Consider the following 144,179-nt stretch of genomic DNA (forward strand, 5'->3'; position numbering starts at 1 on the left):
CCACACATGGCTCATATAGTATGTTTTAAAGTTTTGAATTGGCTTCCGTCATTTAAGAATAAGAGATCTTCCATAAAAATTGAGATTTTCGGCCAGGTGTAGTGGCTCATGCCTGTAATCCCAGCACTTTGGGAGGCCGAGGTGGGCAGATCACCTGAGGTCAGGAGTTCAAGACCAGCCTGGCCAACATGGCGAAACCCCATCTCTACTAAAGATACAAAAAATTAGCTGCAGCACACGCCTGTAATCCCAGCTACTTGGGAGGCTGGGGCAGGAGGATCGCTTGAACCTGGGAGGCGTAGGTTGCAGTGAGCCGAGATGGTGCCACTGCACTCCAACCTGGCTGACAGGGTGAGACTCGATCTCAAAAAAATAAAATAAAATAAAATATTAAAAAAATTGGGATTTCCAGCTTATTTTGGGAATCAGAACTGGCTTCTGCCCGGGCGTTTGGATGCACAAATGGAGGCCGGATTGCAGGGGCCCTGGGAGGGGCGTGGCTCCAGCAGCTCCTGCCCTCTGGCCCACGTGGCTTGCTGGACACATGCTAATCTACTTGGAGCCTTGCATTCTATTGCTGGCTCTAAAAGCTTTATGAAGTGACTGATCTAGAAGGACCATAAAATCTAGAGAAAGGACTTAATCTCTTTGGTCTCAGTTTACTCATTTATAAAATGAGCAAGGACCCTTGCAGTTCTAAAAATCTGCATTTAGCTATGAACACTGCATTTAGCATGAGGCTGACATGTCAATGTCTAGCTTCACTATTAACCCCCATTTCCCTTCTGCTTCCCTGCCTTCATCTGCATGGACCAGACTACCGCTCAGCCCTGAGAGGTTCAGAGCCAGCAAGGATAGGAGAAGCCACTGTTGAACCCCAATGGTAGTCTCCACTTCACGCTCACTTCATAGTATTTTGGTTGTAGTATTTGATACTAAACTTATTTTTTTGTGCCTGGGAAAGAGTGGGCTCTCAGTAAATATCTATTGAGTCAGGAGATTAATTGGTAGCCAGGTTGGCTTTCCTACTTGCTGGGGCAAATCAGGGAGTGAGGGGCTACTGTTGTCAAGGTTAGATTTCTCCCATACACCAAAAACCCCCACAATTATTGCATAGCAGATACTTAACAAAGTATAATGAACAAGCATGGATGAGATTGTTTCCCAGTAAGCTGAATTGTCAAACGAGTGAGAAAATGTAGTTTAAGACTGGGGTTCTCTGAAAAAAATACCTCTGCCCTCTCTAAAAGTTAAACTATAGTTTTGGTAGTTTGTGTGGTGCAAATGAAACATTTTATATATGTAAGAAACAATGGAGCCAGCAAGGATAGGAGAAGCCTCTGTGCAGAGACAGCTGTGGTGGAAGAGTGACTCGAATTTTTAAGTATTATAAGGACAGCTGTGGTAGAAGAGTGACGTGAATGTTTAAGTATTATAAAGACTGCTGTAGTAGAAGAAAGACATGAATTTTTAATTATTATAGCTTGTTCCTCTGTGAAATAAATGATGGATTCTAAGTGCATGGAAATGAGATATAAACCTGACCCTTAGACAACAGCCAATGGAATAGTGATAAATTTAAATGCCTCTTTTGTCCACTCATATTCATTTTCTTATGCAAATAATACTTGTAGAAAACAGAATAATAAAACAAACACATACCCACTACCTAGATGCATGTCCATAATAAATATTGGCATATTTTCTACATTCAAAGGAGCAAATTGTTCAGATTGTGAAGCCTATTTTCCTGTCTTCCTCTGTGTTACTTGCCTATCTCTGCCTTCAGAGTGAGCCAGCTTTTAGAACAGTGTAGGTCTCCTCATTCATATTTTTACATTTTGTTCCGTCCATTTGAGTTCATAAAATATACAGGATTGTGTTATGTGTTTTTAAAATCACATTTAATGATATCAGATTGTAAGTGTTCTAGGACATTATTATGTTTTTGAGATTTATCCATGTTAATACAATCATTTCTATTTTAGTCATTTAAATTGCTTTCTGGAATGATTAAGCCACAATTTGTGATTTATTACCTTACTATGAGCATTTAGGTGATTTCTTTTAGAAACAATGCTGTAGTAAATATCCCTGAAGAATTGCTCAGGAAATACACCTACCTTGGGTGACCAGGGTGTTGATGTGTGGGCACTTTCTGTCACCCAGACTGGAAGTGCAGTGGTGTGATCATGGCTAACTGCAGTCTCAAATGCCTGGCCTCAAGTGATCCTCCTGCCCCAGCCTCCAGAGTAGTTGGGACTACAGGTGTGAACCATCATGCCCAAACACTTTTTAATTGTAATTGTTATTGACAAATTGCTCTGTGAAGGAGTTGTACCAACTTACACTCTCAGCAGCAGTATTGAAATTTCCATTTCTCACATCTTCTCCAAAACTTGCCAGATATTAAAACTGTAACCCATATGATGGGTATGAAAGGACACCTCATTGTTATTTTGCTTTGTACTAACCTTATAGCAAGTGAGATGAACATATTTCTATGTATTTATTGATCATTTGGGATTCTATTTCCCTGAAGTGTGCATATTCTCTGGCCATTTTCTATCCTAAACTATTTTTTTTTTGACACAGACTAATAAGTTTTATTGTCTGAAAATACTCATAAAATACCTCATCTCCAAAATAATTCAAATACATAATTAAATGAATGTTTTTAAAATGACAGTTTTCAAAAAGGAAAATTAAACACATTTTAGTAAATATATATATGTTTTATTTGTCAAGAGTAAATGTCAGTTTTATTTAGAATATTCAAGTACAAAAAATGAAAATTTATATATCTATGACTGTTAAGAAATGTTAGAAATCATTAAAATGTTCTGAGAATACTAGTAAGGCACTGAATGCAAATACCACCTGAAATATGAATTATGTGCATTTTTGTATCTTTAATATTCAGATGTTCATAGTTATTTTCTTAAAAAGTATTTTTAATAAAATGATTCAACCTTATTATTTTTCCCCTGGAAGACAGAGTTTAAACAAGTATGTAATGAAAAGTTTTCCTAATGAAAGCTGTGATACACTCATGCTCAAAGGTACTTTATCCTTAGGAAAAAAGAGTTTCTATATCTGGATGTTTTAACTTCTAAAGATATTTTGTTTCACCACAGTAATACATCAGCCATAATAAGGCATAATAAAACATGAAGTCATCATATTAAATAATCTGACACAAAAGCTTAAGATCATATCACCAATTGGGTAACTATATCAAAAATTTTTAAGTTCTATAAACTATTAAGAGGTTAGAGTTGTAGCTCTATAATACATCCCAAAACATATTCCCCCAAATTTTTAGTATATATAGAAAAGGTTCATCTTGGAATATGAATGTAATCAGATAGCCACGATATTAATGGGTTCTGTATTTTCAGTGGCACTGACACTTTGCTCTTTGGTATAATGCACTGCAGTGACAATAGCTTGGTAGCAAGAGAAAAGATTTAGATTCATCACAAAACAGCAACTTAAAAATTTCTAACAACAATGAATATATATTAATATATAGGTACAAGCTGAGTATCCCTTACCCAAAATGCTAGGGACCAGAAGTGTTTTGGATTTCAGGTTCTGGAATATCTGCGTACACACAATGGGACCCGACTCTAATTACATAATTCATATTTCACATCCGCCTTATACATATAGCCTGAAAGTAATTTATCCAACATTTTAAATAATTTTGTGCAAGAAACAAAATCTGTTTAAACTGAACCATCAGAAAGCAAAGGTGTCAGGTGGGGAATTTTCCACTTGTGGGGTCAAGTCAGTGTTCAGAAAGATTCAGATTTTGAAGCTTCTGGATTTCATATTTTTGAATTAGAGACGCTCAACTTGTAGTATCATTCACTCTGGCTTACGTACTGACCTCGTACTTGAAAGTACTTTTCCATAAATATCAGTAACTGTGGCCGTTCACCAAATATAGAAGTGATAAAACAAATAAAAACGCAAAATCAAAGCACACTTCTAGTTTTTTTTTAATAAAGTTTGCTTGTGATGATGACCTTCTGTGCTCTGGAACTTCTGTTTTACAAAAAATTGGAGTTCTTACGGTCCTTCTCCTTACTCAGGTTGCTGCCTGTTGCCAGAAAGGACTGGCTGTGAAATATCTTGGAGGTAGCTTTCTTTTTAGAGAAAGCAATTATTTCTTCTTCCAAAAGTCTTCTCTTCAAGCTTCATTCTCTCTTCTTGGTGAAGTCTCTTAAGGTGCTCAAATTTGGCCTGTAGCTCTCTCTCAGCTTCTTTCAATATGGCTTCTTTCTCCTTTACTGGCTGCACAAACATCTGTTTCATTTCTTCTTCCTTCCTCTGACGTTCACCATGGAAGTCATGTCTTTTGGCTTCATAGGTCTCTTGAAGACTGACCGGCTTGTTTTCTGGGCCCACATCTGTAAAGCCCATTTCCTCCAGTTTGCAGCGCCTGTAAAGCTCATAGTGCCTGGTATGGGTCTGCTCTCGCAGGTCCTCCATATTTGTACAAATGAGCATTTCCCGCAGCTTTACAAAGTCACAGTGGTTTTCGTTTTCCACTTGTACAACACCCCAAGGGTACTGGCGAGCTTTGACCATCTTGTTTCCGACTTTAACCTCATCCATACTTCCCACAGCAGCAAACGGCAACTGTCCATTCATTGCAGCATTGACCTTAGCAATAGTGTCATCATCCGTTGGAAACTGGTATATCTGGACGCCATTGCTGACCAATTCACTCATGAACTTGATCTTAAACTTCTGTAATTCAGTTTTAGAAACCGTATTTACAAACCAGTGATTGGCAATCAGTGGTATAATGTTTACCTTACTGTCAAGGTTCTTCATGGTTAAGAGATCAAGTGTCTTCAGAGAGTGGCCTGTGGGTGAAATGAAGTACATGGATGCGAGAATCATGGTAGGTAAAGAGAGAACGTTTAATCTTCAGTTATTCTTGGAGATAGGCCTCAAACTGAGCATCTATGTAGTCAACTATCAGTTGGTAGCTCTCTTCTTTATTTATTTGGTCACCAAATTCCACTCTATTCACAATGGTCAATTTCAGTCGAACATTACTTTCCTGGAGTTCTTATGTCTGATGTTTAAGTTTAACATTTGGGCAAATATGTGAGGATTCGTAGTCTTCAAGATTAGTATTAAACAATGTGTCAATCAGTGTTGATTTTCCAATTCCAGTTCCCCCACACAGAGAATATTAAAGCAGAAACCTTGCTGAATGGATCTGTTCACCAGCTCATCAGGCAAACTCTCAAAACCAACATGGCCAGACATAGTCAAGGAACGAATGTTTTCTCTTTTTCTCTGTTCATCATCAGATCCTTGTGAAGACATACAAGTTGTTTTCGTTGCCATGTGAGACTGAAAGAGCAGGTGCCGCGCCACCTCGGAGCCATGATCGCGGGCGGGGGCACGGTGAAGCGGGTGTATCAGCCCGGCCCGAAGCAGCTGGTCCCAGCGAGGGAAGTGGGAAGGTGGGAGGGCTGCAGTCCCTAATCCTTTTTAAATTCAGTATGTTGCAAATAACTGCTCTTAGTCTAAGATTTTTATTTAATTAATTTTCAAATCATGAAATAAGTAAAATTTATTAATCCTTTTCTTATGTTTTTTGATTTTTGTGTCTGAAGAAATCCTGCCCACACCTTATGTTGGTTAGGATGGCTACTATCAAAAAAACCTTAAAATAATGAGTGTTAGCAAGGATGTGGTGAAATTGGAATCCTGGTGCATTATTGATGAAAATGTGGAATGGTGCGGCTGCTGTGGAAAATAGTACAGAGGCTCCTCAAAAATTAAACATAGGATTACCATATAATCCAGCAACTCACTTCCAAGTGTATATCAAAAAGAATTGAAAACAAGATCACAAGGAGAAATTTGCACAGTCATGTTCATAACAGACATATCACGATAGTCAAGAGGTAGAAACAACTCAGATGTCCTTCAGTGAATGACTAGATAAACAAAATGTGGCGGATATATAAAATGAAATAATTTTAAACCTTAAAAAGGAGGGAAAGCCTTTCACATGTTACAAGATGGATGAACTTTGAGAACATTACACTAAGTGAAATAAGACAATAACGAAAAGACAAATTCTGTATGATTCTACTTACATGAAGCATGTAAAGTAGTCAGATTCAGACAGAAATAGAATGGTGGTTGTCAGCAACTGTGGGGAGACAGAAATGGGGAGTTGTTATTTAATGGGTATAGGATTTCAGTTTTGAAGATAAAAAGTTCTGGAGAGCTGTTGCACAACAATCTCAATATACTATATACAATTGGACTCTACACTTAAAAATGGTTAAGATGGACTGCGTGCTGAGGCTGATGCCTATAATCCCAATGCTTTGGGAGGCTGAAATGGGAGGATCACTTGAGGCCAGGAGTTTGAGACCAGCTTAGGCTATATAGAGAGACCTGGTCTCTACAAAAATAAAAATAAAAATAATTAGCTTGGCATAGTGGCCTGTGCCTTTAGTCCCAGTTACTCAGGAGGCGAGGTAGGAGGATTGCTTGAGCACGGGTGATAAGGTTTGGCTCTGTGTCCCCACCCAAATCTCATGTGGAATTGTAATTCCCAGTGTTGGTAGGTGATTGAATCATGGGAGTGGACTTCCCCCTTGCTGTTCTTGTGATAGAGTTCTCACTGGATCTGGTTGTTTGAAAGTATGTAGCACCTCCCCCTGCTCTCTCTCTCCTGCTGGCCATGTGAAGACTGTGTCTCCTTCCCCTTTGCCTCCCACCACGATTGTAAGTTTCCTGAGGCCTCCCCGGAAGCAGAAGCCTGTACAGCCTGCAGAGCTGTGAAGTGATTAAACTTCTTTTCTTTATAAATTACCCAGTCTCAGGTACGTCTTTATAGCAGTGAGAACAGACTAATACACCAGGAATTTGAGGTGGCAGTGAGCTATGATCACACCACTGCACTCCAGCCTGGGCAACAGAGACCCTGTCTCTAAAAAAAGTAAATGAATAAATAAAAACAAACAAAAAATAAAATAAATTGGTTAGGATGATGAATTTTATATATATATTTTTGCCACAACTACAAATTTTAAAAAAAGAAATCGTGTTCAAATTGGAGATCATAAAGATGTTTATCTCTATTTTCTTATGGTAGTTTTAATTTTTGACTTGTGTACTTAGGGCTTTAATCTACCTAGAGTTCACTTTTGAATATTGTGTGTTTGTTACAGTCCCATTTATTGCATAGTCCATCCTCCTTCAGTTACTTGTGGATCTAATTTTGGTCTCTTTATTTCCTCATTAGTCTGTTATGTAGCTCTGTGCTGGAGTCATACCTCCTTAATTACTATAGCCTTATAACAAAGTCTTGATTTTTGATAGGGCAAGTCCATCCTCATTGTTCTTCTCTTTCAAAAAAATTATCTTGACTATGTCTTCTATGAGAGTTTTAATAAGGGCTTATCAAGTTTAACATAAAAATCTTATTTGGATTTTGATCGTTATTCCATTTAACTGGGGCGCAGTGCAAAATTTATGGTATTGAGTTTCTTATCCATGGGCATAATATATCTCTCAATTTATTTAAAGTTTCTTTAATGTCTTTCCATAAAGTTTTGTAAATTTTTAAATATAGACCTTGGACCTCTTTTTATATTGATTTCTCTCTGTAATTGTTTTGTTGCTATTGTGAATAAAAGCCTTCTTTATTATAGTAGTTTTACTGGTTGATTCAAATTTTTAAGAAAGCTATTGATTTTGGTATTCTGATTTTGTATAGAACAATCTTTTTGGACTCTTCTATTAGTGGTCATATTTAATGTATAAATTCTACTAAAACTTCCATATATTACGTGAGAACAATGAGAATATTTTTTTCTTTTCTAATCCTTATAACTTTATTTTCTTGTCTTGTACAATGTCAGTATATCCAATACATAGAAGTGGTGCAGGTAAGTAGTGATAATAGCCTGATAAGTCTTATTCTTGACTTTCAAGGAAGACTTTTAACACTCCATGGCTTATTATTATGTTTGCTGTAGGTTTTGGTGCTCTTTTTCAGGTTAAAGGAGTTGCCTTCCATTTCCTCATTAACCCACTTATGCCCAGTGTTCCATTATTGGAACCCTAAGCATGTGGGAGTTATTTATATCCTACTACTCAAGGTCATCACCAAGGTCTGATTTTTTCACTCGTGCAAAAATTCAAAAAATTGCAACCTCCAGCATAAATGGGTTAATATTATTTTTCTAGTCATGACGGGAGTTTAACATATTCATAGGCTTTTTCTGAATTCCAAGTTTGATTCTATTATTTTGTAGTCTATTTATTTTAGTCTATTTTATTTTAGTCTATTTATTACTAGGTCTTTTTAATATAAAGACCTTTCAACTTCACACACATATACACATAGGTACACACATATGTATCACACACAGTGCTAGGGCTAGGTTCAGTTTATTAATATTTTTCATAATTTTCATATCTATGTTTATAAATAATATTAGTCCATTTTTCACTTCTATTTTTAATAAATAAATTGGTAGATTTCTTTGAAACAATTTTTACAAGGTAGTGATTATTTGTTCTTTGTGCATTTGGTAAAATTTTTATGTAAAACCTACTGGGCTTGGAATTTTGGGGGATACATTTGGCTACTGTTTAATTTTATTTAATAATTTAAAGGGTAACACAGAGTCAGCAATTCACTTTTGTTTGTGAAAGGAAGAGCTTTTAGCCTTTTATCAGTGACAAAGGAAAAAAAACAGGATGTATAAGAGAAAAAAAGAAAAAGAAAGGAAAGGAGAGAAAGAAAAGAAGAGGAAGAAAGAAGAGAAAAAACTAGGCAGTTTGGGAACAGTGAGTCTTGTTTTTTATTTTTGGGATAAACACACTGAATAACTTGTAGCTAACACCACAAAACAAGGCCAAAACTTTGGGAGTTTAGTTGTTGAATATACTTGACAGGCTATCTCTGAATAAAGTCTGCATAATATCCTTCTGTTGGCACCTTCGCTTTAGTTAGACAGGATCTGCACTGTTTTACTCAAAAAAATTTTCTTAGTTTCTCCTTTTTCAGTCAAAAGAATTTCCCAAAGGAGCAAATTTGACTTTAAGCATGTTTAGTCCCTGTGATGCAGAATCATCAGTTAGAAGTTTACTGGACATTAGACATGAGAAGAAGGAACACCCATAGAAGAAAAATCATAAAAGTTATGAAAAATATTTTGAAGGTATTTTGTATTCATTGTTTTTTTTGAGACAGGGTCTGCTGTGTCACCCAGGCTGAAGGGGCAGTGGCACCATCACAGCTCATTGCAGCCTTGACCTCCTGGGTTCCAACAATCCTCCTACCTCTACCTCTCAAGTAGTTGGGACTATAGGAGCATAGCACCACACCCAGCTAATTTTTAAATTTTTTGTAGAGATGTGGTCTTGCTGTGTTACCCAGGCTGGTCTCAAACTCCTGGGCTCAAGCAACCCTCCCACGTTGGCCACCCAGAGTATTGGAATTACAGGCAAGAGTCACTGCACCTGGCCTATATTCATTTTAAAAACTACTTTCTGCCTAATAAGCAGAGTAAGTCTCAAGAATTAGTCTGATCAACTTCAGTTAACAAAGTGACCTTTTCACCTCTAATTGATTGATTGTTTTTGTTTACCTATTAAAAATTAATTATTACACACATTCCATAGTGGCTGCTTAACAATCAAGGATAATTGCATTACCTAGGGCTATTTTAGTTAACAATTTCATGGTAATCTTTAAAATTTTGGTTATTTAAATAATTAAATTTTGTTATTTAAGCCATAAGCAAGTTAGAAATTACGCACTCTACTTTAGTAACTGGTTTAACTAGAGTAGAAATCCTTTTACAAACCAGTAAAATCCAATGTCAATGTCTTAGATCCCTCCCTAAAATTATCATGTCTGATTTCTCATAAGATCTAATTAGGAGGTTTCTTTAGAATATTTGGAAAAGTCAAATGAATGTATCCGAAATAGATGTCTAAATTTAGTTTGTCTGATTTTGGAGGGAGACAATCATAGCTAGAATTAAAATATTATATAGTGATTATTGCATTGCTTTAGAAGAAAATAATTAAACTGAAGTTTCTGTCAGTATGCCCATGTCCCTTTCTTTTGTGGTATTCCTTGGATTCCTGTAAAGCTTTGAAAGTATCAGTGGCAACAAGTAATTGTTGGGCATGTTGCCATGTGCCTGTAGTCTCAACTACTTGGGAGTTGGAGGTGGGTGGATTGTTTGAACCCAGGAGGTCAAGGCTGCAGCGAGTTGTGACAGTGCCACTGCACCTCCAGCTTGGGTGACAGAGCCGGACCCTGTCTCATACATGTATGAGGGTTAATACTTTATAGGGTACTTTGAGGCCAGTTATCAAATTTAACATTTGACAGGTGTGTTGGTGGAGAAAAGATTTAAAGAGGACTATTATGAAAGAAAAGAAGAGAATGAGGAGATGCATAATATGATAAAAATGCAAAGGTAAGTCTGACGGTCCATCAAGGATTTCAATCTGAAGGTTTTGGGAGGAAGCTCTCTACTCAGGAAGACACCTTCTTAATCCATAGAATCTTGAAAGGAATCTGTCTACTTTAACATATGACCTGCTTCTAGGGATCTTTTCATGAGCCTCAGGGTCAGATCTTCATTTGTACTTGATGCCCAAGCTATGGAATTCAAAGAATATTTGCATTAGGGCACATGTATCTGTAGATGTGTGTCCTAAAGCTTAAGGACACCATTTGTAATCAGGAGAACCTGAAGTAGTTCTTTCCAATGGGGCTTCAAGGCTCACTTTCGATACTCTTTTAACGTACTCAATCTTCCAGATGTACATCTTTCATGAAATGTAGATCTGGTGGCTGTTATCATTAGTGCAGGAAGTGAACTTGAGGACTTTAATATTTTTACTTTAAAATATCATGATCTTAGTTTGTTTTCCCAGGGCTTTAAGGAAGTTTCTGTTTATGGCTGAGTAGTATTCCATGGTGTATATTTTTAATCATTGGTGAGTATTGAATATATTCTCCACTTGGAAGGACAATATTAACATATTCATATTGTTATTAATGTATGTTAATATTTTCTTTCCAAGTGGGGAAAGTATTAACATATTTTGTGTGTGTAAATGAGCTTTAGTGTTTTGGTAAGGAAAGAGTTTGAATTAAACCAGGACATTTACACATTATTATTAATGCATATTTAAACTTTGAAGCAACTGAATGAAATTCACTTGTAAATGCACAAATGATCAATGGAGTAGGGTCCTAAGTCCTGCCCTACCTTTGTAGTTTTTCCTTAATTATGGAAGTATTTGGTTACTCATTGTGTTTCTTGGGGAACATTTTTCACCCCAATGTTTTTGAAAAGTTTGATCCAATTTTCTCTGTCACATAGATTAGTTTTTGTTAGATAGCAATGAGAGGTCAGAGATTGGCTTTGGGTGACTTCATGTGGCACAATTTTTGACATAGCATTTTTTTTTTTTTTGAGATGGAATTTCGCTCTTATCATCCAGGCTGGAGTGCAATGGTGCAATCTCAGCTCACTGAAACCTCCACCTCCCGGGTTCAAGCGATTCTCCTGCCTCAACCTCCAGAGTAGCTGGAATTACAGGTGTGCGCCACTACGCCTGGCTAATTTTTGTATTATTAGTAGAGACGGGGTTTCACTGTGTTGTCCACACTGGTCTCAAACTCTTGACTTCAGATGATCCACCTGCCTCAGCCTCTCAAAGTGCTGGGTTTGCAGGTGTGAGCCACCCTGCCCGGCCATATCTTTTCTTTTTTATATAAACAGCCAGCTATGTTTAAATATCGTTTTATTACTCAGAAATCAGAGCAAACAATGAATGGTTTTATAGTATTGATTATGATTAAAACAGTAAAGACAGTTTAGCAAATAGGTGGAAAATTTTCTTTAGTTTTAAGAGTATATTTTTAAGGCTGGGCACGGTGGCTCACGCCTGTAATCCCAGCACTTTGGGAGGCTGAGGCAGACAGATCACGCGGTCAGGAGATCAAGACCATCTTGGCTAACACGGTGAAACTCCGTCTCTACTAAAAATACAAAAATTGGCTGGGCATGGTGGCAGCCTGTAGTCCCATCTACTCAGGAGGCTGAAGCAGGAGAATGGCGTGAACCCGGGAGGCAGAGCTTGCAGTGAGCCAACATCGCGCCACTGCACTCCAGCCCTGGGAGACAGAGCAAGACTCCGTCTCAAAAAAAAAAAAAAAAAAAAAAAAAGAGTATATTTTTAGACATCCACTTCCCAGAAGATAAAGTAGATGTACTTTTTCTTATTCCTTCTGCTAAATACACCTAAAGACTCTGGACTATAAATAAAACAATATAAAAGAAGGATTCTTAGAGGTGGAGAGAAGAATGCAGGTTAGTTAGGGACCTTCAGATCTGAGAATAATGTGATGATGTGTTCTCTGGGTTTTCTTTTTATTTCATATATCTCAGACTTGGAGCCAAATAACTCAGCAATGCAGAAACACCAAATCACTCAGACCTCCCTACCACCCAACTCCCCAAGAAAAACTCCAAGAAAAAAAAGCTTGTTCTTTGTAGTCAAAAGACCAAGAAAGGGGTAGCTTAGGAAGAAGACTTTTTGACAATTGCTATTCTACTCTAGTCAAAAAACCACAGAAAAACTAGTCCCCACCCCACCCCAACACAAGCAAAGGCTGAGTGGAGAGCTTAGACTTCCACCTTCCTGAAGTTGCAATAAGGTATCTTTAAACCTCTGCCAGGTGGTTTCAGAGAAAGTTAAGTGGGGAGCCAAGACTTTCTTCTTGTTGGCAGGTATCAAGAGTTCCCCACACCAAAGTGTCAGTAGAGATATTCTGTAGAAAGCCTAGACTTTCACCTCCATCCAGCAGTAAAGAGGCGTTCCACTTTCTCACCGCTGTGGTAGTATCAGAGGAAGCTGAGTAGAAAGTCAGTACTTTGAACATTGCCTAGCAGTATTGGGGCCACCTCTAACATGTGTCAGTGAAGACCCTGTGGGGACCATGAACTCCCATGCCTGCCCAGCACTTATGAGGAGCTCCTCCCGTTAGTTGTCAGCCGAGACCAAATGGAGAGTCTGGACTTTTCTTACTCCATCTAGCAGTAGCAAGGCAGTTCCTCCCCTTGCCCTGTTGGAGTGGTGTCAGAGATAGTGAGCTAAAACAGAGTTTAAATAAGATTTGGCATCTCAAAACATAATACAAAAATGTCAGGTTTCAACAGAAAGTTACTTGTTTACCAAGAACCAGGAACATCTGAAACTAAATGAAAAAAAAAAAATCAACAGATGCCAACTTCAAGATGACAGAGATTTTAAAATAATCTGAAAAAGACTTTAAATAGCAATGATAAAAATGGCTTAATGAGAATTTACAGAAACAATGGAAACAAATGAGAAAAATAGCCTTAGCAAGTATGCTAGTTTTGCTAGGGCTACCATAGCAAAGTACCACAAATCAAGTGGCAATAGGTTTTAGAGTTTAGCAGCTAGAGATCCAAGATCAAGGTATCATCATGGTTGATTTCTTCTGAGGGCTTTGAGGGAGGGTCTGTTCCAGGCTTGTCTCTCTCCTAGCTTGGGTGGTTTGCTGGCAGTCTTTGGTGTTCCTTGATTTGTAGGCAAATCACTGTGATATTTGCTTTCATGTTCACATAGCTTTCTCCCAATGTGCATGTCTGTGTCCAAATTTTATCTTTTTATAAGAGCACTGGCTATATTGGATTAGGGACCCAACCTACTCTGGTATGACCTTATCTTAATTAATTACATTTGCAACAACTCTATTTCTAACTAAGGCATGTTCTGAGAGACTGGTGGTTAGGACTTTAGCCTATAAATTTCTGAGAGACACAATTTTAACCCATAACAGCAAGAAAACAGAAAGCTTCATCAAAGAAATAGAATATATAAAGAATAACCAAATATAAATGTTAGAACTGAAAAATATAATCATTAAAATAAAAGCTAAGTGGATAGACTCAACAGCAGGTTGGAGGAACAGAGAAAATAATCACTGAACTGGAAGATAATATAAATCACTCACCTTAATTAACACAGAAAAATAGACTAAAAAGAAATGAACAGAGCCTCAGGGGGCTCTGTTTTGGGACTATAACAAAATACCCAACTGTCATGGCATTGGAGTCCCAGAAGGAGAGGTAAAAGAGGGTGGGGGCTGAACATTTTCTAAATTTGGCGTCAGATGTAATCCTGGATTCAAGAAGCTGAGTGAATCCAAACCAGATAAACCTAAATAAATCAGTACCAAGACACATCATAATTAAACTTAAAAAACTAAAGACAAAGGTCTTAAAAGCAGAAACAGAGAAATTATACCTAACCATATGAGAAAACAATACAATTACAGAGGACTTCTCATCAGAAACCATGAAGGCCAGAAGGTAGTGTCACAATATTTTTCAAAGGTTAAAAAAGATACCTGTCAGCTTAGAGTCCTATAGCTGGTGAATATATCATGAAATAAATAGGAAATTAGGACATTCTCAGATAAAGGAAAAGACAATTTATTGCCGGAAGATCTATCCTGAAGAATGCTGAAGGAATTTCTTTAAATAAAAAGGAAATGATAAAAGAAGGAACTTTGGAACATCAGGAAGGAAGAAAGAAAAAATACAGGCAAAAATATAAATAAATACAATAATAGGCTTTCTTTCTCTACTAGACTTCTAAATTATGTCTGACAGTTGAAGCAAAAGTTATAGCATTGCCTAATGTGGTTCTAAATACATGTAGAGAAAATATGTAAGAAATATATTATAAATGGGGGATGATAAAGGAACACAAAAGGAGATAAGATTTTGATATTTCATTTGATGAAACCACATTATATCACATTTTTGTACATACACATATGTATGAATATACATAAACACATACATAAATATATATGTAAATACCTAAAACAACTATTGGAAAAAGTTATACAGAGATAGACTCTAAAACACTGTAGATAAATCAAAGTAGAATTCTAAAATATGTCTAAGTAGCCCACAGAAAGGCATTAAAAAGTAAGAAAATAGAGAAAAATAGAAAACAAAATAGCACACATAAGCCCTAAAATATTTTAATAGCCCTATAACTGTTAAGGAAATTACACTCATAATTTAAAAACTCCCCCGCAAAAGAAAGCTCCAGACCCAGAAGGGCCTACTGGGAAATTTTCTAAGATGTTTAAAGAAGAATTAACACGAGCTCAGTACAATCTCTTAACTACATTAAATGTAAATGATCTAAATATACCAACTAAGGATAGAGATGGATAAAATGAATTTAAATCACAATCCTTCTATATACTATCTGCAAGAAGCTCAATTAAGATTCAATGATATAATCAAGTTGAAACTAAAAGGAAGGAAATGGTTATATCATGCAAAAATTTTTAAAGGAAATCAAGACTAGCTCTGTTGATATCAGATGAAGTAGACTTCAGGGCAAAGAATATTATCAAAGACATAGAGAGATGTTATATAATGAAAAAGAATCAACTTACCCAGCAGGTATAGCAATACTAAATGTATATACACCAAAAAACAGAGTTGCAAAATGTGTGAAGCAAAAACTGAAGGATCTAAAAGGATAATTAGACAAATCCACGAGTATAGTTGGAGACTATTGTTACAGTTGAAAATATCACTACAGACATTAAAATATCCAAAAATAATGAGATATTACTAAAGACTCTACACATAAATGTAACAACTTAGATGAAATGGCCCTTTGAAAAACAAAAATTACTAGAACTCATCCAATGTAAAACATAATTTGAATAGCCCTATAAGTATTAAGGAAATTACATCTATAATTGAAAAACTCCCCCAAAAAGAACTTTCCAGACCCAGATAAGTTCACTAGAAAATTCTCCAAAATGTTTAAGGAAGAATTAACACCAGGTTTATACAATCTCTCCCAGAAAATAAAAGAGAATACTGCTTAACTCATTTTATGAAGTTAGTGTTACCTTGACACAAAAAAACAGAAATAGACAGTACACACACACACAGACACCCACCCACCCCAGAACATACAGATTCACAAATAAAAAGACAAAAATCATAAACTAACATTAACAAATAGAAGTCAACAATATTTAAAAAGATTGCACACTGATATGGTTTAGATATTTGTTCCCTCCAAACCTCATGTTGAACTGTGATCTCCAATGCTGGAGATAGGGCCTAGTGGGAATTGTTTGGGTCATAGTGCGGGATTCCTCATAATGACTTGATGCCATGCCCTCGGTGATGAGTGAGTTCTCACTCTATTAGTTCATACAAAAGTTGGTTGTTTACAAAAGCCTGGCACCTCTTCCCTCTCTCTCTCTTGCTCTTCTTCTTGCCATATGATACCTCCCCCTTCACCTTCTGCCATGAGTAAAACTTCCTGGGGCCTTACCAGAAATCAAGCAGATACTGGCACTATGCTTGTAGAGCCTGCAAAACCGTGAGCCAAATGAACCTCTTTTCCTTATAAGTTATGCAGTTTTGGGATTTATTTACTTATTTATGTTGTTGGTGGTGGTGTTGTTTTTGAGACAGGGTCTCATTCTCTCACTAAGGCTGGAGTGCCGGGGTACGGTCATGGCTCACTGCAGCCTTGACTCCTGGGCTCAAGTAGTCCTCTCACCTCAGCCACCTGAGTAGCTGGGACCACAGGGTGTGAGCCACAACACCTGGCCAGTTTTTAAATTTTTTGTAGAGATGGGGTCTCCTTATGTTGCCCAGGCTGGTCTTGAATTCCTGGGCCCAAATGATCTGCCCATCTCAACCTCCCAAAGTGCTGGGACTAAAGGCATGCGCCATTGCACCTGGCCTCAGGTATCACTTTATAGCAATGCAAAACAGACACCATCACCAAGTGGTGTTTATTCCAGAGATGCAAATCTGGTTAATTATTCAAAAATCAATTAATATCACTGGACATGGTGGCACATGTCTGTATTTCCAGCTACTTGGGAGGCTGAGGAAAGAGGGTCACTTGAGCCTGGCAGTTTGAAGCCAGCCTTGGCAACATAGTGAGACCCTGTCTCTAAAAATAAAATTTAAAAAGTCAATCAATGTAATTCACCATATTAACAGACTAAAGATGAAAAATCTCATCATCATATCGACTCAGAAAAGTATCTGACAATATTCAACATCCATTAATGATAAAAATTTTCAGAAAACTAGGAATAGAGAGGGACTTCCTCAATTTCATAGAGAGCATCTACAGAAAACCTACACCTAACATTATACTTTCCCTTTAAGATTGGGCAAAGGCAAAGATGTCTACTTTTTTTTGAATGTAGGTTTTTATTAAATGGTAAGCATCTGTGACAAGATCCCTGAGGAAATAGGTCAATGTATGTTTAAAATACTTTCTTTTTAAGATTTTCCAGGCTCTGAAATGCAGCATTTTTTGAAGTACAGGTCACTGATAGTCCACCTGAAGATACCCACTCTTAGCACTCTTATTCAACATAATGTTGGAAGTTCTAGCAAATGCAATTAGGCAATACAAAGCAAACATGCACACAGATTAGAAAGAAAGAAAATGATCCCTATTTGCAGATGACATGGAAAATCTCAAAGAATATACAACAAAACCCCTATGGTTATGGAAATATTTTGTATCTTGACTGCATGCTAATATCCTGATTGTGACATTGTACTATAGATTTGCAAAATGTTACCATTGGAGGAAACTGGATAAAGGTTATATTGACTCTTTCTTATTATTTCTTAGAAATGCATGTGAATCTATAATTGTCTGAAAATAAAAATAGTTAATTGAAAAGTATATCTTTAAAGTAGGTGTTAAGGCTGGGTGCAGTAGCTCACACCTATAACCCCAGCACTTTGAGAGGCCAAGGAGGGCAGATTGCTTGAGCTCAGGAGTTTGAGACCAGCCTGGGCAATATGGTGAAACCCCATCTCTACAGAAAATACAAAAATTAGTTGGGCATGGTGGTGCATGCCTGTAATCCCAGCTACCTGGGAGGCCGAGGCAGGAGAATCACTTGAGCCTGGGAGGCAAAGTTTGCAGTGAGCAGAGATCACGCCACTGCACTCCAGCCTGGGTGACAGAGGGAGACCCTGTCTCAAAAAAAAAAAAAAGTCTTTAATCTAAATAACTGAGTTTGGTTTTCTTTGGATGTTAGATTATCTCCAATAGGCAGCTCTTTAATTTATTTTAGAATTTTCACTGGAGAGGCACATGAATAAGGTAGAAAACTCCTTTGTTTCCACAGCATGCTGAAATCATGGATAATTCCAAAAGCAAAATATATTAGCGGTATATTTACTCTTAAATATCTGGGGAGGTGCTATGTTCATATTGAGTTATCTCAGTAGAATTAGAGCAGAATATTTTACATTAAAATACTTATAAATTATAACATATAAGTACAAAGAATATCTTATTCTTAAGCTCTGAATCATCTCTAAATACTATATTAGGATTTTCATCAGAGTTGAACATCAGTCAACAGAGAAAGAGAAAAACTTAGAGTGTGAACAACTCTTAGATTTCAGCAGAGATTTTCTCTTATTAGCAAGAGAGAAAAAAGGAGCTTGACTTATGTTAGCACGGTTTTTAACAGGTATATAGGAAGAAGACAATAAAACAGAAGACACAGGCTGGGTGCGGTGGCTCATGCCTGTAATCCCAGCACGTTGGGAAGCTAAGGCAGGTGGATCACAAGGTCAAGAGATCGAGACCATCCTGGCCAACATGGTGAAATCCGGTCTCTACTAAAAATACAAAAATTAGCTGGGCATGGTGGCACACGCCTGTAGTCCCAGCTACTTGGGAGGGTGAGCCAGGAAAATTGCTTGAACCAGGGAGTTGGAGGAGGTTGCAGTGAGCCGAGATGGTGCCACTGCACTCCAGCCTGGCGACAGAGTGAGACTCCATCTCAAAAAAACAAAACAAAACAAAGCAAGAAACAGGAGACTCAGATATCCTGTATCCATTGAGAAAATTATCATTACTGTGAATCGTTTTTCTCTAGTGGCTATTGGACTTTTCTGTAACTTGGTATTCTGCAGTTTGTTTTATTTGCTTGCTCAGGACTTAAGGTGCTTCTTTAATATGAAGAAATATATTTCTTTAATTTTGTAAAAATTTCAGTTATTATACTTTTTGAATACTGCCACTTCCCACCCACCTTGTTCTTTACTTCTGGAACTTCGATTAATGTGTGTTGAGCCTCTAATTCCATAAAGTATTTGCAAAGTCAGAAATGTAACATATACTCATTTAATATGATCTCGGGTTCATCGAGGAATAATTTGTACACAGTAAAGTGTTCTCTTTAGGTGCTCTGTTCGATGAGTTTTGACAGATGTATGCACTCATGTGAGTGCTAAAAAGATGTAGAATATTCCTATACTCAGATCATTTTGCTAATGCACCTTTGTATTTAATCCCTTTCCCCCACATCCAGTCCCTGGAAATCACTGATCTGATTTCTGTCCTTATAGTTTTACCTGTTCTAGAAGGTCATATAAATGAAATCATAGAGGATATAGCTGTTATTTGGCTTCTTTCACTCAGTGTAATGCTTTTGAGATTCACGCAGATTGTGGCATGCATCTGTAGTTCATTCTTTTTATTGCTGAGTAGTGTTCCATAGCATGAGTGTATCACGGTTTGTTGATCCATGCTAGTGGTGGACATTTTAGTTGTTTCTGTTTTTGGCAATTTTGAATAAAGTTGCCACAAACATTTACCTATGGGTGTTTTTATATCACTTGGGTAAACACCTGGGAGTAGAGTTGCAGGGCTGTTATGGTAACATCTTAGGTGTGGGATTGTTTATTGGTACGATAAGAAACAAATAGCTTTCCAGTTATTGTACCATTCCATTCTTAGCAGCAATGTATGAGAGTTCTAGCTGCTGTGCATTCTTGCTAGCACGTCATACTGTTAGTTTTAAATTTTAAAAAAGTTCTTTGGTAAAGTGTCTGTTCAAATCTCTTGTCAATTTAAAAATTGAGTTTTGTGCCTTTTTATTATTAAATTGACTTCTTTATAATTTAAATGCATGTCCTTTACTAGGTATATGTTTTGCAAATATTTTCTCCCCATCTGTGACTTCTCTTTTCATTTTCTTTACAGTATTTTTCAAGAGCATACTTTTTTATTTTGAAGAAGTCTAATTTAGCAATTTTTTTCTTCTATGTTTTGTGCTTTTTGTTTCCTAAGTCATCTTTGCCTAACCCAAACTGATAAACAGGCTGGAGGGGAGGTGTCAGTGTTCCTGGAACAACGATTATATTCATTTATTGGCTTGAGGCTTTCAGGTAAGGAAGATAGTGTAATTTCAGAACTGCACTTATTGCAGATCTACAGATGCCTTTGTCTCAACATCAAGGCCTGGATACATAACAACATTTCTTGCTGCTTCCCAAGGCTAGTGGTGGGCAGCCTCTGTGTATGTGTGTGTCTGTGTGTGTGTGTGTTTGTTTGTGTGTGTGTGTGTCTGCGAAGGTACAGAACTCCTTCTCCTTAGTGCAGGCTTGTAGCAACATTCCCTCTCTCTGCGTGGGTGTCAGAATCCTCATATCTGACCCTAAAGTCCCCACCCCCACTGCCCTGGTAGGATTAGCTTCCCTCTATTTTACAGAATTTTCTTTTCTTTCATTCTTAATACTTGACAACTGGACATTTCTCTGCATTTTAAGCTTGAAGATATATTTGGAAATACTTTTTATACTTATGTCATCCAGTATTTTATGTTTATAGCAGGTACAGGCCCTCCTTACAATAGGTGATCCACCACGTTGCCAGAAATTCTCTTCTTGAAGACTGTGTTTTCTGATTAAACCCGCCCTTACAATTTAGAATTTAGTCTCTTTTTTTTTTTTACATTTACTTAGTTATCCTTCACATGTTTTAAATCAAGTGCTGAATTGTTTTCAAAAAAAATGGGAGATGGATCCTCCTTCTTGAAGCTTATAACTTTTATAAAATCCAAAGAAGTTCCTTTAAAAATTCCCCTCCCAGACAATTGCATCCTCCACCATCTAAGTCTCTGTTATTCAATTTTCAATTTCTCTTCCTGGTTACATAGTTTGTGCACTTTGGTTTTACTCATTAATTATACCTTTTTCTCCTTGACTTACCAGAATCATTAAATGACCACAGGATTTTCCCTATTACTGCATATTTAAAAATCTTCTTTTTCATCAAATAATAGTGTAGAATATCAGAATAACCTGCATATTTGCTGCATTATGCATTTGGAGGTTTGTAGAGAACAGAACAATAATTTTTATTTGAGAACAGAAAAATAATTTTTTATTTCATGTATTTCCGGTTCTGTTTTAAGTCTGGAGTGATTATGTGGGAAGTATGAAACATGCTTCAACCCACAATGGTCTTACTACCTGATTGAAGAGGATCGGCTTTTAAAAGAAAAAATCTTATAATGCTGTAATATGAACAGCATGTAATGAAGTGCTGCAACATTGAGTCATAAGTGCACAGAGGTGGGGACAGCCATGGAAGGTTGAGAGGTTGGGTGAGGCTCTCCAGGGTCCTCAGAGCCCTAAAGACACCGAACGATTTGGAATGACAAACAAAGAGAGACGCTGTTCTGACTGGGAAGCAGCCTCAATAAAATACAGAGTACACATAGAATATGAGGGCTCGGTAAAGGGACCCTCGTGTTCCCCACTTCAGTCACAGAAAGTAAACAACTCCCAAGAAAACCTTTTCTGCAAATAAAATAACCAGTACTTCTCTTGAGGGGATCCACAAGGAGCACTTTTACAGATGGATGAATTGGCAGCTATGTTTTGTTTGGTAAAACAGAAACCAGCAGGCAAACATCCTGATATTAACTCAGGAACATCTCCAGCCACAACATTTTCATTTGTTCTTATGTATTCTTAGACCAGATGAAGTGGATTTTTCCCTTACAAAGGAATTCAGAATGTATACTAAGGAAACCATTCCCTTCTGGGATCCAATCTGGTCCTTGTTTGGGAAACAAAATGTGAAACATATCCAGGTGGCTGAAAGAGAAGAGACATCCTGACAATACTCATCAGAAGGCTCCCTGGATCCTCCCTTCCTCCACGTCATTTTACCAGCCCTTAAAAATGTATTTTTCTCCCAAATAAGGATACTTATATTCGCATTCTTTAAGCAGTCCTAGTCTTAGTGAGAAGGCATGCGTATACCATCCCAAGCATGCACCACAGAACAAGAGATCAGCATGCTTCCCCTCAAAGGCCTATTCCCACGGGCCTTTCCCATGTCCCCTCTTGTCACCACTACTTATATCTCTGTATTTCACACCAAAGCCAATGGAAATTCCACATTCTGCCTGGATTCTGTAAGGGTCTCATCATCCAAGGGCAAGAACAAATTGCTGGCAAACAGTCACACACATGTTTGTAATCACTGACATTTGCACTGCTACAAATAAAGAATGCATTCCTCCTACACATGTACATTGAAGATGGTTAGGAAAATCTGTTTTGAGTTAAGCTTCTTCTCTTTGATATGCATTTCCAATTGCTAACCCAATGCTGCTTTAATTTTGTTTGTAGGAAGCTGAACTGACACGAAGCAAAAGAAGTCCATTGTTTTGGATTGAGTTCCATACTTGGCTGGCCCAGAGGTTGATCTCACCACCATTCAGAGATCCAAGAAGAAGCCACCTGTTGGATTTAAGAAAACCCAGTAAGATGGTTGCTACTATGGTTTTTTTTTTTTGTATGTATGTCTCTGCAGGTAGAAACCTAGTTAGCCAATAAAATGTACTTTTGCATGAAAATTGAAGTAAACTTTGTCTCAAATATGAGGAACTATGTCAGTCATACAGCAATTGTATGGCAAGCCTAAATGATGGTCAGCTTTAAACAAATTTCCACAGGTAGGCCCAGGTTTCCTATCTCTTTTTTAGTGTATCTTTCTTGCTCACAAGTACGTTACTCTTTCATTAACTCCTTCATTCAAGTCTCCAGCTCTTAATCAGCTCCTTCTCTCACCTTCCTTGCCTGAGCATCTCTCCTATCATAGTTTCCCATCTAGACCATACATCTGCCACTGCTCCCCTCATAACCACCATCTCACTAGCCAGGGTTGACTCAGCTCTATGCACAAGATATCTCTGACTAACTCCTTCATATAAGCTGAGACTGCCATCCATCAGCATATCTTGGACTTGGTTTCCTAATTTTGTTCTTCCACTTGCCTTTATTGCTCTTTTAATTCTATTCCAGTGATTTGTCTGGTGGATTGTTGTTTATTGCTACCCATACAGGATGGAGACATTAACATAGGAATCAATTTATTCAGCGTTTTCCTCCCTGTTTGTCCCCAGATAATTCTTCAGTATGGAGACAGGTTGGTATTTTTTGGGTACTGCCATCAGGGCCTCTGCCATCTGTAAACAAGGGATGGGGGGTGTGGATGGAAAAAAGAAAAATGACTATGCTGATTTCTGAAAATTACTGAGATTGAGAAAACCAAGGTCTCACATGGAATAGTTGTGTTAGATCCCAACCTGGATAGTAAGTCTTCAGTATCGTTTCTCTGAAGTCATTTAGGTTTTAATAAGGTCAAAATAACCAGGACACTGAAATTGGTACTATTGTCATCAATAAAGAATAGGCAGCATTTTTGGCTGTCATCATTAGCAGGAGGACAGATTGATGGTATTTTGTCCTAAAAGCTAAGGACCTTCCTACTTCTCACTCAAAATCTTTTTCTTAATTATATTTGCCTGAATTGTTTTGTAGCTATTGGTCCTTATATTCTGTATTAGAAACTAAATAAATCGATTTCAATCTCTTAACTAAGATTTATAATAATACAAATTTACTTCTTAGTAGTCTGTTTTGGTTCAGAGTGTACTGTTAGGAAGAGGACCTATTTGGAGGGTTGTTCTCTACCCATCTTTTTGGGAAAGTAGTATGGAAGAACACTGAACCATTAAGCAGAAAGGAGACACAATTTCTTTTTCTTCAACTTGACAACCCAATTCTCAACTGCAAGGCAAGAGAAAAAAGTAAGGCACATCTGTTCTATCCCCTGCTGTCTATCTCTACCATCAATTCTATAGGTTGAGATAAGAGAGGCTAGAAATAAGATGTTGATCTTCAATTATATTTTTCATTCATTCATTCATTCATTCATTTCCCGTGGGAAAGATTGAGGCCAAGCAGGTGAAACAAGGTGAAGAGGATGAATGGAAAAGAAAACATATACAATATTTAGCTTCCCAAAGTGGTGGGGTGAGGCACTGGTGGAGAAGAAACAGTGGGTTCTCAGCTTTGGACAGGTAAATGCCTGAAGCTAGTGTCTGCCTTGAGGTAGTTTTGCTCTTTACCTCTCTAAGTACAAACAGCAGATGACTCAAGTTTGAGCAGAGAAGTGGGCAGAAGTGTGTTTGTTCTCTGCCTCCAGATGTCTCCAGTGATTATCTGGCAAGCCGCCATACAGGAAGACAATTGACTGAGTGGTACATATTCCTCATATTCTCGCATTTCTAAAAGTCCCAGTTTATTTCTAGTAATTGGTTCTCTGTCATTGACTGAAAAATATATATTATTAAAAAAAACTTTGTAGAAGACAGGCTTTGCACTTCTTTGCTTTCGTGCTTTAGAAAGCAATGTGGTATTTTCTAAAACATTACTGGTTCCACCCAAACATTTTTCCTTGGAGATACAATTAATTCAGGTTAACATAACTGAACAAATATCCATTGACTATTCATCTGTAATATAGAAGAGGACTTCAAAAGGTTCTTGGAAAATGGAAATAAAAGATAGAGGCCAGGCACGGTGACTCATGCCTGTAATCCCAGCAGTTTGGGAGGCCGAGGCAGGAGGATCACCTGAGGTCAGGAGTTCAAGACCAGCCTAACCAACGTGGAGAAACCCTGTCTCTACTAAAAAATACAAAATTAGCTGGGCGTGGTGGTGCATGCCTGTAATCCCAGCTACTTAGGAGGCTGAGGCAGGAGAATCACTTGAACCCAGGAGGTGGAGGTTGCAGTGAGCCAAGATCGTGCCATTGTACTCCAGCCTTGGCAACAAGAGTGAAACTCTGTCTCAAAAAAAAAAAAAAAGAAAGAAAAAATATAAACTTGATTTCTCAACATAAGCTCTATGTAGTTTAAGACACTTACATAAGTGATGATATCAGCCATTTTAGTCCATTCCTAAAAAACTGATGGGCCTGGGAATTTAACCATGTCAATGTAGTCTTTTTTACATTATTAACTGAAGAAAAATAAGTGCTCTTTAAAGATATTTTTAAGATTAGGAAACAAAAAGAAGTCAGAAAGTGCCAATCAGGACTGTAAGGCAGATGCCTGATCATTTCCCATTGAAATCCTCATAAAATTGCCCTTGTTTGATGAGAGGAATGGGCAGGAGCATGTCGAGGTGGAGAAGGATTCTCTGTTGAAGCTTTTCTGGGAATATGTCTGCTAAAGCATTGGCTAACTTTCTCAAAACACTTTCATAATTAGCAGATGTTATCATTCTTTGGCCTTCCAGAAAGCCAACAAGGAAAACGCCTTGAGCATCACCCAAAAAACTGTTGCTATGACGTTTGCTCTTGACCGATCCACTTTTGCTTTGACTAGATCACTGCTACTTCTTGGTAGCCATTGCTTGGATTGTGCTTTGTCTTCAGGATCATACTTCAAACATAGTAGAGCCATGTTTCATCTCCTGTGACAGTTGTTCAAAGAAAAGTTTCTGGATCTTGACCCCACTTGTTTAAAATTTCCATTGAAAGCTCTGCTCTTGTCTGCAGCTGATCTGTCATGCAATGTTTTTGCACCCATAGAGTGGAACGTTTGTTCAACTTTAATTTTCAGTCAGAATTGTGTAAGATGAATCACTTGAGATATCTATGGTGTTGGCTATTGTTTTATTTGCTAATTATCTATCCTCTTCAGTTTGGATATAAACAAGATGAATTTTTTCTTTCAAATCGATATGAATGGTCTGCTGTTGTGGGCTTCATTTTCAACATCATCTTGTCCCTTCTTAAAACGAGTTATCTATTTGTATACTGCTGATTTATTTGTGGTATTGTCCCCATAAACTTTTTGTAAAGCATCAGTGACTTCACCATTCTTCCACCCAAGCTTCACCATAAATTTGATGTTTGTTCTTCCTTCAAGTTCAGCAGAATTCATGTTGCTCTGATAGGGATGCTTTTCAAACTGAGATCTTATTCTTCTTAATAATGCAAACTAGATCCTATTCATACATGTATAACAAGTTAGCACAAGTTTATTTCAGTGTAAACAAGTTTTGAAATATATGCATAGTTTTTTCATAATATGCATTTCCATGAACTTTTTGAAGAACCTAAATGATATGTGTCCTGTTATAAGCAGTTAGCAAGAATTTTAACCTGCAAATAAATATATTGAGGAGTATATTTTCTGTGCCAGAATAATTCTACTTCCTGTGTTTAGGAAATAACAGAGTGAAAAACGTACTTTGATATATTTTCTATCTTTTTTGAACAAACAAAGAATTGTGATTTCAGTTTCATGTGTTTTTTCTGAGGAGCTGTAACATGTCCTGGCAAGTGACAGTCTATAAAACATCTACTTAGATTTTACCTTCGTCTTTGAAATAGTAGCCTGACCATGTTTCCAGTGAACATGTCTGCAGTCAGTGCCAATTTTCCTTCGTACTATGTATCTTTTAGTAAAAAGATAAAGCATTAACCTTTTTTTAAATCACAAAACACCTCTACAAGGAAATGTACTAAAATATCTATACAAAGGAATATATGTAATATCTATGACTAAGAGCTATGAGCAGATCACTAAAAATCAAACTGGAGATAAAGCCAGAAAAATGCCCAAAGCCATTTGGAATTTTCTTTCATCTTAAGCTGCTTGTTGCATTCCTGGATGTGGTGGAATTTCCACCCAGTTCGTACCTTTCTATTCCCTGTTTTAACAACAAAATCCACATGCAGGCACATCTTTACAGAATTGTTAAATTGTATGCATTTGCACTCTCTTCCTCTTCAAACCCAAATAGTACAATCTCAAATTCTGCATAGCATCATTAAAGTATTCTGTAATTAAACCTATAATGATAGGTACATAAGAACAGGGAATAAAAATCATAGATACGGCCGGTCATTGTGGCTCACACTTGTAAACTCAGCACTCTGGGAGGCTGAGGCTGGAGGATTACTTGAGGCCAGGAGTTCAAGACCAGCATACACAACATAGTGAGACCCTACTTCCATGAATTTTTTTTTTGTTTTTAATTTTCCAGGCATGGTGACACGTGCCTATGGTCCCAGCTACTCAGGTGGCTGAAGCAGGAGGATGGCTTGATCCCAGGAGGTTGAGGCTGCAGTGAGCCAAAATTGAGCCACTGCATTTCCAACCTGGGCAACAGATTGATACTCTGTCTCTTAAAAAAAATCATAGGTACTTCCAAAAAAATGTTAAATCAACTAAAAAAGCATCATGTAACTTTTACGAAAACTAACCTAGCTCCTTGCAGGCAAGATGATTGCAAAGATTTTCAGAAGTCTGATTATGGATCACAAAAGAAGTGTGTCTCACACATAATCCTGTTCTGGGTGGTTAAGGAGGAAGGAAGTGTACTTCATCAGTGGAAGTAACAGAGAATGGAAAAATTATACGGTGGATGGTGCTGTGTGGCTTTGTGAACTACTTTGCTGCATTTTCCCTTGAGTGTGACAACAATTTTAATGTAACTGTGTCTTGCATCTTGCAGCACAAAACCCCTGAAAATGAATTTCTGATGGTTGAGAATGAGTCTCATGAGGAAATCAGGAAAATTTTTAAAAGTATGATATGAATAGCTCTTACAATGGATCTTTAAAAAAATAAAATGTGTTTTGAAAGAAAGGTTTGTTTGGGCTTATCTCGCCACAGGACTGTCTGGGTTTCTACCCCCAGTGGAAAAGCAACGCCGCTCTGGCTTCCCGCCTCCTTTTGTTCTGTGGCAATCATCCATCCACGTCTGCAATGTGCCTACAGTTTCCAATCACACATTTCTTTCTTGCTGCCACTGTGGAGTTAAGGCATATGATAGCATTTGGAAGAAAATAAACATCCCTTGTAATAGGCCAATATGGCAAACCCTGGTGAATGGGATCTATCAAAAGCAAACTTGGGTAATGATCAAGGGAGAAAATAAAGCCTTTATTCTTGGCTGCTGAGACTGGTGACTTCCAGCTAGGCTGTTCTTTCATTTTATTGTTAGGGTGAGTTCAAGTACACCTAACGCCCCAAGGGGATCACACCGTTGAAAGACTCCATACTTAAAAGAAGAAGAAATTCTAAAGTTATAAACACATCTAACTTGGAACCATCAGGGTATTCCATATTTTAGGGCATTTTCTTTTCAAGTTCTCCTTCAGTTCACATAAAAGCCCTACTTCTTTGTTTTTCTTGGCCAAAGGATAGGGCCCTGGACAAGAGTTCTGGAAAACCCTATGGAGGCCTTGGGAGCTTCCCCTCCTGGTGCTGGCAGCCGGCAGATGCCTGTGATGCTATCTATGCCTGTCAGTTTAATCTCACAGCGCTGCCTAACAGGCACGACATCCTCCTGGAGTGCTTTTACTGGAACTGTTTTAATGACTGTGAATAATATTTTGAAAGACCCAACACCTGATCTTCCATTAACAAACCTGGCTATTTTGCTTTTAAATGTCCAAAAGAGCCAATTATCCTGCAAATATGATTCAAGTGTACCAGATTGAATTAGAGAAGTGCATATTTCAGGAAACTTCCCTTGCATTCCAAATCTGTCCAGTTGAGGTAGGGTTTTTTGATAGAAAACATTTCCTTTTTTTTTTTTTTTCCCAAACTATGTCCCATTTCAGAATACTTACAAGATCTCTCGCCCTTGGTAACAGAGGGGAGGGGTTCATATGTTGACATCCAACTTCCTGAGAGGTGGTGAGAGACAAAATCTCCCCAACCTCCTTACCCAACTGTAATGATGAAAGACGTACAACAAAAGGATGTCTTGTTTAATGTGGGATTTTATGTGCCACTGGAACACAGGCAACATCTAATGTGAAATGGCTTCTGTTTCAAACAGAGGGCCACTATTTTGCCCTCTGTTTACTATGTTGCCCAGGGTTACCACAGCCTTGCTAGAGTTCCAAGCGCGGTGGTTATCAGCAGAGATGGATGCCATTGTAAGGAGCCTGGAAATCCCAGGTGTAGGTACTGAATAAACAAGGAAGATATTGTAATAATCTCCGTTTTGAGGACAAGGGAAAGAAACAACCACTGAAGAATTTTAATAAGATATTTTTCTAGCCTTCAAACCATTTTCAGGAATATTTCAGCAGGGTAGGACTTAGGGCCACTTATTCAGCCTCATGATTGGCCAGTTTCTGTCCATTCCTGCACCTTTTCTCCTCCTTCTCTCGTGGGTAGTTCTCTCCAGTTGCCTCTTCTCTTTGCATATCCAGGCCATGCTGATAACATTAGTGCTTCTGCAAAGATATAGATTTTAACAGGGAAAGGAGATGGCGTCTGGCATATGGTAGATAATCAATGTTGGTTGACTAAATAAAAGCCAAACTTCATCTCCACTGACTTTATTACTACTTAAACTGAACATTTAAAAAAAGAATTAGTCTTGGACGTGATGCAACATTATCTCTAAGCCAAACTTTTTTACTATCTTGGGTTTTACAGCCTTCTTACCCTTCTGGTTAAGTGAGAGCAGGCAACTCCATCTGGCATGTAAAGAACTGGAAAAAATTTCTATGGATTTTTGTATCTGTTTATTTCTCCTTGTACATGTTGTAGCTACTGGTAGAATATTTGGATTTTTGCCAGTTTGTTAGAAGAGTAGATTTTACTTTACGTTTACTTTTTATGAGCAAGATTGAGCATCTTGTTATATGTTTAAGTGTCATTCGTGTTTCTTTTTAAAATAATTTCTTATTGTTACCTCTCGCCCATTTTTTTCTATCAGGTTGTTGGTCTTTTCTCCAATTTTAGAAGCCTTTGTAAATTAAGGATATTAGTTAGCTCTTTGTTACATGTGGCAAATATACTTCTCTAGATTGTCATTTGTTTTGTACTTTGCTACTGTAAATGTGTTTTAATTTCATAGAGCTAAATTTATCACTATTTCTCCTTGTTGCCTCTGTGTTTTGAATCATGATTAGGAATACTTACACGTTTTCAGGTAATTAAGAAATTCATCTCTGTTTTCTTTTCATATTTGTGTGGTTTTATTTTTTACATTTCAGTCTCTAAACTATTTTGAATTTCCCTGGTGTCTATTATAAGAAATATATCCTATATTATCACTTTTCACGTTGCTATTGAGTTATCCCAATATTATTTGTTAAGAAGGCCATCCTTTCCCCATTGATTTGAAATTCTGCTTTTTTACATGTATTAAATTTCCACATACAACCATGCCTATTTCTGAATTTTCTGTTTTATGACATTAGTCTGTCTGTGAACCAATATTATGCTATTTCTAATTATATAGACTTTATCATTTATACAGTAACAATAATTTGTAATGTCATTTTATACACAGTAGGAAAAGTTTCTCCCCACAACCAACCCTCTGCGCTCCTTTCCCGGGGCTTTTGTAGTTATTATTGCTTGTTTGTTCTTCCAAATGAACTTTGTTACCACTTTCTCTAGCTTTAGAGATAAAAGACTGTTGATATTGTACTGAGATGGCATTAAGCTTGTTAATTAACTGAGGGATGATTTACATCTTTACGGTAATGAGTTTTTCTGCCAAGGTATACTGCATGTCTTCCCATTTTCCACTAAGTAAGCTCTGTAGTTTTTAGGAGTGTTTTATGATTTTCCTCATATAGGCTTTATATACTCCTTAATCTTAACGTTAAAGTTATGCCCAATGTTTTCTTTTCTAAATGTAAATAGAATCTTTCCCATTATATTTTAATTTCCCATTAATTTTCAGTTGATTTTTGTTTTACGTGTGAGAGCTATTTTTGAAAGTATCCATTTGAACTACTATAATAAATTATCTTATTGTTAATAATGGTTTTCCACTGATTTATTTTTTAGGGGGACATTACAGATGTATAATTTTATCACATGCAAATACCTCTTTTTAATTCTTAGACTACTAATTGCTTCTCTTGTCTTATTACATTGGCCAAAATCATCAACGTGATATTGAATAGTAGCTCTAGTGCGTTTTAGAAAGCTATTCACAAAGAATAAAGTTCATTGTTTTGGGAACTTTTCCTCTTTTTTCTCACTTTTCCCTCTTCCTTCCTAGAAAGAAAGAGTATGAGAATGAGATGCAGAGTAGAGTTCCCAACATTAAGCATGAGAGAGACAAAGGGAGTCTAGGAATCTGGATAATTACAATTAGAATTCAGACCTTGGGATATCTATGGTTCAGATGAAATGTGTTGTTTAGCTGCTAACATTTCGATGCTTCATTAATGTAGATGCTTCCAAGATAATTGCTCAATTAATTATCAAGAATCTACATGTTCACAGAGATATTTGACCTGAGTTATTTCCTTTGCCAGGATAACTTGAAGGATGAGTAAAAGACTTAACTTGGATAAGAAAACCTTCTCATACATTCTGTTTCAGTCAGAAAGCCATTTCCTTGAAGTTTCTTAGCATTCTAGGGCTTATATGGTGCCGGGTTGAATGCTAAGTGTTTGTCTCATTGGTTCCACACAACACACCAAATTGAGGACTGGAGGTGTTATGTAACTGGCTCAAAGTTATAAAACTTGTAAGAAGCAGAGGAAATTGAAACCGAGGATTATTGAACTATAAACTGCCTCCCATGTGGCCCAAGTACTCCAGACTAGGCCCCCAGTTTGGACATGAACGTGCACTGCCAGTGAGGATCTTCGAATGAGGTGTTCTGGGGTATGTAGGCTTCATGGCTGCTCCTGAAGCAATTATTGATTACCTCTAAGTGATCACTGGCATTAGCATTATTAAATGTCCAGTCACATTTAAGAAGCCATGTGGCTATGTGGCTTTGTCACATCTGTTGACCACAGAAAATGACTCAATCTATTATCCTGACAAATTGCATTCCAATCCCTTGAGAAAGATACTCAAATTGGAAAATCATATGCACTTTTGCTTCCCTGCTATATCTATGGCTTCACTGCAATCATTTCTTAAAACTTCCAACAGAACAGCAACAGCTCTCACAATTGGCATGTTTTAAGGCTCCTCTATCTGAATTATTTAGGAAAGCTTTAGAAAATGAAAAAACTAAGACTCAAGAGCAAGCTACTGTCTCTTTTAGAGGATGAGCTTCACATGGCTATTTTATTCTTTTCCATGTTAGAAGCAAAGTTTTAAAAAATACTCTTTATGCTTTTATGAAAATGTTATGTGATTTTTAAAAGTATTATGCATAAAGACAATAAAAAATTAAAAGGAAATACTTTTTTTTTTCATTAGCTGGTATTCAGTAATGTGTCAAATCTTGATATACCTAATTTGTCTTCTTTCAACTTTACTTTTGGATTTCCTGATTCCAATTTTTCAAAAGTTGACAGACATCATGTTATTGTCACTAATTCCTCCCACTCAGCTCTCAGAGGTTCATTGTTCTGAGGGAGAAATTGTCATCTCCCCTTTTCCCTCCACTGGCTCAGTTTAAGAAAGTGAGGCAGATTACGGGTCTTTTTTTTTTTTTTTTTTTTTTTGCTTCAGCGCTGGCTGGCATTTGATTCTGGAGTATCCCAAGACCTTTTCTAGAAAGTTCCAACTCTTCATCCTCTTCTCCTGCTCTTCAGTCTTCAGAGCCTCTTTGTGGTTCAAGAGGTGTGGATAAAAGGGAGAGTTTGCTCAGCACCACTGGGAGGAAGCTCCTGAGCTGACCCTTAGGTACTGGGAAGTACCTGTCCTAAGACAGTTAAGTGAGACTTTTCAAAACTGATGGATAGTATCTGGCTTCATCCACAGAGAAGACCCGCAGAATCACTTGGCTATTGGGACATTAGGCATACTCATCTAGAGCTCCTCCAGCCCTCTCTTTTGAGTTCAGGGCATAACTTCTTCCATGGACCACTCAGTCAGTGACATTTCCATGGCTAGTTTGGTGCAGCTTGTGTGGGTTCTCTAACGCTGACTGCTCAGCCCACTTCTGATAATTGTGGCCTGAGAAAAGTTTAAGAATTTAAAGGAGTCATGTTGGCATTTCTGAAAACCTTTTGTTTCTAGTGGTCGAAGCCTAGCATTGAAGTCTAGGAGCCCAGTGGCATCCACGTAGAAGAATCAGCTTTGCAAGCTGAATGCATCCAGCTGTTGTGGAACCTCATGCTCCTACAACTTAGTGGAGCATCTTTAAGTAAAAGAATACAAACATTTCTTACTCTTTCTTTTTTTTTTCGTTTTTTTTTTTTTGAAACAGGGTCTCAGTCTGTCACCCAGGCTGGAGTGCAGTGGTATAATCATAGCTCTCAGCCTTGAACTCCTGGGCTCAAGCAATCCTCCCATCTCCGCTTCCCAAAGTGCTGAAATTACAGGCATGAACCACCATGCCCGACCACTTTTCCTTACTTTATGAGATATAGAATCATGTGAACAAATTGCTAAGATCTTGGAAGGGGTCTTGAAGGTTAAGCATGTTAGCTTCCAGTCAAATCTTCCTCTGTCTCTGAGCAACTCAATTGACTCTCTTCCCCTGTGGACTTCTGTGACCTTGTGACTGTCCTAGCAACTCATCTTAACTTTCCTGTCACACCATTGTTTCCTCATTCATAACTGTTTCTCAGTTATACACACTTATTTTGATGTGTATTTCTTCATAGCCCACCCTCTCTCTACCTAACAAGAGTGATCTTACAAATTATTTTCTGGAACAGCTCAGTTTATGTTGTCATGATAGTTATTAATAGAACCCTTTTTCACTATCAAAACTTCTATAGTTTAGATGATAAGGTTTGTCACTTATTTATTGCTTTTAGTGACTTTTTTGAATACACTGACATTGCTTATACGAGATTGCCTAGTTTCTGAACATATTTATATTTCTTCCTAACTTAGTTTTGGCTCTCCACTGTCCTTCCCAGATTTAGTTAATATCTGAGTTGGAATCAGTCAGGATCCTGGGATTGGATGGATATTTTATGATTGATTGATCTTTGCAGCAATTTTAGCAAAGTATTCAGCCTTATTTGTGAAGCTGTCAGTACAGAACAAACATTCATGACATCATAGTTATCCCATCTCAAGTAACCAAACACTACCCTGAACCCCCAAATTGCTCCTTCTCATAATCCATCGTATGTAATATCACATAAACTTGTCCAAGCCAGACACATCCACTTACTGTAACAGAAGATGCAGTTCAAAAAGAAATATCTTGCCAGGCGCTATGGTTCATGCCTGTAATCCCAGCACTGTGGGAGGCCGAGGCTGGTGGATTGCTTGAGCTCTGGAGTGCGAGACCAGACTGGGCAACATGGCAAAACCCATGTCTCTACTAGTCTGTACTAAAAATACGAAAAAAATTATCTGGGCATGGTGAAGCTCACCTGTAGTCCCAGCTACTTATAGGGCTGAGGTGGGAGGATCGCTTGAGCCTGGGAGGTTGAAGCTGCAGTGAGCCCAGATAGTGCCACTGCACTCCAGCCTGGGCAACAGAGTGAGACCCTGTCTCAAAAAACAAAAACAAAAAACGGAAAGAAAATTCTCAATGACATATTTTTTTTGGAGATGAGTGTTCGTGGTCTATTTATGTGACATGTACCTTGACAAAATAGTTTGTATAAATGTGATTTCAGGTCTGTTAGGTGTGTGAAGGAACAAGCAATAAAGAGATCACAAAAGTTTCATGAAACTGCTCGTGCTCACCAAGCTTGTTTCATGTGTGACTCTTGCATATACCAAATAGGAAGTGGCTGAGATCCTCAGGCTCCCTAGACAAGGGGAAATAGACGTTGATGGTTGAAGTCAGGTCTTGGAGTCAGATCTGGTTTGAATCTGTTCTCTGCTACTTATAAACTGGCTGGGCTTGAGTTACTTAATGTCTCTGAGCCTTGGTTTTCTCATATGTGAAACTGGCATAATGATGCCACCTGTCTCACAGGTTTATTGTAAAAATTAAATCAGACACTATTTGTGTCCACTAAGCATGCTGCTAAGGCATAACTGTCAGCATCATCCTCATCATCTGTGTGACTCTCTTGTAGTCTATTGACATTTTTGGCATCATTTTGAAAGAATAGAATCGTGGTTGTGGGAAAGCATTGAGGGTAAACCTTAGAAATAGCACATTTTAGCAGGAAAATGTGGAGCCCAGAAGCAGGAATCCAGGTTCTCTTACTGATTGGCTTTGCAACCACAGGCAGGTTGCTTCTCTGTGTTTTAGGTTTCTCAGTTACCAGTGGTAGGTGGGGGTGTGAGGAACACCAGTGCCCTCACAGGTCACGTGAACGAAATGAAATCATACATATTAAATTATTTTTTTAAAATACAAAGTACTATGTTCACATATGATAGGTTTGTGGTTATAAAGATTAAGTACCAGGCCAGGTGTGATGGCTCATGCCTGTAATCCCAGCACTTTGGGAGGCCAAGGTGGGTGGATCACCTGAGGTCAAGAATTTGAGACAGCCTGACTAATATGGTGAAACCCCATCTCGACTAAATATACAAAAATTAGCTTGGCGTGGTGGCTGGCATCTGTAATCCTAGCTACTTGGGAGGCTGAGACAGGAGAATTGCTTGAACCTGGGAGGCAGAGGTTGTGGTGAGCCGAGATCACACCACTGCACTCCAGCCTGGGCAACAAAAAGATTAAAGACCAGACAAGCTTGGTGAGGATATGTGCCTGCTGGGGCTTTATCGGCGAGGTGACTTGAACACCATTACTCGCATTTTGTTGTGTTCCTCTTGTGTCTAATTCTGGCTGACTTGGCCATATCATTATAGAAGACCAATGCATCAAAGAAGAACATTTCATTAATTAATTATTTTATAGAGCCAGGGTCTTGCTATGTTGCCCAGGCTGGTCTCAAATTCCTGGCCTCAAGCAATCCTCCCATCTCAGCTTGCTGAGTAGGTGGGATTACAGGTGCAAGCCACAGTGCCTGGCCATGAACATTTATTTTAATGTTACTTGACCTTTCATTGCTTCCAGTGCTGGCGTCATGGGACTGGGTTCCAGCCCATGTACCCCCATCTAGATGTAGGACTTTGGGGAGGCCAGCTGACTTCTGTAGACACCTGTCCTCATTTCTGCATTGAGGAGTTGAAAATAGATCTTTCAAAGCAATCCACGGACCACCTGCCTCCCATTACCACTATAGTCTGAGCGGCCACTCTCTCTTGCCTGAAGTGTTGCAAGTTGCAAGTCCTAATTGATTTGTGTAATTTGCTGCTTTGCCAACCACTTCCTCCACATCTGTTCTCACATCACAGGTCAAACTTTTCCAATGGACACCTTCAGTGTCTTCCTCTGCTCTTGGAATAAAAGACAAGCCCCTTCCCCTTCCTTAGGCTCCAAACCTGTCCTAATCTGGGTGTCCTGCCTCTTCAGACCCTCTTCCAACCTCACCTCACCTCACCTGGGCACCCCCCAACTTCTAGCTCCACTAACTTCTTTCTGCCACAGTGCTGTTACTGCCCGTTTGTCTGGTCAGCCCCTACTCACCCTTCTGCCCCCAGCTCAAGTGCAATTTCCTCACAAAAGCCTCCTCAGGCCTCCCTGGACTGAGCAGGGCCCCATTCCTGACTCTACCAGGGCAGGACCTTTCCTTCCTAGCTCATGTCAGCATTGCAGTTTTATATTAGCTCATATGCTCATTCGATTCCTCCTTGCCTCCCATTCTGAGCATCGCTCCTTGAGGACAGAAACCAGGTTTATCTTCATCACTATGGATCCTTAGGTACCTGGCATGTTGGAGGTGCTGGATAAATATTTTTTGAGTGCATACCAAAATGAATGAAATATACATGAACTATAAGGTAATTTTAAATATTTCACATATTGTGATTCTATGCTTTTTTATCCACCAACTCAGGGCTGTTTAATTTGATTCTTATGTGGGACATCCCAATAAAGCTCTATTATTTCTAGACATCTAACTTCTCAGAGTCCGATACTAGGGATTTAGTAAATTAAGTGGACATAGGTATTCTGGAATTCTTTCAAGGATGTGAATTATGAGCCAATAAGGCAAGAGAATCAGAATTCCAGAAGAACCCAGTGGAACTGATGATGACCAAGCCTTCTCCATGGACTTTCTTTGGGTTGAAGCTGCCCAAATTCCCTGCCAGAACGATGCTGAAGTTAGGACCACACAGAGAGCCTGGCTGTTAGTCAGCACTTGGGTTGTAGGTGGCTGCAATGCCCAGTCATCTTTATCCAGTCTAGGCCATGTTAACCCTCTCTTGCTCCTTCGCTCTTCCGGGCGGGTGCTGTGATTCGCTTGTGAAAAGTCATGCAACCCTCTGGTGTGCACAAGCCCCAGTCTGCTTATTAAGTCTGAATTCCAGGGGCAGCGGCTTGCCTGGTGGATGCCCCTCTCCCCATCTCTCCTGGGCTTTGGCACTCATTCTGTCCCAGGAGACCTGCCTTTCAAGTCCCCAGAGTGACTCAGGGTGACTTCATACTGGGTTTCATTTTCATGTATTCAGTTCAAGTACATTCTTTTAAAAGCTCTGCTTTTCATTGACAGTAAGAAAACTGCCCTGGTTTGTAGGTCTGACACAGGGCTTGGAAACTTCACTTTTTAAAAGGATCACAGGTGATTTTGATACAGATGCTCAGGGACAAAGCTTTACACTGTTCTAGAAGCAGCAGTACCCGCAGCCCAGGCATTCATGTTTCCTTTGAGCCAGCCTCAGGGATGAGTGAGTGTGGTGGAGGGAGCTAATTGGTGATAAATTGGTGGAATAGGTCCCTAGCCAAGGGCAAACCCAATTTTTTTTTCGTCTGATATCCAGAGACAGTTCAGCTTCACTTGTTTGTCATATAACACTGTCTGTACCCTGCCTGCTGGTTGGAGCACAGTTGAGCATGTGAGCGTGTGTGGAGCTCCAATTATGTGCACTGGATTGATGGGGACACATCAGCCTTCACAGACAGCCAGGGAGGGTGAGAATAGGCCAGATGGCGCCCACGGTCACAGAAGTGTAGCAAGAGGAACAGTCAGTTTGTTAGGGAAGCAGTGAGTGAAGTGTTACGAGATATTTACGTCTAGGAAGAGTGTGCTGGTTACCAAATTAGTCCAAGGGTTTTCAAATATTTTTCTAACTATACAATTATATGTGCTTATTATAGAGAATTAAGAAATATTTCAAAATAGGAAGAATAATATAAAATTCCTCTGTAAACCAACTTCTCAGAAATAACTAGCAAAATTTTATGTATCCAATATGAAATATACATTAAATACATATTATTACAAATGTCTGTTATACTATTTATATATAAATATAGATTACATAATGTTTATATGCTAAAATATGTTATGTATTTAATATTGGAAATACACAAAATATCACTATTTACATATACATGTGCACATATATATACACAGAAACACCCACAAATTTTGTTTTAAACTTGAAATAATAAAGTTTATATTTTGCTTTTTTTCACCTGACATTACATTGTGACGTTTTCCCCATGAGATTCGATAGTCTTCAAATACATGGTTTTTTTTTTTTGGCGGGGGAGGGTGGAGTCTCACTCTGTCACTCAGGCTGGAGTGCAGTGGCGTGATCTGGCTTACTGCAAGCTCTGTCTCCCGGGTTCATGCCATTCTCCTGCCTCAGCCTCCTGAGTAGCTGGGACTATAGGAGCCCACCACCATGCCTGGCTAATTTTTTTTTTTTTTTGTATTTTTAGTAGAGACGGGGTTTCACCGTGTTAGCCAGGATGGTCTCAATCTCCTGACCTCATGATCTGCCCACCTCGGCCTCCCAAAGTGCTGGGATTATAGGTGTGAGTCACCACGCCCAGCCAAATACATGCTTTTTAATAGCTATATGATATATGATGTCATGATCAAAATGAATTATTACTTGATTTTAGCCATTTATATTGTTTCTAAATATTCATTATTATAAAAAATGCTTCAATGAGTGATCTTGAACTTAGATTTTAGTCTGTTTCTTTGATAATATTAAATTGTCATTTCTTTAATAAGTCAAAAGCAGGGATGATTGTGTTCTAATTTAGTGTCTTGCTGAAACTGAGTCAAGAAACATTTCCAAAGTGGAATTGTGGAATAGTGGAATTGCTTTCTAAATATCCGGTGTCAGAGGAAGGAAAGGAAGCTGGGAGAGCCCCCTTCCCACTGCACTGTCCCCGCCCATCACAGACAAAGGACTCTCCTCTCTCTGTCTACCGTGCATCTGCACAGCCAGTTGAGCCCTGGTTAGTTCTGGCATTTGTGGGCAGGGAAAGCACTGTAACTACTTTAGCAGTTATTTCACTAAAGCTTGTCTGTGTGGCGTTCATGTATCTCAGCGAGTGTAGCCTGGCTCACAGAGTATCTGATTCCATGTAGCACATGCTGGAGCCAGGGTGGAGAATTGTACCACAGTGTTACGAAGACAGCCCACAGAACCTTGGCAGGCAGAACATCATGCTTTGAAAAAGTTAAAGATTGATGATAATTAGTTAATGAGATGTCAGGCTCACTAAAGAGAGGAAATCATTAATTAGTACTTAATCTGTTTTTAGATATACTAGACTAGAGTCTTACAATTTCCAGCATCATCAGCTTTAAACCATGACATGAATGCAAAGTGTAATTTCTACCACCAGATTTTTGTAATTATCTTATTAAAATATGCTTTGGTACACTGAAACAAACATTAGTTTTAGTTCAATTTTAATTGTGGGAAATGAGAATTTGGAGCATTGACTTAGAGTTTCTAAGGAAAGGAAAAGTTCATAGCGATGTGTTTAGATTCACTCTCCTTCATCCACTGTAGAGGAGCTGGTTGCCCAAGCATTGCCTCTTGGCAGCTTCTCACGGGGAGGTGATATCACATCTGCCTCCGAAGGCCCATTTGGATGAGATCCTTGAGATGGCCTGGGATCCACCCCATGCTCACCCCAGCTCTGGTACTTTTCTTCTGCCTTCATCCCTGCGGCCCTTCCTGCCTCCTCTCGTTTGGGTCTGTCCTTCTCCTGTGTTGCTGGGGTATCCCTTGATCCACACACACAGCCCTGGCATGGACCCGCCCTCACTCGCACTGTGCTCTTGGGTTGTGGGGCTCACCATCAGGTGCTTCTGTCTGCTTGGGGCTGGCCCCCAGCTCTGCTCAATTCCTGTGCAAACTTGAGTGATAGGCAAAGATTCTCTAAGCCTCCATTTCTTCTTCTACAAAATGAGGCTAATCACAGGAACAATGCCATCAGGTTTTCAGGATGAAATGAGGTGACAGACATTTGGCACACAGCCAGGATACATTGAGTGTTTGCTCTTAGGGATATGATCATAGTTTGAAGTCAGTCAGTTGAAAGCTCTTTAAAGTCAGAGAATTGGCTTTGAGCTTTCTATTTCATCTTTGCAGGACTCAGCATGGGGTAGAACATCTGTAGATGCTGAATACTTGTCATTTGACTCTATTTCCTAGAGTTTAATGATTTTCTATTAGCACACCCTGGCTTTTTTGACTGTGACCTGGGTGTTTCTGCCCAGGTAACAATGAGGCTGCAGCCGCTTTCTCATTTTACACACAATCAGTGGTGCATTCATAAATGTTTTCTAACCAGTTCAAAAAAAAAAAAAAACCCACTGATTTGTGGTTTCCTTTGGTGTAAATAGTTTCATCATGGCCAACTTTGAGCTACCGTCGTGACAGGAACTGGCTCGCAAAAGCCCTCAAAGTTTTTGCAGTTGATACTTGAGCTGCTTGACCGACATACTGCAGCTGGACTCCTAAAAGTAGAAACCAGGGGACTTCAGTGGCGCCTAACACTGACGTCAGAATTCACAAGGGTGAGCTGGTGTTCTGAGTGGCATTTAGCTTTCATGAGACCTTGAGTCAAATCCGAATTCACATCTGACATTCATCCTGCACATCACAGGGCAGCACTGTGGACAGTGTTGTTGGTCTTCCTCACCATCCTGGGTGTCTCAGTGAGAAATGTCAAAATTCGTGTGCTTTACAGGTTATTTCATCAAAGGGAGAAAGAACACTTGTTTGCCTTATGATGCGTAAAATGGGTCTAATTAGCCACGGATCCAATAGCAAAGCATTCTTTGAATTGAGGTTTGATCCTGCAGAATACTTTTTCTTTCTAAGCCATCGTTCATCGTTAAATGCATAAGGACAGTACAGGCCATGTCCCTTGCAGTATTCCCAAAGGCCTGCTGCATACAGCCACATGGGTCATACAGAGCACAGCTCCGGAGATGCCCCTCATGTCAGCTCCGATAAGAATGATGCCTGTGGAGCTGTGCAATGCTGCTGCTCTTTCTATTTTTACTTATATGTATTCCCTACTCAAAGAAGTTGACAACCAAATAGCTAGAAAATTAGAAATGTCAGAAGTGTCTAGCACACGTTTCTAGAGCAGTTTCTCAGAAAATGGGTCACCCCTGTTTAGCCTATGGCAGATGAATTGTCTTTATTCAATACAGAAAAGACTGAGTGGTTACCACATATAAGAACTCTGCTAGGTGCCACTATAATATTAAGATGCCCTAAGTAGGCTGGGCACAGTGGCTCACACCTGTAATCCCAGCACTTTGGAAGGCCAAGGCTGGTGGATCACTTGAGGTCAGGAGTTCAAGACCAGCCTGGCCAACATGGTGATACCCCGTCTCTACAAAAAATACAAAAATTAGCCAGGTGTGGTGGCATGCGCCTATAATCCCAGCTACTCGGGAGGCTGAGGCAGGAGAATTGCTGGAATCCGGGAGGCAGAGGTTGCAGTGAGCTGAGATTTCACCACTGAACTCCAGCCTGGGTGACAGAGCGAGGCTCTGTCTAAAAAAACAAAACAAAACAAAACAAAAGACAAACAAAAAAATATAAAATAAGATGCCCTAAGTGCCCAGCAAAAATTTGTGGCTGCATATCACCCTGTCCATTTGTGAGTTAAATTGTACACCTCAGTGTATTCTATCGTGCACCCTTCTGGGTACAATAGAAGTAACAAAAAGGCACAGAGCACAGGCCACCCTCAAAGAGCTTCCTACCTTTTCAAGACACCCACATGTGCGTATATGCATCTTGTGGGAATAATACAGTAAACACGCCACTCTGCAGTGACATGCTAACTTGGTTTAAAGCCCAAACATTTAAGAAGACATCTGTTTAGATGAATGTGGTCCATTTTAATATAGTTGCTCTTGGAATCTGAATAATTATTTCAATGTTGCTGCTATTGTACAAATTATATTTGCATTTTCTTTTTTGGAATTGCCTGCAGAGTCCATGACATGTCCTTGTGAATATCCACAGTTAATGCAGTTTTTTCAAGGGTAGATTTAGGGTGAATTCTTTGATAAATGTATAGGTTTATAAGCTGACTATGAAGGTACAGCAAATACTATAGTTTGGCTTATTCAACATGCTTCTCAATCTCCCAGCACCTTGTCTTCCGTTGTCTTAGACACTGGGAAGCTGAATATTCAATCTCCCAGCTTTTGTGTGTAGCTTAAGGTAGGTAGCAGGGCAAGCAGTCCTTGCCAATAATATGTAGGTAGAACTTCCCGGGAAAGGTTCTTTTCTCTAATTAAAAGGCAAAGCCTTGGAGAAGGAAGTTTTCGGCCATTGGCTCGTCCTCCGTGCCTGTGTATGGGATATAGGAGGAGTATCAGGTGGATTACAACCATGAGGACACTGTGAGGACAAAAGCCACTTCCTCAGTGTGCTTGGTCAGAACAATCGGAGGACCTGGGCTCTGGCAACGTCATGGAACTGCCATCCTAGTCCCAGACTGCACATCACTGGATGTCCTGCCCAACATGGTGAAATCCCATCTCTACTAAAAATACAAAAATTAGCCGGGTGTAGCCTGTAATCCCAGCTACTCGGGAGGCTGAGGCAGGAGAATCCCTTGAACCCAGGAGGCAGAGGTTGCAGTGAGCTGAGGTCATGCCACTGCACTCCAGCCTGGGCAACACAGCAAGACCCTGTCTCAAAAAAGAAAAAAAAAAAAAAGAACAAGAGGAAGTAGGAAAAACAGTTAGAAGATTGTCCTGGCTAGAACTTAGGATTCATTTTGAGAAGTACAGGAAGATAAATATGGGCAGAAGAAAGCAGAGACAGATTATGGAGGACCATAAATGTTAATTTAGAAACGAGATCCACGGGTAGGAAGCAATTGCACATTCTTTAGAAGGCAAGAGATACGGTATGCTTTCATATGAGTTGTCCGGCACCTCTTCTACTATAAATAAAAAAGGACATAGACTTAATCAAAACAGGCCAAGATGACTTTTTAGGGGAGTACTTTTGCTAACATGCTGTTTCTTGGATTGTAAATCCTGAACACCAGGGACAATTCCTGTGCCTGCTTGATATACAGTTCCCTTGCTGGAAACCTCAGGTCAGTGAGGACAGTGTTTGTGGAATAAAGGGAAGAGGAATTTGTTTCTTGCCTTGATGCACTTTGAGCAGCTTTGCATCCTTAGGGCTACTATTTCTTAAGATTTGACAAGGAATAGAAAGGTATATTACATCTGGGATAGGAATAGAGCATTAGAAAAGTATTTGATCAATTTAAATTATGCATGACTCTAAACAGCAGAAAATTAAGTCAGTGGTCTTGGAGGCTGGCTTGTAATGGAAACCTGCTACAGTATACTTAGTGTATAGACACAGTCTATTTCTAGTATAGTGATGACAGTGTAGTCAAAAGTTTGCTGCTTGAGGTGGCTTTAATGAAATAGATAGCTTGATTCTCCCTCCTCCTCTTTCCCCTCCTCCTCCTCCTTCTTCTTTCTTCCTTTCCTTTTCCTTATTTTGTTTGAGACCTATTTAACTTAAGCATTCATTGAAGCATCTTTTTCAGATTTTGTCAACGTCAATACATTACTGATCGTAATTGAACTATAGATAGAGCCTACTGGGACCAGACAATTAAACTTGAAATTAGAATTGATGCTATGTGAATCTGTAATTTTTATCTACAGATTCTCATTTCTATTTGTTCCATCATTTGACTTTCCTGATGATAATAACTAGTCTCCAGTTTCTTTTCTTTTCTTTCTTTCTTTTTTTTTTTTTTTTTCAGACGGAGTCTTGCTCTGTCTCCCAGGCTGGAGTGCAGTGGCGTGATCTCCACTCACTGCAACCTCTGCCTCCCGTGTTCAAGTGATTCTCCTGTCTCAGCCTCCTGAGTAGCTGAGATTACAGGCGCACACCACCATGCCCAGCTAATTTTTGTATTTTTAGTAGAGACAGGGTTTCACCATATTGGCCAGGCTGGTCTCAAACTCCTGACCTCAGGTGATCCACCCACCTCAGCCTCCCAAAGTGCTGGGATTACAGGCATTAGCCACTGCACCCGGCCTCCATTTTCTTTTTCTGCAAACATGTTCTCTGTTAAGTCCAGACAGTGAATCCTGAGTTTAGCCATCTAGGGATAAGTTGACATTTTTCATAACTTAGATTTTCGGGGTCTCTTCTTATCACTTTCCATCTTTGCAGCTAAAACCAGGTTGCCATTTAGGAATGGCTCTTTGCAATTTTTATTTGAATGAAAAATTTCCCATGATTCCATGTAGTTCTCCACATCTTTAACATATCAGAATTTAAAATAAACTACAGATTGCTCAGTTCAATAGATACAAAGTTTATATATGTGATGATACATAAGTCAATATATATATAAGGTTTTAGACTTAAGTAAAATATTGATTAGATGAAATAGAAATAAATTAATACAAATCTCTGCCCATGTTATGTCAGAATATACTATACTTATACATTATTACATATAAGGCCCACATATGATGTTTTATATGTAATCCTAGTACGAGTCACCATTTTGGAAATAAATCATCATTATGAACCACGATGTACATATTTTTAAACATACAAAGCCAAATTCTTGCCTGTCTGCAAGTTGAAACACATGGGCAATTAATGGTGCTTCACAAAACTGAAAAAGATCTCTTAAGGATTTATAAAAGTTTGTTAAATTTTTAGCATTTTTAGCAACACACTTCCAGACCTAAAGCCATCTGAGGCTTCTCTATTTTGCTAGTATCTGAGACATGTTAAAGCTCTATTTAGCGCTAGAAGTTTTGACCATTTGCTCTCTAGAGCCACCCCATTTGCTCTGGAGCCTGTGGAGGGTGGGCAAGGCTGCACCCTGGGGGCTGGTCCTTGCTCAGAGCCTCTCTGTAGCTTAGGGGGAGGCTGCACCTTGTTCCAAAGCAACACAGGCCTCTCTCTGCTTAACCTAAAGAGACAGGAGGTGCCAGGAGCCACAAGGCAGGGCAGTTTTATTGTGGTGATTCTGTGTTATTGACAATGCTGAGTCAGTGTGTCACTTTCAACAGGCATTTTAAATTTCCTTTGGATATTGTGATCACTCTCCCAGCAGGTCCCTCATTCCTATCCCTTCAGCTTCCATTTCTCTTTACTCTCATTGATCATGTAATAAAGCAATGGGAAATTTCCTGAAACAACTTTTATTTTTATAACCTTACTCTGTGGTGTATCTATGGACAAAGACTACTCTAAAGGAGTGGAAGCTCATTACCAGTAACGTTTTCGATGACTTTAAAACCAACTTTTCTGTGCTGAGCTGTCTGGAAGTTCCTGATGATACCGGTGACCACATTTTTCTTATCATTTTCCTATGAAGTTATTTTGAAAATTTTCCCATCCAAATGGACCAGTGGGTGGACAGGGGACACAATTACTAATAAACTATGTAATCATTTACAATATAAAGTGGGAGAACTTCAACCAAGTTTTGGCAGCTAGCTGGTAACACTCTTGGTAACATAAAAAGGTATCTTGCAGTTAAAAAAATAAGTTTTGAAATAGTAAACTCATGACGGAAATCTTAAGTTATTTAAACATTTTCCAAAGGACATAGTCATCCCAAGAGCAATAGAATTGAAATAGGAACATTGTTAATTTATGTTGGGTTAAAAATACTTTGCATATTTAATGTTAATTTTAGCTTTAGCTTTTGCTCAGAAGTTCTGCAAATACCTGAAGGGATTTCAGCTTGCTCACCACCTCTCCTACACACCCCTGTCAAACGGCATGGACTGCTATTGTTATCAGTTTTAGTAGTCGCGTTATTTTCCATGTGAAGCCAGAGTTTAGAAGCGCTGCTCTTTTACCACTTTGGATGATTCCTACACTTCCTGGGAGGGAAGGATGACAATAGTCATATTGAATTTGTGTTCTATTTTATCTCCTTTTCTTTAAAATTTTGTCACTGAAAGTGCAGAATATCTGAAACAGAATGAAACCTCACTGGAAAATACAGTCTGTTAGTGAGTGCTGGTGATACAACTTACCCCAAAGGAACAAGTTCAAATTCCGAAGTTCATACCTTGGTAAGGGTGAGATAAGTTGCCTTGCTGTAGCATGCACTGATGTCTAAGTATGCCTTAGGAGGAAATAATAATGCACATGGCGATTGTTAAAAGTACTATCTGCTCCATAGAAACCTGGTATCTTTTGCAAAGTCCGTGATACTTTGAAACACGAAAGACTGGAAGTGTCATTAGCTGGGAAGGATGAATGCAGCTGCTATTGGAAGGATAAACAGAAGGTCCAGGTGGGAGCCAATTCTCCAAGGAGCTCGCTTCTTTGGTTCTCAATGGGATGGTGGAAATAAGCTTCAGACATGAAGAAGTCTGAAGTGGGTTAAGGTTCCAGTTCTCTTCTTGAGGAGTATTCTGTCTTCCTGGTCCCAAACACAGACCATTTTATGAAAGGCCTTTACCAGGCAGCTTCTCAGCTTCTGGAGAAACATTTCCTGCCAACCGGGCTCCACCTGTAGAGATGAGACACAGCTTGGGCAGGAGCATGGACCTCCAGGGTCTGAAACTGAGCACAGAAGACCTATCTTCTTGGTAAAATACATGAAATATTCTTTTACAGTGATGACTACAACTTTAGTAGAGCCCATAAGTTTATTGAGTGCCTGCCTACTCTGTGCCAGGCCCTGCTCCAGGCCCTGAGGGTCTTAACAGTAAGACTGAGTCAGCTCATGTCCTGGATGAGCTGACATTTTATGGAGGGAGACAAACAATATGCTAGGAAACAAGAGAAAAATCAGATAAAGACAGAGATGATGGCAGATTCAGATTAGGGCAACAGAAGACACTAACAGGATTCCAAGAGACAAGAACTTGTTTCAGTTGCAGTGTAGGTAAGGTGATTCAGGAAGGCCTCTCTGTAGACGTAGATCTCATTGCAAAGGATGAGAAGAATCTAGAAATGGGAAGAACCAAAGGACAAGCATTCCTGGCAGAGAAAACAGCAGCTGCAAATATGCTGAAACCCTTTGCATTCTGAGAATAACATGATTTGGGTCACCATTGAAGAGACTGTAAATCTTTGAGCTACCTTACTTTTCTTTTAAAGGCTTGTTTTTGTGAGAAATAATTGGTCCCATCCCCACTTGATTTTGACATTAAGTGTGGCTAAGTAGAAGGACTGATTTTCCAATATTATGTCCTGCACTGCATAAAGAGAATGCTAAGTTTTCTGTTGTGTTGTTGTTTATTTTTGTTTTTTGTTCTCTTGGAGCTGCTTTTAATTAGAAATAAAACATTGCTTTAATGTTAACATCTGATTAATGTAAAGAAATATGTGTGCATGCTTTTTCTTGTTTTTCCTCTGTTCTATCCAAGATCATGAATATAGGTTTATGTTAAAAGTAGTTGTGAAAACAAATGAGCGTGTCACTAGAAGTCACACACTTTTGAGGGGTTATAATCCTTCTCTCCTAAAAGTCTATCAATAGAATCTGTTTTATTATAGAGAAGCCATCTACTTGGTTGTTTTCAATAAGTTCTGAATAATTTTCAAAATAAGGTGGCATTCTACTCTTTCTGATAAAGATAGCAAAGACACTGCTTTGAATTTCAATGTATGACAGCATTATTACTCAGACAGCCTTCATTCTTTTCTGAAGTAGCAGTTCTTTTCCTTTTTCCTAAACTGTTGTAACTGAAATATGAAGTTCCTTTCATAATAACATAGTTAAAAATATTAAAACTTTCAAAAATATTACCTAATATGTTAAAGGAAAATTTATGCTCATATTTAAATTAGAACAATGAGTCTCTGCTAAACTTATTATAGAGTCTTACTACTTATAGTAGATGGATATATATAATGTTAGAAATAAGGCAGAATTTACTTTTCAGAGCATTGCCATTTTGGGCTGTGCTTACTAAATAGCAATGAGGTGGAAGTACACGAGTAAATGGTTGTGAAATACGGGTGGTGGGCCAAGTAATTTATCTTCAAAATGTTACTCTGTCACAAGTGGCTTATCTTTTTTGCAGCCAAAGGATCTAAACTACTCTGCATGAGCAAAAGAAAATGCACAGAAAGAAACATTCCTCAAAATGAGTTTGTTTCATGTTGTTTCAGCTCAGGGTGACAAATACTGGAGCATCAAAATGGAACTAGCCAGGTATAGGAAGCTGCAAAGAGCAAAGAGTGGATGCATTTTCCCCTCTTACCGCTAGATCTGGGAGATGTGGCTTTCCTTTGAAGCTTTTCTGTACTGTGGAATTGCAGCAATTTCCTTGTGATTCTGCTTCCAAGCCTGGGCTTGTAGAAGATGGAGGCAGAAGGCAGGAAAGTTAGATGCAGAAAGGCAAAGCAGAGCCTTCGGGATTGTGGAAAGTCAGGACGATCTTCCTGCAGCAACACATCATGCAGAGACTGGTTTACTGTAACTTTCTTCATGAGAGTCTGCAGTTCCTCATACACTTGGCAACTCATTACACAATTATTCCGAAACCGCTTCTGCTGAGCTTCATGATGGCCTGATGGCTTTCAGAGCTCCCTCCCTGTGCACACTGGATCACCCTTTTTCTCCTCCTGTCCACCCTCCTTGGCCTAACCCTTAAAATGGCTCCCTGGTCATGTCTTTAGTCCTCTTTCCGAGTTCTATCAGGACTTCTATCAAATCTGCGTGGCTTCCATTTTCTGTCAAGTCCCAGACCCAGATTTTCGGTTGCCTCCTGATTGCTTCCTTTAAGAACTATCGACATCAAAGCTAATTTAGGTTAATCCAAAATTTAGGTTAATCCCCTCAAGCATAAAATTTATCTGCCTTCTCTGTTCCCAGTCATGGTGTATGCCTGCAGCCACCCATTTTTCATAGAGTTAGTTTTGACTACAACTTCTTAGTAGTGCACTGGTCACCAGAAACTATTGCTTTTGTGGCATATATATCCTAAACCTGTGAAATCATCACAGTTCCATTGCTGTCCTTCCTGCCTCTGATCCCTCACTACTGTAGTTGTTTCCTGCAGTCCCCAATACACACACACAGAGTCAGCAGATTTTCCCTCTAAAAGACAGATGTGCTTCCTTCACCCTAACAAAGTCTTCAGCACAGCCTCCAACCTCTCCCTAAGTGTGTATAAGATGAAGTCCAAACTCCCCATGTCACAGAGCCCTTCACATCCAACCCCACTTACTTCTTGCCTAAGTTCAGGTCAATAAGTACTATTGCATACCTAATGTATGCAAGGCACAGGGAAAATAAAGATGGGTAAGACACTGCTAGGAAACTTGCAGTCTGAAGGGGTAAAGAGAAGAACCGGTGATTTAAAAATAATGAGTGAAGTGCTGGGAAGAAGACACGCATCCACCCACTTTTTATACTCCACGTACACCGGACATCTCCCTGTTTCCAAAGCAGGCTGAGCCTCACATTGCATTTTGTGATTTTCCTCCCTGAAATTTCCATTCACCCTTTCCTGCATGACATTCCTGCTCCACCTTTCAGATCCTAGGGGACTTTGTCTCCTCTGCGAAGTTTTTCCTTACTTCTGCAGACCGCTGCTTGCTTCTTGCTCTAAACTTGCTAATGCATGGGATCATGCTGCTGTCACCTTGCTCATTGGAAGGCTGGACTGCCTTTTCTATGTATTCTTTGCCTTCCTCTCATTCTTTGGTACTTCGTAGATGCCCAATTTCCATTCATTGAATAAATGAATCCCTCACTTGGCTCAAGTTAAAATCAAGCATCTTACCTGGACTGATAAACATTCCAGCTCCCTGGAGCTCCTCAGTCATAAGTATATTGAGGTAGCAGGTTACCTAGATGAAGGCTTAGAAAGCAAGACCAATTATCTCCCACTCCTTCCCTGCTTTCCTTCCTTTTATTATTCTTCTAGTAGAGAGAAGAGAACCTGGAAAAGACTAGCATTTTCGAGACTGGGAATGGTGACTGGGAGGCCACAGGAGGGCTGCCTGAAGAATGTGCTGGAATGAGGGAAAGAGATTGTGTGACAAGGTTTGGGTTACCCCATCCTCCAGGGCTCATTCGAAAGCACTGTTCAGTCACTAGCGTTTTTCTACTTAATCAATGGTGAATAGCTTTCCACAGGATTTCACTTTTGCAACATCATTGGTAATGGCTATATAGTGTTCTTTAGATGACGTCTTATAATTTAACTTTAGATGATGTCTTATAATTTAATTAACTTCCCCTATTTTTGGGAAGTCAGACTGTTGTTTCTTTTGCGCATCTAAAAAAGGAGCACCTCTCAGGTCTGGCTCCCTCCTGAGGACAGAGATCTGGCTGTGCCCTTGTCTCTTGCAAGGAAATCTACATGTTGCTAGGCTGTTTTGCATCCCCAGCCTGTCCTCTGGGAATAGTAACAAGCCTGCTCACTGGCCTGGATATTCTGTCGTAGGAGTCAATTTTTTGGCTTTGTAACACATAAGTATTTCAAAAGCCACTCTTGTGGCCTTCTATTACACTATGAAAAACTGAGGGTCCACATTTGCCTTGAATGCAGACCTCCCTGCCCTGTTGGGGATATCTCTCTCATTTATCTTTGCTGTAGATCCCTGACTTACACCCTGACTTGTAATCTGGAACCACGCAGAGATTTTCAATGACAATGTGGGGAAACAGAATTTGTCTGAACTTTGGTGATTTTGAATGAGGTTTATATAATAATTAAAGCCAGGTATGATTGTTCTAGCTCCTTTTCCACCCGAACTGGGGGTGGTGCAATTAAATTCTGACACTAACGATCCAGAGCTAGCGTCAGACCCTACAATGAAGGGTTAAGTCTTCCATAAGATAGCTCTCACCTCAGAGGCCAGCAGCAAGTTCCAGGCCCCCTCAGATCCCCCACACTTCTGACTGATGAGCCCTTCAGTTTGGATAATTCACGGAATGCCTCACAGAACCCAGAAAAGCATTATACTTACTCTTACAGTTTTTGTTTGTTTGTTTGTTTTTTTGAGACGGAGTCTCGCTCTGTCACCAGGCTGTAGTGCAGTGGGACAATCTCGGCTCACTGCCATTCCGCCTCCCGGGTTCAAGTGATTTTCCCGCCCCAGCCTCCCAAGTAGCTGGGACTACAGGCACATGACACCACACCGAGCTAATTTTTGTATTTTTAGTAGAGATAAGTTTTCACCATGTTGGCCAGGATGGTCTCCATCTCTTGACTTTGTGATTCGCCCGCCTTGGCCTCCCAAAGTGCTGGGATTACAGGCGTGAGCCACTGTGCCTGGCCTCTTACAGTTTTATTATAAGGGTGTAAACCAAAAAGTGTCCGAGACAGATATCAATCAGTATAGAGGTTTATTTTGCCAAGGCCGAAGGTGCACCCAGGAAAAAGAAACACAAATCACAATAGGATCTGTGGCCTGTGCCTTTTCCAAAGAGGGTTTTGAGGACTTCAATATTTAAACGGGAAAGATTGGGTAGGAGGGGAAAGATGAAAGAGACTAGAAAGGGGAAGATAGGCAATGAGGCCAGTGGCTACATTCTTGTGAGGTTTTGATTAATGCTCATCGAATCCACATTTTACCTGTCCAAAGACAGAAGTGGGGGAAAGTCAGTTATGCATGCATCTTGCTCTTGGTAGATCTACATTTAAATCAGGTGAAGTAAGCATGTGGAATCACAGCTCTCTCAGGACAAAAAGAGGCAGTTTTTGTTTGTTTCATTTGAGTTCTCAAGCTTAACTTTTTTCTTTGGCATATCAAGTGTGGAGTCCAAAGATTTTACTTTCTTTTTACAAGGGATAAGCACAGAGCCAGAGGCAGAACTTCCATGCCCTGTCCTCAGAGAACTGCCCTCCTTGCACATCATCAGTTCACCAATCAAGAGGCTCCTCCGAGCCTTGATGCACAGAGTTTTTATTGGGGTTTTATTAAACCATTGGCCACATGATTGAACTCAATCTCCAGCTCTTCTTCCCAAAGGTTAGGTGGCTGAAAGTCCCAGCTCTCTAATACACACATGGTCTCTCTGGGACCAGCTCCCCCTCCTGAAGCTATCCAGGGACCCACCACTAATCACCTCCTTAGCATAACAAAGTTACTTCCATTACTCAGGAAATTCCAAGGAGTTTTAAAGCTCTGTGGTAAGAACTGGGGGAAAAGACCAGATAAACATATATATATATATTTGAGAGAGGATCTTGCCCTGTCGCCCAGGCCAGAGTGCAGTGGCATGTTCATAGCTCACTGTGGCTGCAAACTCATGGGCTCAAGTGATCCTCCTGCCTCAGCCTCCTCAGTAGTTGAGACTATAGGTGCACACCACTATGCCCGGCTAATTTTTGTATTGTTTGTAGATACAGGCTCTTACTATGTTGCCCAGGTGGGTCTTGAACTCCTAACCTCAAGCAATTCTCCTGCCTCAGCCTCCAGTCCTCTGTATTAGTCTGTTCTGACACTGCTATAAAGATATTACCTGAGATTGGGTAATTTATAGAGAGGAGGCTTAATTGACTCACAGTTCTGCATGGTTGGAGAGATCTGAGGAAACTTCCAATCATGGTGGAAGGTGAAGGGGAAGCAAGGTATATCTTCTCATGTGGCAGGAGAGAGACAGAGCGAGAGCGAGAGAGCACAGGGGAAACAGTCACTTTTAAAACCATCAAATCTTATGATAACCCTCTCACTATCACAAGAACAGCATGGGGGAACCCGCCCCCATGATCCAATCACCTCCCACCAGGTCCCTTCCTTGACATGTAGGGATTACAATTTGGCATGAGATTTGGGTGGGGACACAGAGCCAAACCATATCAGGGTGTGTTTCTGAGCAAGGGTTGTGATTCCAAATAATGAGATGGCTTTCTGAAGCTTGTTCTCTTTCCACTGTACCTACCACGTTTTCTCTAGTTTTTCACTACTTTGAATACCTAGTTGAAGCATATTTTTGCAGTCAAGATTTTTCTAAATTATGTTTGTTTTTGTCTTTTCTAAGGGCAGATTTGGCAGTCTTCTTGAAAGGAAGTAATGCTTATTGTGGTCAGAAGAAAGAGTGTGGCAACTCGGGTCTGAAAAAAGAGACATGAAGAAAGCTGAGGACCAATCCATTCCAAGGTTCACTGTGGAAATGGGGCCCAACCCTTAAAAGGTGTGTCCGGATATTGGTCTTTTCTTTCTCTAGGTCAGTTAACTACTGCTGCTGCTGCTACTACTACTATTGCTAGTATGCATTCTCCCTCAAATATCTTCAGATTATTATTATTATTTGTTTTTGAGACGGAGTTTTGCTCATGTCGCCCAGGCTGGAGTGCAGTGGCGCGATCTCGGCTCACTTCCCGTGTTCAAATGATTCTCCTGCCTTAGCGTCCTGAGTAGCTGGGATTACAGGTGCCCACCACCACGCCCAGCTAATTTTTGCATTTTTAGTAGAAACGGGTTTTCACCATGTTGGCCAGGCTGATCTCAAACTCCTGACCTCGTGATCCCCCCATCTCGGCCTCCCAAAGTGCTGGGATTACAGGTGTGAGCCACCGCGCCCAGCCATATTTTCAGATCTTAATGTTGATGCCCCAGCAAGATTTCCTACTAGAAAGTGTGATTGCCTATTTGGGTTTTCATCCAAATCAGTCTGATGTGAGTTGGACCCTGTACATCAGCTGCAACTCAGTCTCTGACACATTTCTGGGCAAATCAAGCCAGGAAACCACACACTGGGGTGCAGAGGGACAACCACCACCACGTCAGCCATTCACAGCATGGCTGTGGGCTTCCTGCTGTACTAAAACTGTGAAGGCAAGGGAGTACGGACTGACATCTGGGAAAGTACAGAATTGGTGACTGTCACATTATATGCAAGTGATTGTGTCAGACGTCAAAGGCAGCTGATCTTTGCCTAAAGAAGAAAGGATAGAAAGGAACAACCTTATACCATTCTCAAAAAATTTCTTAATTAGAGAAAATGATTATTACTTTTTTTCCAGAGTTGTGCTGTATTTCCCAAGCTATATGTTTTTCATCTTACCATTGCACAAGTAAAACTGAGGAAGCTGTGAATTTATTGTTGAGTTAGGAATTCAAATAATCCATGTCAAAAAAGAAGCAAGCCTGAATAAAGGAGCTGCAGGTAGAGAAGAAAAATCGCAGCTTAAAAATTCAAGGAATGAACATTGAACTCTCTGTGTATAATTAAAAATTACACCACTTAGAATACAATTACAAAAACAAATTGCACCTAAATCTTTTCTGTCCAATTATGTGATTTAATGCAGCGGCTTACAAAAAAAAATCTCTGCTCATTTTTATCTGTGTGTCAAACATTAATCCCCTAGTGGTATTTTTTAGGGTCCATTTTTACTGTTGCAGAGAAATAATTAAGGTTATTATAATTAACTTTCCCATGACTGAAAAACTCTGAGTAATGTGAGCCCCTGCTGATATATGAGACACATAATTATACAGTGTCTTTAAAAATACTGCCAATTTTAAAGTAATTTGATAATTAATGGTAAATAAAAAGTGCCTAGGAAAAATATTTCTGGGACCATTGTGGTCAAAAGTAAGTGCAACTTAGAAATTGCTAACCTTTTGCTCATAGCTTTGTTTTAAGGATATTCATGATTCAAAGAGGCTAATTCATACTAATGCTGGTAGGCATGTAAATTTCAATGCTTATATAATATTTAAAGCAACAGTACCTAGCTCCAAATGCTGGAATCTTGGAGAACCAAATGCAGCTTATATTTCCATGATTGCCATTCAGCTAAAAATGTACTATTGAAATCAGACATTCTAAGAATTGGCAGGTGTCATTCCTACACAATGCCTGTGATTCTCTTTGGTGAAAGAAACATCTGGTGATGTACTGAATTTTAAACCAGGCTGAGTCTATTGCTTGTTTTACGAAAATAACCATTAAGTTTTAAAATCTGATTTGTCTTGGAGACAAGATGCTAAAGTCTAGGCTTTATTTGGAGTCAAAATTTCCAGCCACATCAATGAGGAAAAGACCACACTAGTTGTAACTAGTCTCATCATTTGATGTGTATATTGTCTTATGAGGGAGTTGGAGGCCTATTGATTGAAAATGGGATGTTATTGAACAGAGTTACTAGGAAACAGCAGATTTGAGTTCTGGTTTCAGCTTTGTGATTCAGTTGTTGAGGGATAGTTGGACATCAGTTGGCATTGTTTAAACCTCACTTCCTCATCCTTAGAGAACATTTCTTGCATAATGACTAAATTTGGGTTGCATTTTATTATTTGGAAAAATGATACAGGTTGGAATAAAATTTCTATGTTTTTCATTTAAAATAGTAATTTTGGTACCAAAGTGCTGGGAAAGAAAGAGTATGGTCCCTTTAAATGATACTGAAGCTGGGAAGGGAAGTGCTGGGTAGAGGAGGGCGTGGTCCCTGGCTAAACCTCCACCCCCACGGACCTCGGTGAGGGTAGGCATTTCCTGCCCAAATGTTGCATTGCCCAACACCACCCTGGCCTGCCATGCCCATCCTGTGCCTATAAACACTGCCCCCCGCCCCCACCCCAGTAGGCAGATGCACAGGCAGCTGGACTTCCAGAGGAACACATCAGTGAAGGAACACACAGGCAGCTGAACGTCGAGAGGAATGCACCAATAGGCACCAGCACGCCAGCAGGCCACCAACTGGCAGAAGCAGAAGGACATGGAGTTTGGCCAGGGCAGTCAGAGGAGAGCCTGGGCCACCAAGGGCCCGACTCTAGGGGAAAACCATCTCCCTTCTGGCTCCCCCATCTGCTGAGAGCTACTTCCACTCAATGAAACCTTGCACTCATTCTCCAAGGCCACATGTGATCTGATTTTTCTGGTATGCCAACACAAGAACCCAGGGATACAGAAAGCCCTTTGTCCTTGTGATAAGGTAGAGGGTCTAACTGAGCTGACTAACACAAGCTGCCTATGGACAGCTAAACTAAAAGAGCATCCTGTAACACATGCTCAATGGGGCTTCAGGAGCTGTAAGCATTCACCCCCACACACTGCTGTGGGGTTGGAGCCCCAGAGCCTGCCCATCTGTATGCTCCCCCAGAGGTCTGAGCAGTGAAGAAGTGAGCCACACCCCATCCCATGCCATCTGAGGGGGGGAAAGGGAACTTTTCCCGTTTCAATATCAGTCTTATAAATATCTTACAGGAATACAATGTACAGTTCCATGTTGTAGGAGTGAAATATTTACAGATGACTTTGAGGTACAGAGCCATAAATGTGGAATGAGCTGTGTTAGAAGGAAACAGCCTCCCCATTGTGGGAGGCGTGGGATTGCCAGAGGCTCCAGGAGTGAGCATCCGGATGCTGGATGCATTGAAGAGGCTCAAGTACCAGATTGGGAGTCAAACAGCCTGACTTGTAAGATTTCTAAAAGGCTTAAGGGTTTATGATGGTATCTTTGAAAATTGTACAATGTTGTACAAACTAAGGTATCACTGTGAAGGAAGATGAAGACTAAAATGAAATCTTCTATTAAAAGAGCTCACCCACTACAAGTTTGAATAAAGAAATTTACCATTCTTGTAATCCTGGAGTAAAATATTTTAACTGGGCAAGGCGCAGTGGCTCACGCCTGTAATCCCAGCTCTTTGGGAGGCTGAGGTGGGTGGATCACGAGGTCAGGAGATTGAGACCATCCTGGCCAAGATAGTGAAACCCCATCTCTACTAAAAATACAAAATTAGCTGGGCGTGGTGGCGTGTGCCTGTAGTCCCAGGTACTCAGGAGGCTGAGGCAGGAGCTTGAACCCGGGAGGCGGAGATCGTGCCATTGCACTCCAGCCTGGGTAACAAGAAACTTGGTCTCAAAAAAAAAAAATGTATATATATAAGTGTCAATGCAACTTTCACTATTTATTACTTAATAGAGTTGATTTAAGATTGTAAACACAGTCATTTAAATGCTTCCTTTTTGTTTTTTTTTGAGACAGAGTCTTGCTCTGTCGCCCAGGTTGGAGTGCGGTGGTGCTATCTTGGCTCACTGCAAGCTCCGCCTCCCGGGTTCTCACCATTCTCCTGCCTCAGCCTCCCAAGTAGCTGGGACTACAGGCACCCGCCACCAGGCCTGGCTAATTTTTTTTTTTTTTTTTGATATTTTTAGTAGAGACGGGGTTTCACTGTGTTAGCCAAGATGGTCTCAATCTCCTGATCTTGTGATCCGCCTGCCTCAGCCTCCCAAAGTGCTGGGATTACAGGCGTGAGCCACCGCACCTGGCTAAATGCTTCCTTATACTTCAGATGCCTTCTCGTGTGCTCTTCATTCTTATTCTTTGGCATCTTTTGGACATTTTGGTCATTTACAGACACGTGAACAGTTATATGTCCATCTGCTAAAACGCCAAGGCAAATCTCCACATGACAATCTTTGAAGATATGATATTTGTCAAGCTGTTCTCTTTGGACTATTTAACAAGCAAAAACTTTAATTCCCTGCTGTAATTCAAATTAAGGTATTATTTCTTGAAAATCTGGGAAATAAATGAAATAATTATTTCATTTATTTATTTCTTTCAATTATTTAGAAATGAAAAATTTTATATTTTTTCAAAATAAAGATATGACAAAGGGTATACATTTTACAAGCCAAAAGTAGAACTTCGCTTATTTACAGTTTATGCCTGAGGGGGTGGATGAGGCTATATTCACATGTATAGTTTATGCTAGAATATGAGGAAGAATTGCTTACCAATCCGTGTCATAAGAGGACACTAATTGGGTTTGGATAACAGCTAGAGAAGAGAAAAAACCAAAGGCTGATATCTAAATCTCTTAAAATATTTGTTGCAAACCCAGTGCCTCTCAAATGCCCGCTCTGTGCCAGATACTGTGCCAGTATTATGGAGCCTTGAAATGATTCCACTTTTGTAGTTTGCTACGTGAGTGACATGTTTTGTTGTGAGGAGAACTTGGAGGGTTTTCCTGCTGTCTTGAGAATGTGACATCACACATTATGAGACCGCACATGTCAGCTGCTGAACTTCAAATACATAGAAACTCCAGAGTTTCCTAGATACTCTGAGAGCTTAGGCTGCACTCCACTAGCCACTTCTCTGACAAAACAAAGTAAGCCAGCTTCCAAGTGCCTTCTAGCAGTCAGAGATCTCTGCTGCGCTGGATGCCATCTCTTCTGAGAACTGCTTGTGTAAAGGTACACCTCAGTCTTTGATTAGACTCTCCTTTCCACAGAGGCCTGATTCCATCCCACTTGAGCGATTTGACTTTAATAAGTTTGAAGCTCACCCACTATGTGGCAAATGGACTTCATCTAATCGAGGGTATTCCCTGTAAGATGTGTTCACGTTTAAGCATTGTGACCCAAAAGAAAAAATATCTCTTTGAATGGCAATAAACTGAGTGATTTGTGAAATCATACCATGATCATTTATTTAACCATACAGAACAGCCAGGCACTTTACATGTATTATATTATTTGGTACTTTTATGATAATAATTATCATTCCTGTACTGGAAGGACATCTCATGGAAAACTGACATTTTTTACAACCTCTAAAAGTAGTAAGATGGTTGGGAGAAAAGTCCTGGGAATTATCACTTGGTTCACTGTAACAGAAGGACAAGGTGGCCTTGATGTACCATTTTGGCCCCACAGGGCTGGCTGGGCTGGTGTGGCTGCCTGGACCACTGCTTTGCCCTCCATCAGTGACAATGAGCCCTGGACAGAGGAAGACTGGTGGGTCAAGAACATTCAGGGCATTTGTCCCTTGCTCAGTGCTCCAGTTTAACCCACCATAAGTAGACAGGTTGAAAAAGTATACTTCTGGCCGAACGTGGTGGTGCACTCCTGTAATCCCAGCACTTTGGGAGGCTGAGGCGGGTGGATCACCTGAGGTCAGGAGTTTGAGACCAGCTTGGCCAACATGGTGAAACTCTGTCTCTACTAAAAATATAAAAAATTAGCTGAGCGTGGTGGCAGGTACCTGTAATCTCAGCTACTTGGGAGGCTAAGGCGGGAGAATCGCTTGAACCTGGGAGGTGGAGGTTGGGGTTGCAGTGAGCCGAGATTGTGCCATTGCACTCCAGCCTGGGCAACAGAGAGAGACTCAGTCAAACACACACACACACACACACACACACACACAAAAGTACACTTCCAAAAAAGGAACTTCCTTGTGACGTAAATAATCTCTGTCACCATCAGCCTCCCTATAGGCTGAATTATGACATAGGATGGAAAGTGTGGTGAGGTGATCTTTCCCTCCCCTGCTTCTATCTCAACATTTTATGACTGTATGAGCTGCAGAAAGAGCAGGTGTTAATTACCTAAGAAGAACAAAGAGAACAAAGTGCCCCACTGGCTTGTTGAGAAATGCGCAGTTACTTTCTGAGACAGTCTCAGCTTGGCTCAAACCTAATCATTTGCTAAGCCAAAGAGGCATAGGAATAGTTGAAAGTCAAAATCAGGAAATATCATCATGCAACCTCACCGAGACAAAATAGAAAGGAACAGAGCTTCTGCTGTACAATGAACAGTTGGAAAAACACAGTAACTAGATTAATAGATTAATTGCCTCCTCTTAAGGATTTTTTAATTTAATTTTTTATTGTTAGTTTTCAGTAAAAGACCCACATACTGTGGATCTAGAAACAAATGACTGTTGCATGGTAGGGCAGCAATGGAGGGATGGAGCTTTGCAGGCCTGCTGGGGAACCATCTAGTGTTGACTCAGGAATAGGGCTCGGTGGGGCCAAGTCCAGGAGCAGAAAGTGATCATGAGGAACTGGAGAGGATAGTGGAATTCAGCTCTGCGATGTCAGGAAGGTAAGTCCAATGCCCAGGTCCTGAGGCATAGGTATGAGGTATGAGGGATGAGGTACAGGCCAGAAATTCAGAGCCAAGAAGAGGAGACCAAACAAAAAGCTGACCAAAAGCACAGGGTAAGGTATTCCTGAGTCAGCCCCAACTTACAGAAGCCCTTGCACATATTAGGCACGAAGGAAATATTTGTCGGATGAATGAAGGGATGCTTGAAGAATGAGGGTCTGTGAGGTTTGCCTTTCAAGGCTCATGGGACCTGATGGTAGGATGCATTGGTCAGGATCCAAGGGTGAGTGGGAGCAGAGCGGCCAGCAAAGTGACAGGTCTGATTCCACATACAGATGGGTAAATAAGGCAAGAATCCAAGTAACTGAAAGAAACAATTATCTGAAAATTGAACACCAGGAAAGTGTGTCTGGAGAGAGGTGGAGGAAGAGGGAGATTTCATGGCATGATTTGGGGAAGAATATCCTGAGGTGGAGAGAAAGTAAGGAGTGACAATAGGACAGTAGGAGCGTAAGGCATCAGAGTAGCCAGGGCATGCAGTGTATGGGGCCTGTGGGCCAAGAAGCCAGGAAAGCTGTCTGAGCCCGAATGAGGAGAGCTCAATTTGGGCTAAGAACTTCAGACAGGGTACATGCCCATCACCGCATCATCTCATCACAATAGATGTGAGACCGGGGAAAGAAAGAGTGAGGTCTCTGAAGGGTTAGGCATGCGTTGTGGTGTAGCAGGACATTCACGTAGTCCACAATTCTCTCTGAATTATGGAAATATCATGGCATTACCAAAAAGGGAAAAAAGTGAAATTATGGCACAAAAATTTTACAACATGTGTCTACTTTCCATCTTATGGACAATAAAATATGAAACAGGATAGCATTGTAAGTGCAGTTGACCTTTGAACAACTTGGGAGTCAGGGGCGCCAAACTCCTGCACAATCAAAAATCCACACATAACTTTTGACTTTCCCCAAACTTAACTACTAATAGCTTACTGTTGACCATAAGCCTTACCAATAACATAAAAAGTTGACTAACACATATTTTGTATATCATATGTGTTAAATACTGTATTCTTACAATAAAGTATGCTACAGAAAAAGATGTTATTATTAAGAAAATCATAAGGAAGAGAAAATATATTTACTATTCATTAAGTGGAAGTGGATCACCATGAAGGTCTTCATCCTCATCATCTTATGTTGAGTAGGCTGAGAAGGAAGAGAAAGAGGAAGATTGGTCTTGCTGTTTCAGGGGCAGCAAAGTAGGAGGAAATCCACCTATAAGTGGATCCTCAAAGTTTAAAACTGTGTTGTTTAAGGGCCAACCATCAATGCAATGCAAACAACAGATCTAGTGCTATGCTAAACTCTTGAGAGTGTGACATGGAAGGAAAGTACCACATACAACTAGTAATAGGATTTTCCCCCACCTTAAAAGTTTTTGGAACAAGGAAGATGTAAATTTTTTAAAAGGAATAGTTTAAAAGCCTTCTAGATGTCGCATTTACAATGCAATTCATTGTTATAAAATACTTACTGATAACAATTGTATATCTAACATACTTTACCAACAGAAATATTTTACAGGGGTTTACATGACACATTTATCTCCTCCACTCTATAAAGCACAATCTTGTTTAAGTGAAGAATTTTGTGTCTCCATTTGGAGGACTTCTTGTGATTAGAAAATCCTTTTTGCTGGAATCATGGTGGTTGAAAAATTGTTCTTACGGTTCTGATTTTCCAAGCTTCCTTTGCACAGGCAAAAAATGTAGAGAGGAGGGGAAGAGGAAAACAGAAAGAGGAAATTTGTGTCCAAATAGTGACAATGGAAAGCTGAACATTTAGCTAACTGAAACCAACCCAATAGTCCCATAGATAGTTTCTTGCATAAACATAGAGCTTGACCCTTCTGGTCTTAAAGCTTAAACCTTACATTTGTTTAATCTGAGTTCCTTCCTCAGGAAATGACCTTCAGGTCTCTCAAAGAAAGTGTCAAAGAATTGAAACTCACCAGATCACCACATCCAGGCAATGAGATGGAGGACCCCTCATTCATCCTGATTGTACACATTGTTACATTTCTTCCCTACTTAGAAACCCCTAGTTTTAGTAGGTCAGGGAGATGGGTTTGAGACGGCTCCCATCACCTTGGCTGCAGCACCTGATTTAAAGCCTTCTTCCTTGGCAATAAAGGTCTCAGTGCTCGGCTTTCTGCTGTGCGGCAAGCAGGATGACCTAGGCCAAACCCCTGGTGTTCTGGTAACATAACCAGAAGCCTTTGCTTTGGTGGGCACACATGGTGATTTTCCAGCAGAAAAGTAGCCAAGCTAGAAACAGGTGTTGTCCCAGAGAGGTCTACGAGGTGGGGAGCAGGAAGGGTCTGGCGGAATGGGGCTGGTGTGCAGGGCACATTCCTGAGGATTCTTTATTGGGAGAGATTTCTGCCTTAGCAAGAAACAGCCTAGAAGCTTCTTGCCTGGGGCAGATGGTTGATTCTGTGTGCAATCTTCTAAATGGTGTGGGGTTTGCCAAACATGGTGCTTAGAATCTGGACTATCCCTTGAATTTCTCTTTCTTTATCCCAACCTCTTGCTCAGTGGCCTCTTTCATTTGCTTCTTGAAATGTGTGGTCTACAGTTCCCAGATTGCTGTTTTACTCTTCCTTACGGCTCTGCCCTGATGTACCATGGTGCCTGGCACACAGCACACTGTTATTAAGAACTTGTTGAGTAAATGGCCCAATATGGCATTGACGTTTTCTTTGAAGTGCCTGTCTTAGTTTATTCAGCCTGCTATAAAAAATTACCATAGACTGGGTGGCTCACACAACAGAAATTTATTTAACACAGTCTGGAGTCTGGGAAGTCTGAGATCAGGGTGCTATCATGGTCAGATTCTGCTGGGGGCCCTCTTCCTGGTTTGTAGACAATTTCAGACCTCACATGGGGAGAGTGAGAGGCAGCAAGCTCTCTCTTGCTTCTTCTTGTAAGGCACTAATGTCATTCATGAGGGCTCCACTTTAATGACCTTATCACCTCCCGAAGGCCCCATCTCCAAGTACCATCACACTGGGGGCTCGGGCTTCAACATACGTATTTAGAGGGGATACAAACATGCAATCCACAACAGTGCCGAATTGTCTAGAGACCCCAGGCTCTTCAAAATCTCTCTGGTTTGTATCTGTTCTCGCCCAGTGAACCCTCCTGTGTATGTACCTTGTTTTGGTTGGATATTCCTTGTTTTGTTTTTTTCTTTTATATATAGTGAACCACAGGAGATTTGGGAGCTGATTATATCTGACTGCTGGTAGTCTAGTATATGTGATTTCTGGTGCTCACTCTTCACTAGACCTGGGACCTAGGATGAGTCATTTCAACTTGCAGTATTTCAGCTTCCTCATCTACAAAATAGAAAGGTTCTAAATGTTTTATATGATTCTGGAACTTCTAGTTCTAACATTTTGTCACTGTAAGAATTTCCCCTAAATCATTCCTTTCTTCTTATAGACATTGATTACTTAAATTCAGTGATGTTGAGACGGATGGCTGTGTTTCCTTTTTCTTTAACAATGACCACAACTCTATGTCATTATTATTATTTAGTAGAAGGCTTGAGGGGAGGAAGTATCATTAGAATAATATTTTGGATTTTCTTTTACCTGCAAGCTGGCTTTCTCATTTTGCTCCAATAGTCCTTATGATTCGGGGAAAGAGGACAAGGCAGTAGCCCCTTTGGGAAGGAGGAGCATGACCCTGTGGAAGTGGCTCTGTCTGGCTTGTGGATTGTGGGAGAGAATAAGGCAACAACCAAACCCTGTTTGCTGCATTAATCTCACTCTGAGCGCAGACTTTTGAAAGAGAGGGTGGCATTGAATGGGATGGCAGCAAAGCTAAAAGTCAACAGGCTCTTTCCCTTCACCCAGTGGGCCTAGACCGACACCATCTTGCATGGGGTCCTGCCAGAAGCATCCTACAGCCACATCAGAATAAATAGCATGGCAGGTGGGTGTATATAGACAGACGAGGCTCAGAATTTATTGACCATGAGTCTATTTTGACCTTGAGTATCTTGGAAGGTATCTTGGAGTTCCCATGTATCAGAGGAGAGACGGAGGGGCTGAGGTCAGAATCACTAGGTGAGGGTAAACACCCAGGGGCCTTGTCACAGGGGACATGGTAACCCTATCTAAGGGCTGCAGAATAGATGAGAGAGCCAAAGCAAGGCCATGTCAGCAGCTGAGAAAGATGCCATGCATGACAGAGACAACATGGACCTTGAGATGCCAGGTGCAGGGTTCAGGAGCAGAGGTGAGCAGGGCCTGGCAGAGACGACTCCGTTGCTGCAGAGGCCACCAGGGGCCCAAACAGCAGGGCCTACACTGGCTGCCCACAGACCTGAGACCTGTGTCTCCCTCGCCCACCTGGGGACATGGTAACTCCATGTGCATCCCACCTGCTGGGTGCTCTTGTGGCAGGAGAGGCTGGAGAAGGAGCATACGCTTGAAATGACAGCTGCAGTGAGGAAGGAGGCAGTCAGAAGCCTTAGGACACTGCTTTCCTGTGAACGGACACGTTTAAAAGTCCTTTTCCCCTCCCTTGCTGTACAGTGGCGCTGATGGGGTGGGAGACTAAGGAAGGAAAGATCAATAGTAGAAAATAAGCAACACAGATGTGCTTTGCTCACTTGAGTGGAAGTGAGCACAATTTCAGTCCAGCCATGGCAGCATCGTCAGAGGAGGCTGCCTGCCTTGCGTTTCCCACCTGGAAGGGAGCTCCTACCTGCTCTCTCTGCATCATTTCTCCAGCTGGTGGTCTGGGCCCCAAGATGACCAGGAAGGAAGAAAATTACCTTGTCTCCCCTGGGGCCAACCGTGCACAGAGTGGATGGGCTTGGTGGGGGAAAGGCTATGAGCACTTGAGTACTAATACTGTGGTCCCTGTCCCGTGTCTGATAAGGCCCTCCGTGTGAAGCAGTTGTTTTCTGTTAAGGAGTTACACATGAAATAAGAGAAAGAAGTAGTCTGATGAATGCCATTTTCCATTTTGGACATACAGACGGTCACTCAAATTCGCACTTCAATTTTCCTGGGTGGAAATGGCAAAGAGTGACAGGTCCATTATCAATCTACTAAAAAACTGACCTGGTGATCATGGGAGTCTTTCATGATGAATTTGATTCTATAGTCTCTTAGAATTAAGATGAATTTGTTTTTGTAAAATCCCAGAATATAATTAATAAAAATGGTAAGTGTCTTCTCATTCCCCTTCATAAGTATGATGCCAGGAAACGACATTTGCAATCTCATGCTGGGGAAAGACACTGTCATGGGAGAGGGAGAACACTGGGCAGGAACGGGATGGGGAGGAGGAGGGAGGGCAATGGTGCTAGTAAAATTCCCCTGCATGGGAATAATGTACTTGGCACAGCCTGGTGTTCTCATAATAAAAAGAATAACTATCATTCTCCTTTCCCCATGAGGCAAAACAGATGCTGTCTCTATGACGAAGTGCTCACTCTTCAGTGGAGCAGCCGTTTCCACAGCCAAATGTCTCAACAGCAAACTGGAATTCCCAGGCCAGGTTCTCCACTCTGTGCAACACACCCCTGAAGCAGGTGGAGACTGTGCTCACCTCACAGTGGCAGCTGGAATGTGAGCGTGCTCGGGAGTGGCGGTTGCGGAGGGAGGGAGGAAGGGAGAGAAAGAAGGAGACTGAGGGAGAGAAAGAGAGAAAGACAGAGAGAGAAGGAGAGAGAGGGAGAGACAGCAGGAGAGGGCTGGCAGCCAGAGAAGCAAGCGCTGTCGTGTGCACACACACACATACACACACAGACACACACACAGACACACACACACACGCAGAGAGAGAAAGGCAGGGAGAGAGAGAGGGAGAGAGACAGAGGGGCAGGGAGAGAGGGAGAGACAGCGGAGGGGTGCGGCAGAGAAGCACACACACACACAGAGGCAGAGAGAAAGAAAGAGGGAGAGAGATAGAAAGAGAGAGGCAGACACAGAGGCAGAGAGAGAGAGAGAGAGAGAGAGAGAGAGACAGTGCAGTGGGGAGCAGAGAAGCACAGCATACACACAGAGGCAGAGATAGAGAGAAAGGCAGACAGACAGAGAGGAAGAGACAAGGGAGGAGAGAGAGAGGGAGAGGCAGAGGGAGAGAGAGGCAGAGACGGGAGAAAGAGACGGAGAGGCAGAGGGGGAGAGAGAGAGAGAGGGAGAGAGGGAGAAAGCGGGGAGAGGCAGGGAGAGAGGGAGAGAGAGAGGGAGGAGAGGAGACAAAGGCAGACAGAGAGAGGCAGAGAGAGAGGGAGAGACAGTGGTGGGGCAGAGAAGCACCAACATACACAGAGGCAGAGAGAGATGGGGATAGGGTGGGGGAGAGTGGTGGAGAGTCAGGGAGAGAGAGAGATTGGTCTCCCCATCTTGCCCTCACTGACCTCCTGCCAGGGTGCATGGGACAGGCAAGGGAGCCACCACAGCGAGAGTAGAGAGCTCTCCTAATGTTCTCAATTGAGAACAAAAAAGAGGTCCTGTAATTGTGGAAGGATGACTCGGATACAAGGAAGGACATGTTGTTCCTCGCAGCCACCTCTGCAGAGGTCCCAGGGCTGTGTGCGATCTGGGCGCTTACCTGCCCACCAGACACACTGCAGCCCGCAATGGACATGCAGGAGAGAGGGAAAGGGGCTCCAACCTGGGGAGCCCACATGCTAGTCAGGGAGGGGGTGACGTTGAATTGTGCTTTTGAGCTCACAAAGCCCTTTGTTGAGCTCCATTCCATTTGTTCTTCACCTGCGCCCTGCATTATGTTGCCAGGGTTTTAGCATCAACTAGCTTACCCAGTTACCTGACTTGGAAGTGGCAGAGACGGACTCAACTGAAGCCTGCTAACTCTCATTTTAGCCCCTTTCTACCACATGCTGCCTCTTCTAACATAGACCCCAGCATGTCCGGGTGGAGATCTGCTGGAGTTTATGAGCCCGGGTACCCTGGGAAAAGATGTGGATGGGATTGAGTGAATGGAGGTGCAAGTAGTTTCTCTCTCTGGGCAGCAGCCACTGCTTGGACACCACAAACACTTCCCTGCAGCTGAGCACCAGGCTGATTAGAGCATAACATTTCCGGGGAAAATGGGAAAACTTGCAAAATGCAGTTTGTTTTTTCTGCAGGTCCATGAGACTGATTGTCCAGCTCATTCTTTTTGGGTCTTTATGCACAAGCAGAGGCAAATCTGAAGTGATGCTTGCAGCAAGGCCTTCTCTACAATGGCGAGGAGACGCATCAACTCCCTTTCCCCTCCCCTTGCTTTCTGAGGCCCCTATTTCATTTGTCATGAAGGTGGAATTGAGGCACTCAGATGTAGGTAGGGCACAAAAAAGCTGCTAAGAAAGCTAACATCCACGTGATGATGACCCCTTCCTTCTCCATGGCAATGTAAGTGCTTCCAGTGATTCTATGTGTTATGAGCATTTTTCATCTTAAAGGAGATTTCCATCTACCTTTCCTGGTCCATTTCTTTTTCCAAGGAGAACAAATATCAGAAAAATAAAAGGAAATCAAACAGCACAAGTATTTAACCCGAGTCTGGCTGCTCCTGGCCAGTCCATCCACATTTTAAAGGACAGAGGCGAGGGGCCAAATCTCCCCTGGATAAGTGCCTCTGCTAGAGTCACAGACTGGCTCAGCAATCTTAGCACTTAACCTTTCAGTAACCCAGTTTCCACATCTGTACAATGTGGACAGAAATATATCTATCCTGTGGGATGGTAGGGAGGATTAAACCAAACAGTGCACATCCCAGGTGGAACGCAGTGCCAGGCACACAGTGCACACTCAGGTATGGTTTGCTGGATCCTCAGCCACAGCACATGTGTTCCAGACCCGTTTGCTACCACAGGTGTACTTGTGTCACCGGAAAAGTGAAAGGCAAAAGCCACGCGCTTGAGGCACATGAGCTCCACGAAGCTCAGAAACTTTCTCTGGGGACAGAGGGAGGTGAATCTGCTAGGGGCCCCGCCTCACGCCTCCTATCCTCAAAGTAACAAATGCTTCAAATAGCATCACCTGTCAGAGTGTGTTCAGTTTCTAGATTGTCAGGCAAAACCTCAATTAAAAAGAGAAAAAGAAAAGAAAACCACCAGGAAACTTAGTTTAGATCATGTCACATGGCCAAGAATATGTCAATTCTGGAGGAAACTTGTTTGTCAGAAGGTAAGATATTCATGGCACCCCACAGAGCCGAATTTCCAGGGTGGCAATATCTTGTCCAGGGGTTTGTTCCTCTCCTAATGAAGGCTGTCACACTGCAATACTTTGGGGGATGTGCAGACTGGAGGAGCCCAGCCCTGTTCATGACACCCTCCAACAACAAGGAGATTGCATCTTACAACTGTCAGGAAAATAGATTTGCTGCCGAGAACTTGTCTTGGTGCAGTTTATTAGACTGCATCAGTCATCTTATGCTGCTTAGTCCTCAACACAAGACTTCAGATGAGGAAGAGCATGCAAGATGAAAACACAAAGGAAGAATACACAAGAGGTAGAGGCTCATCTTCACCGAGAAAGGCTAGGTGGGGTGCCTAGGTGATGATGGGGAGCACAGAAAAGGTGCCCATCCAGTCCCTGGTGTCCTGGGGACAAAACAATGCAGCCTCTCCTTTAGAAAGTGGTTTTGAGGTGACTACCATGTGCTGCCATTTCCATTCTTGTCCTGTAAGAGAGGCAGGAGTGCCTCAATGTGGTTGTCTCTGTGCCCTGGTGGGCCTCAGTGACAGCAGCCAGCTGAGGTAGCAAATGCAACAGCTTGGCGGATCTGACTGCAAAGTCTTTGCCAGGCTCAGGCTTGCTTGGGCCATTAAAGGAGTCTGTGTGTTTTCTCCTCCGGCCTCAGATGTGTTAAGTATTCCTCCAGTGTGCCCATCCTCTGAGGCCAGAGATAGGAGGTCATCAGGTCGTTAGCTGGCAGAGTGGAAGTCCCTTCTGACCTTGAACAGCCGGCGAACTGCTATCCACAGTCTGAGAAGTAGCCACAGTCTTATGTTGCCCATGCCTTGATGAAATACCTAGCCAACTTTGAGGCCCTCCCCCATGTGCCTTTAAGCCTCCTGTACCAGGTATTTTCAAGTAGCTGTTTCTTTTCTTTGGAAATTTTTCTCTTTCTCTGTCTAGACACATTTTTCAAAGTCTAGACAGAGACCCAACTCCTCCAGGAAGCCTGTGTGGATGATGCCAGTCTCTGATAGTTTTTCCTTCTTCTGATTGCTTGCATTTTCTGTGCAAATTTACCACAAACTTGCCTGTATCATGGGTGCCTTAGAAATAATGTTGACCTTGTTTTACATTTTTTTTTCCTTTCTAAAAGGCAAGCATTGTACTTCATACTTCTTTGAATGTCTGCAGACCAGCACATAAAAGGAGCTCAATGCCGCTTTGTAAAATGGCCTTTCTGTGATTCTGGGAGAACCTGGTTTACACTGTGGACTATCAGTATTGTGTGTGTGTGTGTGTGTGTGTGTGTGTGGTGATGGACGGCCATTCTGCTCCAGGCCTCAGGAAGTGGGAGTAGGCAACTGTGAGATTAGACAAATCTGGAATATCCACAGCATTGTCGCCTTTAATACATTGCAAATGTGAACTGCAGTGGCCAAGAGTGACTTGTTTCATAGGCTCCTTTCTTTCCCCTGCTGGCCCATGAGTGTTAGGAAAGGAGAGTTGCCTAATTGATCTCTGCAGCCACAGGACCCAGCACAAAGCCCTACCCTCAGTAAGTACTCATGTATTTGTAGGAAACATTGTTCTCTCCTCTCCCCATCATCCCAGGTTGGCCCATACTAATAAAGAAGTCCCTCCCTTTCTGAGGTTTTAGAGAAAATTGGCTTCCCTCCTTTCCTTTCCCCGCACTCATCATCCCCAATGGAGGGGAGCACAGGGTAGGATGTGAAACTGGGGGAAGGAGCTGGAACCGGATGGCTCCTATCACTGGCGTGGTCTCTTTTCCAGAACAGCCTATCCAGAGGTCATACACTTCCTTCTTCCCTATGCAGAGGTCTGCAGTGGTCTGTCTGTCAGCTGGCAGGAAAGTACAATTGGAGGGAGGATGTAAATGCTCTATTTTGTCCCCAGATGCAAAATGTTTCCAGTTCTGCTTCACTCACAACAAACCTGATGTTTTCATCTCTTTCTGGATTCTTTCTGAACTCTGAGCAGAGAGAGGAGCCATCATTAACTATCACTACCACATCTCAATAAAGGGAAATATCTTGAAATAATATATCTTGAAAAATGAATGCTGGGCCTGCCTTACCTCCGCTTCTCTGTATGTGTCACTCTTGCAGGCCAGTCTCTCACTTCACCTCCATGAGCATGGGCTGCAGTGCTGGTGTGAACCATGGCAGGATGGATGCCTCAGGATTTCAGAAAGAAGAAGAAAGCAAAAGACTTTTCTGAGCATTTCTTTTTGCCCTGAGCTGGCCTCTACTCTCTGGGAGGCCGTATATTTGCAAGAGGTCCTACATAATGGCTTTGAGGATTCAGGTGAAGGTGGTTGAGGAGAAGCCTAGTGTGAACTCAGATATGCAGGTCTCCTGAGGTATGGAAGGAGAGTTTATGTATTCACAATGCCTTTTCTTTTCTTCATACTTTCACGGTATGAAGTGTGAAGTGGGTAGCTAATTCCCAGAGATTACATACAACTCCTCTGGGAGCTTGCCTTTCATATGCAAAGCAACCAATCCACAGCCTACTTCCACCACCTCCTCTATGGGGATTTCACACTCTGGGCCAGTGTTCCCTTCCCTAATCACCCCAGGGCAGGGACCAGACAGCTAAGGACAGCCCCTAATTCCTCAGAGCCTTGAAATGATTCAAACCAGCCAGTCCTAAGCATGCGTATCCTGCCTTGGCTGTGTTCCCCATGGAAACCACAGTAAAGGCTCTTGCTGGTGCTTTGCTCCTCCACCCACCTCCAGACTGACCCTGACGCTTCCCTCTATGCACTGCCCCCCATGTAGTGCACCCCATCCTCTTGGGATCTGTGAGTAATAAACTGTCTTTTCAGTGTCACTTGTCTCCTGATCTGTTGGCCTCACCAGACCTAAATGATAAAAAAGCTTATATTTTAAAACAGTTTAGAATTACTGAACTCGAAAGAGAGTCATGAATAGAAGAAGAAGAATATCGCCATCTCTCATTGGAAACTCACTTTGTGCCAGTCGTTGCTGTAAGTTTATTCACTGCATTAGTTAATTCAGTCTTCACACGTTCTTCTGTCCACTGATGCATTTTTCAAATCAGGAAAATGACTGGGATCAGAGGAGATAAATAACCCTTCCAAGGTGACACATCCAGGGAGCAGACGAGCAGACAAAGAAAACACACATTTGCAGAAAGGAAAGGAAATGGTGGAAATGGCTGTGGGTTGGCTTCAAAGTGAAGGATTTTGTATTTGTGAGAATTGGAAACCACTGCTGCCTTCATGAAGTTGCAGCAGATAAGCCATCTGGCCTTTGTACATGAAAGATCCCTGTCCCTGGTTATTTATTCATTTTTTAATTTATTTTGTTTTTTTTGAGACAGAGTCTCGCTACGTTGCCAGGCTAGAGTGCAGTGGGATGATCTCAGCTCACTGCAACCTCTGCTTTCCTGGTTCAAGCGATTCTCCTGCTTCAGCTTCAAGAGTAGTTGGGACTATAGGGGTGCACCACCATGCCCAGCTAATTTTTTTTGTATTTTTAGTAGAGATGGGGTTTCACCATGTTGGCCAGGCTGGTCTCGATCTCCTGACCTCGTGATTTGCCTGCCTCAGCCTCCCAAAGTGCTGGGATTACAGGCATGAGCCAGCGCACCCGGCCTTGTCACTGGTTTTTTAATAACTGGTGATGAAAACTGATGGGTTGGCTGGACACCCATGATGAGTCTTCTGCTTATCAGCTGAAGACAGGGCCAGGCCTCACAAATCCCTGACGCTCACCGGCTCCTGTTCTTATGCCCCAGGTACCTCAGAGACCACTGGAAGTCTGAATCACATCAAACCATTGCCTGAGCCACAGTTCCTCATGGCCTCACAGGGCTTCTGTTGCTTAAAGGCCCCAGGGAGTGATTTGTGGAAACCATAAATCCATTTTACAGTTGAACATCAACTGTAATGCCTTCTACTCAAAGGAGGCCAAGAACTAAATTTCAAAAAAAGTGAATGCCGCAAGCTCTGGCTGTTTACATTACGTCAAAACAAGTTGAAAATTCAAGTTCAGTTGCTGCCCGTCTTCTTGTGTTTTTTAATTTTGCTGTAAGAGATTCACAAAGGTGGTGGTGTTTCTTTTTTTTTATTTTTTTCTGCCAGATTCCTTGTAACTTAAAACTGATTGACATTGGTCTGATGAATGTGTGTGGTGTAGACAGTCCAGGGCTTCCAAGTCCATGTGGGCAAGGCACCGTATTTCAAAAGACAACCTAGAAGGGGAAGTGTTAGTGCCTCCAAATTCAATGTGAGTTGAGCATCAAAATCACCTGGCAGGCTCTATGAACGTGACCTCAACTAATGATCCTTTGACACTACCTGCTGGAGCTGGCTGAGTTTGCCCATCTCACTTATTAAACACTTGCTCCTTCAGAAAATCCTACTTTAGCTTTTGTTTAGCTAGGAATTTCAAAGACAGATCTTTCCTTCCAAAAAAACATATTTGAGGCCTGCAGGGTCTGGACAAGAGGATGCTTTAAATAGCTCTTACTATTTTCCCCCATTAACTGGGCCACCCCACCAAGAATGTACATCTTCAAATTCTTCCAGAGAATTCAGATGTCAGCACCAGCAGTGCACAAAGAATGAATGGTTACTGCTGGTGTGTTATGGAGGAGGAATCAGCACTCTGGGAGTCAGTGCACAGATTTTCTATTTTTGTTTTTGTTTTTTTTGTTTCCAGATGGAGTTTTGCTCTGTTGCCCAGGCTGGAGTGCAGTGGCTCAATCTCGGCTCACTGCAACCTCCTTCTCCCGGGTTCAAGCAGTTCTCCTGCTTCAGCTTCCCAAGTAGCTGGGATTATAGGTGCGTGCCACCATGCCCAACTAATTTTTGTATTTTTAGTAGAGACAGAGTTTCACCATGTTGGCCAGGCTGGTCTCAAACTCCTGACCTCATGATCCACCCTCCTTGGCCTCCCGAAGTGCTTACAGGCGTAAGCCACTGCACCCAGCTGGAGCCACTATTTTTGGAGTTGGCAATCATTTGGTTAAGGCATACAATTTTGCCATTTTGGTAGATTAAAAATGGTCAAATTTTAGCAGTTTCATACAGTTCGACCCCATTCTACACATTTCTCCCATCTTACTGTTATCTGGAGAGAGGGTGACCTACCAACCTGGTTTGTTTAGGGCTGGTCCGCTTATGGCACTGAAATCCCACATCCAGGGAGGCCGCTCTGTCTTAGGCAGACTAGAGTGGTGGGTCACAGCTGGGAGACCAGGTTCAATCTCCTCAGCTTGGTGTATGGGGCACCCCATCTTGCCTGCATCCTCTGCTCCATTAAGGTGTTATTGATAAGGGCAAACATAGTTATAGTCACTAAGTGCCAAACATTGTACATGATCTCATTACTCCTCAAAACAGTCCTCTGAGGCTTAGAGAAGTTAGGTGGCCTCCGCAAGATCTCACCTATATTGGGGCTGAAGCTGTCCATGACTCCTGAACCTCAGCATTCTGTTATGTGCCAGACACTCTGCTAGGCCCTGGGATTAAAGTGAAGAAGGCAGGCCAGGCTTTTGACACTGAAAATGGAAATATGTTAAACAACTAGTTGTTGGATAACATTCCTTTGAAAATATGGTGCCCCTTCCTGGATTTGAGGACACAGAAGTAGTTTGGTGACGCTGCGCTCCCTGTGAAGCCTCAGAGGCAGGGCATGGCTCCCAGACTGTGCAGTGTGTGGGGAGCGGTCAGGTAAGGTCAGTGCCTGACAGAACAGTCAGGAACTCCACGCCTGACTGTTCTGGTTGGACACATGGATTAATTTTTGGGTTTTCTCCCTATGGATTGTTGCTCTTTTGAACAGCTTTTAAAAATGGGGATTATTGGTACCTAATATTTTACTGAAAAATAAAACTTATCAGAGCACTAGACAGTTCTTTCAAAGACAGCTGTTGGCCTCCCAACTTGATCAGCTGTATTCCTCAAATGGGGGGTGCTGTGGTTTCCCCAAGGAGATGAGAAACCACAGCACAAACAAAGAACATCTTGGTGGAGAGCTGATTGTATTTGAAGATCTGGGGAGTTTTTCTCCATTAAAAAACAAAACAAAACAGACTCACATAAGAGGAAGGTTGGAAAAATCTTATGAATTCCTAATGTAAAACATGAAGAATTAATGATTTTGAAGTTACTTCAGCTCTACTCCTAAGCTGTCAGGTCACAGAGTTAAATTTTGAAGTGCACAGAACTGGACTTCAGTAATAAACCATGGAGTGCTGAGCTTACACGTCATTCAATTATCCTCTGAACTTGATTTTTTTTTCTTTTGTCATGTAGGTCACCAATAATGTGGAATCCATTTCATGGAGACAAGCTACTTTTAATCAAAAATTGTAAGGCACGGTGAGTACTCAAGCATATGACTATAATTTTCTGAATAGACTTTAGATACCAGGGTTTAAAAGCATTTCAAAATGTCTACATCATAGTAGAAGCTTGGATTAAGCTATTTTATACTTCATAGTCACTGTGGTTCGGTCTCTAAAATTATGTACATTGTCATTGAATAAAATTCTTCTTAAACAACTAGAACACTTGGTTAATTTTAAATGACTAATTATTGTTATATTATGTGAGAGCACATAAGATATGTTCTGCTTTACAAGTAAAGTCTGGCAACGTTTCCCATGGTTTGCAATTCAAATTGGACGGCTCTGAGTCATTAAAAAGCAGGTGAGCAGCAGATATAAAACAGTTTTTTGAAAGGGGTTATTTGTTTCTCTATATTGGCTTTGCTTAAAAGAATTATTTAAGGCTGAGAGAGGAGTGAGGATGAGGCAGGAGTTGGGCTCAATTTTGTTCACTAATTCAGTTAGCCTAGTCATTAGCTTAGCATTCTGAAGCTTGAGTGTTAGATTCTACAGCCGTTCTCCTAAGAAAAAAGTAAAATGTGATTTCCAAGTCGAAAATAATGAAAAAGTTTCAATGATATTGAACAGGCTACATGGAGGAGAGCAGAGGAAATCAGCAGGCTCCTGCCTCCTCATGGCTGTCTTGGGGAGAATGTTGAGTGAATTGATTTTTTTTTTTAAATTTTACTTTAAATTCTAGGGTACATGTGCACAACATGCAGGTTTGTTACATATGTATACATGTGCCATGTTGGTGTGCTGCACCCATTAACTCATCATTTACATTAGGCATATCTCGTAATGCTCTCCCTCTCCCCTCCCCCCACCCCATGACAGTCCCCAGTGTGTGATGTTCCCCTTCCTGTGTCCAAGTGTTCTCTTTGTTGAATTCCCACCTATGAGTGAGAACATGAGGATGAGGTGTTTGGTTTTTTGTCCTTGCGATAGTTTGCTGAGAATGATTGTTTCCAGCTTCATCCATGTCCCTACAAAGGACATGAACTCATGCTTTTTTATGGCTGCATAGTATTCCATGGTGTATATGTGCCACATTTTCTTAATCCAGTCTATCATTGTTGGACATTTGGGTTGGTTCCAAGTCTTTGCTATTGTGAATAGTGCCACAATAAACATACATGTGCATGTGTCTTATAGCAGCATGATTTATAATCCTTTGGGTATATACCCAGTAATGGGATGGCTGGGTCAAATGGTATTTCTAGTTCTAGATCCCTGAGGAATCACCACACCAACTTCCACAATGGTTGAACTGGTTTACAGTCCCACCAACAGTGTAAAAGTGTTTGTATTTCTCCACATTCTCTCCAGCACCTGTTGTTTCCTGACTTTTTAATGATCGCCATTCTAACTGGTGTGAGATGGTATCTCATTGTGGTTTTGATTTGCATTTCTCTGATGGCCAGTGATGATGAGCATTTTTTCATGTGTTTTTTGGCTGCATAAATGTGTTCTTTTGAGAAGTGTCTGTTCATATCCTTCGCCACTTTTTGATGGGGTTGTTTGTTTTTTTCTTGTAAATTTGTTTGAGTTCATCGTAGATTGTGGATGTTAGCCCTTTGTCAGATGACTAGATGGCAAAAATTTTCTCCCATTCTGTAGGTTGCCTGTTCACTCTGATGGTAGTTTCTTTTGCTGTGCAGAAGCTCTTTAGTTTAATTAGATCCCATTTGTCAATTTTGGCTTTTGTTGCCATTGCTTTTGGTGTTTTAGACATGAAGTCCTTGCTCATGCCTATGTCCTCAATGGTATTGCCTAAGTTTTCTTCTAGGATTTTTATGGTTTTAGGTCTAACATTGAAGTCTGTGATCCATCTTCAAGTAATTTTTGTATAAGGCATAAGAAAGGGATCCAGTTTTAGCTTTCTACATATGGCTAGCCAGTTTTCCCAACCCAGCACCATTTATTAAATAGGGAATCCTTTCCCCATTTCTTGTTTTTGTCAGGTTTGTCAAGATGGCCGATACAGAACAGCTCCAGTCTACAGATCCCAGCGTGAGTGACGCAGAGGATGGGTGATTTCTGCATTTCCAACTGAGGTACCGGGTTCATCTCACTGGGGCTTGTCGGACAGTGGGTGCAGGACAGTGGGTGAAGCTCGCTGAGCATGAGCCAAAGCAGGTCAAGGCATCACCTCATCCAGGAAGTGCAAGCGTTCAGAGAATTCCCTTTCCTAGCCAAGGGAAGCTGTGACAGACGGCACCTGGAAAATTAGGTCACTCCCACCCTAATACTGCGCTTTTCCAGTGGTCTTAGCAAACAACACACCAGGAGATTATATCCCACTCCTGGCCCAGAGGGTCCCACACCCACAGAGTCTTGCTCATTGGTAGCAGAGCAGTCTGAGATCGAACTGCAAGGCAGCAGCGAGGCTGGGAGAGGAGCACCCACCATTGCTGAGGCTTGAGTAGGTAAACAAAGCATCTAGGAAGCTCGTACTGGGTGGAGCCCACCACAGCTCAAGGAGGCCTGCCTGCCTCTGTAGACTCCACCTCTGCGGGCAGGGCATAGCTGAACAAAAGGCAGCAGAAACCTCTGCAGACTTAAATGTCCCTGTCTGACAGTTTGGAAGAGAGTAGTGGTTCTCCCAGCACACAGCTGGAGATCTGAGAACAGACAAACTGCCTCCTCAAGTGGGTCCCTGACCCCCAAGTAGCCTAACTGGGAGGCACCCCCCAGTAGGGGCAGACTGACACCTCACATGGTTGGGTACGCCTCTGAGATGAAGCTTCCAGGGGAAAGATCAGGCAGCAACGTTTGCTGTTCAGCAATATTCACTGTTCTGCAGCCTCTGCTGCTGATACCTAGGCAAACAAGGTCTGGAGTGGACCTCCAGCAGACTCCAACAGACCTGCAGCTGAGGGTCCTGACTGTTAGAAGGAAAACTAACAAACAGAAAGGACATCCACACCAAAACCCCATCTGTACGTCACCATCATCAAAGACCAAAGGTAGATAAAACCACAAAAATGGGGAAGAAACAGAGCAGAAAAGCTGAAAATTCTAAAAATCAGAGTGCCTCTCCCTCTCCAAAGGAACGCAGCTCCTCACCAACAACGGAACAAAGCTGGACGGAGAGTGACTTTGATGAGTTGAGAGAAGAAGGCTTCAGATGATCAAACTTCTCCGAGCTAAAGAAGGAAGTTTGAACCCATTGCAAAGAAGCTAAAAACCTTTAAAAAAGATTAGACAAGTGGCTAACTAGAATATCCAGTGTAGAGAAGTCCTTAAATGAGCTGATGGAGCTGAAAACCATGGCACTAGAACTACACAATGCATGTACAAGCTTCATTAGCCGATTTGATCAACTGGAAGAAAATGTATCAGTGATTGAAGATCAAATGAATGAAATGAAGTGGGAAGAGAAGTTTAGAGAAAAAAGAGTAAAAAGAAATGACCAAAGCCTCCAAGAAATATGGGACTATGTGAAAAGACCAAATCTACGCCTGATTGTTGTACCTGAAAGTCACGGGGAGAATGGAACCAAGTTGGAAAACACTCTGCAGGATATTATCCAGGAGAATTTCCCCAATCTAGCAAGGCAGGCCAACATTCAAATTCAGGAAGTACAGAGAACGCCACAAAGATACTCCTTGAGAAGAGCAACTCCAAGACACATAATTGTCAGATTCACCAAAGTTGAAATGAAGGAAAAAATGTTAAGGGCAGCCAGAGAGAAAGGTCGGGTTACCCACAAAGGGAAGCCCATCAGACTAACAGCTGATCTCTCAGCCGAAACTCTACAAGCCAGAAGAGAGTGGGAGCCAATATTCAACATTCTTAAAGAAAAGAATTTTCAAGCCAGAATTTCATATCCAGCCAAACTAAGTTTCGTAATTGGAGGAGAAATAAAATCCTTTACAGACAAGCAAATGCTGAGAGATTTTTATCACCACCAGGCCTGCCCTGCAAGAGCTCCTGAAGGAAGCAGTAAACATGGAAAGGAACAACCGGTACCAGCCACTGCAAAAACATGCCAAATTGTAAAGACCATCAAGGGTAGGAAGAAACTGCATCAACTAATGAGCAAAATAACCAGCTAACATCATAATGACACAATCAAATTCACACATAACAATATTAACCTTAAATGTAACTGGGCTAAATGCTCCAATTAAAAGACACAGATTGGCAAATTGGATAAAGAGTCAAGACCCATCAGTGTGCTGTATTCAGGAGACCCATCTCACGTGCAGAGACACACATAGGCTCAAAATAAAGGGATGGAGGACGGTCTACCAAGCAAATAGAAAACAAAAAAAGGCAGGGATTGCAATCCTAGTCTCGGATAAAACAGACTTTAAACCAACAAAGATAAAAGGAGACAAAGAAGGCCATTACATAATGGTAAAGGGATCAATTCAACAAGAAGAGCTAACTATCCTAAATACATATGCACCCAATACAGAAGCACCCAGATTCATAAAGCAAGTCCTTAGAGACCTACAAAGAGACTTAGACTCCCACACAATAATAATGGGAGACTTTAACACCCCACTATCAACATTAGACAGATCAATGAGACACAAAGTTAACAACGATGTCCAGGAATTGAACTCAGCTCTGCACCAAGCAGACCTAATAGACATCTACAGAACTCTCCACCCCAAATCAACAGAATATACATTCTTCTCAGCACCACATCACACTTATTCCAAAATTGACCACATAGTTGGAAGTAAAGCACTCCTCAGCAAATGTAAAAGAACAGAAATTTTAACAAACTGTCTCTCAGACCACAGTGCAATCAAACTAGAACTCAGGATTAAGAAACTCACTCAAAACTGCTCAACTACATGGAAACTGAACAACCTGCTCCTGAATGACTACTGGGTACATAAAGAAATGAAGGGAGAAATAAAGATGTTCTTAGAAACCAATGAGAACAAAGACACAACATACCAGAATCTCTGGGACACATTCAAAGCAGTGTGTAGAGGGAAATTTATAGCACTAAATGCCCACAAGAGAAAGCAGGAAAGATCTAAATTTGACACCCTAACATCACAATTGAAAGAACTAGAGAAGCAAGAGCAAACACATTCAAAAGTTAGCAGAAGGCAAGAAGTAACTAACATCAGAGCAGAACTGAAGGAGATAGAGACAGAAAAAAATCCTTCAAAAAATCAATGAATCCAGGAGCTGGTTTTTTGAAAAGATCAACAAAATTGATAGACCGCTAGCAAGACTAATAAAGAAGAAAAGAGAGAAGAATCAAATAGACGCAATAAAACATGATAAAGGGGATATCACCACTGATCCCACAGAAATACAACTACCATCAGAGAATACTATAAACACCTGTACACAAATAAACTAGAAAATCTAGAAGAAATGGATAAATTCATTGACATATACACCCTCCCAAGTCTAAACCAGGAAGAAGTTGAATCCCTGAATAGACCAATAACAGGTTCTGAAATTGAGGCAATAATTTATAGCCTACCAACAAAAAAAGTCCAGGACCAGATGGATTCACAGCTGAATTCTACCAGAGTTACAAGGAGGAGCTGGTACCATTCCTTCTGAAAGTATTCCAATCAATAGAAAAAGAGGGAATCCTCCCTAACTCATTTTATGAGGCCAGCATCATCCTGATTCCAAAGCCCAGCAGAGACAAAACAAAAAAAGAAAATTTTAGATCAATATCCTTGATGAACATTGATGCAAAAATCCTCAATAAAGTACTGGCAAGCTGAATCCAGCAGCACATCAAAAAGCTTATCCACCATGATCAAGTGGGCTTCATCCCTGGGATGCAAGTCTGGTTCAATATACGCAAATCAGTAAACGTAATCCAGCATATAAGCAGAACCAAAGACAAAAACCACATGATTATCTCAATAGATGCAGAAAAGGCCTTTGACAAAATTCAACAACCCTTCATGCTAAAAACTCTCAATAAATTAGGTATTGATGGGACATATCTCAAAATAATAAGAGCTATTTATGGATTGATGTTTTTATACATATTAGACTGTTTTGATGAGATGGCCTTGCCAAGTAGGTGTTTTTTTTGTTTATTTTTTTCCTTCTGTGTAAAGATTTTTAATTCCTTGAACCATCCTCTAGTTCCTATAGTTTTCTCATTGTTCTCTTAGGAAAGAGAAAGGTAATAGGAAATATGCACTCTTTACCCTTTCTTCATTCTGAGGGGACATTGTGATGTTACCTTGAGTCCTCTATTGAGTTTTCAGTGACAATGCTATGAGGCATGTGAGTAAACATTTAATAATGACCAAGAACTAAGTCAGATTCAAACCCAGCAATACAGAATTCTCATTTTAATTTCAAGTTATGGATATTTGTCTTTGATTTTTATGGATTTTTCCATTTTTAAACAAAACAAGTTTCAATGCTTATCTTCTCAGTAAGAGATGGGAAGGCCTATGAACATTTTAGCAACCCAAAAGATGATTCCTCAGTTTTTTCCTAAGGGGAATGTTTTATTTATAGGTAATCAAAGGAAATGTTTGTTTCCACAGTGAAGTATGGATAAAATATAAAATCTGTTTTTCAGTATCAACTAGGGATCACTAGGCAGTATGTTGGTACAGAGATGTAAATGTGAAAAGGAAAAATGTGAAGAATTGTTTTTAAATATAAGTTGCCACTTCTCTAACTCCCCCACCCGAAAAAAGAGATTAGAGTTGTCCAAGATAGCTGTAAACTTGAGTTCCTATTAATTTGCCTATATATTCAGGGAATGAGATTAAATTAACAAAGGAGGAGAGAAAGCAACTCTGGACCTGGAGCACAACTGCTGTTGTGTTGATGCGGAAAATGACTGGCTCACAGACTTTCTGCAGAAGCTGCCATGATTCTTTGAGTTGTGTTAAGAAAAAACGCTGGAGCTCAAGAGAGTCTGGCTTTGAATCTAGGCTTGACCATTTATGGATTATATGAATTTAAGCATATTACTTAACTTCTAGGTTCAGTTACCTTGCCTATAAAGTGGGCACCAACAAAATATCTTGAAGTTTTTAAAAAAAATAGAACCAAATAAGTTAATATTTGTGTAACTCATGCTGCAGTTTCTGACAAAATAAAAATTCTTAAGTGTTTACCTTTTTATATTACTCAACTAACAAGTATTTACCACTAATATTTGACATGTAATTAAAATTTTCAAACATTTAATTTTTTTCCTGGTGTTAAGATAAAATTATAGTGACATTAATAAAAGGATAACAGGTAAGGATTGTCCTTTGGTTAACTTTGGTTAATTTTAAGTGGTGTTAGTGTGATATGACTTTCGCATTACTCATTATTGGTTATTCTATGTATCAGTTAGGAGAGAGAAGTCATCCAGAAATTTGAACAGGGAAAGATGAACATAAAGAATTATTAACTGTAACAGGAGACTGGAGTAAGGAGAGTTTGGCTAATAAGAACTAGAGGAATATTGGCATAGCAGCTGGAAGGAGCTGCCATTCCCTGAGGCACTGGCAGAACTTGCTGGAAATCCACCCTCTGGAACTCACTGGAGATATTCCTTCTAAGGTGACAAGGGAAGCTGTTTGTGGGAATGTATTTCCCAGGAGGCACTGAGCCTTTGCACCCAGTGCCCAAGAGAGACTGTAGGAGGCGGCTGCTGGGTGCCAGGCAACCCTGGCTGCCCTGTCCTGCAGGATCCTGGGAGTATGGGGGAGCTGCTTGCCCTGCAGGAACCTGTCTAGAGCAGGAAGCAAAAACACTTGTGCAGTATCTCACAGTGGCCTTTACTGACAAAGCTTAACATCGTAACAGTTAGCAAAGCGAAAATACTTAAGTGGCTCAGAACCATTTTCACAGAGCAAGCAAAAAGGGTGAATTTGGAGCTGAGCGTCAGTAAGTGGCTAACTCTGCTAGTAGGAGAAACACTTTTCCAAAAATTTATGTGAAATATATATGGTAAGACTTATGAAACGAGAGAATGTAAAGATACAAAGTACCTGAGAGCTTACCGCTGCTTACCCCTGGTCAGTTACAGAGAGCCTGAACTGCCTTGTTTTTGTCTTTTAGTACATGTGTTTTTCTTGTAGTGAACTTGGAATGTAAAGCTTGAATTGACAGACCCTACAAGAAGCAACATTATGAAATTTGGGTTTATGGTTATAAAAACATTGTTAAAAACATTATTAATCATGCTACATAGAGTTTTCAAATGAGTACTCTGTGAAGAATTCTGTCTGGTTGCAGTTCTGAAGAGCAATAGATCTTGTTTCTCTTAAGACATGAAACACAGCAGAGCAGTAGCTATCCCGAAGTTGGGCTCATCAAACACTAGTCAACACTGGATATTGATTTGTGCAACTGATGAGATTAGGAGGCAGTTTAAATAAGAAATTAATCAAAGGCGGAGATTAAAAAACAACAGGAAACATGCATGAGACTAATACAAACATTGATAATGTAAATGTACTTCCTAGGGTAGAATATAAATTTTTCCCTAAACTTTCTTTCCAGCAGCCTTATGAATTAATTGGTATTTGATTGATTGATTGACAACTCCAGTTATTAACTAAATTGAATCAGCTGGGAAACATTGCCTGGATTACTTCCTCAGAATTATTTCTGCACAGGGACTATATGATTGAATGTAATCAAATAGACTCAAGAAAGAATTAAATTCTTTAAAGTCACTTAGGCTTTTAATTTTTTCCCTCCTTTTTTCTTTTTGTCTAATAATTGAATACTCATTTAAAAAATGTGTTATTGATATATCTAAGGAATTAAATGTCGTTGAACTAATGTTACCTGTAATGAGGAAGAAATTGTTATTGAAAGAAGGGAAATAAAAAGAGAATAAGTTCTGCAAGACTACTTTTGTGCCTATGTTTATTTGATGAATTCTGGTAAGGGAGACATATATGTCTTACAATCATTGTATACACATTGAGCTTATATGCATATTGCTTTAAAATGCTCTGTATTCAATATTTCTATGTCTCCACTTTCTGTTTAAGATCCATCTAGTTTCTCCTGGACAGGAACTATGTATTCTCTGCTTAAAACAGAAACATCTTGCAAAACTGGCTTGAGTTGGTGATGCTAAGTATACAAATAGCAGGGAGCGCTGTCTAACTAATAAGAAAGTTTAGTTCACCAGAATTCTATTCATATCAAAGAATCTCAGAAATAGTTAGAAAGTCTGTTTTGGTAGCTACTTACTACCTTTACGATCATAAATAGTTTATGGTTCTATGGTTGCTACTTTTGCCAGTAGCATTTGTGCTTCCTATTTGATCTTTTTGAAGATTTTTGTCAGGTATTAAATAGATTGATTTCTTTTTAAAAAACAGCATAACCCAATAAATCTTTTTCTAGATGCTACTTAGTGGCCCATTCCCACTTCCCATTATGCATGTAGTCTTGATAAGGTTGCCCCATTCAACTAATTTGTGCTTAGTAGGAAGGACACCTGAGAGCAGTTGGGACCAGTGTCTGTCAAATAAATAAATATAAATTCATAATTAGGCAGAGTGAGAATGCCCAGAATGGTTTATCATCATAACCATTCCCAAAGCAGGGTTGAGGTCTTATGGGGAGGCCTTACTCTGCTGTTTGTGATCATCCCCGACCGGCACACAAGCCCTCAGAATCTGCAATGATGTCTTCTCAAAGTATATTCAAATAATTGCATTTAAATCAAGAGAGTAATAAAAATGTCAATTTTAAAAGAGATTATTATTTAAATGGTCTGTTAGAAAAACTACAGCAACATTGCTCCTCTCAAAGAAGAAGGCTGAAAGGATAATTAGACATCAGCAGAATACCAACACATTACTGGGAAAAAGAAAGGGCACAGGAACTTCTAAAATTCACAGAAATAAAAATCAGCACAGGGACCTAGACCTTCATTAGAACCAAGTGATGAGATGAGCTACTAATGTTGAACAGCAGTATAAATGTTATAAGGTTTCAGAATATTCCTTGGGATTACTCAGGGAATGAAAAATTGACACATTTTACATTCTCTTTTGGATTTAAAATAGCCAATAAAATTCGTTTTCCTAACATATACTTAAATCAATATGCATGCTGCAAGAAGCCAAGTTCAAGGGCACAATTTAGCATATATCATGTGTTTGTTGCTACTGTTAACAGCCTTCTCTTTTTTCCTGGGGTCAGAGCCAATCAAGAGACGTATAGAAGCCTGAGAGTTAGAGATCAAAATACCAGCTTTATGACTTATCAAAGCCAGATAGGAGAATAGGGTTTTATGTGTGGGCCAAAGGGGATACTAATTTCTCCCCTATGAACTGAAGTCAATTCCGTACACTGCGCGGGACTGCACCTAGGGCAGGGAGGGTGGGGTGCTGCCCCCTAGCGGAGGGCTCCTGTGCACACAGGCAACAACAGCCACAGACCCACCGCCCTCCTGCTCCATCTCCTTTGGTAATTCATGAGACAGTTTCCTGGGAAGTCCCATGTTTAATTTTCATCTTAATTGACTTTGAAACAGTATTCTCTGTGTAGCCATGAGGAAATGAGAATTTGTTTCCTATAGATCTCCACTGAACTACTTTATCATTTCTGATTGAGTCAATTTCTTATTTTCCTCTCGTAACTAACACCCACTCGCCTCCAGGTTAAAGTTTTCCTTACTTGGCAAAATCAGATACTAAATAAAATATGATTAAAATAAGTCGAAACTCTTGCTCATCCTTACCAGAGTTGCACAAATTCGATCTTGAATATGACAGGCACAGTCTTGCTCTGATTCAAATACAAAGTGAGCAGCTGGTTTATGGCCCAGCAGGAGCCAAGGGCGACCCGCATACCTCCTAATCTAGAGCTCTTCCCACTTCGCAGCATTTGCCACATAAGACGTTAAGATGGAGAGTCTCGCAGAGCAGTTGCGAGTGCACTGTGGAGGCAGGTGGCTTTGAGTTTGGATTTCAGCTGTGCTCTGACTAGCCCTGTGACTTTGAGAGAGGTTATGACCTTCCTGGGTCTCCACTGTTTCATGGGCAAAATGCAGACCACAATGTTTCTGTTGCAATATTGCTGTATTTAAATGAGATTATGCGTTTGAAATGCATCTTACTGTGCCTGTGGTAGCTTAGCACTAATAAGTGCTGGCATGACCCATTGTTAAGCTGCACTTACCCATAGTATGAATAAAAAATAGTTTAATTTTACACAAGTTGTAAATGAAAAGGGAATGAGTATGTAAATAAACCATTTGAAAAGATGCATCAGTCACATGGCTTCTTCCTAGAAACCAGTCGTCGGCAGAAGCGATCTATCGACACCTTATTTCTTTTCTCATTTCTGGTTTGGTTTCTGGCTGCTCTTCCTCATTTTTTCCTTTTGTGGCTGCCTTGTGTCTCTGTGAGACCGCTGGGGCTTTGTTCCTCCAATCTTGTCTCCCTCTGTCCCGCCACAGCTACCTTTCTTCGTCCTCACAGCCTGATGTCATCACAAGGGGAGTAACTTCCCCCTTCCACATATAACAGAAAGTAACACTTCAGCAACCCCCAACTCTGGAGTTAATAACTCAGTTTCTTTTGGTTCTGGAACAGTTCAAAGCTCTCTCTCTCTTTTTTCTTCTTTTAAAAGCGTATTTGACAAACACTGTGTAGTACTTGCTATGTGCCAGACACTGTTCTAAGCACTTTGCAGGTATTAACTCATTTTATCTTCCTATATCTAATCCAATTTTATATAAAACAGAAACTAAAGCAGAGAAGGGCTTAGTAACTTACCTGAAATTACCCAGCTAGCACTTGGTGGAAGCAGTATTTCAGGCTGAGGAGTCTGGCCCCGGTCTCTGTGCTTTTAACAGCTCAGCCCAGCTGCTTCTCGGCCACCCTCGCGACATCATCTTCCATCTCACACTGCCAAGGGCAGGAATGCCAGACTTATTAGAAAAGCCTTGAAAAACTTAAGAATGTAAGTATTAAAAAGTTCAGCGTCTCAACTATTTATCATTGCTTTGTAGTGAGAACACTTAAAATCTTTTCTTTTAGATGTTTTGAAATACATAGTACATTAACTATAGTCACCATGTTTTGCAATAAACCACCAGAACTGATCCCTACCATCTAACTGAAACTTTGCACTCTTTGGCAAATATCTCCCCTTTCCCTGACTTCCCCACCATAAATACATACAACTTTTATTTGCCAATTAAAAATAAAATAAAAACAAAAAGAGGTGCAACAAATAGTTGTGCTTTCATAGTCCAAAACACTAAGGGTAATGCTGGTCCAAGAGAATGACAGATTTTTGAGGATGGTTTTGTTGTTTTTATTTTGTTGGTAGCACAGAGGAGATGGGAGAGTTCTGAGCACAGAAAATGAAAGAGGAACTGGAGCAGGGGACAGGAAATTTGCAAAATGTCAGAGCTGAAGTTGTAGAGCAAAAGAGGGACCATTGGTTGGGCTTACAGAATCGTTGTGGAGTTTACCATTGTCATCCTGAGCAAAGCACAGGGCTGAGAACAAGCAGGGAGAGGGAGGGAAGAGCCTCGGATAAGGCAGTGCTGGGGCCAGAGGGAAGGCTGCTGTCATCTCTCAACTGGGATCAGCTACCCCATGCCTCCCGGGCTTTTTGCCTTTCTGAATTTGGGGGTGGCTCTCCCTCAGAGATGCGCTCTTGGAGGCAACCAAAACACACTAAAAGTGAAATGTCACCTCAGTTATGAATGATCCTGATGAAGACGGTAACTAGGAAGTGTCTGAAGCCTGAAGCCACCACTCTATAAACACCAAATGTATTGCTGAGCTCGAGAATAAAAATGATATGTGCTAACTATAGGCAAGGGCCACATAAGCAAGACAAAGTATTACCAAGAGGCACAATTTTTTTTTAGAAAAATTGTTATATATTTTTATTTAAAAATTTTAAGAATACATTGTTGTTAGTTATATTACCATGTTGTATAATAGATCTCTTGAATTTATTACTCCTGTCTAATAGATATTTTGTATTCTTTGACCAACATCCTCCTAACTCTCCCATCTCTGTCCCTGGTAACCACCATTCTATTCTCTGCTTCTTGGAGTTAGACTTTCTTAGATTCCACACATAAGTGAGGTCATGCAGTATTTGTGTTTCTGTCCTGGCTGATTTCAGTTGGCATAATGTCCTCCAGGTTCATCCATGTTGTCGCAAGTGACAGGATTTCCCTCTTTTTAAGGTTAAATAATAATCCATTGTGTATATATGCTACATTTTCTTTATTCATTCATCTGTTGAGAGATACTTAGGTTGATTTCATATTTTAGCTACTGTGAATAATACCACATTGAACATAGGAGTGCGGATGTCTCTTTGATACACTGATTTTAATTTTTTTGGATAGATACCCAGTAAAGGGATTGCTGGATCACATGGTAGTTCTATTTTTATTTTTTTCAGTAACTTCTGTGTAGTTTTCCATGCTGGATGTACTAATTTACATTCCTACCAACTGTATACAAGGGTTCCCTTTCCACCACATCCTCACCAACACCTGTTATCATTCATCTTTTTGATACAACCATTCTAACAGGTGTGAGATGGTATCTCATTGTGGTTTTAATGTACATTTCTCTAATGATTAGTGATGTTAAGCTTTTCCTATGTACTCATTGAACATTTGTATCTCTTACGTTAAGAAATGTCTTTTCTCATCTTTTGCCCACTTAAAAATCAGGTTGTTTTCTTGCTATTGAGTTGTTTGTGTTTCTTACATATTTTCAGTGTTAACCATTTATCTGATACATGGTTTTCAAATATTTTCTCCAAATCTATAGGTTGTTTCTTAATTATGTTGATTGTTTCCTTTGTTTTGCTGAATCTTTTTAGTTTGATGTGATCCTGTTTGTCTATATTTGCTTCTTTATTGCCTGTCCTTTCTTGGTCATTCTCAAAAATCATTGCCCAGACCAGTATCATAGAGCGTTGCCCTTCAGGTTTCTTCTAGGTAGTTTTACAGATTCTGGTCTTTTTTATTGCACAGGCAATAAAAAAGCAAAAATAGGGTAGAGTTTCATTCTCTGGGCAGGCCATATCAGCTGAGGCATCAGAAAGAGACAACACAACCTTCATTTCCTTCCATTGCTTTGTGGGAAGTCTAAGGATATTTCAGAGTGAAACAAATATGGACACAAAGGATCTGAGACCCTTTTCCAGAAGCATTTTTCCTGAGGACAGACCCAAACAGGGATGGCTCAGTGATATAGTTGTGACCTGTGTACCCTCGAAATCTCACGTTGAAATGTAATCTGCAATGCTGATCTGTGTAACCTCTAAATCTCACGAGGAAATGTAATCTCCAGTGCTGATCTGTGTCCCCTATAAATCTCACGTTGAAATGTAATCTCCATTGCTGATCTGTGTCCCCTCTAAATCTCACGTTGAAACGTAATCTCCAATGCCGATCTGTGTCCCCTCTAAATCTCACACTGAAATGTAACCTCCAATGCTGACCTGTGTCCCCTCTAAATCTCACTTTGAAATGTAATCTCCAATGCTTACCTGTGTCCCTTCTAAATCTCACGGTGAAATGTAATCTCCAATGCTGACCTGTGTCCCGTCTAAATCTCACGTTGAAATGTAATCTCCAATGCTGCCTGTGTCCCCTCTAAATCTCACGTTGAAATGTAATCTCCAATGCTGACCTGTGTCCTCTCTATATCTCACATTGAAATGTAATCTCCAATGCTGATCTGTGTCCCCTCTAAATCTCACGTTGAAATGTAATCTCCAATGATGAACTGTGTCCCCTCTAAATCTCACGTTGAAATGTAATCTCCAATTCTGACCTGTGTCCCGCCTAAATATAACGTTGAAATGTAATCTCCAATGCGGCCTGTGTCCCCTCTAAACCTCACGATGAAATGTAATCTCCAATGCTGAGCTATGTCCCCTCTAAATCTCAGGTTGAAATGTAATCTCCAATGCTGATCTGTGTCCCCTCTAAATCTCACGTTGAAGTGTAATCTCCAATGCTGAACTGTGTACCCTCAAAATCTCATGTTGAAATGTAATCTGCAATGCTGACCTATGTCCCCTCTAAATCTCATGTTGAAATATAATCTCCAATGCTGGCCTGTGTCCCCTCTAAATCTCACGATGAAATGTAATCTCCAATGCTGACCTGAGTCCCCTCTAAATCTCACGTTGAAATGTAATCTCCAATGCTGACCTGTGTACACTCTAAATCTCACGTTGAAATGTAATCTCCAATGCTGAAATGTGTCCCCTCTAAATCACACGTGGAAATGTAATCCCCAATGCTGATCTGTGTCCCCTCTAAATCTCCCGGTGAAATGTGATCTCCAATGCTGAACTGTGTCCCCTCTAAATCTCACGTTGAAATGTAATCTCCAATGCTTACCTGTGTCCCCTCTAAATCTCACGTTGAAATGTAATCTCCAATGCTGATCTGTGTCCCCTCTAAATCTCACGTTGAAATGTAATCTCCAATGCTGATCTGTGTCCCCTCTAAATCTCACGTTGAAATGTAATCTTCAATGCTGACCTGTGTCCCCTCTAAATCCCACGTTGAAATGTAATCTCCAATGCTGACCTGTCTCCCCTCTAAATCTCACGTTGAAATGTAATCTCCAATGCTGATCTCTGTCCCCTCTAAATCTCACGTTGAAATGTAATCTCCAATGCTGAACTGTGTCCCCTCTAAATCTCACATTGAAATGTAATCTCCAATGCTGACCTGTGTCCCCTCTAAATCTCACGTTGAAATGTAATCTCCAATGCTGATCTGTGTCCCCTCTAAGTCTCACGTTGAAATGTAATCTCCAATGCTGACCTGTGTCCCCTCTAAATCTCACGTTGAAATGTAATCTCCAATGCTGACTTGTGTCCCCTCTAAATCTCACGTTGAAATGCAATCTCCAATGCTGCCTGGGTCCCCTCTAAATCTCACGTTGAAATGTAATCTCCAATGCTGACCTGTGTCCTCTCTATATCTCACATTGAAATGTAATCTCCAATGCTGATCTGTGTCCCCTCTAAATCTCACGTTGAAATGTAATCTCCAATGCTGAACTGTGTCCCCTCCAAATCTCACGTTGAAATGTAATCTCAAATGCTGACCTGTGTCCCCTCTAAATCTCACGTTGAAATGTAATCTCCAATACTGATCGGTGTCCCTTCTAAATCTCACGTTGAAATGTAATCTCCAATTCTGACCTGTGTCCCGCCTAAATATAACGTTGAAATGTAATCTCCAATGCGGCCTGTGTCCCCTCTAAACCTCACGATGAAATGTAATCTCCAACGCTGAGCTATGTCCCCTCTAACTCTCACGTTGAAATGTAATCTCCAATGCTGACCTGTGTCCCCTCTAAATCTCACGTTGAAATGTAATCTCTAATGCTCATCTGTGTCCCCTTTAAATCTCATGTTGAAATGTAATCTCCAATGCTGATCTGTGTCCCCTCTAAATCTGACGTTGAAATGTAATCTCCAATGCTGACCTGCGTCCCCTCTAAATCTCACGTTGAAATGTAATCTCCAATGCTGACTTGTGTCACCTCTAAATTTCACGTTGAAATGTAATCTCCAGTGCTGATCTATATCCCCTCTAAATCTCACGTTGAATTGTAATGTCCAATGCTGAACTGTGTCCCCTCTAAATCTCACGTTGAAATGTAATTTCCAAAGCTGGCCTGTGTCCCCTCTATATCTCAAATTGAAATGTAATCTCCAATGCTGATCTGTGTTCCCTCTAAATCTCACGTTGAAGTGTAATCTCCAATGCTGAACTGTGTCCCCTCTAAATCTCATGTTGAAATATAATCTCCAAAGCTGGCCTGTGTCCCCTCTAAATCTCACGTTGAAATGTAATCTCCAGTGCTGACCTGTGTCCCCTCTAAATCTCACGATGAAATGTAATCTCCAATGCTGACCTGTGTACACTCTAAATCTCACGTTGAAATGTAATCTCCAATGCTGAAATGTGTCCCCTCTAAATCACACGTGGAAATGTAATCCCCAATGCTGACATGTATCCCCTCTAAATCTCACGTTGAAATGTAATCTCCAATGCTGATCTCTGTCCCCTCTAAATCTCACGCTGAAATGTAACCTCCAATGCTGACCTGTGTCCCCTCTAAATCTCACGTTGAAGTGTGATCTCCAATGCTGACGTGTGTCCCTTCTAAATCTCACGTTGAAATGTAGTCTCCAATGCTGACCTGTGTCCCCTCTAAATCTCACTTTGAATTTTAATCTCCAATGCTGCCTGTGTCCCTTCTAAATCTCACGTTGAAATGTAATCTCCAATGCTGACCTGTGTCCCGTCTAAATCTCACGTTGAAATGTCATCTCCAATGCTGCCTGTGTCCCCTCTAAATCTCACGTTGAAATGTAATATCAAATGCTGAACTGTGTCACCTCTAAATCTCACGTTGAAATATAATCTCCAGTGCTGACCTGTGTCCCCTCTAAATCTCACGTTGAAATGTAATCTCCAATGCTGACCTGTGTCCCCTCTAAATCTCACGTTGAAATGTAATCTCCAATGCTGACCTGTGTCCCCTCTAAGTCTCACGTTGAAGTGTAATCTCCAATGCTGACCTGTGTCCCCTCTAAATCTCACGTTGAAATGTAATCTCCAATGCTGACCTTTGTCCACTCTAAATCTCACGTTGAAATGTTATCTCTAATGCTGACCTGTGTCCCCTCTAAATCTCACGTTGAAATGTAATCTCCAATGCTGACCTGTGTCCCTTCTAAATCTCTCGTTGAAACTGTAGTCTCCAATGCTGAAATGTGTCCCCTCTAAATCTCTCGTTGAAATGTAATGTCCAATTCTGATCTGTGTCCCCTCTAAATCTCACATTGAAATAAAATCTCTAATGCTGATCTGTGTCCCCTCTAAATTTCACATTGAAATGTAATCTCCAATGCTGATCTGTGTCCCCTCTAAATGTCACGTTGAAATGTAATCTCCAATGGAGACCTGTGTCCCCTCTAAATCTCACGTTGAAATGTAATCTCCAATGCTGACCTGTGTCCCTTCTAAATCTCACGTTGAAATGCAATCTACAATGCTGTCCTCTGTCCCCACTAAATCTCACGTTGAATTGTAATCTTCAATGCTGCCTGTGTCCCCTCTAAATCTCACGTTGAAATGTAATCTCCAATGCTTACCTGTGTCAACTCTAAATCTCACGTTGAAATGTAATGTCCAATGCTGACCGGTGTCCCCCCTAAATCTCACGTTGAAATCTAATCTGCAATGCTGATCTGTGTCCCTTCTAAATCGCACGTTGAAATGTAATCTCCAATGCTGACTTGTGTCCCCTCTAAATCTCACGTTGAAATGTAATCTCCATTGCTGATCTGTGTCCCCTCTAAATCTCACGTTGAAATGTAATCTCCAATGCTGATCTGTGTACACTCTAAACCTCACGTTGAATTGTAATATCCAATGCTGAAATGTGTCCCCTCTAATTCTCAGGTTGAAATGTAATCTCCTATGCTGACCTGTGTCACCTCTATATCTCAAATTGAAATGTAATCTCCAATGCTGATCTGTGTTCCCTCTAAACTTCACATTGAAGTGTAATCTCCAATGCTGAACTGTGTCCCCTCCAAATCTCATGTTGAAATGTAATGTGCAATGCTGACCTGTGACTCCGGTGAATCTCATGTTGAAATGCAATCTCCAATGCTGAACGGTGTCCCCTCTAAATCTCACGTTGAAATGTAATCTCCAATGCTGACCTGTGTCCCCTCTAAATCTCACGTTGAAATGTAATCTCTAATGCTGACCTGTGTACCATCTAAATCTCAAGTTGAAATGTAATCTCCAATGCTGAACTGTGTCCCCTCTAAATCTCACGTTGAAATGTAATCTCCAATGCTGACCTGTGTCCCCTCTAAATCCCACGTTGAAATGTAATCTCCAATGCTGACCTGTCTCCCCTCTAAATCTCACGTTGAAATGAAATCTCTAATGCTGATCTGTGTGCCCTCTAAATTTCACGTTGAAATGTAATCTCCAATGCTGACCTGTGTCCCCTCTAAATCTCACGTTGAAATGTAATATCCAATGCTGACCGGTGTCCCCTCTAAATCTCACGTTGAAATCTAATCTGCAATGCTGATCTGTGTCCCTTCTAAATCTCACGTTGAAATGTAATCTCCAATGCTGACCTGTGTCCCGTCTAAATCTCACGTTGAAATGTTATCTCCAATGTTGCCTGTGTCCACTCTAAATCTCACGTTGAATTGTAAGCTCCAATGCTGCCTGTGTCCCTTCTAAATCTCACGTTGAAAAGTAATCTCCAATGCTGAGCTGTGTCCCCTCTAAATCTCACGTTGAAATGTAATCTCCAATGCTGACCTGTGTCCCCTCTAAATCTCACGTTGAAATGTAATCTCCAATGGTGATCTGTTTCAACTCTAAATCTCACGTTGAATTGTAATCTCCAATGCTGATCTGTGTCCCCTCTAAAACTCACGTTCAAATGTAATCTCCAATGCTGACCTGTGTCCCCTCTAAATCCCACGTTGAAATGTAATCTCCAATGCTGACCTGTCTCCCCTCTCAATCTCACGTTGAAATGTAATCTTCGATGCTGAACTGTGTCCCCTCTAAATCTCACGCTGAAATGTAATCTCCAATGCTGACCTGTGTCCCCTCTAAATCTCACGTTGAAATGTAATCCCCAATGCTGAACTCTGTCCCCTCTAAGTCTCACGTTGAAATGTAATATCCAATGCTGACCTGTGTCCCCTCTAAATCGCACATTGATATGTAATCTCCAATGCTGACTTGTGTCCCCTCTAAATCTCACGTTGAAATGTAATCTCCAAGGCTGATCTGTGTCCCCTCTAAATCTCACGTTGAATTGTAATCTCCAATGCTGATCTGTGTTCCCTCCAAATCTCACGTTGAAATGTACTGTGCAATGCTGACCTGTGTCCCCTCTAAATCTCATGTTGAAATGTAATCTCCAAAGCTGGCCTGTGTCCCCTCTAAATCTCACGTTGAAATGTAATCTCCAATGCTGACCTGTGTCCCCTCTAAATCTCACGTTGAAATGTAATCTCCAATGCTGACCTGTGTACCCTCTAAATCTCACATTGAAATGTAGTTTCCAATGCTGAAATGTGTCCCCTCTAAATCAAACGTGCAAATGTAATCTCCAATGCTGATCTGGGTCCCCTATAAGTCTCACGTTGAAATGTAATCTCCAATGCTGAACTGTGTCCCCTCTGAATCTCACGTTGAAACGTAATCTCCAATGCTGACCTGTGTACACTCTAAATCTCACGTTGAAATGTAATCTCCAATGCTGATCTGTGTCACCTCTAAATCTCACGTTGTAATGTAATCTCCAATGCTGATCTGTGTCCCCTCTAAGTCTCACGTTGAAATGTAATCTCCAATGCTGACCTGTGTACCCTCTAAATCCCACGTTGAAATGTAATCTCCAATGCTGACCTGTCTCCCTTCTAAATCTCACGTTGAAATGTAATCTCCAATGCTGATCTCTGTCCCCTCTAAATCAAACGTTGAAATGAAATCTCTAATGCTGATCTGTGTCCCCTCTAAATTTCACGTTGAAATGTAATCTCCAATGCTGACCTGTGTACCCTCTAAATCTCACGTTGAAATGTAATCTCCAATGCTGACCGGTGTCCCCTCTAAATCTCACGTTGAAATGTAATGTCGAAAGCTGACCTGTGTCCCCTCTAAATCTCACGTTGAAATGTGATCTCCAATGCTCACCTGTGTCCCCTCTAAATCTAACGTTGAAATGTAATCTCCAATGCTGACCTGTGTCCCCTCTAAATCTCGCATTGAAATGTAATCTCCAATGCTGATCTGCGTCCCCCCTAAATCTCACGATGAAATGTAATCTCCAGTGCTGAACTGTGTCCCCTCTAAATCTCACGTTGAAATGTGATCTCCAATGCTGACCAGTGTCCCTTCTATATCTTACGTTGAAATGTAATCTCCAATTCTGACCTGTGTCCCGCCTAAATATAACGTTGAAATGTAATCCCCAATGCTGCCGGTGTCCCCGCTAAACCTCACGGTGAAATGTAATCTCCAATGCTGATCTGTGTCCCCTCTAAATCTCACGTTGAAATGTAATCTCCAATGCTGAACTGTGTCCCCTCTAAATCTCACGTTGAAATGTAATCTCCATTGCTGATCTGTGTCCCCTCTAAATCTCACGTTGAAATGTAATATCAAATGCTGAACTGTGTCCCCTCTAAATCTCACGTTGAAATATAATCTGCAGTGCTGACCTGTGTCCCCTCTAAATCTCACGTTGAAATGTAATCTCCAATGCTGAGCTGTGTCCCCTCTAAATCTCACGTTGAAATGTAATCTGCAATGGTGACCTGTATCCCCTCTAAGTCTCACGTTGAAGTGTAATCTCCAATGCTGACCGGTGTCCCCTCTAAATCTCACGTTGAAATGTAATCTGCAATGCTGACCTTTGTCCACTCTAAATCTCACGTTGAAATGTAATCTCCAATGCTGACCTGTGTCCCCTCTAAATCTCACGTTGAAATGTAATATCCAATGCTGACAGGTGTCCCCTCTAAATCTCACGTTGAAATCTCATCTGTAATGCTGATCTGTGTACCTTCCAAATCTCACGTTGAAATGTAATCTCCAATGCTGACCTGTGTCCCGTCTAAATCTCACGTTGAAATGTAATCTCCAATGCTGCCTGTGTCCACTCTAAATCTCGCGTTGAATTGTAATCTCCAATGCTGCCTGTGTCCCCCCTAAATCTCACGTTGAAAAGTAATCTCCAATGCTGACCTGTGTCCCCTCTAAATCTCACGTTGAAATCTAATCTGCAGTGCTGATCGGTGTCCTTTCTAAATCTCACGTTGAAATGTAATCTCCAATGCTGACCTGTGTCCCTTCTAAATCTCACGTTGAAATGTGATGTCCAATGCTGCCTGTGTCCCCTCTAAGTCTCACGTTGAAATATAATCTGCAATGCTGACCTGTGTCCCCTCTAAATCTCATGTTGAAATGTAATCTCCAATGCTGGCCTGAGTCCCGTCTAAATCTCACGTTGAAATGTAATCTCCAATGCTGAGCTGTGTCCCCTCTAAATCTCACGTTGAAATGTAATCTCCAATGCTGAACGGTGTCCCCTCTAAATCTCACGTTGAAATGTAATCTCCAATGCTGACCTCTGTCCCCTCTAAATCTCACTTTGAAATGTAATCTCCAATGGTGATCTGTGTCACCTCTAAATCTCATGTTGAAATGTAATCTCCAATGCTGGTCTGTTTACCCTCTAAATCTCACGTTGAAATGTAATCTCCAATGCTGACCTGTGTCCCCTCTAAATCCCACCTTGAAATGTAATCTCCAATGCTGACCTGTCTCCCCTCTAAATGTCACGTTGAAATGTAATCTCCAATGCTGATCTGTGTCCCCTCTAAATCTCACGTTGTAATGTAATCTCCAATGCTGATCTGTGTCCCCTCTAAGTCTCAGATTGAAATGTAATCTCCAATGCTGACCCGTGTCCCCTCTAAATGGCACGTTGATATGTAATCTCCAATGCTGACTTGTGTCCCCTCTAAATCCCAAGTGGAATTGTAATCTCCAATGCTGAACTGTGTCCCCTCCAAATCTCACGCTGAAATGTAATGTGCAATGCTGACCTGTGTCCCGTCTGAATCTCACGTTGACATGTAATCTCCAATGCTGCCTGTGTCCACTCTAAATCTCACGTTGAATTGTAATCTCCAATGCTGCCCGTGTCCCCTCTAAATCTCACGTTGAAAAGTAATCTCCAATGCTGACCTGTGTCCCCTCTAAATCTCACGTTGAAATCTAATCTGCAATGCTGATCGGTGTCCTTTCTAAATCTCAGGATGAAATGTAATCTCCAATGCTGAACTGTGTCCCCTCTAAATCTCACGTTGAAATGTAATCACCAATGCTGACCTGTGTACTCTCTATATCTCACGATGAAATGTAATCTCCAATGCTGACCTGTGTCGCCTCTAAATCTCACGTTGAAATGTAATCTGCAATGCTGATCTGTGTCCCCTCTAAATCCCACGTTGAAATGCAATCTCCAATGCTGACCTGTGTCCCCTCTAAATCTCACGTTGAAATGTAATCTCCAATGCTGATCTGTGTCTCCTCTAATTCTCAGGCTGAAATGTAATCTCCAATGCTGACCTGTGTCCCCTCTAAATCTCACGTTAAAATGTGATCTCCAATGCTGACCTGTGTCCCTACTAAATCTTACGTTGAAATGTAACCTCCAATTCTGACCTGTGTCTTGCCTAAATATAATGTTGAAATGTAATGTCCAATGCTGCCTGTGTCCCCTCTAAACCTCACGTTGAAATGTATTCTCCAATGCTGAACTGTGTCCCCTCTAAATCTCACGTTGAAATGAAATCTCTAATGCTGATCTGTGTTCCCTCTAAATCTCACGTTGAAGTGTAATCTCCAATGCTGAACTCTGTCCCCTCCAAATTTCAAGTAGAAATGTAATCTGCAAAGCTGAACTGTGTCCCCTCTAAATCTCATGTTGAAATGTAATCTCCAATGCTGGCCTGTGTCCCCTCTAAATCTCACGTTGAAATGTAATCTCCAATGCTGACCTGTGTCCCCTCTAAATCTCACGTTGAAATGTAATCTCCAATGCTGAAATGTGTCCTCTCTAAATCACACGTTTAGATGTAATCTCCAATGCTGATCTGTGTTTCCTGTAAATCTCACGTTGAAATGTAATCTCCAATGCTGAACCGTGTCCCCTCTGTATCTCACGTTGAAATGTCATCTCCAATGCTGATCTGTGTCACCTCTAAATCTCACGTTGTAATGTAATCTCCAATGCTGACCTGTTTGCCCTCTAAATCTCACCTTGAAATGTAATCTTCAATGCTGATCTGTGTCCCCTCTAAGTCTCACGTTGAAATGTAATCTCCAATGCTTACCCGTGTCCCCTCTAAATCTCACGTTGAAATGTGATCTCCAATGCTGACTTGTGTCCTCTCTAAATCTCACGTTGAAATGTAATCTCCAATGCTGATCTGTGTCCCCTCTAATTCTGAGGTTGAAATGTAACCTCCCATGCTGAACTGTGTCCCCTCTAAATCTCACGTTGAAATGTAATCTCCGATGCTGACCTGTGTCCCCTTTACATCTCAAATTGAAATGTAATCTCCAATGCTGACCTGTGTTCCCTCTAAATCTCACGTTGAAGTGTAATCTCCAATGCTGAACTGTGTCCTCTCCAAATCTCCTGCTGAAATGTAATCTGCAATGCTGACCTGTGTCCTCTCTAAATCTCATGTTGAAATGAAGTCTCCAATGCTGGCCTGTGTCCCCTCTAAATCTCACGTTGAAATGTAATCTGCAATGCTGACCTGGGTCCCCTCTAAATCTCACGTTGAAATGTAATCTCCAATGCTGACCTGTGTGCCCTCTAAATCTCACGTTGAAATGGAATCTCTAATGCGGAAAGGTGTCCCCTATAAATCACACGTTTAAATGTAATCTCCAATGCTGATCTCTGTCCCCTCTAAATCTCACGTGGAAATGTAATCTCCAATGATGAACGGTGTCCCCTCTAAATCTCACTTTGAAATGTAATCTCCAATGCTGATCTGTGTCACCTCTAAATCTCACGTTGAAATGTAATCCCCAATGCTGACCTGTGTGCCCTCTAAATCTCACGTTGAAATGTAATCTCCAATGCTGATCTGTGTTCCCTCTAAATCTCAGGTTGAAATGTAATCTCCCATGCTGAACTGTGTCCACTCTAAATCTCACGTTGAAATGTAATCTCCGATGCTGACCTGTGTCCCCTCTACATCTCAAATTGAAATGTAATCTCCAATGCTGACCTGTGTTCCCTCTAAATCTCACGTTGAAGTGTAATCTCCAATGCTGAACTGTGTCCCCTCCAAATCTCACGTTAAAATATAATCTGCAATACTGACCTGTGTCCTCTCTAAATCTCATGTTGAAATGAAATCTCCAATGCTGGCCTGTGTCCCCTCCAAATCTCACGTTGAAATGTAATCTCTAATGCTGAAATATATCCCCTCTAAATCACACGTTGAAATGTAATCTCCAATGCTGATCTGTGTCCCCTCTAAATGTCACGTTGAAATGTAATCTCCAATGCTGAACTGTGTCCCCTCTAAATCTCACGTTGAAAAGTAATCTCCAATGTTGACCTGTGTCCCCACCAAATCTCACGTTGAAATGTAATCTCCGATGCTGATCGGTGTCCCCTCTAAATCTAACGTTGAAATGTAATCTCCAATGCTGATCTCTGTTCCCTCTAAATCTCACGTTGAAATGTAATCTCCAATGCTGATCTGTGTCCCCTCTAAATCTAACGTTGAAATTTAATCTCCAATGCTGATCTCTGTTCCCTCTAAATCTCACGTTGAAATGTAATCTCCAATGCTGACCTGTGTCCCCTCTAAATCCCACCTTGAAATGTAATCTCCAATGCTGACCTGTCTCCCCTCCAAATCTCATGTAGAAATGTAATCTGCAATGCTGATCTTTGTCCCCACTAAATCTCACGTTGAAATGTAATCTCCAATGCTGACGTGTGTCCCCTCTAAATCTCACGTTGAAGTGTAATCTCCAATGCTGACCTGTGTCCCCTCTAAATCTCACGATGAAATGAAGTCTCCAATGCTGATCTGTGTCCCCTCTAAATCCCACCTTGAAATGTAATCTCCAATGCTGACCTGTCTGCGCTCTAAATATCACTTTGAAATGTAATCTCCAATGCTGATCTCTGTCCCCTCTAAATCTCACGTTGAAATGTAATCTCCAATGCTGAACTGTGTCCCGTCTAAATCTCACGTTGTAATGTAATCTCCAATGCTGACCTGTGTCCCCTCTAAATCTCACGTTGAAGTTTAATCTCCAATGCTGATCTGTCTCCCCTCTAAATCTCACGATGAAATGAAATCTCCAATGCTGATCTGTGTCCCCTCTAAATATCACGTTGAAATGTAATCTCCAATGCTGATCTGTGTCACCTCTAAATCTCACGTTGAAATGTAATCTCCAATGCTGACCTGTGTCCCCTGTAAATCTCACGTTAAATTTGATCCCAAAGCTGACCTATGTCCCCTCTAAATCTCATGTTGAAATGTAATCTCCAATGCTGGCGTGTGCCCCCACTAAATCTCACGTTCAAATGTAATCTCCAATGCTGACCTGTGTCCCTATAATCTCACGTTTAAACGTAATCTCCAATGCTGACCTGTGTACCCTCTAAATCTCACATTGAAATGTAATCACCAATGCTGAAATGTGTCCCCTCTAAATCACACGTTGAAATGTAATCTGCAATGCTGATCTGTGTCCCCTCTAAATCTCACTTTGAAATGTAATCTCCGATGCTGAACGGTGTCCCCTCTAAATCTCACGTTGAAATGTAATCTCCAATGCTGACCTCTGTCCGCTCTAAATCTCACGTTGAAATGTAATCTCCAATGGTGATCTGTGTCACCTCTAAATCTCACGTTGAAATGTAATCTGCAATGCTGATCTGTTTGCCCTCTAAATCTCACGTTGAAATGTAATCTCCAATGCTGAGCTGTGTCCCCTCTAAATCCCACCTTGAAATGTAATCTCCAATGCTGACCTGTCTCCCCTCTAAATCTCACGTTGAAATGTAATCTCCAATGCTGATCTGTGTCCCCTCTAAATCTCACGTTGAAATGTAATCTCCAGTGCTGACCTGTGTCCCCTCTAAATCTCACGTTGAAATGTAATCTCCAATGCTGATCTGTGTCCACTCTAAGTCTCAGATTGAAATGTAATTTCCAATGCTGCGCTGTGTCCCCTGTAAATCTCACGTTGAAATGTAATCACCAATGCTGACGTGTGTCCCCTCTAAATCTCACGTTGAAATGTAATCTCCAATGCTGATCTGTGTTCCCTCTAAATCTCACGTTGAATTGTAATCTCCAATGCTGAACTGTGTCCCCTCTAAATCTCACGTTGAAATGTAATCTCCTATGCTGACCTGTGTCCCCTCTATATCTCATGTTGAAATGTAATCTCCAACGCTCACCTGTGTCCCGTCTGGATCTCACGTTGAAATGTAATCTCCAATGTTGCCTGTGTCCACTCTAAATCTCACGTTGAATTGTGATCTCCAATGCCGCCTGTGTCCCCTCTAAATCTCACGTTGAAAAGTCATCTCCAATGCTGACCTGTGTCCCCTCTAAATCTCACGTTGAAATCTAATCTGCAATGCTGATCTGTGTCCCTTCTAAATCTCACGTTCAAATGTAATCTCCAATGCTGACCTGTGTGCCGTCAAAATCTCACGTTGAAATGTCATCTCCTATGTTGCCTGTGTCCCTTCTATGTCTCACGTTGAAATGTAATCTCCAATGCTGACCTGTGTCCCCTCTAAATCTCACGTTGAAATGTAATCTCCAATGCTGACCTGTGTACTCTGTAAATCTCACGATGAAACGTAATCTCCAATGTTGACCTGAGTCGCCTCTAAATCTCACGTTGAAATGTAATCTCCAATGGTGATCTGTGTCTCCTCTAAATCTCACGTTGAAATGTAATGTCGAATGCTGATCTGTGTCCCCTCTAAATCCCACGTTGAAATGTAATCTCTAATGCTCACCTGTGTCCTTTCTAAATCTCACGTTGAAATGTAATCTCCAATGCTGAACTGTGTCCCCTCTAAATCTCACGTTGAAATGTAATCTCCAATGCTGATCTGTGTCTCCTCTAATTCTCACGCTGAAATGTAATCTCCAATGCTGACCTGTGTCCCCTCTAAATCCCACGTTAATATGTAATCTCCCATGCTGACCTGTGTCCCTACTAAATCTTACGTTGAAATGTAATCTCCAATTCTGAGCTGTGTCCCGCCTAAATATAATGTTGAAATGTAATCTGCAATGCTGATCTGTGTCCCCTCTAAATCTCACGTTGAAATGTAATCTTCGATGCTGAACGGTGTCCCCTCTAAATCTCACGTTGAAATGTAATCTCCAATGCTGATCTGTGTCCACTCTAAGTCTCAGATTGAAATGTAATCTCCAATGCTGACCTGTGTCCCCTCTAAATCTCACGTTGAAATGTAATCACCAATGCTGACCTGTGTCCCCTCTAAATCTCACTTTGAAATGTAATCTCCAATGCTGATATGTGTTCCCTCTAAATCTCACGTTGAATTGTAATCTCCAATGCTGACCTGTCTCCCCTCTAAATCTCACGTTGAACTGTCATCTGCAATGCTGACCTGTGTCCTCTCTAAATCTCATGTTGAAATGAAGTCTCCAATGCTGGCCTGTGTCCCCCCTAAATCTCACGTTGAAATGTAATCTGCAATGCTGACCTGGGTCCCCTCTAAATCTCACGTTGAAATGTAATCTCCATTGCTGACCTGTGTGCCCTCTAAATCTCACGTTGAAATATAATCTCTAATGCGGAAAGGTGTCCCCTATAAATCAAACGTTTAAATGTAATCTCCAATGCTGATCTCTGTCCCCTCTAAATCTCACGTGGAAATGTAATCTGCATTTTTTATGGCTGCATAGTATTCCATGGTGTATATGTGCCACATTTTCTTAATCCAGTCTATCATTGTTGGACATTTGGGTTGGTTCCAAGTCTTTGCTATTGTGAATAATGCCGCAATAATCATGGATGAAATTGGAAATCATCATTCTCAGTAAACTATCGCAAGAACAAAAAACCAAACAGCGCATATTCTCACTCATAGGTGGGAATTGAACAATGAGAACACATGGACACAGGAAGGGGAACATCACACTCTGGGGACTGTTGTGGGGTGGGGGGAGGGGGGAGGGATAGCACTGGGAGATATACCTAATGCTAGATGACGAGTTGGTGGGTGCAGCGCACCAGCATGGCACATGTATACATATGTAACTTACCTGCACATTGCGCACATGTACCATAAAACCTAAAGTTTAATAATAATAAATAATAATAAAAGAAGAAAAAAAAAAAAAAAGAAAATTAAAAAAAAAAAAAAAAAAAAAAAAAAAAAAAAAAAAAGAAATGTAATCTGCAATGCTGACCTGGGTCCCCTCTAAATCTCACGTTGAAATTTAATCTCCATTGCTGACCTGTGTGCCCTCTAAATCTCACGTTGAAATGTAATCTCTAATGCGGAAAGGTGTCCCCTATAAATCACACGTTTAAATGTAATCTCCAATGCTGATCTCTGTCCCCTCTAAATCTCACGTGGAAATGTAATCTCCAACGATGAACGGTGTCCCCTCTAAATCTCACGTTGGAATGTAATCTCCAATGCTGATCTGTGTCACTTCTAAATCTCACGTTGAAATGTAATCCCCAATGCTGACCTGTGTGCCCACTAAATCTCACGTTGAAATGTAATCTCCAATGCTGATCTGTGTCCCCTCTAAATCTCACGTTGAAATGTGATCTCCAATGCTGAATTGTGTCCCCTCTAAATCTCACGTTGAAATGTAATCTCCAATGCTAATCTGTGTTCCCTCTATATCTCACGTTGAAATGTAATCTGCAATGCTGACCTGTGTCCTCTCTAAATCTCATGTTGAAATGAAATCTCCAATGCTGGCCTGTGTCCCCTCCAAATCTCACGTTGAAATGTAATCTCCAATGCTGAAATATATCCCCTCTAAATCACATGTTGAAATGTAATCTCCAATGCTGAACTGTGTCCCCTCTAAATCTCACGTTGAAAAGTAATCTCCAATGTTGACCTGTGTCCCCTCCAAATCTCACGTTGAAATGTAATCTCCAATGCTGAACGGTGTCCCCTCTAAATCTAACGTTGAAATGTAATCTCCAATGCTGATCTCTGTTCCCTCTAAATCTCACGTTGAACTGTAATCTCCAATGCTGATCTGTGTCCCCTCTAAATCTCACGTTGAAATGTAATCTCCAATGCTGACCTGTGTCCCCTCTAAATCCCACCTTGAAATGTAATCTCCAATGCTGACCTGTCTCCCCTCCAAATCTCATGTAGAAATGTAATCTGCAATGCTGAACTTTGTCCCCACTAAATCTCACGTTGAAATGTAATCTCCAATGCTGAACTGTGTCCCCTCTAAATCTCACGTTGAAGTGTAATCTCCAATGCTGACCTGTGTCCCCTCTAAATCTCACGATGAAATGAAATCTCCAATGCTGATCTGTGTCCCCTCTAAATCCCACATTGAAATGCAATCTCCAATGCTGACCTGTCTCCGCTCTAAATATCACTTTGAAATGTAATCTCCAATGCTGATCTCTGTCCCCTCTAAATCTCACGTTGAAATGTAATCTCCAATGCTGAACTGTGTCCCGTCTAAATCTGTCGTTGAAATGTAATCTCCAATGCTGACCTGTGTCCCCTCAAAATCTCACGTTGAAGTGTAATCTCCAATGCTGATCTGTGTCCCCTCTAAATCTCACGATGAAATGAAATCTCCAATGCTGATCTGTGTCCCCTCTAAATCTCACGATGAAATGAAATCTCCAATGCTGACCTGTGTCCCCTCTAAATCTCACGTTGAAATGTAATCTCCAATGCTGATCTGTGTCCCCTCTAAATCTCACGTTGAAATGTAATCTCCAATGCTGAACTGTGTCCCCTCTAAATCTCACGTTGAAATGTAATCTCCGATGCTGACCTGTGTCCCCTCTACATCTCAAATTGAAATGTAATCTCCAAAGCTGATCTGTGTTCCCTCTAAATCTCACGTTGAAGTGTGATCTCCAATGCTGAACTGTGTACCCTCCAAATCTCACGTTGAAATGTAATCTCCAATGCTGACCTGTGTCCTCTCTAAATCTCATGTTGAAATGTAATCTCCAATGCTGGCCTGTGTCCCCACTAAATCTCACGTTGAAATGTAATCTCCAATGCTGACCTGTGTCCCTCTAAATCTCACGTTGAAACCTAATCTCCAATGCTGACCTGTGTACCCTCTAAATCTCACATTGAAATGTAATCACCAATGCTGAAATGTGTCCCCTCTAAATCACACGTTGAAATGTAATCTGCAATGCTGATCTGTGTCCCCTCTAAATCTCACGTTGAAATGTAATCTGCGATGCTGAACTGTGTCCCCTCTAAATCTCACGTTGAAATGTAATCTCCAATGCTGACCTCTGTCCGCTCTAAATCTCACGTTGAAATGTAATCTCCAATGGTGATCTGTGTCACCTCTAAATCTCACGTTGAAATGTAATCTGCAATGCTGATCTGTTTGCCCTCTAAATCTCACGTTGAAATGTAATCTCCAATGCTGAGCTGTGTCCCCTCTAAATCCCACCTTGAAATGTAATCTCCAATGCTGATCTGTCTCCCCTCTAAATCTCACGTTGAAATGTAATCTCCAATGCTGATCTGTGTCCCCTCTAAATCTCACGTTGAAATGTAATCTCCAATGCTGACCGGTGTCCCCTCTAAATCTCACGTTGAAATGTAATCTCCAATGCTGATCTGTGTCCACTCTAAGTCTCAGATTGAAATGTAATCTCCAATGCTGCCCTGTGTCCCCTCTAAATCTCACGTTGAAATGTAATCGCCAATGCTGACCTGTGTCCCCTCTAAATCTCACGTTGAAATGTAATCTCCAATGCTGATCTGTGTTCCCTCTAAATCTCACGTTGAATTGTAATCTCCAATGCTGAACTGTGTCCCCTCCAAATCTCACGTTGAAATGTAATCTCCCATGCTGACCTGTGTCCCCTCTATATCTCAAATTAAAATGTAATCTCCAATGCTGATCTGTGTTCCCTCTAAATCTCACGTTGAAGTGTAATCTCCAATGCTGAACTGTGTCCCCTGCAAATCTCACGCTGAAATGTAATGTGCAATGCTGACCTGTGTCCCCTCTAAATCTCACGTTGAAATGTAATCTCCATTGCTGATCTGTGTCCCCTCTAAATCGCACGTTGAAATGTAATCTCCAATGCTGATCTGTGTACACTCTAAACCTCACGTTGAATTGTAATCTCCAATGCTGAACTGTGTCCCCTCTAATTCTCAGGTTGAAATGTAATCTCCTATGCTGACCTGTGTCACCTCTATATCTCAAATTGAAATGTAATCTCCAATGCAGATCTGTGTTCCCTCTAAACTTCACATTGAAGTGTAATCTCCAATGCTGAACTGTGTCCCCTCCAAATCTCACGTTGAAATGTAATGTGCAATGCTGACCTGTGTCTCCGGTAAACCTCATGTTGAAATGTAATCTCCAATGCTGAACGGTGTCCCCTCTAAATCTCACGTTGAAATGTAATCTCCAATGCTGACCTGTGTCCCCTCTAAATCTCACGTTGAAATGTAATCTCTAATGCTGACCTGTGTACCATCTAAATCTCAAGTTGAAATGTAATCTCCAATGCTGAACTGTGTCCCCTCTAAATCTCACGTTGAAATGTAATCTCCAATGATGACCTGTGTCCCCTCTAAATCCCACGTTGAAATGTAATCTCCAATGCTGACCTGTCTCCCCTCTAAATCTCACGTTGAAATGAAATCTCTAATGCTGACCTGTGTCCCCTCTAAATCTCACGTTGAAATGTAATATCCAATGCTGACAGGTGTCCCCTCTAAATCTCACGTTGAAATCTAGTCTGCAATGCTGATCTGTGTCCCTTCTAAATCTCACGTTGAAATGTAATCTCCAATGCTGACCTGTGTCCCGTCTAAATCTCACGTTGAAATGTTATCTCCAATGCAGCCTGTGTCCACTCTAAATCTCACGTTGAATTGTAAGCTCCAATGCTGCCTGTGTCCCTTCTAAATCTCACGTTGAAAAGTAATCTCCAATGCTGACCTGTGTCCCCTCTAAATCTCACGTTGAAATCTAATCTGCAATGCTGATCGTTGTCCCTTCTAAATCTCACGTTGAAATGTAATCTCTAATGCTGACCTGTGTCCCGTCTAAATCTCACGTTGAAATGTGATCTCCAATGCTGCCTGTGTCCCCTCTAAGTCTCACGTTGAAATGTAATCTCCAATGCTGACCTGTGTCCCCTCTAAATTTCATGTTGAAACGTAATCTCCAATGCTGGCCTGTGTCCCCTCTAAATCTCACGTTGAAATGTAATCTCCAATGCTGACCTGTGTACTCTCTAAATCTCAGGTTGAAATGTAATCTCCAATGCTGACCTGTGTCCCCTCTAAATCTCACGTTGAAATGTAATCTCCAATCTCACGTTGAATTGTAATCTCCAATGCTGATCTGTGTCCCCTCTAAAACTCACGTTCAAATGTAATCTCCAATGCTGACCTGTGTCCCCTCTAAATCCCACGTTGAAATGTAATCTCCAATGCTGACCTGTCTCCCCTCTCAATCTCACGTTGAAATGTAATCTTCGATGCTGAACTGTGTCCCCTCTAAATCTCACGCTGAAATGTAATCTCCAATGCTGACCTGTGTCCCCTCTAAATCTCACGTTGAAATGTAATCCCCAATGCTGAACTCTGTCCCCTCTAAGTCTCACGTTGAAATGTAATATCCAATGCTGACCTGTGTCCCCTCTAAATCGCACATTGATATGTAATCTCCAATGCTGACTTGTGTCCCCTCTAAATCTCACGTTGAAATGTAATCTCCAAGGCTGATCTGTGTCCCCTCTAAATCTCACGTTGAATTGTAATCTCCAATGCTGATCTGTGTTCCCTCCAAATCTCACGTTGAAATGTAATTTGCAATGCTGACTTGTGTCCCCTCTAAATCTCATGTTGAAATGTAATCTCCAAAGCTGGCCTGTGTCCCCTCTAAATCTCACGTTGAAATGTAATCTCCAATGCTGACCTGTGTCCCCTCTAAATCTCACGTTGAAATGTAATCTCCAATGCTGACCTGTGTACCCTCTAAATCTCACATTGAAATGTAGTTTCCAATGCTGAAATGTGTCCCCTCTAAATCACACGTGGAAATGTAATCTCCAATGCTGATCTGGGTCCCCTATAAGTCTCACGTTGAAATGTAATCTCCAATGCTGAACTGTGTCCCCTCTGAATCTCACGTTGAAATGTAATCTCCAATGCTGACCTGTGTACCCTGTAAATCTCACGTTGAAATGTAACCTCCAATGCTGATCTGTGTCACCTCTAAATCTCACGTTGTAATGTAATCTCCAATGCTGATCTGTGTCCCCTCTAAGTCTCACGTTGAAATGTAATCTCCAATGCTGATCTCTGTCCCCTCTAAATCTCACGTTGAAATGTAATCTCCAATGCTGAACTGTGTCCCCTCTAAATCTCACGTTGATATGTAATCTCCAATGCTGACATGCGTCCCCTCTAAATCTCGCGATGAAATGTAATCTCCAATGCTGACCTGTGTCCCCTCTAAATCAAACGCTGAAATGAAATCTCTAATGCTGATCTGTGTCCCCTCTAAATTTCACGTTGAAATGTAATCTCCAATGCTGACCTGTGTACCCTCTAAATCTCACGTTGAAATGTAATCTCCAATGCTGACCTGTGTCCCCTCTAAATCTCACGTTGAAATGTAATGTCGAAAGCTGACCTGTGTCCCCTCTAAATCTGACGTTGAAATGTGATCTCCAATGCTCACCTGTGTCCCCTCTAAATCTAACGTTGAAATGTAATCTCCAATGCTGACCTGTGTCTCCTCTAAATCTCACGTTGAAATGTAATCTCCAATGCTGATCTGCGTCCCCCCTAAATCTCACGCTGAAATGTAATCTCCAGTGCTGAACTGTGTCCCCTCTAAATCTCACGTTGAAATGTAATCTCCAATGCTGACCAGTGTCCCTTCTATATCTTACGTTGAAATGTAATCTCCAATTCTGACCTGTGTCCCGCCTAAATATAACGTTGAAATGTAATCCCCAATGCTGCCGGTGTCCCCGCTAAACCTCACGTTGAAATGTAATCTCCAATGCTGATCTGTGTCCCCTCTAAATCTCACGTTGAAATGTAATCTCCAATGCTGAACTGTGTCCCCTCTAAATCTCACGTTGAAATGTAATCTCCATTGCTGATCTGTGTCCCCTCTAAATCTCACGTTGAAATATAATATCAAATGCTGAACTGTGTCCCCTCTAAATCTCACGTTGAAATATAATCTGCAGTGCTGACCTGTGTCCCCTCTAAATCTCACGTTGAAATGTAATCTCCAATGCTGAGCTGTGTCCCCTCTAAATCTCACGTTGAAATGTAATCTGCAATGGTGACCTGTATCCCCTCTAAGTCTCACGTTGAAGTGTAATCTCCAATGCTGACCGGTGTCCCCTCTAAATCTCACGTTGAAATGTAATCTGCAATGCTGACCTTTGTCCAATCTAAATCTCACGTTGAAATGTAATCTCCAATGCTGACCTGTGTCCCCTCTAAATCTCACGTTGAAATGAAATATCCAATGCTGACAGGTGTCCCCTCTAAATCTCACGTTGAAATGTAATCTGTAATGCTGATCTGTGTACCTTCCAAATCTCACGTTGAAATGTAATCTCCAATGCTGACCTGTGTCCCGTCTAAATCTCTCGTTGAAATGTAATCTCCAATGCTGCCTGTGTCCACTCTAAATCTCGCGTTGAATTGTAATCTCCAATGCTGCCTGTGTCCCCCCTAAATCTGAAGTTGAAAAGTAATCTCCAATGCTGACCTGTGTCCCCTCTAAATCTCACGTTGAAATCTAATCTGCTGTGCTGACCGGTGTCCTTTCTAAATCTCACGTTGAAATGTAATCTCCAATGCTGACCTGTGTCCCGTCTAAATCTCACGTTGAAATGTGATGTCCAATGCTGCCTGTGTCCCCTCTAAGTCTCACGTTGAAATGTAATCTGCAATGCTGACCTGTGTCCCCTCTAAATCTCATGTTGAAATGTAATCTCCAATGCTGGCCTGAGTCCCGTGTAAATCTCACGTTGAAATGTAATCTCCAATGCTGAGCTGCGTCCCCTCTAAATCTCACGTTGAAATGTAATCTCCAATGCTGAACGGTGTCCCCTCTAAATCTCACGATGAAATGTAATCTCCAACGCTGACCTCTGTCCCCTCTAAATCTCACTTTGAAATGTAATCTCCAATGGTGATCTGTGTCACCTCTAAATCTCACGTTGAAATGTAATCTCCAATGCTGATCTGTTTACCCTCTAAATCTCACGTTGAAATGTAATCTCCAATGCTGACCTGTGTCCCCTCTAAATCCCACCTTGAAATGTAATCTCCAATGCTGACCTGTCTCCCCTCTAAATGTCACGTTGAAATGTAATCTCCAATGCTGATCTGTGTCCCCTCTAAATCTCACGTTGTAATGTAATCTCCAATGCTGATCTCTGTCCCCTCTAAGTCTCAGATTGAAATGTAATCTCCAATGCTGACCTGTGTCCCCTCTAAATCCCACGTTGAAAGGTAATCTCCAATGCTGAACTGTCTCCCCTCTTAATCTCATTTAGAAATGTAATCTCCAATGCTGATCTTTGTCCCCTCTAAATCTCACGTTGAAATATAATCTCCAATGCTGACCTGTCTCCCCTCTAAATCTCACGTTGAAATGTAATCACCAATGCTGACCTGTGTCCCCTCTAAATCTCACTTTGAAATGTAATCTCCAATGCTGATATGTGTTCCCTCTAAATCTCACGTTGAATTGTAATCTCCAATGCTGACCTGTCTCCCCTCTAAATCTCACGTTGAACTGTCATCTGCAATGCTGACCTGTGTCCTCTCTAAATCTCATGTTGAAATGAAGTCTCCAATGCTGGCCTGTGTCCCCCCTAAATCTCACGTTGAAATGTAATCTGCAATGCTGACCTGGGTCCCCTCTAAATCTCACGTTGAAATGTAATCTCCATTGCTGACCTGTGTGCCCTCTAAATCTCACGTTGAAATATAATCTCTAATGCGGAAAGGTGTCCCCTATAAATCAAACGTTTAAATGTAATCTCCAATGCTGATCTCTGTCCCCTCTAAATCTCACGTGGAAATGTAATCTGCATTTTTTATGGCTGCATAGTATTCCATGGTGTATATGTGCCACATTTTCTTAATCCAGTCTATCATTGTTGGACATTTGGGTTGGTTCCAAGTCTTTGCTATTGTGAATAATGCCGCAATAATCATGGATGAAATTGGAAATCATCATTCTCAGTAAACTATCGCAAGAACAAAAAACCAAACAGCGCATATTCTCACTCATAGGTGGGAATTGAACAATGAGAACACATGGACACAGGAAGGGGAACATCACACTCTGGGGACTGTTGTGGGGTGGGGGGAGGGGGGAGGGATAGCACTGGGAGATATACCTAATGCTAGATGACGAGTTGGTGGGTGCAGCGCACCAGCATGGCACATGTATACATATGTAACTTACCTGCACATTGCGCACATGTACCATAAAACCTAAAGTTTAATAATAATAAATAATAATAAAAGAAGAAAAAAAAAAAAAAAGAAAATTAAAAAAAAAAAAAAAAAAAAAAAAAAAAAAAAAAAAGAAATGTAATCTGCAATGCTGACCTGGGTCCCCTCTAAATCTCACGTTGAAATTTAATCTCCATTGCTGACCTGTGTGCCCTCTAAATCTCACGTTGAAATGTAATCTCTAATGCGGAAAGGTGTCCCCTATAAATCACACGTTTAAATGTAATCTCCAATGCTGATCTCTGTCCCCTCTAAATCTCACGTGGAAATGTAATCTCCAACGATGAACGGTGTCCCCTCTAAATCTCACGTTGGAATGTAATCTCCAATGCTGATCTGTGTCACTTCTAAATCTCACGTTGAAATGTAATCCCCAATGCTGACCTGTGTGCCCACTAAATCTCACGTTGAAATGTAATCTCCAATGCTGATCTGTGTCCCCTCTAAATCTCACGTTGAAATGTGATCTCCAATGCTGAATTGTGTCCCCTCTAAATCTCACGTTGAAATGTAATCTCCAATGCTAATCTGTGTTCCCTCTATATCTCACGTTGAAATGTAATCTGCAATGCTGACCTGTGTCCTCTCTAAATCTCATGTTGAAATGAAATCTCCAATGCTGGCCTGTGTCCCCTCCAAATCTCACGTTGAAATGTAATCTCCAATGCTGAAATATATCCCCTCTAAATCACATGTTGAAATGTAATCTCCAATGCTGAACTGTGTCCCCTCTAAATCTCACGTTGAAAAGTAATCTCCAATGTTGACCTGTGTCCCCTCCAAATCTCACGTTGAAATGTAATCTCCAATGCTGAACGGTGTCCCCTCTAAATCTAACGTTGAAATGTAATCTCCAATGCTGATCTCTGTTCCCTCTAAATCTCACGTTGAACTGTAATCTCCAATGCTGATCTGTGTCCCCTCTAAATCTCACGTTGAAATGTAATCTCCAATGCTGACCTGTGTCCCCTCTAAATCCCACCTTGAAATGTAATCTCCAATGCTGACCTGTCTCCCCTCCAAATCTCATGTAGAAATGTAATCTGCAATGCTGAACTTTGTCCCCACTAAATCTCACGTTGAAATGTAATCTCCAATGCTGAACTGTGTCCCCTCTAAATCTCACGTTGAAGTGTAATCTCCAATGCTGACCTGTGTCCCCTCTAAATCTCACGATGAAATGAAATCTCCAATGCTGATCTGTGTCCCCTCTAAATCCCACATTGAAATGCAATCTCCAATGCTGACCTGTCTCCGCTCTAAATATCACTTTGAAATGTAATCTCCAATGCTGATCTCTGTCCCCTCTAAATCTCACGTTGAAATGTAATCTCCAATGCTGAACTGTGTCCCGTCTAAATCTGTCGTTGAAATGTAATCTCCAATGCTGACCTGTGTCCCCTCAAAATCTCACGTTGAAGTGTAATCTCCAATGCTGATCTGTGTCCCCTCTAAATCTCACGATGAAATGAAATCTCCAATGCTGATCTGTGTCCCCTCTAAATCTCACGATGAAATGAAATCTCCAATGCTGACCTGTGTCCCCTCTAAATCTCACGTTGAAATGTAATCTCCAATGCTGATCTGTGTCCCCTCTAAATCTCACGTTGAAATGTAATCTCCAATGCTGAACTGTGTCCCCTCTAAATCTCACGTTGAAATGTAATCTCCGATGCTGACCTGTGTCCCCTCTACATCTCAAATTGAAATGTAATCTCCAAAGCTGATCTGTGTTCCCTCTAAATCTCACGTTGAAGTGTGATCTCCAATGCTGAACTGTGTACCCTCCAAATCTCACGTTGAAATGTAATCTCCAATGCTGACCTGTGTCCTCTCTAAATCTCATGTTGAAATGTAATCTCCAATGCTGGCCTGTGTCCCCACTAAATCTCACGTTGAAATGTAATCTCCAATGCTGACCTGTGTCCCTCTAAATCTCACGTTGAAACCTAATCTCCAATGCTGACCTGTGTACCCTCTAAATCTCACATTGAAATGTAATCACCAATGCTGAAATGTGTCCCCTCTAAATCACACGTTGAAATGTAATCTGCAATGCTGATCTGTGTCCCCTCTAAATCTCACGTTGAAATGTAATCTGCGATGCTGAACTGTGTCCCCTCTAAATCTCACGTTGAAATGTAATCTCCAATGCTGACCTCTGTCCGCTCTAAATCTCACGTTGAAATGTAATCTCCAATGGTGATCTGTGTCACCTCTAAATCTCACGTTGAAATGTAATCTGCAATGCTGATCTGTTTGCCCTCTAAATCTCACGTTGAAATGTAATCTCCAATGCTGAGCTGTGTCCCCTCTAAATCCCACCTTGAAATGTAATCTCCAATGCTGATCTGTCTCCCCTCTAAATCTCACGTTGAAATGTAATCTCCAATGCTGATCTGTGTCCCCTCTAAATCTCACGTTGAAATGTAATCTCCAATGCTGACCGGTGTCCCCTCTAAATCTCACGTTGAAATGTAATCTCCAATGCTGATCTGTGTCCACTCTAAGTCTCAGATTGAAATGTAATCTCCAATGCTGCCCTGTGTCCCCTCTAAATCTCACGTTGAAATGTAATCGCCAATGCTGACCTGTGTCCCCTCTAAATCTCACGTTGAAATGTAATCTCCAATGCTGATCTGTGTTCCCTCTAAATCTCACGTTGAATTGTAATCTCCAATGCTGAACTGTGTCCCCTCCAAATCTCACGTTGAAATGTAATCTCCCATGCTGACCTGTGTCCCCTCTATATCTCAAATTAAAATGTAATCTCCAATGCTGATCTGTGTTCCCTCTAAATCTCACGTTGAAGTGTAATCTCCAATGCTGAACTGTGTCCCCTGCAAATCTCACGCTGAAATGTAATGTGCAATGCTGACCTGTGTCCCCTCTAAATCTCACGTTGAAATGTAATCTCCATTGCTGATCTGTGTCCCCTCTAAATCGCACGTTGAAATGTAATCTCCAATGCTGATCTGTGTACACTCTAAACCTCACGTTGAATTGTAATCTCCAATGCTGAACTGTGTCCCCTCTAATTCTCAGGTTGAAATGTAATCTCCTATGCTGACCTGTGTCACCTCTATATCTCAAATTGAAATGTAATCTCCAATGCAGATCTGTGTTCCCTCTAAACTTCACATTGAAGTGTAATCTCCAATGCTGAACTGTGTCCCCTCCAAATCTCACGTTGAAATGTAATGTGCAATGCTGACCTGTGTCTCCGGTAAACCTCATGTTGAAATGTAATCTCCAATGCTGAACGGTGTCCCCTCTAAATCTCACGTTGAAATGTAATCTCCAATGCTGACCTGTGTCCCCTCTAAATCTCACGTTGAAATGTAATCTCTAATGCTGACCTGTGTACCATCTAAATCTCAAGTTGAAATGTAATCTCCAATGCTGAACTGTGTCCCCTCTAAATCTCACGTTGAAATGTAATCTCCAATGATGACCTGTGTCCCCTCTAAATCCCACGTTGAAATGTAATCTCCAATGCTGACCTGTCTCCCCTCTAAATCTCACGTTGAAATGAAATCTCTAATGCTGACCTGTGTCCCCTCTAAATCTCACGTTGAAATGTAATATCCAATGCTGACAGGTGTCCCCTCTAAATCTCACGTTGAAATCTAGTCTGCAATGCTGATCTGTGTCCCTTCTAAATCTCACGTTGAAATGTAATCTCCAATGCTGACCTGTGTCCCGTCTAAATCTCACGTTGAAATGTTATCTCCAATGCAGCCTGTGTCCACTCTAAATCTCACGTTGAATTGTAAGCTCCAATGCTGCCTGTGTCCCTTCTAAATCTCACGTTGAAAAGTAATCTCCAATGCTGACCTGTGTCCCCTCTAAATCTCACGTTGAAATCTAATCTGCAATGCTGATCGTTGTCCCTTCTAAATCTCACGTTGAAATGTAATCTCTAATGCTGACCTGTGTCCCGTCTAAATCTCACGTTGAAATGTGATCTCCAATGCTGCCTGTGTCCCCTCTAAGTCTCACGTTGAAATGTAATCTCCAATGCTGACCTGTGTCCCCTCTAAATTTCATGTTGAAACGTAATCTCCAATGCTGGCCTGTGTCCCCTCTAAATCTCACGTTGAAATGTAATCTCCAATGCTGACCTGTGTACTCTCTAAATCTCAGGTTGAAATGTAATCTCCAATGCTGACCTGTGTCCCCTCTAAATCTCACGTTGAAATGTAATCTCCAATCTCACGTTGAATTGTAATCTCCAATGCTGATCTGTGTCCCCTCTAAAACTCACGTTCAAATGTAATCTCCAATGCTGACCTGTGTCCCCTCTAAATCCCACGTTGAAATGTAATCTCCAATGCTGACCTGTCTCCCCTCTCAATCTCACGTTGAAATGTAATCTTCGATGCTGAACTGTGTCCCCTCTAAATCTCACGCTGAAATGTAATCTCCAATGCTGACCTGTGTCCCCTCTAAATCTCACGTTGAAATGTAATCCCCAATGCTGAACTCTGTCCCCTCTAAGTCTCACGTTGAAATGTAATATCCAATGCTGACCTGTGTCCCCTCTAAATCGCACATTGATATGTAATCTCCAATGCTGACTTGTGTCCCCTCTAAATCTCACGTTGAAATGTAATCTCCAAGGCTGATCTGTGTCCCCTCTAAATCTCACGTTGAATTGTAATCTCCAATGCTGATCTGTGTTCCCTCCAAATCTCACGTTGAAATGTAATTTGCAATGCTGACTTGTGTCCCCTCTAAATCTCATGTTGAAATGTAATCTCCAAAGCTGGCCTGTGTCCCCTCTAAATCTCACGTTGAAATGTAATCTCCAATGCTGACCTGTGTCCCCTCTAAATCTCACGTTGAAATGTAATCTCCAATGCTGACCTGTGTACCCTCTAAATCTCACATTGAAATGTAGTTTCCAATGCTGAAATGTGTCCCCTCTAAATCACACGTGGAAATGTAATCTCCAATGCTGATCTGGGTCCCCTATAAGTCTCACGTTGAAATGTAATCTCCAATGCTGAACTGTGTCCCCTCTGAATCTCACGTTGAAATGTAATCTCCAATGCTGACCTGTGTACCCTGTAAATCTCACGTTGAAATGTAACCTCCAATGCTGATCTGTGTCACCTCTAAATCTCACGTTGTAATGTAATCTCCAATGCTGATCTGTGTCCCCTCTAAGTCTCACGTTGAAATGTAATCTCCAATGCTGATCTCTGTCCCCTCTAAATCTCACGTTGAAATGTAATCTCCAATGCTGAACTGTGTCCCCTCTAAATCTCACGTTGATATGTAATCTCCAATGCTGACATGCGTCCCCTCTAAATCTCGCGATGAAATGTAATCTCCAATGCTGACCTGTGTCCCCTCTAAATCAAACGCTGAAATGAAATCTCTAATGCTGATCTGTGTCCCCTCTAAATTTCACGTTGAAATGTAATCTCCAATGCTGACCTGTGTACCCTCTAAATCTCACGTTGAAATGTAATCTCCAATGCTGACCTGTGTCCCCTCTAAATCTCACGTTGAAATGTAATGTCGAAAGCTGACCTGTGTCCCCTCTAAATCTGACGTTGAAATGTGATCTCCAATGCTCACCTGTGTCCCCTCTAAATCTAACGTTGAAATGTAATCTCCAATGCTGACCTGTGTCTCCTCTAAATCTCACGTTGAAATGTAATCTCCAATGCTGATCTGCGTCCCCCCTAAATCTCACGCTGAAATGTAATCTCCAGTGCTGAACTGTGTCCCCTCTAAATCTCACGTTGAAATGTAATCTCCAATGCTGACCAGTGTCCCTTCTATATCTTACGTTGAAATGTAATCTCCAATTCTGACCTGTGTCCCGCCTAAATATAACGTTGAAATGTAATCCCCAATGCTGCCGGTGTCCCCGCTAAACCTCACGTTGAAATGTAATCTCCAATGCTGATCTGTGTCCCCTCTAAATCTCACGTTGAAATGTAATCTCCAATGCTGAACTGTGTCCCCTCTAAATCTCACGTTGAAATGTAATCTCCATTGCTGATCTGTGTCCCCTCTAAATCTCACGTTGAAATATAATATCAAATGCTGAACTGTGTCCCCTCTAAATCTCACGTTGAAATATAATCTGCAGTGCTGACCTGTGTCCCCTCTAAATCTCACGTTGAAATGTAATCTCCAATGCTGAGCTGTGTCCCCTCTAAATCTCACGTTGAAATGTAATCTGCAATGGTGACCTGTATCCCCTCTAAGTCTCACGTTGAAGTGTAATCTCCAATGCTGACCGGTGTCCCCTCTAAATCTCACGTTGAAATGTAATCTGCAATGCTGACCTTTGTCCAATCTAAATCTCACGTTGAAATGTAATCTCCAATGCTGACCTGTGTCCCCTCTAAATCTCACGTTGAAATGAAATATCCAATGCTGACAGGTGTCCCCTCTAAATCTCACGTTGAAATGTAATCTGTAATGCTGATCTGTGTACCTTCCAAATCTCACGTTGAAATGTAATCTCCAATGCTGACCTGTGTCCCGTCTAAATCTCTCGTTGAAATGTAATCTCCAATGCTGCCTGTGTCCACTCTAAATCTCGCGTTGAATTGTAATCTCCAATGCTGCCTGTGTCCCCCCTAAATCTGAAGTTGAAAAGTAATCTCCAATGCTGACCTGTGTCCCCTCTAAATCTCACGTTGAAATCTAATCTGCTGTGCTGACCGGTGTCCTTTCTAAATCTCACGTTGAAATGTAATCTCCAATGCTGACCTGTGTCCCGTCTAAATCTCACGTTGAAATGTGATGTCCAATGCTGCCTGTGTCCCCTCTAAGTCTCACGTTGAAATGTAATCTGCAATGCTGACCTGTGTCCCCTCTAAATCTCATGTTGAAATGTAATCTCCAATGCTGGCCTGAGTCCCGTGTAAATCTCACGTTGAAATGTAATCTCCAATGCTGAGCTGCGTCCCCTCTAAATCTCACGTTGAAATGTAATCTCCAATGCTGAACGGTGTCCCCTCTAAATCTCACGATGAAATGTAATCTCCAACGCTGACCTCTGTCCCCTCTAAATCTCACTTTGAAATGTAATCTCCAATGGTGATCTGTGTCACCTCTAAATCTCACGTTGAAATGTAATCTCCAATGCTGATCTGTTTACCCTCTAAATCTCACGTTGAAATGTAATCTCCAATGCTGACCTGTGTCCCCTCTAAATCCCACCTTGAAATGTAATCTCCAATGCTGACCTGTCTCCCCTCTAAATGTCACGTTGAAATGTAATCTCCAATGCTGATCTGTGTCCCCTCTAAATCTCACGTTGTAATGTAATCTCCAATGCTGATCTCTGTCCCCTCTAAGTCTCAGATTGAAATGTAATCTCCAATGCTGACCTGTGTCCCCTCTAAATCCCACGTTGAAAGGTAATCTCCAATGCTGAACTGTCTCCCCTCTTAATCTCATTTAGAAATGTAATCTCCAATGCTGATCTTTGTCCCCTCTAAATCTCACGTTGAAATATAATCTCCAATGCTGACCTGTCTCCCCTCCAAATCTCATGTAGAAATGTAATCTCCAATGCTGACCTCTGTCCGCTCTAAATCTCACGTTGAAATGTAATCTGCAATGGTGATCTGTGTCACCTCTAAATCTCACGTTGAAATGTAATCTCCAATGCTGATCTGTTTGCCCTCTAAATCTCACGTTGAAATGTAATCTCCAATGCTGAGCTGTGTCCCGTCTAAATCCCACCTTGTAATGTAATCTCCAATGCTGACCTGTCTCCCCTCTAAATCTCACGTTGAAATGTAATCTCCAATGCTGATCTGTGTCCCCTCTAAATCTCACGTTGAAATGTAATCTCCAAAGCTGACCTGTGTCCCCTCTAAATCTCGTGTTGAAATGTAATCTCCAAAGCTGGCCTGGGTCCCCTCTAAATCTCACGTTGAAATGTTATCTCCAATGCTGAACTGTGTCCCCTCTAAATCTCACGTTGAAATATAATCTCCAATGCTGACCTGTGTCCCCTCTAAATCTCACGTTGAAGTGTAATCTCCAATGCTGACCTGTGTCCCCTCTAAATCTCACGTTGAAAGGAAATCTCCAATGCTGATCTTTGTGCCCTCTAATATCACGTTGAAATGAAATCTCCAATGCTGATCTGTGTCCCCTATAAATCTCACGTTGAAATATAATCTCCAATGCTGACCTGTGTCCCCTCTAAATCTCACGTTGCAATTTGAACCCAAAGCTGACCTATGTCCCCTCTAAATCTCACGTTGAAATGTAATCTCCAATGCTGACCGGTGTCCCGTGTAAATCTCACATTTTAATGTAATCTCCAGTGCTGACCTGTGTCCCCTCTATATCTCATATTGAAATGTAATCTCCAATGCTGGTCTGTGTACCCTCTAAATCTCATGTTGAAATGTAATCTCTAATGCTGATCTGTGTCCGCTCCAAATCTCACGTTGAAATGTAATCTCCAATGCTGACCTGTGTCCCCTCTAAATCTCATGTTGAAATATAATCTCTAATGCTGACCTGTGTCCCCTCTAAATCTCACGTTGAAATGTAATCTCCAATGCTGACCTGTGTCCCATCTAAATCTCACGTTGAATTGTAATCTCCAATGCTGCCTGTGTCCCCTCTAAATCTCACGTTGAAATGTAAACTCCAATGTTGAACTGTGTCCCCTCTAAATCTCATGTTGAAATCTAATCTGTAATGCTGATCTCTGTCCCTTGTAAATCTCACGTTGAAAGGTAATCTCCAATGCTGACCTGTGTCCCGTCTAAATCTCACGTTGAAATGTAATCTCCAATGCTGCCTGTGCCCCTCTAAGTCTCACGTTTAAATGTAATCTCCAATGCTGACCTGTGTCCCCTATAAATCTCACGTTGAAATGTAATCTCCAATGCTGATCTGTGTCCCCTCTAAATCTCACGTTTAAATGTAATCTCCAATGCTGAATTGTGTCCCCTCTACATCTCACGTTGAAATGTAATCTCCAATGCTGATCTTTGTCCCCTCTAAATCTCACGTTGAAATGTAATCTCCAATGCTGATCTGTGTCCCCTCTAAATCTCACGTTGAAATGTAATCTCCAGTGCTGACCTGTGTCCCCTCTAATCCTCACGTTGAAATGTAATGACAAATGCTGACGTGTGTCCCTTCTAAATCTCACGTTGAAATGTAATGTCCAATGTTGACCTGTGTTGCCTGTAAATCTCTCGATGAAATGTAATCTCCAATGCTGATCTGTGTCCACCCTAAATCTCACGTTGAAATGTAATCTCCAATGCTGACCTGTGTCCCGTCTAAATCTCACGTTGAAATGTGATGTCCAATGCTGCCTGTGTCCCCTCTAAGTCTCACGTTGAAATGTAATCTGCAATGCTGACCTGTGTCCCCTCTAAATCTCATGTTGAAATGTAATCTCCAATGCTGGCCTGAGTCCCGTCTAAATCTCACGTTGAAATGTAATCTCCAACGCTGAGCTGTGTCCCCTCTAAATCTCACGTTGAAATGTAATCTCCAATGCTGAACGGTGTCCCCTCTAAATCTCACGTTGAAATGTAATCTCCAATGCTGACCTCTGTCCCCTCTAAATCTCACTTTGAAATGTAATCTCCAATGGTGATCTGTGTCACCTCTAAATCTCACGTTGAAATGTAATCTCCAATGCTGATCTGTTTACCCTCTAAATCTCACGTTGAAATGTAATCTCCAATGCTGACCTGTGTCCCCTCTAAATCCCACCTTGAAATGTAATCTCCAATGGTGTCCTGTCTCCCCTCTAAATGTCACGTTGAAATGTAATCTCCAATGCTGATCTGTGTCCCCTCTAAATCTCACGTTGTAATGTAATCTCCAATGATGATCTGTGTCCCCTCTAAGTCTCAGATTGAAATGTAATCTCCAATGCTGACCTGTGTCCCCTCTAAATCCCACCTTGAAAGGTAATCTCCAATGCTGAACTGTCTCCCCTCTTAATCTCATTTAGAAATGTAATCTCCAATGCTGATCTTTGTCCCCTCTAAATCTCACGTTGAAATATAATCTCCAATGCTGACCTGTCTCCCCTCCAAATCTCATGTAGAAATGTAATCTGCAATGCTGTTCTTTGTCCCCACTAAATCTCACGTTGTAATGTAATCTCCAATGCTGACCTCTGTCCGCTCTAAATCTCACGTTGAAATGTAATCTGCAATGGTGATCTGTGTCACCTCTAAATCTCAAGTTGAAATGTAATCTCCAATGCTGATCTGTTTGCCCTCTAAGTCTCACGTTGAAATGTAATCTCCAATGCTGAGCTGTGTCCCGTCTAAATCCCACCTTGAAATGTAATCTCCAATGCTGACCTGTCTCCCCTCTAAATCTCACGTTGAAATGTAATCTCCAATGCTGATCTGTGTCCCCTCTAAATCCCACGTTGAAATGTAATCTCCAAAGCTGACCTGTGTCCCCTCTAAATCTCGTGTTGAAATGTAATCTCCAAAGCTGGCCTGGGTCCCCTCTAAATCTCACGTTGAAATGTTATCTCCAATGCTGAACTGTGTCCCCTCTAAATCTCACGTTGAAATATAATCTCCAATGCTGACCTGTGTCCCCTCTAAATCTCACGTTGAAGTGTAATCTCCAATGCTGACCTGTGTCCCCTCTAAATCTCACGTTGAAAGGAAATCTCCAATGCTGATCTGTGTGCCCTCTAATATCACGTTGAAATGAAATCTCCAATGCTGATCTGTGTCCCCTATAAATCTCACGTTGAAATATAATCTCCAATGCTGACCTGTGTCCCCTCTAAATCTCACGTTGCAATTTGAACCCAAAGCTGACCTATGTTCCCTCTAAATCTCACGTTGAAATGTAATCTCCAATGCTGACCGGTGTCCCGTGTAAATCTCACATTTTAATGTAATCTCCAGTGCTGACCTGTGTCCCCTCTATATCTCATATTGAAATGTAATCTCCAATGCTGGTCTGTGTACCCTCTAAATCTCATGTTGAAATGTAATCTCTAATGCTGATCTGTGTCCGCTCCAAATCTCACGTTGAAATGTAATCTCCAATGCTGACCTGTGTCCCCTCTAAATCTCATGTTGAAATATAATCTCTAATGCTGACCTGTGTCCCCTCTAAATCTCACGTTGAAATGTAATCTCCAATGCTGACCTGTGTCCCATCTAAATCTCACGTTGAATTGTAATCTCCAATGCTGCCTGTGTCCCCTCTAAATCTCACGTTGAAATGTAAACTCCAATGTTGAACTGTGTACCCTCTAAATCTCATGTAGAAATCTAATCTGTAATGCTGATCTCTGTCCCTTGTAAATCTCACGTTGAAAGGTAATCTCCAATGCTGACCTGTGTCCCGTCTAAATCTCACGTTGAAATGTAATCTCCAATGCTGCCTGTGCCCCTCTAAGTCTCACGTTTAAATGTAATCTCCAATGCTGACCTGTGTCCCCTATAAATCTCACGTTGAAATGTAATCTCCAATGCTGAACTGTGTCCCCTCTACATCTCACGTTGAAATGTAATCTCCAATGCTGATCTTTGTCCCCTCTAAATCTCACGTTGAAATGTAATCTCCAGTGCTGATCTGTGTCCCCTCTAATCCTCACGTTGAAATGTAATGACAAATGCTGACGTGTGTCCCCTCTAAATCTCACGTTGAAATGTAACGTCCAATGTTGACCTGTGTTGCCTGTAAATCTCTCGATGAAATGTAATCTCCAATGCTGATCTGGGTCCACCCTAAATCTCACGTTGAAATGTAATCTCCAATGCTGACATGTGTCACCTCTGAATCTCACCTTGAAATGTAATCCCCAATGCTGATCTGTGTCCCCTCTAAACCTCACGTTGAAATGTAATCTCCAATGCTGACCTGTGTCCCCTCGAAATCTCACGTTGAAATGTAACCTCCAATGCTGATCTGCGTCTCCTCTAAATCACACGTGGAAATGTAATCTCCAATACTGCTCTGTGTCCCCTCTAAATCTCACGTTGAAACGTAATCTACAATGCTGACCTGTGTCCCCTCTAAATCTCACGTGGAAACGTAATCTCCAATGCCTATCTCTGTCCCCTCTAAATCTCACGCTGAAATGTAATCTCCAATGCTGACCTGTGTCCGCTCTAAATCTCACGTTCAAATGTAATCTCCAATGCTGACCTGTGTCCCCTCTAAATCTCACTTTGAAATTTAATCTCCAATGCTGCCTGTGTCCCCTCTAAATCTCACGTTGAAATGTAATCTCCAATCCTGACCTGTGTCCCCACTAAATCTCACGTTGAAATGTAATCTCCAATGCTGATCTGTGTCCGCTCAAAATCTCACGTTGAAATGTAATCTCCAATGCTGATCTGTGTCCCCTCTAAATCTCACGTTGAAATGTAATCTCCAATGCTGAACTGTGTCCCCTCTAAATCTCACTTTGAAATGTAATCTCCGATGCTGACCTGTGTCCTCTCTACATCTCAAATTGAAATTTAATCTCCAGTGCTGACCTGTGTTCCCTCTAAATCTCACGTTGAAGTTTAATCTCCAATGCTGAACTGTGTCCCCTCCAAATCTCACGTTGAAATGTAATCTGCAATGCTGACCTGTTTCCTCTCTAAATATCATGTTGAAATGTAATCTCCAATGCTGGCCTGTGTCCCCTCTGAATCTCACGTTGAAATGTAATCTCCAATGCTGACCTGTGTCCCTCTAAATCTCACGTTGAAACGTAAACTCCAATGCTGACCTGTGTACCCTCTAAATCTCACATTGAAATGTAATCTCCAATGCTGAAATGTGTCCCCTCTAAATCACACGTGGGAATGTAATCTCCAATGCTGATCTGTGTCCCCTACAAATCGCACGTTGCAATGTAATCTCCAATGCTGAACTGTGTCCCCTCTAAATCTCACGTTGAAATGTCATCTGCAATGCTGATCTTTGTCCCCACTAAATCTCACGTTGAAATGTAATCTCCAATGCTGACCTGTGTCCCCTCTAAATCTCACGTTGAAGTGTAATCTCCTATGCTGACCTGTGTCCCCTCTAAATCTCACGATGAAATGAAATCTCCAATGCTGATCTGTGTCCCCTCTAAATCCCACATTGAAATGCAATCTCCAATGCTGACCTATCTCCGCTCTAAATATCACTTTGAAATGTATCCTCCAATGCTGATCTCTGTCCCCTCTAAATCTCACGCTGAAATGTAATCTCCAATGCTGACCTGTGTCCGCTCTAAATCTCACGTTCAAATGTAATCTCCAATGCTGACCTGTGTCCCCTCTAAATCTCACTTTGAAGTTTAATCTCCAATGCTGCCTGTGTCCCCTCTAAATCTCACGTTGAAATGTAATCTCCAATCCTGACCTGTGTCCCCTCCAAATCTCACGTTGAAATGTAATCTCCAATGCTGATCTGTGTCCGCTCTAAATCTCACGTTGAAATGTAATCTCCAATGCTGATCTGTGTCCCCTCTAAATCTCACGTTGAAATGTAATCTCCAATGCTGAACTGTGTCCCCTCTAAATCTCACGTTGAAATGTAATCTCCGATGCTGACCTGTGTCCTCTCTACATCTCAAATTGAAATGTAATCTCCAGTGCTGACCTGTGTTCCCTCTACATCTCACGTTGAAGTTTAATCTCCAATGCTGAACTGTGTCCCCTCCAAATCTCACGTTGAAATGTAATCTGCAATGCTGACCTGTTTCCTCTCTAAATATCATGTTGAAATGTAATCTCCAATGCTGGCCGGTGTCCCCTCTGAATCTCACGTTGAAATGTAATCTCCAATGCTGACCTGTGTCCCTCTAAATCTCATGTTGAAACGTAAACTCCAATGCTGACCTGTGTACCCTCTAAATCTCACATTGAAATGTTATCTCCAATGCTGAAATGTGTCCCCTCTAAATCACACGTGGAAATGTAATCTCCAATGCTGATCTGTGTCCCCTACAAATCGCACGTTGCAATGTAATCTCCAATGCTGAACTGTGTCCCCTCTAAATCTCACGTTGAAATGTCATCTCCAATGCTGACCTTTGTCACCTCTAAGTCTCACGTTGTAATGTAATCTCCAATGTTGACCTGTGTCCCCTCTAAATCCCACCTTGAAATGTAATCTCCAATGCTGACCTGTCTCCCCTCCAAATCTCATGTAGAAATGTCATCTGCAATGCTGATCTTTGTCCCCACTAAATCTCACGTTGAAATGTAATCTCCAATGCTGACCTGTGTCCCCTCTAAATCTCACGTTGAAGTGTAATCTCCTATGCTGACCTGTGTCCCCTCTAAATCTCACGATGAAATGAAATCTCCAATGCTGATCTGAATCCCCTCTAAATCCCACATTGAAATGCAATCTCCAATGCTGACCTATCTCCGCTCTAAATATCACTTTGAAATGTAACCTCCAATGCTGATCTCTGTCCCCTCTAAATCTCACGTTGAAATGTAATCTCCAATGCTGAACTGTTTCCCGTCTAAATCTGTCGTTGAAATGTAATCTCCAATGCTGACCTGTGTCCCCTCAAAATCTCACGTTGAAGTGTAATCTCCAATGCTGATCTGTGTCCCCTCTAAATCTCAAGATGAAATGAAATCCCCAATGCTGATCTGTGTCCCCTCTAAATCTCACGATGAAATGAAATCTCCAATGCTGACCTGTGTCCCCTCTAAATCTCACGTTGAAATGTAATCTCCAATGCTGATCTGTGTCCCCTCTAAATCTCACGTTGAAATGTAATCTCCAATGCTGAACTGTGTCCCCTCTAAATCTCACGTTGAAATGTAATCTCCGATGCTGACCTTTGTCCCCTCTACATCTCAAATTGAAATGTAATCTCCAAAGCTGATCTGTGTTCCCTCTAAATCTCACGTTGAAGTGTGATCTCCAATGCTGAACTGTGTACCCTCCAAATCTCACGTTGAAATGTAATCTGCAATGCTGACCTGTGTCCTCTCTAAATCTCATGTTGAAATGTAATCTCCAATGCTGGCCTGTGTCCCCACTAAATCTCACGTTGAAATGTAATCTCCAATGCTGACCTGTGTCCCTCTAAATCTCACGTTGAAACCTAATCTCCAATGCTGACCTGTGTACCCTCTAAATCTCACATTGAAATGTAATCACCAATGCTGAAATGCGTCCCCTCTAAATCACACGTTGACATGTAATCTGCAATGCTGATCTGTGTCCCCTCTAAATCTCACGTTGAAATGTAATCTGCGATGCTGAACGGTGTCCCCTCTAAATCTCACGTTGTAATGTAATCTCCAATGCTGACCTCTTTCCGCTCTAAATCTCACGTTGAAATGTAATCTGCAATGGTGATCTGTGTCACCTCTAAATCTCACGTTGAAATGTAATCTGCAATGCTGATCTGTTTGCCCTCTAAATCTCACGTTGAAATGTAATCTCCAATGCTGAGCTGTGTCCCCTCTAAATCCCACCTTGAAATGTAATCTCCAATGCTGACCTGTCTCCCCTCTAAATCTCACGTTGAAATGTAATCTCCAATGCTGATCTGTGTCCCCTCTAAATCTCACGTTGAAATGTAATCTCCAATGCTGACCTGTGTCCCCTCTAAATCTCACGTTGAAATGTAATCTCCAATGCTGATCTGTGTCCACTCTAAGTCTTAGATTGAAATGTAATCTCCAATGCTGCCCTGTGTCCCCTCTAAATCTCACGTTGAAATATAATCTCCAATGCTGACCTGTGTCCCCTCTAAATCTCACGTTGAAGTGTAATCTCCAATGCTGATCTGTGTTCCCTCTAAATCTCACGTTGAATTGTAATCTCCAATGCTGAACTGTGTCCCCTCCAAATCTCACGTTGAAATGTAATCTCCCATGCTGACCTGTGTCCCCTCTATATCTCAAATTAAAATGTAATCTCCAATGCTGATCTGTGTTCCCTCTAAATCTCAGGTTGAAGTGTAATCTCCAATGCTGAACTGTGTCCCCTGCAAATCTCACGGTGAAATGTAATGTGCAATGCTGACCTGTGTCCCCTCTAAATCTCACGTTCAAATGTAATCTCCAATGCTGCCTGTGTCCACTCTAAATCTCACGTTGAATTGTGATCTCCAATGCTGCCTGTGTCCCCTCTAAATCTCACGTTGAAAAGTCATCTCCAATGCTGACCTGTGTCCCCTCTAAATCTCACGTTGAAATCTAATCTGCAATGCTGATCTGTGTCCCTTCTAAATCTCACGTTCAAATGTAATCTCCAATGCTGACCTGTGTCTCGTCTAAATCTCACGTTGAAATGTCATCTCCAATGTTGCCTGTGTCCCCTCTATGTCTCACGTTGAAATGTAATCTCCAGTGCTGACCTGTGTCCCCTCTAAATCTCACGTCGAAATGTAATCTCCAATGCTGAGCTGTGTACTCTCTAAATCTCACGATGAAATGTAATCTCCAATGTTGACCTGTGTCGCCTCTAAATCACATGTTGAAATGTAATCTCCAATGGTGATCTGTGTCTCCTCTAAATCTCACGTTGAAATGTAATGTCCAATGCTGATCTGTGTCCCCTCTAAATCCCACGTTGAAATGTAATCTCTAATGCTCACCTGAGTCCTTTCTAAATCTCACGTTGAAAAGTAATCTACAATGCTGACCTGTGTCCCCTCTAAATCGCACGTTGAAATGTAATCTCCAATGCTGATCTGTGTCTCCTCTTATTCTCACGCTGAAAAGTAATCTCCAATGCTGACCTGTGTCCCCTCTAAATCCCACTTTAATATGAAATCTCCCATGCTGACCTGTGTCCCTGCTAAATTCTACGTTGAAATGTAATCTCCAATTCTGAGCTGTGTCCCGCCTAAATATAATGTTGAAATGTAATCTCCAATGTTGCCTGTATCCCCTCTAAATCTCACGTTGAAATGTAATCTCCAATGCTGATCCGTGTCCCCTCTAAATCTCACATTGAAATATAATCTCTAATGCTGATCTCTGTCCCCTCTAAATCTCACGTTGAAATGTAATCTCCAATGCTGTACTGTGTCCCCTCTAAATCGGACGTTGAAATGTAATCTCCAATGCTGACCTGTGTCCCCTCTAAATCTCACGTTGAAATGTAATCTCCAATGCTGACCTGTGTCCCCTCTAAATCTCACGTTGAAATGTAGTCTCCAATGCTGAACTGTGTAACCTCCAAATCTCATGTTGAAATGAATTCTCTAATGCTGATCTGTGTCCCCTCTAAATCGCACCTTGAAGTGTAATCTCCATTGCTGAACTCTGTCCCCTCCAAATCTCAAGGTGAAATGTAATCTGCAAAGCTGACCTGTGTCCCCTCTAAATCTCGTGTTGAAATGCAATCTCCAAAGCTGGCCTGGCTTCCCTCTAAATCTCACGTTGAAATGTAATCTCCAATGCTGACCTGTGTCCCATCTAAATCTCACGTTGAAATATAATCACCAATGCTGACCTGTGTCCCCTCTAAATCTCACGTTGAAGTGTAATCTCCAATGCTGACCTGTGTCCCCTCTAAATCCCACCTTGAAAGGAAATCTCCAATGCTGATCTGTCTCCCCTCTAAATCTCACGTTGAAATGTAATCTCAAATGCTGATCTCTGTCCCCTCTAAATCTCACGTTGAAATGTTATCTCCAATGCTGAACTGTGTCCCCTCTACATCTCACGTTGAAATATAATCTCCAATGCTGACCTGTGTCCCCTCTAAATCTCACGTTGAAGTGTAATCTCCAATGCTGACCTGTGTCCCCTCTAAATCTCACGTTGAAAGGAAATCTCCAATGCTGATCTGTGTGCCCTCTAATATCACGTTGAAATGAAATCTCCAATGCTGATCTGGGTCCCCTATAAATCTCACGTTGAAATATAATCTCCAATGCTGATCTGTGTCCCCTCTAAATCTCACGTTGCAATTTGAACCCAAAGCTGACCTATGTCCCCTCTAAATCTCACGTTGAAATGTAATCTCCAATGCTGACCTGTGTCCCTTCTAAACCTCACGTTGAAATGTAATTTCCAACGCTGACCTGTGTCCCCTCTAAATCTCACGTTGAAATGTAATCTCCAATGCTGACCTGCGTCCCCTCTAAATCTCACGTTGTAATGCAATCTCCAACGCTGATCTGTGTCCCCTCTAAATCTCACATTGAAATGTAATCTCCAATGCTGACCTGTGTCCCCTGTAAATCTGACGTTGAAATCTATTCTCCAATGCTGACCTGTTTCACCTCTAAATCTCAAGTTGAAATGTAATCTGTAATGCTGATCTGTGTCCCCTCTAAATCTCAGGATCATATGTAATCTCCTATGCTGAACTGTGTCCCCTCTAAATCTCACGCTGAAATGTAATCTCCAATGCTGACCTGTGTCCCTTCTAAATCTCACGTTGAAGTGTAATCTCCAATGCTGACCTGTGTCCCCTCTAAATCTCACGTTGAATTGTAATCTCCAATGCTGCCTGTGTCCCCTCTAAATCTCACGTTGAAATGTAATCTCCAATGCTGCCTGTGTCCCCTCTAAATCTCACGTTGAAATCTAATCTGCAATGCTGATCTGTGACCCTTCTAAATCTCACGTTGAAATGTAATCTCCAATGCTTACCTGTGTCCTCTCTAAGTCTCACGTTGAAATGTTATCTCCTATGCTGACCTGGGTCCCCTCTAAATCTCACGTTGAAATGTAATCTCCAATGCTGACCTGTGACCCCTCTAAATCTCACGTTGAAATGTAATCTCTCATGCTGACCTCTGTCCCCTCTAAATCTCACGTTGAAATGTAATCTCCAATCCTGATCTGTGTCCCCTCCAAATCTCACGTTGAAATGTAATCTCCAATGTTGTCCTGTGTCCCCTCTAAACCTCACGTTGAAATGTAATCCCCAATGCAGACCTGTCTCCCCTCCAAATCTCATGTTGAAAGGTAATCCCCAATGCTGATCTATGTCCCCTCTAAATCTCACGTTAAAATGCAATGTGCAATGCTGATCTGTGTCCCCTCTAAATCACACGTTGAAATGTAATGTCCAATGCTGCCTGTGTCCCCTCTAAATCTCAAGTTGAAATGTAATCTCGAAGGCTGACCTGTGGCCCCTCTATATCTCACATTGAAATGTAATCTCAAATGCTGATCTGTGTCCTCTCTAAATCTCACGTTGAAATGTAATCTCCAATGCTGACCTGTGTCCCCTCTAAATCTCACGTTGAATTGTAATCTCGAATGCTGACCTGCGTCCCCTCTAAATCTCACGTTGAAATGTAATCTCCAATGCTGACCTGTGTCCCCTCTAACTCTCACGTTGAAATGTAATCTCCAATGCTGATCTGTGTCCCCTCAAAATGGCACGTTGAAATATAATCTCCAGTGCTGTCCTCTGTCCCCTCTAAATCTCACGTTGAAATGTAATTTCCAATGCTGACCTGTGTCCCCTCTAAATCTCACGATGAAATGTAATCTCCAATACTGACCTGTGTCCCCTCTAAACCTCACGTTGAAATGTAATCTCCAATACTGATCTGTGTCCCCTCAAAATCTCACGTTGAAGTATAACCTCTAATGCTGATCTGTGTCCCCTCTAAATCTCACGTTGAAATGTAATCTCCAATGCTGAACTGTGTCCCCTCTAAATCTCACGTTGAAATGTAATCTCCAATGCTGACCTGTGTCCCCTTTAAATCTCACGTTGAAATGTAATCTCCAACGCTGATCTGTCTCCCCACTAAATCTCACGTTGCAATGTGATCTCCAATCCTGACCTGTGTCCCCTCTAAATCTCACGTTCAAATATAATATCCAATGCTGATCTGTGTCCCCTCTAAATCTCACGTTGGAATGTAATCTCCCATGCTGTCCTCTGTCCCCCCTGAATCTCACGTTGAATTGTTATCTCCAATGCTTATCTGTGTCCCCTCTAAATCTCACGTGGAAATGTAATCTCCAATGGTGACCTGTGTACCCTCTAAATCTCACGTTGAAATGTAATCTCCAATGGTTACCTGTGTCCTTTCAAAATCTCACATTGAAATGTAATCTCGAATGCTGACCTGTGTCCCGTCTAAATCTCCCGTTGAAATGTAATCTCCAATTCTGCCTGTGTCCCCTCTAAATCTCAAGTTGAAATGTAAACTCCAAGGCTGACCTGTGGCCCCTCTATATCTCACATTGAAATGTAATCTTCAATATTGATCTGTGTCCCCCTAAATCTCACGTTGAAATGTAATCTCCAATGCTGATCTGTGTCCCCTCTAAATCTCACGTTGAAAGGTAATCCCCAATGCTGATCTGTGTCCCCTCTAAATCTGAGGTTAAAATGTAATGTCCAATGCTGATCTGTGTCCCCTCTAAATCTCACGTTGAAATGTAATCTCAAATGCTGCCTGTGTCCCCTCTAAATCTCACGTTGAAATGTAATCTCCAATGCTGACCTGTGTCCCCTCTAAATCTCATGTTGTAATATAATCTCCAATGCTGAACTGTGTCCGCTTTAAATCTCACGTGGAAATGTAATCTCCAATGCTGATCTGTGTTCCCTCTAAATCTCACGTTGAAATGTAATCTCCAATGCTGATTTGTGTCCCCTCTATATCTCACGTTGTAATATAATCTCCAATGGTGACCTCTATCCTCTCTAAATCTCACGTTAAAATGTAGTCTCCAATGCTGACCTGTTTCCCCTCTAAATCTCACGTTGAAACGTAATCTCCAATGCTGACCTGTGTCCCCTCTAAATCTCACGTTGGAATGTAATCTGCAATGCTGAACTGTGTCCCCTCTAAATCTCACGTTGTAATGTAATCTCCAAAGCTGATCTGTGTCTGTTCTAAATCTCACCTTGAAATGTAATCTCCAATGCTGATTTGTGTCCCCTCTAAATCTCACGGTGAAATGTAATCTCCAATGCTGATCTGTGTCCTCTCTAAATCTCACGTTGAAATATAATCTCCAATGCTGACCTGTATCCTCTCTAAATCTCACGTTGAAATGTAATCTCCAATGCTGACCTCTTTCCCCTCTAAATCTCAAGTTGAAATGTAATCTCCAATGCTGACCTGTGTCCCCTCTAAATCTCACGTTGAAATATAATCTCCAATGCTGATCTGTGTCCCCTCTAAATCTCACGTTGAAATGTAATCTCCAATGCTGTCCTCTGTCCCCTCTAAATCTCACGTTGAAATGTAATCTCCAATGCTTATCTGTGTCCCCTCTAAATCTCACGTTGAAATGTAATCTCCAATGCTGCCTCTGTCCCCTCTAAATCTCAAGTTGAAATGTAATCTCCAAGGCTGACCTGTGGCCCCTCTATATCTCAGATTGTAAAGTAATCTCCAATGCTGATCTGTGTCCCCTCTAAATCTCACGGTGAAATGTAATCTCCAATGCTGATCTGTGTCCCCTCTAAATCTCACGTTGGAATGTAATCTCCAATGCTGACCTGTGTCCCCTCTAAATCTCATGTTGTAAAATAATCTCCAATGCTGATCTGTGTACGCTCTAAATCTCACGTTGAAATGTAATCTCCAATGCTGGTTTGTGTCCCCTCTAAATTTCACGTTGAAATATAATCTCCAATGGTGACCTGCATCCTCTCTAAATCTCACGTTGAAATGTAATCTCCAATGCTGACCTGTGTCCCCTCCAAATCTCACGTTAAAATGTGATCTCCAATGCTGACCTGTGTCCCCTCTAAATCTCACGTTGAAATATAGTCTCCAATGCTGATCTGTGTCCCATCTAAATCTCACGGTGAAATGTAATCTCCAATGCTGACCTGTGTCCCCTCTAAATTTCACGTTGCAATGTAATCTCCAATGCGACCTGTGTCCCCTCTAAGTCTCACGTTGAAATGTAATCTCCAATGCTGACCTGTGTGCCCTCTAAATCTTACGTTGAAATGTAATCTCCAATGCTGGTTTGTGTCCCCTCTAAATCTCACGTTGAAATATAATCTCCAATGGTGACCTGTATCCTCTCTAAATCTCACGTTGAAATGTAATCTCCAATGCTGACCTGTGTTCCCTCTAAATCTCACGTTGAAATGTAATCTCCAATGCTGACCAGTGTCCCCTCTAAATCTCACGTTGAAATATAGTCTCCAATGCTGATCTGTGACCCATCTAAATCTCACGGTGAAATGTAATCTCCAATGCTGACCTGTGTCCCCTCTAAATTTCACGTTGCAATGTAATCTCCAATGCGACCTGTGTCCCCTCTAAGTCTCACGTTGAAATGTAATCTCCAATGCTGACCTGTGTGCCCTCTAAATCTTACGTTGAAATGTAATCTCCAATGCTGATCTGTGTCCCCTCTAAATCTCGCGTTGAAATATGATGTCCAATGCTGACTTGTGTCCCCTCTAAATCTTACGTTGAAATGCAATCTCGAATGCTGACCTGCGTCCCCTCTAAATCTCGCGTTGAAATGTAATCTCCAATGCTGACCGGTGTCCCTTCTAAATCTCACGTTGAAATGAAATCTCCAATGCTGATCTGTGTCCCCTCTAAATCTCACGTTGAAATGTAATTTCCAATGCTGACCTGTGTCCCCCCAAAATCTCACGTTGAAATTTAATCTCCCATTCTGACCTGTGTCCCCTCTAAATCTCACGTTGAAATGTAATTTCCAATGCTGACCTGTGTCCCCTCTAAATCTCACGTTGAAATGCAATATCCAATGGTGACCTGTGTCCCCTCTAAATCTCACGTTGAAATGTAATCTCCAATGCTGATCTGTGTCCTCTCTAAATCTCACGTTGAAACGTAACCTCCAATGCTGATCTGTGTCCCCTCAAAATCTCTCGTTGAAATGTAATCTCCAATGCTTACCTGTGTCCCTTCTAAATCTCACATTGATATGTAATCTCCAATGCTGACCTGTTTTCAGTCTAAATCTCACGTTGAAATGTAATCTCCCATGCTGCCTGTGTCCCCTCTAAATCTCAAGTTGAAATGTAATCTCCAAGGCTGACCTGTGGCCCCTCTATATCTCAGATTGAAAAGTAATCTCCAATGCTGATCTGTGTCCCCTCTAAATCTCACGTTGAAATGTAATCTCCAATGCTGAACTGTGTCCCCTCTAAATCTCACGTTGAAATGTAATCTCCAATGCTGACCTGTGTCCCCTCTAAATCTCATGTTGTAATATGATCTCCATTGCTGATCTGTGTCCGCTCTAAATCTCACGTAGAAATGTAATCTCCAATGCTGATCTGTGTTCCCTCTAAATCTCACGTTGAAGTGTAATCTCCAATGGTGATTTGTGTCCCCTCTAAATCTCACGTTGAAATGTAATCTCCAATGGTGACCTGTATCCTCTCTAAATCTCACGTTGAAATGTAATCTCCAATGCTGACCTTTTTCCCCTCTAAATCTCACGTTGAAATTTAATCTCCAATGCTGACCTGTGTCCCCTCTAAATCTCACGTTGAAATATAGTCTCCAATGCTGATCTGTGTCCCCTCTAAATCTCACGTTGAAATGTAATCTCCATTGCTGACCTGTGTCCCCTCTAAATTTCACGTTGCAATGTAATCTCCAATGCCTACCTTTTTCCTGTATAAGTCTCACGTTGAAATATAATCTCCAATGCTGACCTGTGTGCCCTCTAAATCTTACGTTGAAATGTAATCTCCAATGCTGATCTGTGTCCCCTCTAAATCTCGCGTTGAAATATAATCTCCAATGCTGACTTGTGTCCCCTGTAAATCTTACGTTGAAATGTAATCTCGAATGCTGACCTGCGTCCCCTCTAAATCTTGCGTTGAAATGTAATCTCCAATGCTGACCTGTGTTCCTTGTAAATCACACGTTGAAATGTAATCTCCAATGCTGCCTGTGTCTCCTCTAAATCTCAAGTTGAAATGTAATCTCCAAGGCTGACCTGTGGCCCCTCTATATCTCAGATTGAAAAATAATCTCCAATGCTGATCTGTGTCCCCTCTAAATCTCACTTTGAAATGTAATCTCCAATGCTGATCTGTGTCCCCTATAAATCTCCCGTTGGAATGTAATCTCCAATGCTGACCTGTGTCTCCTCTATATCTCATGTTGTAATATCATCTCCAATGCTGATCTGTGTCCGCTCTAAATCTCACGTTGAAATGTAATCTCCAATGCTGATCTGTGTTCCCTCTAAATCTCACGTTGAAATATAATCTCCAATGGTGACCTGTATCCTCTCTAAATCTCACGTTGAAGTGTAATGTCCAATGCTGACCTGTGTCCCCTCTAAATCTCACGTTGAAATATAATCTCCAATGCTGATCTGTGTCGCCTCTAAATCTCACGTTGAAATGTAATCTCCAATGCTGACCTGTGTCCCCTCTAAATTTCACGTTGCAATGTAATGTCCAATGACGTCCTGTGTCCCCTCTAAGTCTCACGTTGAAATGTAATCTCCAATGCTGACCTGTGTGCTCTCTAAATCTTATGCTGAAATGTAATCTCCAATGCTGATCAGTGTCCCCTCTAAATGTCGCGTTGTAATATAATCTCCAATGTTGACTTATGTCCCCTCGAAATCTTACGTTGAAATGTAATCTCGAATGCTGACCTGCGTCCCCTCTAAATCGCGCGTTGAAATGTAATCTCCAATGCTGACCTGTGTCCCTTCTAAATCTCACGTTGAAATGAAATCTCCAATGCTGTTCTGTGTCCCCTCTAAATCTCACGTTGAAATGTAATTTCCAATGCTGACCTGTGTCCCCCCTAAATCTCACGTTGAAATGTAATCTCCAATGCTGACCTGTGTCCCCTCTAAATCTCACGTTGAAATGCAATATCCAATGCTGAACTGTGTCCCCTCTAAATGTCACGTTGAAATGTAATCTCCAATGCTGATCTGTGTCCCCTCTAAATCTCACGTTGAAACGTAATCTCCAATGCTGATCTGTGTCCCCTCTAAATCTCTCGTTGAAATGTAATCTCCAATGCTGAACTGTGTCCCCTCTAAATCTCACGTTGAAAAGTAATCTCCAATGCTAACCTGTGTCCCCTCTAAATCTCACGTTGAAATGTAATCTCCAATGCTGACCTGTGTCCCCTTTAAATCTCACGTTGAAATGTAGTCTCCAACGCTGATCCGTGTCCCATCTAAATCTCACGTTGAAATGTAATCTCCAATCCTGACCTGTGTCCCCTCTAAGTCTCACGTTTAAATCTATTCTCCAATGCTGACCTGTTTCACCTCTAAATCTCTTGTTGAAATGTCATCTCCAATGCTGATCTGTGTCCCCTCTAAATGTCAGGTTGGAATGTAATCTCCAATGCTGAACTGTGTCCCCTCTAAATCTCACGTTGGAATGTAATCTCCAATGCTGAACTGTGTCCCCTCTAAATCTCACGTTGTAATGTAATCTCCAATGCTGATCTGTGTCCGCTCTAAATCTCACGTTGAAATGTAATCTCCAATGCTGATCTGTGACCCCTCTAAATCTTACGTTGAAATTTAATCTCCAATGCTGACATGTATTCTCTCTAAATCTCACGTTGAAATGTAATCTCGAATGCTGACCTGTGTCCCCTCTAAATTTCACGTTGAAAAGTAATTTCCAATGCTGACCTGTGTCCCCTCTAAATCTCACTTTGAAATATAATCTCCAATGCTGACCTGAGTCCCCTCTAAACCTCACGCTGAAATGTAATTTCTAATGCTGACCTGTGTCACCTCTAAATGTCACGTTGAAATGCAATATCCAATGCTGACCTGTGTCCCCTCTAAATCTCGCGTTGAAATGTAATCTCCAATGCTGATCTGTGTCCCCTTTAAATCTCACTTTGAAATGTAATCTCCAATGCTGATCTGTGTCCCCTCTAAATCTCACGTTGAAATGTAATCTCCAATGCTGAACTATGTCCCCTCTAAATCTCACATGGAAATGTCATCTCCAATGCTCTCCTGTGTCCCCTCTAAATCTCACGTTGAAATGTAATCTCCAACGCTGATCTGTGTCCCCTCCAAATCTCACGTTGAAATGTAATCTCCAATCCTGACCTGTGTACCCTCTAAATCTCACGTTGATATCTATTCTCCAATGCTGACCTGTTTCACCTCTAAATCTCACGTTGAAATGTGACCTCCAATGCTGATCTGTGTCCCCTCTAAATCTCAGGTTGGAATGTAATCTCCAATGCTGAACTGTGTCCCCTCTAAATCTCACGTTGAAATGTAATCTCCAAAGCTGAACTGTGTCCCTTCTAAATCTCACGTTGTAATGTAATCTCCAATGCTGATCTGTGTCCGCTCTAAATCTCACGTTGAAACTTAATCTCCAATGCTGAACTATGTCCCCTCTAAATCTCACGTTGAAATGTAATCTCCAATGCTGACGTCTTTCCCCTCTAAATCTCACGTTGACATGTATTTTCCAATGCTGACCTGTGTCCCCTCTAAATGTCACGTTGAAATATAATCTCCAATGCTGATGTGTGTCCCCTCTAAATCGCACGTTGAAATGTAATTTCCAATGCTGTCCTCTGTCCCCTCTAAATCTCACGTTGAAATGTAATCTCCAATGCTTATCTGAGTCCCCTCTAAATCTCACGTTTAAATGTAATCTCCAATGCTGACCTGTGTCCCCTCTAAATCTCACGTTGAAATGTAATCTCCAATGCTGACCTGTGTCCCTTCTAAATCTCACGTTGTAATGTAATCTCCAATGCTGACCTGTGTCCCCTCTAAATCTCACGTTGAAATGTAATCTCCAATGCTGACCTGTGTCGTCTCTAAATCTCATGTTGAAATTTAATCTCCAATGCTGACCTGTGTCCCCTCTAAATCTCACGTTGAAATGTAATATCCAATGCTGACCTGTGTCCCCTCTAAATCTCACGTTGAAATGTAATCTCCAATGCTCATCTTTGTCCCCTCTAAATCTCACGTGGAAATGTTATCTCCAATGCTGACCTGTGTCCCCTCTAAATCTCACGTTGAAATGTAGTCTCCAATGCTTACCTGTGTCCCTTCTAAATCTCACATTGAAATGTAATCTCCCATGCTGACTTGTGTTCCGTCTAAATCTCACGTTGAAATGTAATCTCCAATCCTGCCTGTGTACCCTCTAAATCTCAAGTTGAAATGTAATCTCCAAGGCTGACCTGTGGCCACTCTATGTCTCAGATTGAAATGTAAACTCCAATGCTGACCTGTGTCCCCTCTAAATCTCACGTTGAAATGTAATCTCCAATGCTGATCTGTGTCACCTCTAAATCTCACGTTGGAATGTAGTCTCCAAGGCTGACCTGTGTCCCCTCTAAATCTCACGTTGTAATATAATCTCCAATGCTGATCTGTGTCCGCTCTAAATCTCTCGTTGAAATGTAATATCCAATGCTGATCTGTGTTCCCTCTAAATCTCACTTTGAAATGTCATCTCCAATGCTGATTTGTGTCCCCTCTAAATCTCACGTCGAAATATAATCTCCAATGGTGACCTGTATCCTCTCTAAATCTCACGTTGAAATGTAATCTCCAACGCTGACATGTGTCCCCTCTAAATCTCACGTTGAAATATAATCACCAATGCTGACCTGTGTCCCCTCTAAATCTCACGTTGAATTATAATCTCCAATGCTGATCTGTTTCCCCTCTAAATCTCACGTTGAACTGTAATCTCCAATGCTGTCCTCTGTCCCCTCTAAATGTCACGTTGAAATGTAATCTCCCATGCTTTTCTGTGTCCCCTCTAAATCTCATGTTGAAATGTACTCTCCAGTGCTGATCTGTGTCCCCTCTAAATCTCACGTTGAAATGTAATCTCCACTGCTGACCTGTGTCCCCTCTTAATTTCACGTTGCAATGTAATGTCCAATGACGTCCTGTGTCCCCTCTAAGTCTCACGTTGAAATGTAATCTCCAATGCTGACCTGTGTGCTCTCTAAATCTTACGCTGAAATGTAATCTCCAATGCTGATCAGTGTCCCCTCTAAATGTCGCGTTGTAATATAATCTCCAATGTTGACTTATGTCCCCTCGAAATCTTACGTTGAAATGTAATCTCCAATGCTGACCTGTGTCCCTTCTAAATCTCACGTTGAAATGAAATCTCCAATGCTGTTCTGTGTCCCCTCTAAATCTCACGTTGAAATGTAATTTCCAATGCTGACCTGTGTCCCCCCTAAATCTCACGTTGAAATGTAATCTCCAATGCTGACCTGTGTCCCCTCTAAATCTCACGTTGAAATGCAATATCCAATGCTGAACTGTGTCCCCTCTAAATGTCACGTTGAAATGTAATCTCCAATGCTGATCTGTGTCCCCTCTAAATCTCACGTTGAAACGTAATCTCCAATGCTGATCTGTGTCCCCTCTAAATCTCTCGTTGAAATGTAATCTCCAATGCTGAACTGTGTCCCCTCTAAATCTCACGTTGAAATGTAATCTCCAATGCTAACCTGTGTCCCCTCTAAATCTCACGTTGAAATGTAATCTCCAATGCTGACCTGTGTCCCCTTTAAATCTCACGTTGAAATGTAGTCTCCAACGCTGATCCGTGTCCCATCTAAATCTCACGTTGAAATGTAATCTCCAATCCTGACCTGTGTCCCCTCTAAGTCTCACGTTTAAATCTATTCTCCAATGCTGACCTGTTTGACCTCTAAATCTCTTGTTGAAATGTCATCTCCAATGCTGATCTGTGTCCCCTCTAAATGTCAGGTTGGAATGTAATCTCCAATGCTGAACTGTGTCCCCTCTAAATCTCACGTTGGAATGTAATCTCCAATGCTGAACTGTGTCCCCTCTAAATCTCACGTTGTAATGTAATCTCCAATGCTGATCTGTGTCCGCTCTAAATCTCACGTTGAAATGTAATCTCCAAAGCTGATCTGTGTCCCCTCTAAATCTCACGTTGAAATGTAATCTCCAATGCTGATCTGTGACCCCTCTAAATCTTACGTTGAAATTTAATCTCCAATGCTGATATGTATTCTCTCTAAATCTCACGTTGAAATGTAATCTCCAATGCTGACCTGTGTCCCCTCTAAATTTCACGTTGAAAAGCAATTTCCAATGCTGACCTGTGTCCCCTCTAAATCTCACTTTGAAATATAATCGCCAATGCTGACCTGAGTCCCCTCTAAATCTCACGCTGAAATGTAATTTCTAATGCTGACCTGTGTCACCTCTAAATTTCACGTTGAAATGCAATATCCAATGCTGACCTGTGTCCCCTCTAAATCTCGCGTTGAAATGTAATCTCCAATGCTGATCTGTGTCCCCTTTAAATCTCACTTTGAAATGTAATCTCCAATGCTGATCTGTGTCCCCTCTAAATCTCACGTTGAAATGTAATCTCCAATGCTGAACTATGTCCCCTCTAAATCTCACGTGGAAATGTCATCTCCAATGCTCTCCTGTGTCCCCTCTAAATCTCACGTTGAAATGTAATCTCCAACGCTGATCTGTGTCCCCTCTAAATCTCACGTTGAAATGTAATCTCCAATCCTGACCTGTGTACCCTCTAAATCTCACGTTGATATCTATTCTCCAATGCTGACCTGTTTCACCTCTAAATCTCACGTTGAAATGTGACCTCCAATGCTGATCTGTGTCCCCTCTAAACCTCAGGTTGGAATGTAATCTCCAATGCTGAACTGTGTCCCCTCTAAATCTCACGTTGAAATGTAATCTCCAAAGCTGAACTGTGTCCCTTCTAAATCTCACGTTGTAATGTAATCTCCAATGCTGATCTGTGTCCGCTCTAAATCTCACGTTGAAACTTAATCTCCAATGCTGAACTATGTCCCCTCTAAATCTCACGTTGAAATGTAATCTCCAATGCTGACTTCTTTCCCCTCTAAATCTCACGTTGACATGTATTTTCCAATGCTGACCTGTGTCCCCTCTAAATGTCACGTTGAAATATAATCTCCAATGCTGATCTGTGTCCCCTCTAAATCGCACGTTGAAATGTAATCTCCAATGCTGTCCTCTGTCCCCTCTAAATCTCACGTTGAAATGTAATCTCCAATGCTTATCTGTGTCCCCTCTAAATCTCACGTTTAAATGTAATCTCCAATGCTGACCTGTGTCCCCTCTAAATCTCACGTTGAAATGTAATCTCCAATGCTGACCTGTGTCCCTTCTAAATCTCACGTTGTAATGTAATCTCCAATGCTGACCTGTGTCCCCTCTAAATCTCACGTTGAAATGTAATCTCCAATGCTGACCTGTGTCGTCTCTAAATCTCATGTTGAAATTTAATCTCCAATGCTGACCTGTGTCCCCTCTAAATCTCACGTTGAAATGTAATATCCAATGCTGACCTGTGTCCCCTCTAAATCTCACGTTGAAATGTAATCTCCAATGCTCATCTTTGTCCCCTCTAAATCTCACGTGGAAATGTTATCTCCAATGCTGACCTGTGTCCCCTCTAAATCTCACGTTGAAATGTAGTCTCCAATGCTTACCTGTGTCCCTTCTAAATCTCACATTGAAATGTAATCTCCCATGCTGACTTGTGTTCCGTCTAAATCTCACGTTGAAATGTAATCTCCAATCCTGCCTGTGTACCCTCTAAATCTCAAGTTGAAATGTAATCTCCAAGGCTGACCTGTGGCCACTCTATGTCTCAGATAGAAATGTAAACTCCAATGCTGACCTGTGTCCCCTCTAAATCTCACGTTGAAATGTAATCTCCAATGCTGATCTGTGTCACCTCTAAATCTCACGTTGGAATGTAGTCTCCAAGGCTGACCTGTGTCCCCTCTAAATCTCACGTTGTAATATAATCTCCAATGCTGATCTGTGTCCGCTCTAAATCTCTCGTTGAAATGTAATATCCAATGCTGATCTGTGTTCCCTCTAAATCTCACTTTGAAATGTAATCTCCAATGCTGATTTGTGTCCCCTCTAAATCTCACGTCGAAATATAATCTCCAATGGTGACCTGTATCCTCTCTAAATCTCACGTTGAAGTGTAATCTCCAATGCTGACATGTGTCCCCTCTAAATCTCACGTTGAAATATAATCACCAATGCTGACCTGTGTCCCCTCTAAATCTCACGTTGAATTATAATCTCCAATGCTGATCTGTTTCCCCTCTAAATCTCACGTTGAACTGTAATCTCCAATGCTGTCCTCTGTCCCCTCTAAATGTCACGTTGAAATGTAATCTCCCATGCTTTTCTGTGTCCCCTCTAAATCTCATGTTGAAATGTACTCTCCAATGCTGATCTGTGTCCCCTCTAAATCTCACGTTGAAATGTAATCTCCACTGCTGACCTGTGTCCCCTCTAAATTTCACGTTGCAATGTAATCTCCAATGCCGACCTGTGTCCCCTGTATGTCTCACGTTGAAATGTAATCTCCAATGCTGATCTGTGTGCCCTCTAAATCTTACGTTGAAATGTAATCTCCAATGCTGATCTGTGTCCCCTCTAAATCTCGCGTTGAAATATAATCTCCAATACTGACCTGTGTCCCCTCTAAATCTCACGTTGGAATGTAATCTCCAATGCTGACCTGTGTCCCCTCTAAATCTCACATTGCAATATTATCTCAAATGCTGATCTGTGTCGGCTATAAATCTCACGTTGAAATGTAAACTTCAAAGCTGATCTGTGTTCCCTCTAAATCTCACGTTGAAATGTAATCTCCAATGCTGATTTGTGTCCCATCTAAATCTCACGTTGAAATATAATCTCCAGTGATGTCCTGTCCAATGCTTTTCTGTGTCCCCGCTAAATCTCACGTTGAAATGTAATCTCCAATGCTGATCTGTGTCCCCTCTAAATCTCACGTTGAAATGCAATCTCCAATTCTGACCTGTGTCCCCTCTAAATTTCACGTTGCAATGTTATCTCCAATGCCGACCTGTGTCCCCTCTAAGTCTCACCTTGTAATGTAATCTCCAATGCTGACTTGTTTGCCCTCTAAATCTTACGTTGAAATGTAATCTCCAATGCTGATCTGTGTCCTCTCTAAATCTCGCGTTGAAATATAATCTCCAATGCTGACCTGTGTCCCCTCTAAATCTCACGTTGAAATGTAATCTCGAATGCTGACCTGCGTCACCTCTTAATCTCGCGTTGAAATGTAATCTCCAATGCTGACATTTGTCCCCTCTACATCTCACGTT

The 144,179-nt window shown here is 41.2% G+C and overlaps 2 long non-coding RNA genes and 1 pseudogene across 3 annotated transcripts; 1 reads left to right on the plus strand and 2 right to left on the minus strand.

Moving 5' to 3' along the window:
- Nucleotides 1–3,941: 3,941 nt before the first annotated feature.
- LOC129042646 (septin-10-like) lies at nucleotides 3,942–5,404 on the minus strand (annotated as a pseudogene).
- A 10,893-nt stretch (nucleotides 5,405–16,297) lies between these two features.
- LOC129042648 (uncharacterized) lies at nucleotides 16,298–71,270 on the plus strand. 2 transcript variants are annotated; one of them, XR_008504166.1, is made up of 7 exons: nucleotides 16,298–16,488; nucleotides 20,149–20,333; nucleotides 22,590–22,722; nucleotides 53,397–53,549; nucleotides 65,687–65,858; nucleotides 67,385–67,649; nucleotides 70,550–71,270. It is a non-coding gene; the product is annotated as an uncharacterized LOC129042648 (long non-coding RNA). The 2 variants fall into 2 exon arrangements; XR_008504167.1 differs by lacking the exon at nucleotides 70,550–71,270 and having other exon boundaries at nucleotides 16,374–16,488; nucleotides 20,236–20,333; nucleotides 67,385–67,756.
- On the minus strand, nucleotides 44,730–61,402 carry LOC129042649 (uncharacterized). The gene is made up of 3 exons (XR_008504168.1): nucleotides 61,351–61,402; nucleotides 48,661–48,841; nucleotides 44,730–46,958 (listed from the first exon to the last, which is right to left on the minus strand). It is a non-coding gene; the product is annotated as an uncharacterized LOC129042649 (long non-coding RNA).
- Nucleotides 71,271–144,179: the final 72,909 nt, after the last annotated feature.

Source organism: Pongo pygmaeus, chromosome 7 (assembly GCF_028885625.2).
Source record: "Pongo pygmaeus isolate AG05252 chromosome 7, NHGRI_mPonPyg2-v2.0_pri, whole genome shotgun sequence".
Classification (NCBI taxonomy): Eukaryota; Metazoa; Chordata; class Mammalia; order Primates; family Hominidae; genus Pongo; species Pongo pygmaeus.